This window comes from Malus domestica, chromosome 14 (assembly GCF_042453785.1).
Source record: "Malus domestica chromosome 14, GDT2T_hap1".
Taxonomy (NCBI): Eukaryota; Viridiplantae; Streptophyta; class Magnoliopsida; order Rosales; family Rosaceae; genus Malus; species Malus domestica.
The window spans coordinates 11,375,970-11,520,148 of record NC_091674.1 but is presented as its reverse complement, the minus strand read 5'-3'; the positions used below and the strand labels follow the sequence as shown (position 1 = coordinate 11,520,148).

At 37.8% G+C, this 144,179-nt stretch overlaps 2 protein-coding genes, 2 long non-coding RNA genes and 1 pseudogene across 4 annotated transcripts; all 5 read left to right on the top strand.

Annotated features, from left to right (window-relative positions):
- The first annotated feature begins 14,516 nt into the window (after positions 1-14,516).
- Positions 14,517-15,409, top strand: LOC139191157 (uncharacterized mitochondrial protein AtMg00810-like). The gene is made up of 3 exons (XM_070811719.1): positions 14,517-14,673; positions 14,833-15,063; positions 15,153-15,409. The coding sequence occupies exons 1-3, from the start codon at positions 14,517-14,519 to the stop codon at positions 15,407-15,409; spliced, it is 645 nt and encodes a 214-aa protein (XP_070667820.1).
- Positions 15,410-18,541: 3,132 nt separating this feature from the next.
- Positions 18,542-21,321, top strand: LOC103454707 (F-box protein At2g26850-like). Its single transcript, XM_008394303.4, has 5 exons — positions 18,542-19,350; positions 19,532-19,611; positions 19,719-19,891; positions 19,984-20,058; positions 20,918-21,321. The coding sequence occupies exons 1-5, from the start codon at positions 18,667-18,669 to the stop codon at positions 21,103-21,105; spliced, it is 1,200 nt and encodes a 399-aa protein (XP_008392525.3). The 5' UTR covers positions 18,542-18,666; the 3' UTR covers positions 21,106-21,321.
- A 75,329-nt stretch (positions 21,322-96,650) lies between these two features.
- Positions 96,651-99,907, top strand: LOC103410666 (uncharacterized; annotated as a pseudogene).
- Positions 99,908-101,904: 1,997 nt separating this feature from the next.
- LOC139191085 (uncharacterized) lies at positions 101,905-110,762 on the top strand. The gene is made up of 5 exons (XR_011575222.1): positions 101,905-102,685; positions 103,384-103,442; positions 104,334-109,377; positions 109,501-109,559; positions 110,461-110,762. It is a non-coding gene; the product is annotated as an uncharacterized lncRNA (long non-coding RNA).
- Positions 110,763-132,017: 21,255 nt separating this feature from the next.
- On the top strand, positions 132,018-134,581 carry LOC139191077 (uncharacterized). The gene is made up of 2 exons (XR_011575213.1): positions 132,018-132,064; positions 134,166-134,581. It is a non-coding gene; the product is annotated as an uncharacterized lncRNA (long non-coding RNA).
- Positions 134,582-144,179: the final 9,598 nt, after the last annotated feature.

The following is a 144,179-nucleotide window of genomic DNA, read 5'->3' as shown; positions in this document are numbered from 1 at the left end:
GTCCTCGCTGATTTTGTGCATCAACAAAGGTCGTTTAATCAATCTATTGTATCAAATACATAGACGGTAAGTAATGCCTTTACCAATACCGTTCATTTATTTTTAAATAGTTTGATGACTAAATGACCTTAGTTTTAATTGATTTTTTGTAGAGGCGATGTTTATAGGGTGATTTATAATATGAACGGTTCTGATTATAAATATAAAGTTTTATAAATTTACAACGAACAATTTTGAGAAATTTTGAGCAGGAGTTCCTACTCATCTTTGAGTAGCCAAGTACTGTTCTTATTATGATACTTGTATAGTTGTACGACATTCTTCTTTCTCTCTTCCAACTTAGAAGAGAAGAAATTTGGATCATATTTGGATCCTCGCTTCCCATCCGTTTATTGTACATCATGTAGCCACAAATCATTTTGAATTTTTTATTTAAAAATAAATACAAACAGTCCCTAACGATTTATGATAATAAATTTATGATGAACAGATAGAATGTAAAGATCTATAGGATCCTCACAAAGACAATTCCAAAAGTTTTCGAAATATCATTTAAAAATCACGAAAGTATCACTTCGCTCCCTACTTTTGCAACTGTTTGTATGATTCATACATGAACTGCTAACTCTTCACTAAAATTGCCAAAACACACCTTCGGAGTCAAACTTCTTCCTCATTTGGCGCTCTGCACCACACGTAGCCCACGTAGAAACAAGCCATTGGCTAACCCCATAACAAATGGGGCAACTCTACCTTCCTCCAACTTAGTTCCCGCTCCCTCAGGAACATGTGTCAAAACCACAACAATGACCTTAAGAGTATCACATCAACTAAAAGAAGGTCGTTCGCTTCTCCATGTAATTGTTATTTATTAATCTGAAAAATATCACGTGTCACCTTTAAATAGTCTTGGGTAACTTAATCATTGGAGGTTCTTCAGCAGTTTGAAAATTATTCTTTTCTTTCTTCTGCGAAGTTGAGTTGTTTAGTTGCTGTTTGTTTGTTTATGTGTTTTTTTTTTTTTTTTTTTGTGTGAGTGTATACTTGAAACATTGAGGACAATGTTTGATTTAAGTATGAGGGGGGTAAACAAGTGTTTTTATTGCAAATTCGTGGGGCTTTATCACCTAGGACTACTAGAGTTGTTTCTCATTGTTTTTAAGTGTTTTTAGAGTATTTCGGAGTGTTTTATTGTGTCTTTGATAGAAAATACGAAAATTTGAAAAAAAAACTAGAAAATGTTTTGAAAAACCCAAAAAGAGTTGTTTTAAAGTTGTTTTTTTTTTTGTGTTTGTGTCTTAGGATACCTTCCAACACAATGATGATGATTTGTTTTTTGAATTTTCGTATTTCCTTTTAAAGCCACATAAAGACACATCAAAACATACTAAAAACACTCAAAAACAATGAAAAACAACCTTTGAAATGTTAGGTGGTAAAATCCTACGAATTTGCAATAAAAACACTTGTTTACCCGGCGGAGTCTTATCTGGGATAGGCAACGATTATGAAGGGTGGGTAACCGTGGTTATTTATCCGTAACCGTTTATATTCATATCCGTATAACCGTTTACTCATTGAGTAATTGCATAAATGGTTATACCCATAACCATTTATAAACAGTTATCCATACTCATAATTATGTACCCATTTACCCATTTAACCATAACCATTTACCCGTTTACCCGCTTTTGAACCCGTATATCTTTTTTTTTTCACCCATCTACATGTTTTTCTTACGACTTGAAAATTACAAAATTAAAATTTGTCATAATTTTTGTTTTTTGACAATTAAATACCGTTATAGGTACATTTTAACATGCATTTCCTTATTTTAATTATTTAAGTCTTCATACAATTCCAATAAATTGAAATAATAGTTTATAAACGATATTTTTCTGCTACACCCAAGCAAGTCTTTAATTATAATTCATATGATTACAAAGTAAAGCTTCTAAAAACAAAAAGTAGTCATTATTTTGAATACTAGATGATTCAAAGCTCCAAAATATTCCGAAACTAAACACTTTCGAACACATTCAATGACAAAATATCATTGACTTATTATAACGGCGGGTAATACTCGTATAACCGTATAACCGTATAACCTATCAGTAAATGTTTTGATGTATTAAAAGCCATATAAAAAAAATCACGGACTGAATTAAAAGCCCAACTAACAGTAAATGTTTTTTTTCCAAATTTACCCCTGATAGAACCTAACCAAGCCCGTTCACTGTCTTTGCCTTTTTCTGTGGCATATGGGGCTTTTGATGTTGCCTCATATTCCACACCCACAACTGTTAGTTACTTTTTTTTTAATTATTTTATTTTTGTTGTTTTGTGTATGTGTGTGTGTCTGTGTGTTCAAAGTCCCTGAGTAATTGTAGGTTCTGTCAGGGGTAAATTTGGAAAAAAAATATTTACGCTATCAAGTCCTTTTTTTTTTTTTATAATTTTGAACACTTGTGATAATTTTTTTTAATTTTTACATATACTAAATTAAATGGGTAAATGGATACCCGTATAACTGCGGGTAATACCCATAACTGATGAATACCCATTATAACAACGGATAATACCCATAACCGTCCATTTAAATTTCACGGATAAACGGTTATACCCATAACCATTTATTCGTCTAATCGGTTACCCATAACCATAATCATGAACTTTAAATGAGCGGGTAACCGTGGTTACCCAAACCCATAAGTGTTTTGCCCATCCCTAGTCTTATCTGTCGAAGCACTGTTACTAAACGACTGTAGCACCCTTGCTAAGGTCCAGTTCCCTATTTAGATCTTTTTTTTTTTTTGGAATCAACATAGCTAAATTCATTATCCCCCCTTGGATTTTTATTTTGTGTGTCACATTACCCAAGTCTATCAACTTCGCATGTCACACCCCGATCTTGATATACTTCCAGGATCAGCACGTAAAGTTAGAAAGTATATGTTCAATTATCATACCTCACTTATGGGACATAACCAAAAGCAACCCAACGATTCAATAGCATAGTAACTTTTTCTTTTATTTAATGGTTGCATCTAAATCTTAAGTTAAACTGCCTACATACCTTAGACGGGATCAAGCCATTCGTAGTTCATCCCTTGTTAAACTCCGATATTTCTTATGGTACTTTCTAGCATAAAACATAGAGTTTCAGAATCAATCAATGGAACTTGACGAGTATGATTCACTAGATATCAAACTACCTAACGCAACCATTCAAGAACCAGGGTTGTCATTTCATCTTTCACACATATCACACTGTTTTCCAACAAAAATTCCACAATCACAACAAATAATCGATTTATAAAATCAGAGATGCACAATATTAACATTGAACTAAGTTAATCAACCATTAAAATCAAACATCACTTCAAGTTTAATAAGGCCAACCTCCATAAGGTTTGCCGTATTTCTAGACTTGAAATCCAAATATCCAACATTGTAACCCTAAATTACAACCACAAGCGTAAACTTGAGCAATTTCTATGCACAAGAATCTAAGGTTCTAGACCAGCTTAACGGAACCAAAACGAAATGGGATTTTGCACCAACTCAACGGAATCCCGATGGAGGAAGGTTTTAGACTAACTTAATAGAACCGGAAAGGAAGTGAGATACTGGACCAACTCAACGAAATCCATGAATACAATGTTTTAGACCAACTCAACAGAATCCAGTTAAAGATAAGGTTTCAGACTACTCAACGAAATCCAACGAAGATAAGGTTCCAGACCACTCAATGGAACTATCCCTAGAATGTTTATGGTCCCTCAATGCAAATTAACCAAGCAAAACCATAAGCATACAAAGTAACCAAGTAGGCAATGACCTTTACAAAGGATTAACTAAGTAGATTAAACTTTAGAATGCGGATGGTCCTCTATTGTGGATTACAAACAAGACCATATGCATGCATCTAATAGTGTGGTCCCTCAATGCAGATTAACTATACAGGACCACCTACATAGTAATGTAACCAAGTCGGTAATGATCTCCCAATGCTGATTAACCATGTAGAGTCACCCCTAAAATGCGTATAGGCTCCTAATGCGGATTAACCAAGCAGAACCATATGCATCCATATAATAAAATGGTCCCCCAATACGGATGAACCAAGCAGGACCATCCCTGTACCACACTGTTACACGGTGCAACCTCATCATCACACATCATACATCTTGCATCAATTCAACATGAATCACAATTGTAAGCACACACAATGATTCCACATGACCAACAAATATCTAATTGCATAGACGTACAAGTTCTATGAAAATAATTTTAATTGCCGGCTTATCACTTCATACTAGTAGTTGCACATTATCATTATTGTCATTAAGAAGCTCAATAAACACGTAAATCTTGGTAAGATGAAATTTGCATGAAAACAGACATACATATCCCCGTGATGGTTCATTGACCTAGATAGCCCACTAGACTCCATCGGCTCTCTAGCAATGCTACTTTCAGTACTTAAGAATAATTTAGGACATGTTGACCAAAAGTCAACACTCGGTTAACATGGTCAATGGTAAATCAAAAACCTTGCTTGATCCAATCCGGAAGAACTGCATATCAGATTTTTGATTCGTAAATTTCTAAAGTCCCATATTAATCCCACTATAACATACTAAAATTTCATGACAATCCAACAGTCAGATCTTCACCTATCACGAATGTCAAGTGTCGACTATTTACGAAACTAGGCTTAAACGACTGAATCACATCAAACGGACATCGTTGATGAAATCAGGGCATCAAACTTAGTCTCGGGACACAAAGTCAAGTTTTGACTGCGCATCATTGCCACGTACCGCCGCATGCGACAATGGACCGATTTGCACTTACCGGAATTTTCCCAATTCCAAAATGCACTCAAAATTCACCACGTAGTTGGGAACAAGGCGAGTAAACTTTTTACTTAATTTGAAGATTGGTTATGGCCAAAAGATAACAAAATTCTTCGAAAAAGCCTCGGGTGGCCGGAGTTATCTTGCCGCTGCTGTGTTGCTGCAACAGCACTAACGCCTAAACTAAGGTTATGGTTTTGTTCATGAGACCAAGAACTGTCAAATGATGGTGGTGGTGGATGAAATCCCTAATGGGAATGGTGAGAACTCTAGTCACCTAAGTTTGGGATTTTTAGGTCGGCGATTCACATACGACTATTGATCAGGGTGAACCTTGGGTGACATTTGATTTGGAGGTCAAGGGGAGTCGAACTCAAGTGGTATCGTTAACTGCAACAGTTGAAAAATGCTGGAAAGGCGTTATAAAACTTTCACTGCCCGTCGAGCCAAATTCACAGGGAACGAGCTACCTGGTTTAGCCATCTAATTCTATTTTCCAAGAAGGGAAAGCTGGGTCCAACTTTCTGAGGCCCTTTATATATAGAGGTGCAATTGACATTTTTGTCCTACCTTTGCTTGTTAATTTCTCCCTCAATATAACTTTGATTCGCAAACTGTTTTTGCCTATACGTTTGTGGGATCGAGCTCTATCCGAAAATAATATAAGTGACCCCGCGAAGTCTATTCATATTCAATGGCTAACCATGAAAAATCAAATTTTAACCAACTAACCGAAAGTAAAAAAAAAATAACAAATAATACATCATGATAATAATTTCTCAAAAAAAAAAAAAGGAAAAGGAAATATTAAATAGTGAAATCTGGGAAAAAGACACAATTGAAAGCCAGGAAGGAAGTGATTCAGTTGTAAAAATATGGGGAAAGTGAAGTGATACAGAAAGCTGATACCTAATATGATTGAAATATCTTATTCAAATCAATTTGCAATGACCAGAGAGCTCTAAATTTTTTTAAGTTAGGCCATCTCCAACCGAAGGCTGGCCAGATGGCTCGTTTTAATCATCTGGCCCTCCAAGAAATTAATATTTTAATGAACAGTGCATGACCATATTTCTTACCATCTCCAACCGGGGCTAAAAGGCCATAGGGCTTGTTTTAGCTCTGTCACAAAAAACCATCTCCAACCGAGGGTTAAAGGGTCATAGGGCTAAAAATAATTTATTATTTAAAAATTACAACTTAAATTCAAATCTTTGGACCAAAACAAGCATGGAGTGGGTGTTTAAGTTTTATGTTGTTAGATGTTTTTAAAAATGTTGTTTAAGTTTCATGTTGTTAAATGTTTCATTTTTATGTTGTTTAATGTTATTTAATGTTTTAATATTGTTTAATGTTGTTTCATGTTACTTAATGTTATGTAATTTTCAATGGTTTCCGGAATGGCCGGAAAATAGCTTGAAAGGTGACTGGTCAGCAGGAAAACTGGAATGCTGTAAAACTCGGCGGAAACTAGGTAAACTTTAAACGTTCATAACTTACCCTACTTGACGAGATGAAGAGAATGGTACCTTTGTCGAATGCTAACTTACCGTGGTTTGGTCTAACAAAGTGGCTAGTCATTTTCGAGTTAGCCACTTTCGAGCAGTTTTCCAGCCAAACCACGACAAGTTAGCAGTCAAGAAAGATACCATTCTCTTCGTCTCGTCGAGAACTATGATTTTCATTTTTGAACGGTAAGTTATGAACGTTTAAAGTTTACCTAGTTTCCGACAAGTTTTCCAGTTTTCCCGCGGACCAATCACCTTTCAGGCTATTTTCTGGCCATCTCCGAAAACCATTGGGCTTCTAAATAGGTATAATCTTATATACACTTTCATATCTTCATTTTGATATATTATGCGTCGAATTTGGTTAAGAAACGATTGAGTCACAAAGCTTTGAAAATTACCCAAAGAGTTTTTAACAGAAGGACCAAAATCATGGATGGTGAGTAATCTCAAGGACCATTTCTATTGATTTTAGTTGGAGCATTTGTTTAGCACACTCATAAACTGTTAAAAGTTTCAAATAGACGGTTTCATTACAAATCGCATCGACACAGTCCCTTCATAACCATATTACCATTAATAGGTGTCATTTTATGCAAAAGTCTTCGATGAAATTAAAAAGTAAAATCATTTGATATCAATTGTGATTTATTTTATGAAATAATCGATGTGAGATTTTTTTTGCTTTATCCAGTAGAAACGTCCCACCAAATACAATCAGCTTTGCTAAAAAAGGACTAAAACATCAAGTTTGCTTTGCGGCAAATAAAGTGCATTAGCGAGATATGACCGCAGACTACGCACAAACATGATTCATACATTAGGGTTCAATATTTTTTTTTTTTGGAGAACGGCATATAACATAAATTGGGCAAAGATGCCAAAGTATTACAGAAGGCCTATCCTGAGGCAAGCAATCAACACAAACTACTGGGAAAGAGTAGTGTAAGAAGGTACAGGGAATCACGACGCCGCATCTAATGCTAAAAGTGTCCCTTCTCACACTACCTACTCATATAGGGGGGACAGGGAAGGCCGTCATTACACAAAACATGTACCACGGAAGATGCGGTCTAACGACCCAAATTACATCACATACTTCCCTACAACACTGCAACGCCAAAAGGTCCACAGCCGAGTTGGCCAATCTTGGAACCCCAGACCAGCGGCAATTTTGAAAAGACCTCCCTATCCTGTAGCAATTCACAAGAATGGGAAAAGCTTCCCAACTACCCAACTTTGCCCTATCCCGAAGGTAAGAGATGGATTCGGAGGAGTCAAATTATACTCAGATAAATAAACATTGTTATAAATCTATTTTAATTACATGATATTGAAAATATGTTTGGACTTTACGTTATTTTTTTGGTTAATAAAAAGGACTTAAGATTAGGTTTGGTGTGATAGCGAGCTTGTGATTAGCACCATTAGGATTCTATTGTACATGCTTTTGGTTCAACCATTTACTCTTCATTTTTACTAATACTAGTATATGTCCACACACAAAATGTGGGTAAAACTTTTTTATTTTTATTTTTAAAATTGAAAGAGACAGGAAGAGAGTGAGAGAGGTTTATTTTATATTTTATATTTACTTATTTTATTTTATTTTTTAAATTAGAGATGTTAAAGTCACCTGTATGTGAGGTTTAAACCAAAAACATCAAGATTTTGTTTTGTGAAATTATGTTACTACCCTTAATTGTTTTTTTGTTGTTGTGATAGAAGACTGAATAGTCCTTTCACTCTCTTTTGGTTGACAAAGAGGGTTATGTTAATATGTAGTTTAGATGAATAGGAAGCGAGAATTCAATTTAACTTTGGAAAAAATGAGTTGCAGTTGGTTTTTTAGCGTAATCGTTACAGCTTAATGTGAAATTATTAATGTATTCAATTATATTAGTTGTGGTGGCTAACCCCTGCCACAATTAAACCTTACGAGTTTAAAAAATAAGAAAGAACACCTAGACCGTCTTGGTCACAACTCTCACTTAGAAAATAGATAACTTTCATTCTGCATTCTATTTTTTCATTAAATTTTAGGAGATTTGTTGGATACTTAGATGAATATTTATTATATGCTTGTTGCCCGTGTTTTCAATATGTTCTATGACAACCCTACTTGGATATCCAAAGTGAACACCTGAATCGAAGTGTGTTGGTTGAGGTGACAATGCCATAATGTGAAGTGATTGTAAAAAGTATGAGAATGAGTTGAAGTAAAAGTATGAAGTAAATAAAAGAGAGTAGAGTGCGCACGGAACAGAGTGATAAACCATTAAATAAATGTTTCTTTCAATGCCCATTTGCACGGATCTTTTGGTTTGGGACACCTATTCAATTAGATTCTACCTTAGTACAGGGAGGTGATTTCTCTTCAAATGTTGGGAATGGCTCATAAACCATTATACGAAAGGAGAAGATCTGGAGAGCTATCTGAAATGGGTGGTATTCGGTTTGTGGAGAATTTGGAAGTCTCGGAATTGCTTAGTATTTGAAAGGAAAAATGTGGGGCCAATGGAGTCATGCTACTGAAGAAACAATGTGTAAGTTTGAGGAATTGAAACGAGGGTACCATGTGTAAATGGGGTGCAGCGGCAGGAGATTGCCCAGGTTAGTAATCCTCTTCATAAATGTTGGTGGAGCTTAGTTCAAGGCCGGTCGTGGTGGATATGGATGGGTGGCACGAGATTATGTGAGTATCTTTAAGGGGGTAGGCGGTGGTGGAGACCTGTGATATGAATCTAATTTAATGGCGGAGGCGGAGGCGGAGGCGGAGGCGGAGGCGGAGGCGGAAGCGATACAAGCAGCAGTTTTGGCTTGTATTGGTAAGGGCTTTGAGGTGGTTCAAATAGAGTCGGACTCCAAATGTCTAGTGGAAATGATTTAAGGAAAAACTCAACTTGATGTTGTGATGGAAGGCATCCTCTTTGATGTTCAATGTTTGAAACAATAATTGAAGTCAGTAGAATTTATTCTCGCTCCTCATGTTTGCAACAAGGCAATGCATCTAGTGGCTTCGTTTGTTCCGCGGGAAGGGGCCTTTCATAATTGGGATGATCTTGAGTCAGAATGGTTGTTTAATATTTTGGCTTCAAATGTAAAAATTTCCATTCGACTATAATAAAATTCTTTGTTTTGGAAAAATAAAACCATTAAATAAATGTAAGTAATGGACACCAGCGATGCCAAACTGACATCAGAGCATCTAAATATCTAAAATGGAAGTGAACTAATGTAATACATCCAAAAATGTTAGTTACAAGATTACTAAGGGAAGTCCCTACACTGATGAGGGAGGATTATGCCATCACGCCTCTCTCTACATCACAAACTTCAAACCTTACTAAATCGAAGAGAGGTACGAAATAGAGGGAACAAGTGAGCAAAAATATATAAAGGGAAGAAGTTAGAAAAAATATATATTTAATAAAACCTCTGCTTTTTGTAGTCTTAGGGTTGGTTTGGTATTGCTGTGCTTTGAAAAAAAGTTGTTGTGAGAATAAGCGGCTGTGCTGTGAGAATAAGTGGCTGTGAAATAAATCAGTAGAGTGTTTGATAAACTTTTTTGTAAAAGTACTTTTGGAAAAAAAAGCAGTCTGATAGTGGGTCTTTTCATTAAAAGAGCACTGTAGCTCCGTGTGCTTTGAAAAAAAACCATTTTTCCAAAGCTGCAAATAGCAGCTTTAGCTTTTTCCTTTGATTTCAGCTTATTCTCACAGCAGCTTCCAAAATAAGCCATTTTTTTTCAGTTTACCAAACACCTAAAACCCTCACAGCTTTTTTTCATAGGTGATTTTTTTTTAAACACCTCACTCCCAAACTACCCCTTAATCCCTTGCTGTAAAAACGCATTATAATATTCGAAATCATACTACATCGTAAGTATGAAAAACAAACAATAGAGAAAAAACATTAAATCCAAGAAGACATAGAAAATCAAATAATTTCTTAATAAAAAATCATTCTGAAAATCCCACAGGTAGAAGTTACATTCCTAAAGTATCTTATCGCAAAACCGTAACAATAATAAAATAATACCACGACATTAGTGAAAAGTTAGAAATCGAGAGGGAGGGGACGATAGGAATAAATCACCAATCATCAAATAAATCACCAATCGTAATAATAATCATATATACCTGCTTAGGCTAGGCGATATGCCATCATCGCAATTAATTTCTAAGTGTTTGAAAATAAAAAAATGGCGTCTAAACTTGCATAGGTGGGTCCTCGCTTAGGTTGTATTTTTCACTTAGATAGAAAATATATAACTTTCATTATGCATTTATTTTTTTCAAAAAAATTGTAATAGATTTGTTAAATACTTGGATGAACACTCATTATATGCTTATTTTCCATGTTTTCAATATGTTCTAATACTTTATAATCTATATATTATTCTATTTTGTAATTTTGTATCTCAATACAATAATGTATTTTTAAGTATAAGTAGATAATTATTTATATGTTATATAACAAATTTGATTAAAATTAAAAAAACAGCCTAGGCCGGCCCTGCCACTTGACTAGCCCCTAGCGCTTTTTAAAACCTTGGATGTTAAGCTCATACTTGCCGCTTGGCTAGCGCCTAGCGAATATTAACAACATATCTTTCACACCATTTATGAAGATTTTTATTTTAGGACTCTATTGAAACCGGTTTGTATGGATGGGTTGTATATATGAGTTGTCATCCTCACTATAGCTTGTCATTCACTAGTCACTTTCCATAACTTGTCATTCACCTTACATCAACCTTTCTCCATAGCTTGTCATTCACCAATCACTTTCCATAGCTTGTCATTCACCTTACATCAACCTTTCTTAGTTGCTTGTAAAAACTTCTTTACTTGTAATTTGATTTTTGCTTTTCCACTTGTTAGGGCAGATTTTAGGGATTGTGTTTGTGTAGTTAAGCTACAATCTATTGTAGCTTTCTTTTGGCTCTCTATAAGAGTTGCCTTCACTCTTTTGTAATCTTCATAATGAAATATACAACAAATATTGAAACCAAAAATCAACATGGTATCAGAGCAGGAACCATAAGGTCCTGACTCTGTTCATTTTTTTTTACTTCTTCATTTGCTCATCATCGATAGAGATGGTAGAAGAAAATGTGTCTAGTGTCGACAGAGCCTCATCCTCCTCCCCAAACTTAACCCAAGGTGTTGAGAACAATCCAAATCAACGACTCTATTCGGTGCTACTGAACGAGTTTCACTACCTTCCTTGGTCAAGAGCTGTGTCACTTGCTCTAGGAGGAAGATCGAAGCTAGGGTTTATCAATGGAAGCTCTGAGCCCCCAGAATCCACTTCACCAACTTACAATGCATGGCATGCTACTGATCAACTGGTCATGTCCTAGTTACTTAACTCCATGGAGCCAAAACTGTATGAGTTTTTCAGCTACTCAGAATCTTCCCTTCTCCTATGAGAGTCTGTCAAAGACATGTATGGCAGCTAAAACAACTCAGTTCGCATCTTTCAACTGAAGAAGAGTGTGGCTAGTTTAAAGCAAGGTGATCACTCCTTTATTCAACACCTAGGAATTATGAAATCCATGTGGAATGAACTCGATATGTATCGTCCACACAGGACTGATTTCGCTGTGCTATTGAAGAGGGCTGATGAAGACAGGGTGTTTCAACTCTTAGCAAGCTTGGGAGCGGAGTATGAAGACCTGCGTAGTCACTTGTTAATGACTCAAGAGCTGCCCTCTTTTACCAGTGTGTGTCATACAGTCCAGAGAGAGGAAACTCGACGAAGAGTGATGAACGTTGAGCCCAAATCCAACTCTGAAGCTAGGGTTTTCACGACAAATCACAAAGCAATTGGTGATAGGGTGCTTGGCAAGAAAGCAGACTGGAAATGTTCTTATTGCAACATGAAGGGACATTTGAGAGAAAAATGTTGGATTCTTCATCCGGAGTTAAAGCCTAAGTTTAATAGGGAAGGCAGGATGATCAAAGATGGGAAGGGTGGAGTCATTCCAAAAGCATTTCATTCAGCTTGTTCCTCAACTGATGGGATGGCCAATTTCTCAACAAATCATGTGTCCTTGGTCAACGAGTTTGCTATTTTTCTTTAAAAGAAGGAAGGAAGCACTGGACCTGATGAAATGACACCTGAAAACCCTACTGCAATGCTAAGGAAATTTGCTGGATTCTTGGCTAACTCGGAGAACACATCGAAAGGCAATATTCCAGGTATTATCAGTGTCATTTCCACTGCTCTTAATGCAAATGTTACACATGATTTTTTGGATTATTGACTCTGGTGCCATTGATCATATAACTATTAAATCCTCTAGTCTCCACGATTTTCAAAGAACTATTGATCCAATTCATGTATCTGTTGCAAATAGGAAAGGGGAACCTATTCTAAGGAAAGGATAGAATAGATTGCTAAGTGAGCATACTGATTCTACTGCTCTCTATGTACCTTCTTTTCCTTTTCAGCTCTTTTCAATAGGAAAAATCACAAAAACCTTAGACTATCTTGCCATATTTCCCCTCACAATGTTGTGTTTCAGGACCGTGTTACTCAAAGAAGATTGGTGAAGGGTTCTTCTTGAATAGACTCTACTATCTCTCAAAGGAGTCTAATTTTGTCAAAAAGCTCAGTGTCAACTTAAGTCAAGTTCAGGAACACCAACTGTGGCATCAACGCCTTGTCCATCCCCTAGAACATGTGATGACCAAGTTGTTTCCATTTTTTTTGTAAAAACACACTGGAGTGTGAAACTTGTTAAATGTCAAAAGCCACTAGACTTCCTTTTGTTTCCTCTAATTCTAGAACTAGTAAACTTTTTGAGCTTGTTCACTCTGATATTTGGGGTCCTTCTCGTGTAGAATCCTTTGATGGGTATAGATATTATGTTACATTTATTGATAACTATTCTAAAGTAACCTGGTTGTATCTTTTAAAACTTAAAAGTGATTTGTTTGATGCTCTTAAGGACTTTCACAACCTAATCACCAATCAATTTTCATCTAAGTTATATATTTTAAGATCAGATAATGGTACCGAGTACACTTCCAATAACATGAGTAATTACTTGAGCAATCATGGCATTTTGCATCAAACTAGCTGTGTTGGTACACCACAATAAAATGGTGTGGCAGAGAGAAAGAATCGAGACTTATTGGAGAAGACTCGATCACTTATGATCAAAATGAATGTTCCTAAGAAATTTTGGTCTTAAGCCCTACTCACTGCCACGTACATCATTAATAGTCTGCCAACTCGGGTGTTGAATACTAAATATCCTTTTGAAGTCATGAAGGGTAGACTTATAAACTTGTCTCACCTCATGACCTTTGGTTGTACTTGTTATGTGTACATTCAAGCTCTCCATCATGACAAACTCAACCCTCAAGCTGCCAAATGTGTGTTTATGGGATACGCTAGTTCTCAAAAGGGTTACAAAGTGTACAACCCTAACACGGGGAAGCTGGCAGTCTCTAGAGATGTGCGATTTGATGAATATTCACCTTATTTCCACAAAGGGTTGGAGACTAATGCTAATATGGAAGATCTTATGGACCTATTTCCACTACCTATTCCAGCAGAAATTCATGAAGTCACTCATGCTCATATCAACACTGATAATTCTTAACTTACTGAGAGTGTAATTGATGTAGTGCCAAGCTCCTCTAGACCATCAGAAGCTCAACCAAATCAGCAAGCTATAAGTGAACTAAGAAGAAATCCTACACGAGATAGACATCCACCAGTGAGGTTATGAGAGTATGTTACTTACACTGCAAGGCATCCTATCTCTGCAGCCATTTCTTATCACAGATTCTCATATTCTCATACTTCTTTCCTTAACAAAGTATCCCACACTTTCGAACCAAGGAATTTTCATAAAGCCACATGCATGCCTGAGTGGCAAGATGTTATGACTAAAGAGCTTTAAGCTCTGAATGACAACCAGACATAGAGTGTGGTGGATCTTCCAAATGGCAAGAGGGTCGTGGGAAGTAAGTGGATATATAAGACCAAATTCAAATCCAATCGAAGCATTGAAAGACACAAAGCATGGTTAGTAGCTTAAGGCTTTACTCAAACCTATGGCATTGACTATAAGGAGACCTTTGCTCATGTTGCCAAAATAAACACAGTGAGGGTATTGTTGTCTATGGCAGTCAATAATGCATGGGCCTTATTCCAAATAGATGTGAAGAATGCATTTCTTCATGGGGATCTTGAAGAAGAAGTGTACATGAAGTTGCCTCCTGGTCATCCAAGAGAAAATGAACCCAACAAGGTCTGCAGACTTCACAAAGCCATATATGGTCTCAAACAATCCCCTCGAGCTTGCTATTCGAAGCTTAGTTCAGTCCTTGAAGCTGCATGATTCAAAAGGAGTCGTGCTGACTCTTCTTTATTTGTTCGAAGTAGTATTGCTGGCAAATTGGTTGTGCTTATATATGTTGACGACCTAATTATTACAGGTGACAATATAAGTGAAATTAAGACGCTTAAGCAGTCACTTCACAAAAAATTTGCCATTAAAGACTTGGGGCCCTTGAAATACTTTCTTGGAATTGAGGTGGCTACCTCTTCAAAAGAATTGTTCTTGAATCAAAGAAAGTATGTTCTCAATCTTCTAGATGAAGCTAACATGATGGAATGTAAACTAGCTCTGACACCCCTGGCTAGCAAACTTCAGTGGCATGAAAAAGGTGAACCTCTCTTGGACCCTAGTGTTTATCAGCGAATGGTTGGGAAACTTATTTATCTCACCATTACTAGCATGATATCTCATATTTAGTTAGCCTAGCCAATCAGTTCATGCACTCTCCTACTCTAGTTCACTGGGAAATCGTCAAGAGAATACTTCGATATCTCAAGGGCTCAGTAGGAAGGGGGATAATTATGAAGAACAATGGATCAAATCACATCTTGGCCTACACAGATGCTGACTGGGCTGGAAATGCCCTTGATCGAAAATCCACAACAGGTTTTTGCACATTTGTTGGAGGGAACCTTGTCACTTGGAAGAGCAAGAAACAAACTGTTATTGCTTGATCTAGTGCCGAAGCTGAGTATAGGGCTATGGCAGTAACAACCTGTGAACTCATATGGTTGAAAAGTCTTCTTTCCGAGCTCGGATTCACAAGCATGGCACCTATGTCCCTGTATTATGATAACCAAGCTGCCATGCACATTGCCTCCAATCCAGTATTCCATGAAAGGACCAAACATATTGAAGTTGACTGCCATTATATTCGTGCTCAAGTAAAATCCAAGGTGATAGACACCATGTTCACACACAGCCATGATCAACTTGCTGATTTATTCACAAAAGCACTAGACTCTACTCAGTTTCAGCGTTTGTTGTGCAAGCTTGGATCAATCAATCCCCTTGATCCAGCTTGAGGGGGTGTATTGGAACCGGTTTGTATAGATGAGTTGTATGTATGAGTTGTCATCCTCACTATAACTTGTCATTCACCAATCACTTTCCATAGCTTGTCATTCACCTTACATCAACCTTTCTTAGTTGCTTGTAAAAGCTTCTTTACTTGTAATTTGGTTTTTGCTTTTCCACTTGTTAGGGCAGATTTTAGGGATTGTGTTTGTATAGTTATCCTACAATCTATTGTAGCTTTCTTTTGGCTCTCTATAAGAGTTTCCTTCACTCTCTTGTAATCTTCATAATGAAATATACAACAAATATTGAAACCAAAACTCAACAGACTTGTTTGGATGTGCTTTTAAAATGACTAAAAGCGCTTTTAGAGAAAATGATTTTTGGTTCCAAAAGCACTTAAAGTGTTTTCTGCAAGAAGAATCAGTTATGTGATTCTTCTAGGAAGCACTTTAAGTACTTTTCCAGAATTTACTTGCATTTTTACTAAGGATTGGTTCTAAAAACATTTTCACCAAAAGCGCTTTCAGTCATTTTAAAAGCACTTCCAAACAAATACTTATTTTTTTTAACAAAATATATTATCTACACTAAAAAGGGGAGGAGGGGGTTGAGCTTAGCCTCACAATAAACTAGCAATAATATGATTCAAATTCGCCTTTGACTAGAATTGAATCTAATATCTCTCACTTACAAATGAAGAGAAATATCAGACCTTTTATGAAAACTTAAAAACAAATATTTCCGTAGAAGTTAAAATATAGACGTATCAACGGATATTTCCTTTGCATACAAATCAGTGGTCAAACAGTAATATGTAGAACATCTAATTGATATGAGATTTCTCCCCCTTATATAAAAAAACACTTCGTGCTAGCATGGAGCTGAGTTTTGGGGTCAGCTTTTGCTTTATTAAAAAGTTTTGAATTGTTAAACTGTTTGGTAAAAGACATGGCTCCTGCTTATTTGAAAGATTACAGTGTGACAAAGTTAATTTTTGATAGACGTAACGTCTAGATACAATTGCAAATAAAATAATAGAATAATCCTTCTAAGTAGTGGACAAAATAGGAAGCAAATTGGCATAAAAATGACCGTTTAAAGCGAATAAGTCAAAAGGGACTTGTACCTTAGAAAACGTATGACGTTAGGAATTTGAGCATAAATGATGTATCTTAAGTTACCTAGTAAACATCATAGGGTATCAATATTGTCTTTATCAATACATACAAAATAAATGGAGAAAAAGAGGGGGAAGTGTAGTTGTATCTATAATAGGATCTTGTTTGGATTCTCTTTTTGAGGATTGTAGGGATCTGTTCATCAGTTTTTCTGTGCTCATAAATCATTTTTAATTTTTTATTTAAAATTGACCATAAATAGTACTTAACAAAATCTGACTTCACGATATACTATGAATAGCCAAAATGAATTAATTCTTAGAATTTTCACAAAGATAATCCGGAAAAAAATCCTCTTCCATTGTAGTCATGGCATGAATATAAGGAAAGGAGAGAGGAGAGAGGAGAGAGAGAAGAGAGAGATATATTGGAAGCATCAGAGCCAACAAGAAGGACAAGGCATAGCTGATAATCCCATGCATTTATATCTATATGGTGAATTATATATTCACAAATAAGAATTTAACAAAGTCATAAAACGTCACGTCCCCTTTCTTTATTTTGGGGGAAGAGGGAGGATTTCGGCAAAATTTATGCTGCGTGCATGGTTATTGTGGTCCGGAGGTGTTGGAGTTGGGCGGGAGTTAGGCAGATGATCTGGTGGTGTTGGGGATCGGGAGCTTCATATTGTTTTGTCTTGTGACATTCACTTTGACACCCACCAAAAAGTGCCACCAAATTGCTTTCAAGTTTTAACCCCAATGCTAAATTTCGAAAACTAATAATATTACAAGCGATATTTTAAACTAATCTACATTAAAGAATGAGTAAATATTTGAGCCCAATAACTTAAAAAAAAAAGTCCGAATTAACCATCAAGACAATATACCATTTGGTCGAAAAGTAGTTAATTTGGACATTTTTCTAAGACTTAATAGTCCTTTTATTCCTAATTTTTTTTATACATATAACTTCTATCACTCGAGGGAGGTTCGTACAATGCTTGAGTAAGATTTATTTACTTCTTGAAGGGATTTCAAGTGATTTATGCATACCCTTTTTTTTGTCTGCCCTTACTTATTTGTGGCTTTTAGATAGAATAAATAAATGAGAATTTAAAGAGAGAAGCAAACAGAGATGTACAAAAGAAAATAAGAGTGTGGAACGATCGCATGTTGATGAATAATCAAATCTTTTGGTACAAACTTTGATATGTCTCTTGTTTATTAGTTGCCAGTTTGAAGGGTAAGCTTGGTGTTAATTCACCTAATTCGTATCTAGTTGTACCTACACCTACCATTATCATTGTTAGGCTTTGTGTTAATTCACCTAATTTCAAAGATTATGACCTCTCTCTCTCTCTCTCTCTCTCTCTCTATAACATGTTATTGTTAACACTGAGAAATTTGCATATGGGATTTTCTGAAGATTGAAGAGCTGGTCCTTGATCGATCTATCTACTTCCGTGGACTCTTTGCAACCTCATGTTTTTTACACAAGATTTTATAATATTGACACATTAATTGACGTTAAAATGTGAGGTGACATAGAGTCAATGAAGAGTACCATTTTGAGAGTCTACTTAGCATTTCTCCTACTACATTCTCAATATTTAAACTGCCATTGGTTCATCTTTCTTTGTCAAATAAAATGAAAAACAAAGTAAATTAATAGCTTTCATTTTCCCCCTCTCTCCTCTCATCTCATACATTATATATTTGCATTCACTCAAGGCTTGCCAAACTCCAATCAATCACTTAAAAATTTGAAGTTTCACTCGCTCACTCCATCCAATGCTTTACCTCCTTATTTCTTTTGTCTCTTTCATCCTCCTTTCCAAGTCCTTCACTCACCACAAACCAATGTTACAGACATGGGAGAATAACCTCAGATTAATCTCACTCAAGTTTTGGAGTGGATCTTCAAGTTTTCTCCAGAAAAACTGGATTTCACTCCAACCCATCACCTCCAAATTAAAAAAGATGGTGACTTCTGGTTCAAATGTGGAGGGGCAGAGAGAGGAGAGAGAAACTAGTCTCTCTCTCCTGGATTTGCCCGACTTGGCCTTGGGCTGCATTCTTGAGAAGCTTCCCCCATCTGGGTTGTTCTCCATGGCAGCAGTTTGTTCTTCTCTATGGGAGAGCTGCAAAAGTGATCACTTGTGGGACAACCATATGAAGCACAAATGGGGTACACTTATTGGGCCTGCTGCTTACAGACAATGGCAACTGCATGTGGCCTCAAGAAATAGAACCAGACATTACTGTCTTAAGACCAGGAAAAAAGGTTTAATGGAGTCCCTTGCGGCTATCATTTTGCCTTCCACATGGACTACTCTGCCACAATCAGTAACTTGTGTGTGTAATTGTAAAGTGAAGGGTAGTAGTCATAGTTTACCCGTCCATTCGATCATGTCTCTGTATCTCTCTCTTGAAAGTGGCAAGTTCTGGTTCCCGGCTCAGGTCTACAACCGCGAGGTATTGCCGCAAATATTATCAGTAGTATATCTCTGCTAATTTATAGTCTGTACAATTTTTTTGTTTGTTTGTTGTTTTCTTGCTTGACAATTCAATGAACACCTTATATATATATATATATACATATATATATATATATGTGTGTGTGTGTGTGTGTGTGTGTGTGTCTCTTTTACTGCAGCATGGTAATCTAGGGTTTCTGCTGTCTTGTTATGATGCACAACTGCGCTATGATTCGCGGACAAACACATTTCAAGCAAGGTAGAGTAGCAGTCTGCTTTATATGCGCGTATTCATATATAAAGTTCGATTCTGGAAAGGCTTATTTCTGAACGGTCCTCTCTTGAATTCAAAAATGTACATTGCAGGTATTCACCTTATGGGCGGAGGGTAGTAGAGGAAAATATACCATGGGATAGACTAAGAGCGGCTCCAGTTGATACTCCTCCTTACAAACTTCATGTTTCTGATTGTTTACATGACTTAAAACCCGGTGATCATATTGAGATCCAGTGGAGAAGAAACAATGAATTTCCTTATGGTGTGTTTGTAAATCCCACCTTCAAATGTCTCTATATTTTCCATTACTTTTGGAAGGAATTTGGCAATAATTTGGATTCTTATGTATTTTAGGTTGGTGGTATGGTGTCATTGGTCACTTAGAGTTGTGCAATGGGAATGTGAATCACTGCCGTTGTCACTACAATGGTGAGAACAACATTTCAGTTTCTGCAATTCCGCTTTCTTCGTTTTTTTCATTACTGGGAGATACATACTTCTTTCTCGCTTTTTTGTTTTTTTTTTTTTTTTTCTGTTACAAAAGACAGACTTCCTTCCTATGTCAGTCGATAAATATCATGCATGAGATGCCGTACTTGTTGAGAATGAATGTCATATTGATGACAGAAGGGACCTTGCATGTGTAAGAGGTTGGTCTACTCACCATATTGCCAATTGGTTTTATGGTGGAACCTCAACTTTCTCCGGTACTAAAGTCTTCATATAGAAATCTATGGAGTATAGGATATCTCTTCCCCTGAATAGTTGGACATTCAAGCAGTTTCAGCATGGGAATCCATGTCCTGCATTAATTTAGACAGCGGAAAACTCTAAACCTAGACATAAAGATAACTTGACGCTGAAACACCCTTCTGTGTTTCTTACGTTTGAGGAATGTGTCCCTGCTACGGTTGTTTGTCATGACCAAATCTGATGTCTTATCTATGTTTTGGTGTCGAATATGTTTTATTTCCATCCTCAACATAATTGTTTGTTCTTAGCAAATAGCGGTCCCTTGCATTTTGATCATTGTTTTATAAACGAAAGAAGTGACGCTTGACTAAAAATGAAAAGGAAAACCTACGTGCTAGTCTTGCTGAATTCATTTTTCACATATGTAAACCATCTGTTTCACGCATTCTTTTGTTTCTTCTAATCACTTGTGACCCTTAGGCTATCCGAAGGAAGCGGAGTTTGCATAGTATTTTTTTTCCGGGGCTAGGATTCTACTTCTATTTTACCACTACTGTATATAAGTATCTGACAAACAAGTACTCTCTAATTACAGATATAGTAGTTCTGGAGTTCCGTCAGCACACTCCTGGATCCCGGTGGAGACAAATGATGATAAACAGGAAGGACAATCGAGAAGAAGGCAATGAAGCAGACGGCTTCTATGGAGGAGTACGAAAGCTTTACAACGACGAGGAAATTGCAAGGTGGAAGCGTTTATGGCCGAGCCAAGTTCTGGAATAAACCTTCTACCATTACTCCTAACCACTCTGTAAATAAATAAGCTCCCTTTCCCCCTCTCTTTTTGCTGTTGAGATGTGAATAAAGATCAAAATAATACTCCACGTGTTCTCAAGTAGAAACCTCAACAGAAGTATGTAACTGTTGAGAGCTTATCCCACATTAGAAAAAGGGAAGCCGTGCGTAATAGTTTAAAATATCTCGAGCCTCTCCGCCCAATTTTCGGTCCCAGTTTTGAGTTAGATGCTATAATTCTTATCATTACTGACAGTCACATGCACATTAGGCAACTTTCTACTGTAAATGTTACTAGTTTTTCGGTTGCTTGTGTTTTACATTTAAAGTAGAAATTTGTCTAATACGATCTAGGATTATCCGCTGTATTCTCAAAGCACAAGGTCATGTTTATTCTATTGATGGTGAGAGGACATGACATGGGGCAAGTTTGAAACAAGAATAAATTCTAAATGGCCGGGATCAAGCGACCTATAATTTGGACAAAGATGGTTCAAGCTTTCTCTATGAACTTTAAATTCAAATATCCAATCTAGAGAAATCAAGGTTTGTGGTCCACAAATGATGAAACATCCTGATCCGGAATGTTCACCTGGACTCCGAATTGAGCCGACACCAGAAAGGTGATAAAGCCATAAAGTATAATGATGCAAAAATATGAATGAATTTAAGCCTAAAAGTGGCTAAATGCAAGAGTGCATGTGAGCTGGGTTGAACCGATTTCACACGTGATGTCAGAGCATAAGTAAAGTACAATAAAATTAGAATAAGAATTATACTATCGAAAGTAATCTCCTCTATCAACTGTTGCCAGAAATCCTCATCAACACGAGCATCGCTGTTAATCCTTGGAGGGGCGAAAAACAAGGGTGAGTGGTCCTGAAAATAAAGTGTTGTAAAAACCTTTTCAAAAACGTATAACCCCTTGCTATAAAATAAGTATGGTTTCCAAATATATAACATACTATGTATAGTATGAAAATACTTACCGTAAATAGTAATATCTCAAGAATGCAATAATTCACCATATCTCGCATATAAAACATATAATATCTAGTGGTCACAATATCTCACATAACGAACATATAATATTAGGTCCTTATCGACATATGCTAACACATGAGCTCATGCAAAGATATTCTGACATGAATAGGATTGGGTGTAATAATGAATTACGCTCTATTATTACAATCATGTGAAGACTGGCGCTATGCGCGTCACATATGAGTCCTAATTGCCTATAGCAATTTAGGACATGACTGGCACCTACAATGGATCCAAAGTGAATGTATCGGTGCGATGTGAACATGCACATGAAGATTGGCCTTGGCCCAGGCGAGTACTAATACCAGTGTAGCATGCACGATGAGCAATAACATAAGTATGATCATGCCATGATAATTCGATAATTCTAGTCAATATAATACTATTCGCTGCCGTAATATAATCAAGGCATCCCAAAATAATACACATACTTGTGCATCCCTTAGAATTTATGAAAATTTTATAATTCTCATTATTACGACATTTCTTATAAACATTAATTTAATTTGGCATCACGTAGAAAATTTATTATTAAATATATATATATATATATATATAGGGAAACTAAATAAATATATAATATTTAAAAGTAAAGACCCACTCACAGTGCGTTGTAGATTCATAGCTGTACGAACTAAGAATGACGGAGTCTCCAATAATAACTGCACCTAATCATAATATAGGGACTCATTAATAAAAACTCAATTAAAACATTTCAATTTGGAAAAACAAAGCTCGGAAATGGAATCAGCGCGTCGAAATACCCTATGAGGGATCTCGGGAGAATTTCATAAAAAAAAAAAAGTCAACGCTGATCAACCAACGGTCAACAATTAACAAAATATTCCTTAGAATATTCCTGCCAAATTCCTAATTGGGTCCTGGTTGGTCGGTTTGGATCCAATTCGGATCCGAATTTGCATTGGGTCAGATCCAGGTTTGGATCCGGTTTTGGGTTATCGAGTCGGGTCAACCCGGTTTGGATTGGAGTGGCCGGATCGAAGAAGAAGAAGGCTGGAATCACAGAGGCTTCGTTCAGCCTCAATAGTCAACCAAAATCAACGGTCTCAGTGGCGGATCCAAGATTTCAAGATCAAGGGGTCCCAACATAAAAGCTCAAAAAAAAATATATTAGACTAATTTGGTTCCATATCACTATTTTCTATTGAATTTCATATCACTATTTTCTATTGAATTTAGCTCATTCAATAAATCAAGATTAATCCCAAAGGCAATAAAACCAACCAATTCTCCTTAGCAACATAACACAATTAGTGACTCTACAAAGATAAAATTTGTTAATGTAACATATATCTTATTAATTGGGGGTTGGGACCTATATGAATTTGGAAGAAATAAAATTAGGCAGCTAAAGGCGGTGGAATGGCAAATGGTGGTGGGGAATAAGGTAACTTGGGTTTAAAGTTGGAAGGTTGCGATGATTAGGGCTGAGGGTTCTTAAATATAATTTAGGGATATTGGAAAAGACCGGGGTTCTTGGGCTCTGTAGAAAAAAACATAGATATTTTAATTTTTAAATTTTTTTATAATGACCTGGCTAAAAAACGTTAAACAAAACTTAAAAACCTCTTCTTCTTCTTTGTTATAAGCATTGCTACCTGCACATCCATGGAGGCAACAATCCTTTCCACTGCACTTGACCAAATTGTTGGAGGGTCCCGAAGGTCGATCACAAGTATTTCTTGGGGCTTCCGAAGGGTCCCGAGACCCCCAGGTCTCTATATGGATCCGCCAATGAGGTCTACTAGTCAAAATTAAACTAGAAGAATAAGGAACGAGGTCATACCAAAATCACATCAAAATGAGGCCGAATGGCGGCTTTAAAATGGTCTGAAAGCATGTCGGTTCCTCGCTAGAAAATGGTGGATCTCCAAACCTTCGAATTTGCACCCAATGTTGCCAAAACGCGTATACAAGGTCATAAACATTTCTTGAACAAAAGGAAGCGATTATGCACACCCCTGCAACATACCTTGGCCGGAAACTTGAGAACTAGTTGAGAAAGAAGGCACCAGCAGTGACGTTCTTGTTTTGTTTCTTCATAGTGCGCACATATCGTGGGAAGAGAGATAACAGATGAAGGAGAGAGAGACATGGCGGTGCGGTGTCCTGAGAACTCGCAGGAATGGCAATGGTGATGATGGACCAGTGTTGCTTCATTTTCTGTGCAGTGAGCATAAAGCTAAGAGAGAAAGCGAGATGAAGGCTCGGCTGGGTTTACAAAGAAGAGATATATAGTGAATGGAATAAGAGAGATTAAGAGAGAGAGGAGAGTGTTCAAGAAAATAGGGAAAAAGTGAGGGAGACACGGAGGTGAGTGAGTAGAAATTTTTAGTTGTGACGGGAACACAAGTGGTACACCACGTGTTTTAATAGGAGTGGTGGGAAATTTTATTTTTTTAAGTTACTAATTTTTTAACACACATATCCCACTATTTGCATAGTAACACATGGTGTACCACTCCGTATACCTGTCACATTGAAAAATCTCTCGTGAGGGAGAAGAGTGGGGCATAGGCCCCACTGACTCAAAAAACAAAACCACATAAAGACCAAAAATATCTCCCGCGCAACGTGAAATTACCAAATTGCCCTCAATGTTCCATGCTTCATAAAATCTTCTTTATAACTTTGAATTCGATTCTACTTGCACCCACGCGTTCGTATCATTGAGTACAACGGTCTGTAGCCCGCAATACTGACAACTCATTGTTGTCCCGATAAACAAGCAATAAATTTCGGAGGGTGCAAAATTAACATTTTGCCCCTCATTGAGAAATGTGCATAAATCGTCCGATTTACGCCTCGTTTGTGCTCATGTGTTCATAAGGACACGTATGACCTAGAAATATATGCAAGGTGATAAAAGTGATAAGGACTTAAACGTCCACAATTTAGTTCGTCAAGGGTATTTTCATAATTTTCTAAGATTAGAGAATAAAATAATATTAAATTCGGGACAGGATATCACAAATGAAGAGTGGTATGGTGGTCAAGAAAAAAAAAACTCACATGTGAAAATGAAAGGATTGGAGAAGATCAACGTGTGGGAAAAAAAGAAAGTAATTGATGTTCAATCCGAGGAAATCAAGGTCCATGTCCACCAAAGAAAAGGTCCACGAACTTTTGAGAGAATTTCAAAAAAGATCATCACATCAAGAAATTTCAATGGGCAAGAATTAAAGTCAATCAACCCCAAAAGGATCCTTTTGGGGCTGAGTTTTCCATGATATGTATTTGTAATACCCTTTTATCAATGAAATATCGTACTCTTCAAAAAAAAAAATTAAATAAACTTAATACACTTTATTGTTCTTATTATCCTTTATTATTGTTTCAAATATGTCATAATTTAATGCTATTTCGATTCAATATATTTTCGAGTTAATTTACTTTTAATTGTTAGTTACTTTATGTAATTTAGATTCTTGTCTTTAGTTTTGTTGTTTCTTTAGTTTCATTGTTTCTTTAGTTCATTGAATTCACGTTCATTGTATCCATAAAATTCGAAAATTAAAAAAAAATACAATTGAAATCTAACTATCCTTTATCCTAAGGAAGTGAGAGGACCTAGAAGAAGAAAATGTTTCTTGCATGGTCGGTCTATCTTTTGATGAATCAACGTCGACTATGGCCCCCAACCTTCCAAATTAACAATGCCAAATTGGTAGCAGACGAATATCCTGTAGTTTAAATTCAATATATGCTTGACTAACTAGTAATCATCACCAATTAACTAAGATCATATTTGTTAGTTTACCAAATGTAGGAATAAACAATTATGCCTGGTTTACTAATGTAGTCCTAGTTAACTAAGGTTCAGTTCAATGCACATTTAAACTCTAATAAACTTAGTTGAAAAAACATATCTATTTGCAAGTTAAAGGATACATGTAGCATGTACATAAAAGTGAGATATGTGACAAGTAATAAATGACTTTCATCAAGAGAAGTTTTTGGCTGGAAAAACCCACCTCTAGATTAAAAAACCCAGACTCTCCATTGAGTCCAATTCAATAATGCAAATAAGATTAAGTTTCACTCAAAATTCAATTCCTAGATCTAATCTACAGAACAGCTTTACCTTTATGCAACTTTACTTTGCATGGGATAAGAATCCATTCGGTCTTCATAAAGTGGCAGCTCCTCATGAACTTTTCAACTTGTGGCACCAAAAACAAACATAACCAATGCAAATGATATGATGATGATGGTTATGTGAAATATGGATTCAATGACTAGTAAGTTTCTTTAGTCAAATTAATAGTTGAAAGAAGAAACCAATGTGAATAAAAAAAACTGTGTTTTAAATGAAGATTTGAAACTTAATACTAGACTATAAAAATAATGCAAACCTACTTCTTAATGATTGGGATGATTGGGTGTTTAATGCATGAAGAATGTTTAACAGCTAGGGTTTCATAAATGAAGAAGATGCAAGCTTAAATCTTTGAAAATACACTCTTTCTAAAATAAATTCTGAACCCTTAGGAAACAAATGAAACCCCAACCCTAAGTTATCCCAAAGGTAACCTGTTTTCATTCAGCCAATAAAGACAAGGGACACCTGTCGGTAAGGAAAAAGATCTAGGCAGACCAATAGCTAAAAACTAACTACCAGCAAGAAGGTGTCAGTCAGCCCATGTGGGTTGTCTTAATTTGTATGCCCAGCTTGCATAAAGTTAGCATGTGACGAGACAACTAAACTAGTCAGAATACAACAAGAATTAGACATGGAATGCACATGCATGAACCAGCCTCTGAAGAGACGAGCCATTGCCTTGAACGCATAATAACACTAGTTCTAGCCCACAAATAGAGTAAAGCCTAAAACTAAATTGAGCATGCGTGGTACTATTACAAAATTGATAAGGATAGTCAAACATTAAAGTCTAGACTTCACACATGGTTACTCAAGTTGGCCAAGGTGTCTTTTTTCTCAAGTAAAAAATGAGTTAATTGATAGGAGCATATTTATGCGACTTAGTTAGCTTGTTTTCTTGGATTTTCATAGTTAGTTTGTGTTTATTATAGTGATTTAAGCTATTTTCGTTTGTTTGTAGGTCTAATTGGCAAAGTTGGCAAGAAAGTGCATTTTGAAGCATTTTAGAGCAATTATGGACTAGAATGGATTGCATGCATGTGGAGCACAAGGAATTGACGTTTTTGAAGATCAAGTGAAGCTAGGAACGTGCTAAAGAGATGGAGAAATCAATTAAAGACTTGGAAGATGAATAATCAGCTGCAAGGGCATCTAAAACCCTTCTAGAAGGCCTATATCTTCCTTTAAACACATGCTGCACCCACCTTTCTAGAAGCCCTAGAAAGGTGGCGCCCCAAACCCTTCTAGAAGTCCCAATTTCTACCACAAAACATGTTCTTTCTAGAAGCCTAAAAAAGTGGCACCTATTCTCTTTCTAGAAGCCAAAAAATCTGCCACAAACCTAGTTCTTTTCCACCTTGGATTGGGCCAAGCCTTTTTCTACAAAACCCTAGCCTTTTTCCATAAGGATTTATGAAAACCCTAGCCTATAAATACAAGTTTTTCAGCCAAAATTCGTTACACACTCCTCTACCATTCAGAAACACCTCTCAGCCGCAACAATTCACCATTCTACATCATTATCCACCCCCATACATCCTTGTCGCAGCCCCATTCAACCAAAAACATATTCCTGATCCCAAAACTCATCTCATACACTTCATCCACCTTTGTGCCACAGCAAGAAGAAAGAAGGAAGGCCTTTTGGATGTTCGAGCTTGATTGTTAGAGCATTCTAGGTGTAATTCATTCTATGTTTACAATGTTTAATTTCTTTTTCTTTCGTTTTGCTGTGAACATGAGTGGCTAAACCCCTATTTAGCTAGGGGGAAATTCGAAGCCATGAACATCCTTGATATATGAATTGATTTCTTTCAATTGTGATTTGATAAGTTGTGAATGCAATTCAATTAACTGTTTTCTTCAAAACTGATTCTTGTATGTTGATTAGGGATGCATACTTAGTTTTCATGCATGAATTTGATGCTAAAATATAAATGAGTTTCACCTAATCGTTACAAATTTATATTCATGAGTAGTAAAGGTTCCTAGTCACAATCGCGTTAATTGAATTCTTGGCAAACGTATCATGCATTCATAGTTACGAATGTCTTGTCAACACTTATGATTTTCATAGAACGTAAAGATCTTTGATTGTATCTCTATTATGCATTCATATAGGGGACTTTTGGAGAATGATTTGGGTTGTCGCATGCATTCATCCAATTCAATGAGTGAAGGAAAATGTGAGGGTTAATTAGTGCATCGCGATTAATCTGGGGTGTTGAGCTTCATAATTTATTGAAAAGCAATTGGAAATCAATTCATGTACAAGAGTGTCATGTGTAAAGAATGGACCTCTAGCTAATCCATCAACTATCTTATTTCCCAAATTCATTTACAATCTGTTCTAAGTCTTTAGTTATTTGTTTTTACTTTAAATTCGTCAAAACCAAATCCCCCTTTACTTTGTTGAGTCATATTAGTTAGAAATTGTTTTCGTTTGTGTTTTTAAGTGTTTTGAGTCAAAGTAAAACCAATTTTCGTCCAAATTTACTCCTAGTGTCTAGTTTGAGTCTAATTAGCTTGTTTTGTGCTGTTTGAGTCATTTGAGTTGTTTTAGTGTATTAGAGTCTAGTTAAGTGTTTTCAAGCCTAGTTTTGTGTTTTAAAGTTAGTTTAGCATAGATTAGGAATCCCTCATAATCCCCGGTCCAGAACGATCCCTACTTATACATATACTACATTTGTCGAAAGAGGGTTTTAATTTGTGTGTTAAGTTAATTTTCACATCACTAAGAAAATAAAAAATAAAGAAAATAAAATGGGGGTTTCCTCTTATAAAAACAATTCATAGTTATTTACAAAGTTAAAGTAATAAATAAATTAAAACTTCTAGCCTCACACCTAATTTGATCTCATTCCACCTACCCTCTTGGTGGTCTCGTTCGTAAGCCTGCATAAACAATAAGGATGTGAGCTTAAACAACTCAATAGAGGCATAGCCTTCCAACAAAAAATTGACAATACTAAATTGTGTCATGACATCGTACAATCAGGTATCAAATCACTACCCGATAAGATAACGTTGTGTATAAAAATGGTCTCAATGACAGGTTCTTAGGCTTGTATCCGATTTCCGTTGCGCTCGTCCTTGGGTATTTTTCCCCTAATTTGATACCTAAATATATTTTTAATGCATTTAAGAAAAAGCATCTGTTTAGTCCCATTTTTCCAAGAATTGTGTCATTTTTCAAGGGAAAGTATCATAATAGATTGATAGTATTATTTGTCATGCAATATATGTATGTTTAGGGTATTCCACATAGATGAAAATAGGAGTGTCATTGGCATCATGATGATCAGTTGGACGCCTGCCTTAGAAAAATCCAAATCGCTCCAATGATGATTAACACGACAAGCAGTAGAGGGAACGCTGGAGGATGCTTCGGACTCTTCAATAGTGATTCGAAGAAGATGATGGAAACCACCATAAAAAACAACAAAACAATCCCAGTTCCTTGATCTATCTTCTTCATACGTGAAAAGAGTCTCAAACTACCAATATATTAGATTACTCATAAAATAGTGTCTACACATGTTTGACACCTTATAAGAAGATAGATCAAGGAAGTGGGACTATTTGGTTGTTTTTTGAGGTGGTTGCCCTCATTTTCTTCGCACCACTATTGAAGGGTCCAGTGCATCCTTCGGCGCTCCCTCTATTGCTTGCCGTCCTAATCGTCGTAGACTCGTAGGAGCAATTTGAATTTTTCTGAACCAGGCATCCAAGGGATCAAGATGATGCCAATAACTGTCTTATGTTATTCTACTTTTACTACCCTAAGTAGCATTCTAAGTAGCAATCAAAATCTACTCTTAAGAGATGCTACTCTTCCCACAACAATTCACACGTAGACAAATATTAGTAAATAATAATTTAATAGAAATAACTATATATAATAAAATAATAGAATAAATAAAAATACAATGAAAACACTCATCTTTTAGGGCGAACAAGTAGGCCTTCATAGATGTTTTAGTAGAAACAAGATTTTTGTTCTGGATGTGTGATCACTGTCCATAAAAATAAATTTCCCTTCTCAAAGACAGTGTTTCGGTGTGACTCTTGTAAATATACACTCACAATACTTAGGCTACGTGAACAACTCGATTCTTTCCTTTGATATAGAGAAAAGAACAAATAAAACTTGAACAATGTTTGGAGACTATGTGAAACTCATCATGGGAGAGGAGGATATTGAGATATTTATGTAGGAGATAAATAGCTCATATTGAAGTTATGAATTTAGACGTTGGAATATTTTCAGACCAAATAACGTTATAATTTAATAATAATAACTTATTGAAGGCACAATGGGTATAACGTTTGAAATTGAAGAAACTAAAAACAATTTAGATTCTTGACATGGCAGCCACGGGCCCACCTCGTTTCCTTTATTGATTGACACATGGAATGACATTCAAATTAAAAAAAATAAAAATAACAACTAAAATAATGAAAAGGTGGGCCCAGATCCTCCGCTCCCTTCCCTCGTGCTTGCCTAGAACCTCCTCATAAGTGCCTTCCCTGCCACCCTTTCCAATGATCCCCAACGTCAAAAGACCTCGGCCTCACCACCATTTGAGTCTCCAACAATTATTCCAATATTACATATCCAATTTGACCTATGGATGAATACACAAGCATACATTTCATGCATGTTTGAGTAATAGCAATGAGATTCCCCAATATCATGCTAAGAATAGCTAGGATTTCCAGAAGAAGACGTCATTTGTTTGAAGAGAAATAAAAAGGAATACCAAAAATTTGAGTAACAGAAAGAAAAGCAACAACTAGAGTGGAAGAGTCAAAGTCGAAAAGACGATTCTTCACTTCTTTCTCTCATTCAACACCGTGCATGAGACTTTCATCTCGCACAGCCCCTAAGTGATAAAAGAAAGAATATGAGATTAAACACCCACCTTCTCCCTCTCCCTTCAGTCAGTAGAAAATTAGCACAAGTTTCTTTTAGTTAGTAGAAAATTAGCAACAAGATTAAACATTCGACCAAAAGTCAAACTGAAAAATTACTACCTTAGTGATCCACTGAAATCAATATAACTAAGTAATGAGAACCAAAATTCAAGAATAAATCAACAAACTGGACCAATTGCGACCCCGACCCGAGAGATAGTAGCTGGACCAACAACCCCATGGTAGGATTTTGGAGCCAAAAATAATTCAAAAAATCATAGAGACGACAGGTGGACTTTTTTCCAAATAAGACAAGAATACCTTCATTAAATGGGCAATGCCACAGTCCAACATCCCTGGAGGCTAGATTAGCTGACTACAATATCATCAAGCTCCTTTGACCATTACAAGGAAAAAGTCAAATGCATTAAATATAGGAGTAGTTGATCTTATTTTTAATATCTCCTAATTGAAGATCAACTCAAACAAGTAAGGAACCATGATTATATTCAATCAATGATACTTCCAAGATAATATCAAGATATTATTTAATATTTAATATCTTTGAGATTATTGTTTTCTCATCCATCCTACATATGAATTATCTTGGCCGATCGGATGCCGCCACATATCAGGCAAAACCCTACACATGTGGCATATACTCTAACTCTATAAATACCCTATCTCCACCAATGTTTGGTAAGCTTTTACTATACACCTAAGCTCTAAACCCTCTCTTTTTCAGAGAAATGACTTAGGTATCAGAGGTCCATTGACCAATCACACACCTTGTGGGCTCGAGAGGCTTTTAACTTGGTCAAAGGTGCTTATTTGTTTTGTAGGTACAATTTTGTCAAGATTGAAAACGATGAAAATATACTACCACAAATTAATACTTTCATCGAGAGCTCCATTTAATATATCGAAAAAGGCTGTCACATATTTGTCTTGTGCTTAGTGGAGTTCAAATCTTTTGCACTCATAAGGATTACGGCCCCTTTGTGGCTTTTCTAATTTCTTAACCGTGTCATCACTAATTAACCCTCAGATTTTCCTTAAGTCATTGAATTGGATGGGATACGCATCATCAACCCAAATCATTCTTCAATAGTCCCCTACATGCACATCATAATAGAGATAAAATCAAAGATCATTAAGTTCTATGAAAATCATAAGCATTGACAAAGCATTCGTAACTATGACATCATGATACTCATGCTAGGAATTTAACTTACCGCGATTGTGACTAGCGACCTTCACTACTTGTGAATATAAGTTTGTAACGATTATGTGAAACTCCCTTGTATTCTAGCATCAGATTCAAGCATGCAAACTAAGTAGGCCTCCTTAATCAACATACAAGAATAAGTTTTGAATAAAACAGTTCAGCAAATTGCATTCACATTTTATGAAATCACAACTGGAATTAATCAATTCATAATGCAAATATGTTCATGGTTTCGAAATTCCCCTCTAACTAAGAAAAACTTAGTTACACATGTTCACAGCAATTGAAAAGCAAACTGAAATAAACATTGAAACTAAAACGAGGGAAGAAAGAACTCTTAGACTCCAATGGTTGCAAGTGGCTTGCGCACAAGGTCCTTGCTCCAATGGAAGCCACGGCAAGCTTCTCTTCTTCTCCCAAGGGTTGCAACGAAGGATGTAGAATGGTGTGAATTGTGGCTGAATGTGTTTAGAATTAATTGGGGGGTGGTGGACAAATTTGGCTGAAAATACATACACACACACACACACACACACACACATATATATATATATATATATATATATATATATAGGCATGGCACAAACCCTAGGGTAATCAGTTTAGGTTTAGAACTTAGCAGAAATCAAGGATTAGGGCCTAAAAGTGTGGCACAAAGGTTTAAATCCACCAGGAAAAAGGTTTGGCCCAATTAATTTCTGAAAAGGATTTGCATAACCCAAATCCACAAGGAACAAGGCTAACAAAATCAGAATCTAAGGGGAATTGGGTGAGGAAAGGCATGGCAAGAATTGAAGGGAAAGGAGAGGAGTGCAAGGCAAAAGCCTTCTAGAAGGGAATAGGCACCACTTTTGTAGGGTTTCTAGAAACAATGTGTTTTGTAGCAGAATTTAAGACTTCTAGAAAGGAATGCTTCTAGAAATAGATATTTAGGTCCCCTTGTAGCTAGATTTAAGGTATGATGAGATTAGGATAGGATAAGATAAGATAAGGTTAGTTTGGATAAGATAAGGTTGGATAAGGTTTTGGATAATGTTCCTTCTTTTGAGCTGATTCCTTATCTTCTTTGTCTTGAATTTAATTTCTTCATCTCTTTATCAGATTCCTAGCATTTTGAGCTTCAAAAACGTCCATCCAAAGTGCTCCCCACGTATGCTATCCATTTGGTGCCCAAAAGTGCTCTAAAATGCTTCAAAATGCACTTTCATGCCAACTTTGCCAATTAGACATACAAACACACGAAAATAGCTTAAAACACTATAATAATTAAGAACTAACAACATAAATGCAAGAAAACAAGCTAACTAAGTCGCATAAATATGCTTCTATCAGAACCTCGGAAACTCTAGAACCAGGGAGCTTCGATGAAGTGCAATGTTTATCCGTCATGATGGCGGAGGTTTCGTCGAGTTTTAGAGTCCTAGGAAGTCCTAAAACTTCTTCACAAAGCTTAGAGAGGAATTTTGGAAGGTTTTGGACATCGGAACACTCGAGTTCGTCGTGTTGCAAGGGTACCCGAACTATCGAGATTTTTCCAGCGAGATTCCATTGGTTTTAGGTCCAAAAAGTTGTAATGATGTGTTCTTCTCATCCTAAGCTTCATTTTGGTACAAATTTTATGAATTTTGGTTGAGAAAGGGATGAGTTATTAAAGTTGGAAGTTTTCCAGAATCTGGCGATAGTAGCGGTGGCCGGCGCTGGACTCCGACGAGCCAAGGAAGAAGGAGAAGAATATTCCGTCAATTTTGACGGAATATGATGACGGTGTCAGGTAAAAATAACGGTATATTCTAATATTTAACGAAATATTCCCTAACGCCATTAGGGAATCTGTCAGTGTGCCAGCCTGCGCGTGGGCGATGCGTGTGGCCGTGCCTTGGTCGGCGTGTGAGGGCGTGTGGGACATCGGAAATTTTTTCTAAAAATATGGGAATGTTCGTGGGGTTGAGTAAGTCATGATGGTATATTCAAATACCCCAATTGAGCAACGTATGAGAAGTTATTACCTAGTTTTGGTTATGTGCTTAAAATAATGTTTAAATAGTTGTTTTGCATATAGGTGAGACATATCCAGAGGAAGAGCTCAGTCAAACGAGACTTGGGGGGCTACGACCCTTCCACATATCAGTGAGTGGGCTTTTGGTTTTCAGTATATATATATATACACACACACTTGGTATTTTTCCCAGAAAACTTAATTAAATGGTTTTATATTTTGAAATGCCATGTCAAAGGCTCTCTATGTTTGATTATGCATTAGTATGGTTATATATATTGTTGCTTGAAGCTACGGATGCTTAGGTAAGCTCCAGGTGAGTATATTAATGGCAGTGATGGTACTGAGTATAATTGTGTAAAGATGTATTTAGAGCTTATTATCCTGCACCCCGTTGTTAGTGTTCTGCCTAAGGTTAGGGCCTAGCCTTCACGTGATTGTTCACCTCCCACACCACAAGCTCACCTTGGATCCAAGGCAAGTGCCAGCCTGTCGTACAGACCACATTAGGTGGTTCTGACTCGTAGGTGACTTGCGATACTTCGCATAGCCTTTATGTGATCGTAGCACTTGAGCGTATTTATTTGCACCCAGCCTGTCGTATAGACCACATTAGGTGGTTCTGACTCGTGAGCAGGATTTGATTGATGAGCTATGGCCTCAACCGTACAGGTCACATTAGGTGACTCCGGCTGGCATACTATTTCATATTGGTTTATTCTACCTGGCTTACTTATTTTTTACTAAAATTTGACATGGTATATTTGTGTAATTGTTATTTCGAATATGGTTTTGAGATATAGACATGCCTGCTATTTTCTGGGAATTATACAGTTTTTACGGCGAGGGGTTATTATTTTTTATAATGAACAGTTTTGAAAAAGCTTTGTTTTTGCCCACTCACACTTTCTGTTTTGCGCCCCTCCAGGTTCTAGTTAAGAGTGCTTGTTGGTGGCTCACGAGGAATCGTCGGCAGTTCTGACATATTATCACTATTGTAGGACTACCTTTGGTATTGTATAATTAGTATTTGTCCCGCTAGACTACACTTAGGCTACTTATGCTCTGATTATGTAATTACACCCAAAGACCATGCTTGCACTTATATTTCTTTAGTGTAAATTAGTTAACTTGGTTTTTAATTACTCACATTTTTATATCCTTATCACTTCCGCACTACGCACATGGTTGCGTCACTCTCTCGTGACGGCCAGCACGCCTCGATTTAGGTCGGGGCATGTCACTTAATCAAACTCATCGAATCCTGTTGCAAAAACAATCTTAATTGCAGAAAGAGTACACTGCAATTACCTCATAGCCACACCCAGAAATCACCACCTGCAAAAGAAACCCAAGTAAGAATTAAAACCCAATAATCAAAGTGAACCTAAGACACATTGTTTATACAAAATTAGTTCTAACCTTAACCCCAAATTTGTTGAATCGATAATTAACCTCAGAATCAGATGCTTGAATCAAAATGAAGCATGAATTTCCTCGTGTTATTCGGTATTTCCCACTAGAATCCAATCTATGACATATTTGTCACTCTGATATACAAAGTCAAGGACCTAGTGGATACTGGATATGATGTACTCGTCACTCTGATGTACAATTGAGTCAAGTTTAAATAATTATATTGCTAATATTAGATCCTTCCTCGTGCATTTTTCACGTTCAAGCATAATTTTAATTTGAGCTAGGTATAAATTACCCTACTCCTTCGTAGAGGATTTTGTTGAGATTATATCAATTCATCCTTTAGTTGGAGGATTCAAAACTATAAAATCACCACCATCGGTAAAAAAGAGCTTCTTTTATTGTACGAGAGCATCTTAGTATTTTAGCTAGAATGAATGTGGAATAAAGATTGTGTAATGGTAGAGTTTGATGTGATGAGAGGGTTTGATTATTAAGTGGGTTTATTGATAAATTTTAATTTTATTGTTAGTTTTATCCTGTACTTGATGGTAATTATGCAATAGGGTAAAAAAGATAATTCACATTTAAAGTCTAAGTTGGGTGTAGAGAGAGGTGAAGGAAATTTTGTGAAAAATATGTTCATTTGAGCAACATCTATGGCATGCAATTAACAATTAAAGGCGGAATCATGCTTGTATGCACTCAAAAACAAAACATTACCCATGAAATTCAAAGCCTAGTAGAAGGGTGAACCAAGACTCAACTCAAAACAAAGTGAGTTGAGAAACTTTATACCTTTGTTGATTCCTCTTTGCATAAGAAAAGGCTAATCACCCAAGGAGAGGGCCTTCATTCCTTGCTTCTTAGCTTCATGGATTTCTTGGATGAGGATAGCTGAAAGGATTCTCCAAGTTCCCAAAGTTGAAAACCTCTAAGTCTCCACACCAAGGTAGGACTTGAAGAAGAGATGAGTGACCTAGAGGAAGTAAGATTGCTAGCTAAAATCCTCTAGAGTGGCCGGCCTTTTAGAGAGAAAAGGGAGCTTGTGTTTTCATCTTTTCTCCAAAAGAAACCCTAATTATGAAATGGCTATAAAGTTGCCTTTATACCACCTCACAATGGAGTGGCAAACTTGCAATTAAGCCAAGTTCATTACCCCTCTCTATAAGGCCGGTTTTCCCAAGCCTTTGGGTTGTTTTGGGCTTCTTGAATTTTGTTTGTTAAGTTGTCATACAACTTAAGCTAATGACGATTCGAAGCCCAATTTGGGCTTTAAGGCCCAAAACTAACTCAAGGTTTAAAACGAACTTATTCGTTTGATTAATTAACATATTAATTAATTCTTGCCATAAACAATTAAACCATTTAATTGTCCTTACTCATCTCCGTCAAATCCTTCAAGCATTATCTTACACTGTGTGCGATCCATTAGGTTCCTTTTAGCGAGGCAGTGGGCGATTGGAACTCTTTCAAATCGATTGTGAATTGAAACTTACTTTCAATTCTCCCTTTAGTGATTATACACATTTAGGGCTTCCATAAACCATGAGTGACACCTAGCAGTATGTCATGGTTACCCAAGCTAATCAGAAGAGGTGGAGAACCTATTCAGTTTAGGATTACAATGCAATACAGTCTTTCTCTAATACAATACTCTTGACCACATTGTTTGGTTTGATAGTTTATTCATGTCTACTATCCAATGTGATTCATTTACTTATATGATTACCTTGAATGTGATTTGGAACGACTTCCTAAATCTCATTCATACTCTGGCCAAAGATTCTTAATCATATCATAGAGTATTCTCCCTCAAACAGTTTGAAGGTTAGAGATCCCTTGTTGCACATTCACTTGCCTCCATGGCTAAGTGGCTTAACCCCAACTATGCCGTGGACACCCTCTGACGGAGTGACTTTAACATAGTCAAAGATTGAGGACCTAACCACAAGACAATTATGATGCCTCAGGTCAAAGGACTACTTTGCATTATCCCAACCTTGAGTTCTCATATGACATGAGTATGAGAACTCCTTGTTGATCATGTTCGGTGAACTCATTCTCTATTGAGCACCTACGTACTTGTCTTGGTGTCAGTCACACCAATAACTCGAGACCAGTCACTCTCCCTAAGAGAAGACATAGCACGTACTGATCTTAACGGAGTGTCAATGCCCAATTGGCAATCCTATGATCAGGAAAGTTTAGGATATGTATACGAAAGAGAATGGTCTCATGAATCTAACTTCTTTAGATCGCATTCTCCCAATTACATATTCCTTGGACTTATCGTTTAAGCGTATAACATTTATATGAGACGGCTTCAAACAATAATCTTTGCCCTTTAAATTAAACTATATTTGTTTAACATGTGAAATGTCCGTGAAGTATCATCATATGAATGGTTTTAGGGCACATTTCCAACAATCTCCCACTTGCACTAGAGCCAATCAGCTTGGTCATCAATGATGATACCTCTTCTGTAGTCATTTCAAAAATGGCTAAGTAGTAGGCCTAGACAATGGATATCTATATGTTATCCATAGAAGCAACCTTGAGAATAACAACGTCACCATTATACATGATTCTTAATCATGTGGTTTAGTCTCTCATTTGATTTCGGATCTTGATGAGACCTTGATTCCTTGGCTTGAGCTATTGCCCCATTAGTGTCATAGTGTCAGTACACTGGAGACACTTTCTGGTTGGAACCGAATAGAGAGTTCATAAATGAACTTTCTCATCCAAACAACATTGTTGTAAGCTTCTATATGGCAATATATTTTGCATTCACAATAGAACACACTAAAGTCATTACTTTTAATGTTTCCATCCAAATATCTCTTTAGTCATAATAAAAAGATATCTGATTATCTTTTCATTCATAATGAAGAAACATCCAATGATGGATTAGATTCATAATCTAATACATTTACGCTTCCATTACGTTACTCTAATTCTTCCTCATTCTTTGAGGAATATATCCTTTAGTATTTCTTAAATACTTAAGGACTCACTTGACAGTTGCCATGGTTCTGATTCTGGGCTTGCACTGATATCGTCTTGTACCGTTCTAGGTACAACTCATATCAATGTTTTTCATACAATATGAAATACATAAATCACCTTTCTGCGTATGCATAAAGGATTCTATTTATGTATTATGTTTCTTTAGGAGTCAAAAGGGTACGTTCCCTTTGAGAAGAGCAACTTCCTAGTCTCACTAGAGTTGTCATTCTGATTGAAGTTTATCATCATATGAGAAACTTCCTAGCATCTTTTGTCTATCATTAGGGCTTGATATAATCCAATTATATCCTGAAATCTATCATTATAGATTTTCATCCCATGTTTATAGACTATGTCTCCCATATACATTCTATCGTTATAGAATGTTCAAAGTCATAACTTTAACGAAGAAGTATTCTTTTCATTTCCAAAATTAATATATCATATATGTGTATATATATATATATATATATATATATATATATATATATATTCAAATTTAGGAACATGATTAACTCCCACTAATCTTTTGTAAACCTAGTAAACAAAAGATTCATTTACATCTTTATGAGAAATCAAACGATTTGATCTTTCTCTCATAAGACGCTTATAGCTCCCACTAGCTTGCTAAGATTCATGATGGATGGATCTCTACAACTTACATGTCTTGTGATTCATAGTTTCAGACATATATTATCAAGACTATCTTAATAATGGTTTTGGAAACTCATATTATGTCCAAACATTGAATCACCATTTAGTTGTAACAAGAAATCTTTGAATTAATTGAAACCAAGAATATGTCAAAGATGGTTTCTTCCAAGTCAACCATTCTCTTTGATTGTAGTCACCTTAAGCTACCAATTAGCTATTGAAAGTTTCACTATTTCGGGTCAAATGATACTTTACCATTTCCTTGAGTATATGTCGTATGTACACTCAATGTAGTCATAAGGATTTTCATTCTTATTTCTTTCGAATTAAGAGGTGTAACTCTATGACATAGTCATAAAGTTCAAACCATTCAACTGAGATGGTTTATAAATCCTTCTCGACCACCTTAGAGCTTGTGGTGTAGGAACTAGGTTGTTATATTTGTTGATTATCTTGTCTCTCAAAGAACCTATTCTTTGAGTTCTATCTCTCGCTCACTTGCGCTTAGGCAAATCATATTGTAGGATTACAATGAACTACCCAACAAAACAACATTTGTTAGTTGGTTTATAGAAGTGATATCCAAAGGTTAATTTAAGGATATCCACAAGATAATTCTCAAACAAATATTGCTTATTAGCACACAACCCCAAATCTTAACACGATTAAGACTTATCTTTCTTTCCAACTACATTCTATGGAGTCATGAAAATTTTGGAAGATCTTCTAATTGACAATCATATTGTCTTAGAAGTATATATCCTATATATGGGTAATTGATAACATCCAACAAACTAAATCTTATTCAAGTTCGTTCTTCTCCTAATGAGAAATCCATTATCTTATGATGCTTCTTTCCTTGATATCTTTCAAGGAAACTGTTCTAAAGTGTTACATTTCCTTGGATCAAATCTAAGGAGGTAAATACTTTAGACGTCTTACTCATCAACTTACATTCTTGAATTCTTTGAAACCTTTTGCAAAGTATTCGGACTTGTGTTTATTCAAAATAAACGATGGTCTAACCGAGAGCGATCTTCGGTGAATGTCATACAACATGAGTAGTATTATGTTGTGGACAAGTGCCACTAACATCTAAGTGAATTAACCTCAACAACTTTGTGATTCTTTCTTCCTTTCCAAAAGAATAAAGATTCAAACATTTTGCCTCTATACAATTTTAATAAGAAGGCATTGGATCCGGATCTAACAATCCAAAGCATCCATCTATGACCAACTCATAATTTATGTTTTAGAGGTATCACAACTCAGTTGGGATTAGTCACTACCTTGCAACCTTTTGGGTTTTAAGCATCGTTATATTCTAAACAATTAACACTACCATATCATCTCTAATATAGAGATAATAAATTAGATTACAATAATATAATCATTCATTAATAAAGAACAATGTTTTGTCAAACAAAACATTCATCCATTTCTCATACAGAATTAAGTTCCTTTATTCAAATTGGAATGTAAAGACAATCTTTGTTTTTCCATTTTCTTTGGTAGTTCATATGAGGAAGTAAGTACTACATGCTTTCGCAGAGATCTACATTTGATTCACGTTCCGAATGTGAAGTACTTTCTCTTCTCTCATTATTCTTCTACTTCTTATTAGCCACACTTTTACAACGATTGTAAAACATAGTTACTAATACGGAATCAAGCATTCAAGTAGAAGAACCAACTGTTTTGAACTATTCAAGAACAATTTACAACACCTTCGAAAGGTGTGTTCTTGACACTTGCAAATACCCCTTCCAATGTCCATCCTTTCATAAAGAAAGTTTGTTCCCTTGGAGTTATTTCGCCTTCTTCATTTGACTTCTCCTTTAACTACTATAGTCATGGTCCCTAAACTCCCACTATCTCTCTTAAAACTCATTTCAATTGTGTTATACACATCAAACAATTTGGAGAGCGTGTGGTTATTGTTCACTATATAGTTTACAATAAACTTAGTGAACCATTTGTATAGGGACACAAAAATGAAGTCCTTGCCTAGTTTCCGTCTCGTGAAATGGTTTAACACTTCAACACTCAATGATTTAAAATCATCATAAGTCCATGTTGATGGACTATTTTTGTCAAACAACCATTATGTTCTAAACATAATTACAAACTTTAAAGAGTTGTTCAAGGCAACTCTCATTTCTTCATACAACAATTTGTAAGTGAAGAATCATGGCACATAAAGTGTCCATGCCCTTGTGCTTACTTCTCAAGTTCTTTGTTCATTTAACAAAGAAACAAGCACTAGTGTTTGCATTAACTAAGAGTTGTTCAAAGCGACTCTTATTTCTTCATACAACGATTTGTAAGTGAAGAACTATGACACTAAAAGTGTCCTTGTCTTTATGCTAATCTTCATAAGTTCCTTTGTTCATATAACGAAGGAATAAGCATTGGTTGTTTGTGGTGTCCTCTTTATGATAGACTTATCTAACATGTTCTTTCAATGATACATTATCAATAGGAAGATTGTGAGGATGAGACTACTTAGGTACATATACAATCCATTTAAGACAATCTATGGGATTGTGGTACTAAGTCCGGAAACTAAAGCATTAGACATGATCAAAGGTCAAGGACCTAACCATTAGACATCTATGATGCCTCAGGTCAAATGACTACTTTGCATATTGCAACTATCGAGTTCTTACATGACATGTATGAAGGATTTATTTTGAAAAACATGTTCATTTGAGCAACATCATATAGCATGCAATTAACAATTAAAGGCGGAATCATGCTTGCATGCACTCAAAAACAAAACATTACCATGAAATTCAAAGCCTAGTAGATTGGTGAACCATTAATCAACTCAAAACAAAGTGAGTTGAAATTATTACCTTTGTAGATTCCTCTTTGCATAAGCAAAGGCTAATCACCCAAAGAGATAGGGCCTTCATTCCTTGCTTCTTAGATCCATGGATTTGGATGGGAAAATAGGTTTCTCCAAGTTCCCAAAATAGGGAACCTCTAAGTCTCTTCACCAAGGTTTGATTGTAGAAGAAATGAGTGACCTTGGAGTAGTAGGATTGCTAGATGTACCCTCCAAGGTGTTGGCCTCTTTAGAGAGAAAATGGAGAGACAATTCTCACCAATTTTCCCCCAAAATAAACCCTTTTAATCCTTAATGAATATTTGGCTATAAAGTCATTTATATAGTCACTTCTTTAAGTGACCTAAATAACCAAAACCCTAATTCATCACAATATGGCCGGCCATTTAGGGAGTTTTGGGCTTTTGGGCTTTAATGAATCTTTATTCATTAAATTGTCATACAACTTAAGTTAATGGGCTTGACGTTCGAAGCCCATTGGGCCTTAAGGTCCAAAACTATTCCGAAGTCATTTAACGAACTTATTCGTTTGATTAATTAACATATTAATTAATCCTTGCCATAAATAAATGATTAAACCATTTAATCATTCTTACTCATTTCCGTTTAATCTTCAATCTCTACCTTTTATGGTGTGCGATCCATTAGGTTCCTTTTAGCGAGGTAGTGGGCGATTAAAACCATTTTACATCGATTGTGAATTGAAACTATTTTCAATTCTCCCTTTAGTGATTACACACGTTTAGGGCTTCCACAAACCATGAGTGACACCTAGCAGCATATCATGGTTACCCAAGCTAATCAGAAGAGGATAGAGAACCTATTCAGTTCGGGATTACAAATGCAATACGGTCTTTCTCTAATCTAATACTCTTGACCACATTGTTTGGTATGATAGTTTATTTACTCATGTCTACTATCCAATGTAAATCGTTTGCTTATATGATTTCCTTGAATGTGATTTGGAACACATTCCCTAATCTCATTCATACTCTGGCCAGAGATTCCAAATCATATCATAGAGTATTCTCCCTCAACTGTTTGAAGGTTAGAGATCCCTTGTTGCGCATTCACTTGTCTCCATAGCTAAGTGGCTTAACCCCAACGATGCCGTGGACACCCCGAGGGGGTGACTTTGACATAATCAAAGATCAAGGACTTAACCACAAGACAACTGTGATGCCTCAGGTCAAAGGACTACTTTGCATTATCCCAACCATGAGTTCTTATGTGACATGGAATATGAGAACTCTTCGTTGATCACGTTCAGTGTACTCATTCTCTATTGAGCACCTACGTACTTGTCTTGATGTCACACACACCAATGACTCGAGACTAATCACTCTCCCTGAGAGAAGACATAGTACGTACCGATCTTTACGGACTGTCAATGCCCAATTGACAATCCTATGATCAGGAACATTTAGGATGTGTCTACGAAAGAATGGTCTCATGAATCTAACTTCATTAGATTACATTCTCCCAATCACATATTCCTTGGACTTTATCGTTTAAGCATATAACATTTATATGAGACGACTCAAACAATAATGTATGCCCTTTATATGTAAAACTAGATTAGTTTAACATGTGAAATGTCCGTAAAGTATCATCACATGATTGGCTTTAGGGCACATTTCCAACAATCTCCCACTTGCACTAGAGCCAATCAGCTTGATCATCAGTGATGATACCTCTTCTGTAGTCATTTCATAAATGGCTGAGTAGTAGGCCTAGACAATGGATATCTATATGTTATCCATAGAAGCAACCTTGAGAATAACGACGTCATCATTATACATGATTCTCAATCATGTGGTTCAGTCTCTCATTTGTGTTTGGACCTTGATGAGACCTTGATTCCCAGGCTTGAGCTATCGCCCCATTAGTGTCATACACTTTCTGGTTGGAACCGAATAGAGAGTTCATAAATGAACTTTCCCATCCAAACAACATTGTTGTAAACTTCTATATGGCAATATATCTTGCATTCATAATGGAACACACTAAAGTCATTACTTTAATGTTTCCATCCAAATATCTCTTTAGTCACAATAAAGAGATATCTGTTTATCTCTTCATTCATAATGAAGAAACATTCAATGATGGATTAGATTCATAATCTAATACATTTACGCTTCCATTTCGTTACTTTGATTCTTCCTCGATCTTTGAGGAATTTATCCTTTAGTATTTCTTAAATACTTAAGGACTCACTTGACAGTTGCCATGGTTCTGATCCTGGGCTTGCACTGATATCATCTTGTACCGTTCTAGGTACAACTCATATCAATGTTTTTCATACAATATGAAATACATAAATCACCTTTCTGCGTATGCATAAAGGATTCAATTTACGCATTATTTCTTTGGGAGTCAAAGGGTACACTCCCTTTGAGAAGGGCAACTTGCTAGTCTCACTAGAATCGTCCTTCTTATTGAAGTTTATCATTATATGAGAAACTTCCTAGCATCCATTGTCTATTATTAGGGATTGATATAATCCAATTATATCATGAAATATATCATTATAGATTTCCATCCCATGTATATAGACTATATCTCCCATATACATTCTATCTTCATATAATGTATTAAAGTCATAACTTTAACGAAGAAGCATTCTTTTCATTTCCAAAATTAATATATCATATATATTTAAATTTTTAGGAACATGATTAACTCCCACTAATCTTTTGTAAAACTAGTAAACAAAAGATTCATTTACATCTTTATGAGAAATCAAACGATTTGATCCTTTTTCCTCATAAAATGCAAATAGCTCCCACTAACTTGCTAAGATCCATGATGGATGGATCTCTACAACTTACATGTCTTGTGATTTATAGTTTTAGACATATATTATCAAGACTATCTTAATAATGGTTTCGGAAACCCATATTATGTCAAAACATTGAATTAATTGAAACCAAGACTATCTCAAAGATGGTTTCTTCAAAGTCAACCATTCTATTTGATTGTAGTCACCTTAAGCTACCAATTAGCTATGAAGGTTTCATTATTTCGAGTCAAATGGTACTTTACCATTTCCTTGAGTATATATCGTATATGCACTCAATGTAGTCATAAGGATTTTCATTCTTATTGACTACCTTGGAGCTTGTGGTTTAGGAACTAGGTTGTTATATTTGTTGATTACTTTCTTGTCTCTCAAAGAACCCATTCTTCGAGTTCTATCTCTCGTTCATTTGCTTTTAGGCAAATCACATTGTAGTATTACAATGAACTACCCAACAAAACAACATTTGTTAGTTGGTTTATAGAAGCGATATCCAAAAGTTATTTTAAGGATATCCTACAAGATTGTTATCAAACAAATATTGCTTGTTAGCACACAACCCCAAATCTTTAACATGCTTAAGATTTGTCTTTCTTTTCCAACTACATCTTATGGTGTCATGAAAATATTGGAAGATCTTCTCATTGACAATCATATTGTTTTAGAAGTATATATCCTATATATATGGGTAATAGATAACAAACTAAATCTTATTCGAGTTCGTTCTTCTCCTAATGGAGAAATACATTATCTTATGATGCTATTTCCTTGATATCTTTCAAGGAAACTTATCTAAAGTGTTACCTTTCCTTGGATCAAATCTAAGGAGGTAAATACTTTAGATGTCTTACTCATCAACTTACATTACTTGAATTCTTTGAAACATTTTGCAAAGTATTCTGACTTGTGTTTATTCAAAATAAACTATAGTCCAACCGAGAGTGATCTTCGGTGAATGTTATCCATCATGAGTAGTATTATGTTTGTGGACAAGTGCCACTAACATCTAAGTGAATTGACCTCAACAACTTTGTGATTCTTTCTTCTTTCCAAAAGAATAAAGATTCGAACATTTCGCCTCTATACAATTTTAACAAGAAGGTATTGGATCCGGATCTAACAATCCAAAGCATCCATTTATTACCAACTCGTAATTTATGTTTGAGAGGTATCACAACTTTTGTTGGGATTAGTCACTTCCTTGCAACCTTTTGGGTTTTAAGCATCATTATTTTCTAAACAGTTAACACTACCATATTATCTCTACTATAGAGACAATCAATTAGATTACTATAATCCAATTTCTTTGGTAGTTCATATGAGGAAGTAAGTACCATCTGCTTTCGCAGAGATCTATATTTGATTCACGTTTCCGAATGTGAAGAACCTTTTCTTCACTCATATATCTTCTACTTCTTATTAGTCACTCTTTTACAACGATTGTAAAACATAGTTACTAATACAGAATCAAGCATTCAAGTAGAAGAACCAACTGTTTGGAACTTTTCAAGAACATTTTTCAACACCTTCGAAATGTGTGTTCTTGACACTTGCAAGACATTTCTTGCAAATACCCCTTCCAATGTCCATCCTTTCATAAAGAAAGTTTGTTCCCTTGGAGTTATTTATCTTCTTTATTTGACTTTCACCTTTGACTACATTAGTCATGGTCCCTAAACTCCCACTATCTCTCTTGAAACCTTTTTCAATTGTGTTATACACATCAAACAATTTGGAGAGTATGTGGTTATTGTTCACTACATAGTTTACCATAAACTTAGTGAACCATTAGGATAGGGAAACAAAGGTGAAGTCCTTGCCTAGTTTCCATCTCGTTAATTGGTTTAACACTTCAACACTCAATGATTCAAAATCATCATAAGTCCATGTTAATGGACTATTTTTGTCAACCAACCATTATGTTCTAAACATAATTACAAACTTTAAAGAGTTGTACAAGGCAACTCTCAATTTCTTCATACAACAATTTGTAAGTGAAGAATCATGTCACATAAAGTGTCCATGCCTTTGTGCTTTCTTCTCAAGTTCTTTGTTCATTTAACAAAGAAACAAGCACTAAGTGTTTGCATTGACTAAGGGTTGTTCAAAGCAACTCCTATTTCTTCATACAACAATTTGTAATTGAAGAATTATGACATTAAAAGTGTTGTCCTTTTTATGATAGACCTTTTCTAACATATTCTTCTAATGATACATTATCAATAGGAAGATTGTGAGGATGAGACTACTTTGGTACATTTACAAGCCATTAAAGACAATCTATGGTTTTGTAGTACCAAGTCCGTAAACTAAACGTTCGGCTTTTATTTGTCAAGTGTTGGATAGCGTTTGCAAATATATTGGTAAACAAATACATAACGAATATAAATTGATTGATTTTAAGCCATTTGATTCGGGTCTTTAAATCAAATAGCATCACCCACTATTTTTGGCAAATTCCATATCCCTCATTGGAATTCGAGAGTTTTGGATGAAACTCTTAGTAGGTTATGGGAGGCTCACTATTACCAAGCCCACCTCAGAAGAACTCCATATTGGCTAGCAACAATAATAATGAGAGAGTACGCTTACTCATTTGCAACTAATGCAAGTACCCATCTCGTTTGGCCTCTAGAGAATGATGCCTCAGAAGAACTCCATATTGGCACCATTGCACTTAGTTAAGTCATTCCCACCATGCTAGTTCAAGTAGGGGTTCAAGAATGGCCTCAGAAGAACTCCATATTGGCCACACTTGTTGCCTACCTGTCACTTCATCATATGTTTATAGGCTTCTCCTGAATGTAAGCACATACTTTGCAACCCCAGAACTGGACGAATACATTGTACGAGTCACAAACTATTGAAGCCCACCACGGTGGAAGGCCACGAAAGAGTGTTCTAAGCACTCTCACGCTTATCAACTTAATAATGGTTTGGTTGAGGGTTTTAGGTCTCATCACATATAAACATACATTTTAATCTCTATTAAAACAATTTTGGTCCTATTACAACTATTGGTCCATATGATTGTTTTAGTTGTACATAATACTCCCACTATGCTTTTAAAACGGTTTTTAAAGCAAGAGTATATGTTACTACTAACATAAGGTTTGCATTCATTTGATGGACTATATAGTTGCCTTAGGGCCTTAGGATGACTATGAACCTTTGTTTAGATTCAACACGAGCCTTGTGTTGAATCTCGGTCTAGGGATGGAGATTGATTTTAGTTACACGTTTAATCACATTAAGGCGTGTTGTCTTAGGGGCGTTGGACCCAATTACTTCATTTTCATGCATATCATATAAAGCAAGAAAGAAATACTTCAAAGTAAAGGATGAGCTTATGCTCATTACAACATTTGCATAAAACAAATTACCTTAAAGTAAAGAAGGACTTATGCCCTTTTACAACATTTGATCAAATCAAATTACAACCAAAATCTAATCTACACATTCCCATGGTTCAAACAAATTTGAAACGCCTTTCACATAGCTCAATTATATTAGGCTTAGGTTCATAATCATCCTTTAATTAATTAACGCTTTAACTAATTAATTGAATGCAACATTTTCATTTGGTTTTTGTATCCATAAAATTGATTTAAGTGGAGCTAAACAAAATGAAAATCCAATTCTCATTTAAAGAGACAAAACAATTTTGTTCTCATCCTATTTGGGCCATCATGCAATAACCACAACTTTTTGGGCCATATTGCGAAAACATAAACTTTTGGGGTCACTTTGTAAAAACACAAAAGTCACTACTTCATGTAAATACAACTAGAACCCAAAATTTAAATAAATTCAAAAACTTCATTAAAGGAGCAAAACAATTTGTCCTTTAGCGTTTTTAGGCCTTAACGTCAAAACGTAAACTTTCGGGTCAAAGTACAAATACACAAAAGTATCAAAACTTTATGTAATTGCATAAAAGCCCCAAAAATACCCTATTTTATTAGGGTGGCCGGTTTTTAGGGATAAAAATGAGTGGTGGGTGTTTTGATTTATTAGTTTTGTCAAAAACAATCAAGTAGTGCTTTCACCTTTCATAAAATTAATATATGTTTTGATGATTGATGTTTCCATCATCATTTATACAAATATTTAACACTTTAAATACTTTCATAAAATTAATATATGTTTTGATGATTGATGTTTCCATCATCATTTATTCAAATATTTAACACTTTAAATACTTTCATAAAATTAATATATGTTTTGATGATTGATGTTTCCATCATCATTTATTCAAATATTTAACACTTTAAATACATGATAAATCATTTGAAAAACATATAACATAAACTTTATGAAATATTCAAAACTTTGAATCAAAACACAAAACCTTTTTGTTCATGGCAAGAACATCAAGAACAATGAAGAACATCCATGAAAACCCATAAGAGCTCCATGAATGTTTTCAAGCCATAAAACTCAAATTTTCATCATTCAAAATGAGGCTAACATCCTAGGGTACTTAGGGGTTCCAAAAGTCACCTTAAAACCATTTTAACAAGACAAACATGAACCCAAAAAATCACCCTTTGGATTTGGCCGAAAATTCCCAAAATTATGGCACCAAATTTTAGCTCCAATATTCATCCTCATATGAACTACATCTACAACATTTGAGATGGCAAATTTTCAAACAAAATTTACATTCAAAGAAGCAAGAATAAAGCTTGTAACAATTACAACTTTTAAATCATAAACTTATGAACTACAAAACCCAAAAGGATTCACCAACTACTAGACCTAGGCTCTGATACCACTTGAAGGATTTATTTTGAAAAACATGTTCATTTGAGCAACATCATATAGCATGCAATTAACAATTAAAGGCGGAATCATGCTTGCATGCACTCAAAAACAAAACATTACCATGAAATTCAAAGCCTAGTAGATTGGTGAACCATTAATCAACTCAAAACAAAGTGAGTTGAAATTATTACCTTTGTAGATTCCTCTTTGCATAAGCAAAGGCTAATCACCCAAAGAGATAGGGCCTTCATTCCTTGCTTCTTAGATCCATGGATTTGGATGGGAAAATAGGTTTCTCCAAGTTCCCAAAATAGGGAACCTCTAAGTCTCTTCACCAAGGTTTGATTGTAGAAGAAATGAGTGACCTTGGAGTAGTAGGATTGCTAGATGTACCCTCCAAGGTGTTGGCCTCTTTAGAGAGAAAATGGAGAGACAATTCTCACCAATTTTCCCCCAAAATAAACCCTTTTAATCCTTAATGAATATTTGGCTATAAAGTCATTTATATAGTCACTTCTTTAAGTGACCTAAATAACCAAAACCCTAATTCATCACAATATGGCCGGCCATTTAGGGAGTTTTGGGCTTTTGGGCTTTAATGAATCTTTATTCATTAAATTGTCATACAACTTAAGTTAATGGGCTTGACGTTCGAAGCCCATTGGGCCTTAAGGTCCAAAACTATTCCGAAGTCATTTAACGAACTTATTCGTTTGATTAATTAACATATTAATTAATCCTTGCCATAAATAAATGATTAAACCATTTAATCATTCTTACTCATTTCCGTTTAATCTTCAATCTCTACCTTTTATGGTGTGCGATCCATTAGGTTCCTTTTAGCGAGGTAGTGGGCGATTAAAACCATTTTACATCGATTGTGAATTGAAACTATTTTCAATTCTCCCTTTAGTGATTACACACGTTTAGGGCTTCCACAAACCATGAGTGACACCTAGCAGCATATCATGGTTACCCAAGCTAATCAGAAGAGGATAGAGAACCTATTCAGTTCGGGATTACAAATGCAATACGGTCTTTCTCTAATCTAATACTCTTGACCACATTGTTTGGTATGATAGTTTATTTACTCATGTCTACTATCCAATGTAAATCGTTTGCTTATATGATTTCCTTGAATGTGATTTGGAACACATTCCCTAATCTCATTCATACTCTGGCCAGAGATTCCAAATCATATCATAGAGTATTCTCCCTCAACTGTTTGAAGGTTAGAGATCCCTTGTTGCGCATTCACTTGTCTCCATAGCTAAGTGGCTTAACCCCAACGATGCCGTGGACACCCCGAGGGGGTGACTTTGACATAATCAAAGATCAAGGACTTAACCACAAGACAACTGTGATGCCTCAGGTCAAAGGACTACTTTGCATTATCCCAACCATGAGTTCTTATGTGACATGGAATATGAGAACTCTTCGTTGATCACGTTCAGTGTACTCATTCTCTATTGAGCACCTACGTACTTGTCTTGATGTCACACACACCAATGACTCGAGACTAATCACTCTCCCTGAGAGAAGACATAGTACGTACCGATCTTTACGGACTGTCAATGCCCAATTGACAATCCTATGATCAGGAACATTTAGGATGTGTCTACGAAAGAATGGTCTCATGAATCTAACTTCATTAGATTACATTCTCCCAATCACATATTCCTTGGACTTTATCGTTTAAGCATATAACATTTATATGAGACGACTCAAACAATAATGTATGCCCTTTATATGTAAAACTAGATTAGTTTAACATGTGAAATGTCCGTAAAGTATCATCACATGATTGGCTTTAGGGCACATTTCCAACAATGTATGTTCAAACTCTCTTCTGATCATAGTTCAATGTACTCGATTACTCTTTCGAGCACCTATGTGTTTGTCTTAGTGTCCAACACCAAATGACTTGAGACTAGTCATACTCACGCTTGAGTCAACATAACACATACTAACCTTAGCGGATTGTCAATGCCCAATTGGCAATCCTATGGCTAGGAACGTTTTAGGAATGAACATAAGAGAAAGGTCTCGTTAATCTAACTTGCTTAAATCACTTGTCTCTTAGATCAAATACATTCCTTGGATTCCCTTATTGCTTAAACACATGATACAATAAATAGTGATTAACAATAAGCTTTGCCCTTCATTAAACATATAAAAGTTTAATACAATAAGTATTCTAAAAGCTATTACATCAAATGATTGGCTTTGTGGGCATACTTCCAACAATCTCCCACTTGCACTCAAAGCCAGCCTCCCATGTATCTAATACCTATCCTTTCCATATGGCGGTCAAGTTGGATTTGAGACATTGGCTTCGTTAGTGGATCTGCTACGTTATCGGCTGAGGCAACTTTGAGGATGTTGACTTTCCCCTCGGCAGCATATCTTCTAATGATATTAAAGCGCCTGTCAAAATGCTTGTTCTTTTGATGTGCCCTGGGTTCCTTGGCTTGAGCTATCGCCCCACTATTATCACAGTACAAAGTTACTGGTGATGTAATGGTTGGAACCACTCCAAGTTCAGTAATGAACTTCTTCATCCAGAACGCTTCTTTGCCGGCTTCAGCTGCAGCGACATATTCAACCTCTGTCGTAGAATCAGCAATTACACTTTGTTTCTTGCTTTTCCAACTGACAGCCCCACCATTTAGAGTGAATACATATCCGGAGTTGGAACTTCTATCATCGACGTCAGATTGGAAATCTACGTCTGTATAGGCTTCCACTCGCAACTCTGTCGCTCCTCCATAAATAAGGAACATGTCCTTAGTTCTTCTCAAATACTTAAGGACCGTTTTGACAGCTGTCCAGTGTTCTGATCCTGGGTTAGATTGATATCGACTAGTAATGCTCACAGCATATGCGATATCAGGCCTTGTGCATATCATAGCATACATGAGACTTCCTATAGCGGAAGCATAAGGAATAGCTCTCATTTGCCGTATCTCTTCAGGAGTCTTAGGTTCCATGGACTTAGAAAGGTGAATTCCATGTCTCACAGGAAGAAAACCTTTCTTAGATTGTTCTATCTAGAACCTACTTAGCACCTTATCAATGTATATAGATTGGGATAATCCAATTAATTTTCTGGATCTATCACGATAGAGCTTTATCCCAAGTACATAAGATGCATCTCCTAAATCTTTCATATGGAAGGTTTTGGACAACCACACTTTTACAGAAGAAAGTACTGCAGTGTCATTCCCGAATAGTAATATGTCATCTACATATAACACTAGGAATACAACTGCATCCCTAACGACCTTTTGATAAACACAATTGTCGTCTTCGTTTTGAGTAAAATCAAACGATTTGATTTCAGTATCAAAACGAATGTTCCAGCTCCTGGAGGCTTGCTTAAGTTCATAAATGGACCTCTGAAGCTTGCATACCTTAGTCTTTTCAGACTTGGACACGAAACCTTCGGGTTGAGTCATATAAAGCTCTTTCTCTAGGTAGCCATTCAGAAAGGCCATCTTCACGTCCATTTGCCAGATCTCATAATCATGGTACGCAGCTATTGCAAGCAAAATCCGAATGGACTTAATCATGGCTACAGGAGAAAAGGTTTCTTCATAGTCAATCCCTTCTATTTGCCTGTAACCCTTGGCTACTAGTCTAGCCTTATAAGTATCCACGTTCCCATCAACGCCTATCTTCCTCTTGAAGACCCATTTGTTTCCAACTGGTACTATACCTTCTGGAGGGTCTACAAGAGTCCAGACCTGATTTTGATACATGGAATCCATCTCGGATTTCATGGCCTCTTGCCATCTCTTCGAATCAATGTCGGACATTGCTTCAGTGTAGTCCCTAGGGTCCTCCTTTGTGTCATTGCCACCTAGAAGGTGTAATTCCGCAAAGTCATTATTTAAGCCATACCTCTTAGATGGCTTGCTAACCCGTTCAGATCTACGTGGAGCTAGGGGTTCAGGAACAGGGTTGTCAACTTGTCGAGTGCTTGTTTGTGGTTCATCATTAATCTCATTAATTTCCATCTCTTTGCGTATAGTTCCTTTGAGAACAAATTCGTCCTCTAGAAACTTAGCAGTTCTGGCGACAAAGACTTTCTGGTCGTCTGGATGGTAGAACTCATATCCCATAGTTTCTCTAGGATATCCCACAAAATAGCATCTTACTGATCTCGCTTCAAGCTTAGTAGCTTCAAGCTTCTTGACATATGCTTCACAACCCCAAATCTTAATGTGATTAAGACTTGGCTTTCTTCCATGCCATATCTCATAGGGCGTTTGTGAAACTGACTTGGAAGGTACTCTATTAAGCAAGTAAGCTGCTGTATATAGAGCGTATCCCCAGAATGTTACTGGTAGATTGGCAGAACTCATGATAGAACGAACCATGTTCATCAAGGTTCGATTTCTCCTTTCAAAAACTCCATTAAGTTGTGGAGTTCCCGATGGAGTCCACTGTGATACTATTCCACACTCTTTGAGATAATCTAGGAACTCATTACTCAGATATTCACCCCCTCGATCCGATCTTAGGGTCTTTATGAAGGAAGATTTTGTGAAAACATGTTCATTTAAGCAACATCTATAGCATGCTATTAACAATTAAAAGGTAGAATCATGCTTGCATGTACTTAAAAACAAAACATTAACCATGAAATTCAAAGCCTAGTAGATTGGTGAACCAATACTCAACTCAAAAACAAAGTGAGTTGAAATTTATACCTTTGTAGATTCCTCTTTGCATAAGCAAAGGCTAATCACCCAAGGAGAGGGCCTTCATTCCTTGCTTCTTAAATCTATGGATTTGGATGGAAGAATAGGATTCTCCAAGTTCCCAAAATAGAGAACCTCTAAGTTTCTACACCAAGGTTAGATTGGAGAAGAAAATGAGTGACCTTGGAGGAGTTGGATTGCTAGCTAATCCCTCCAAGGGGGCCGGCCTCTTTAGAGAGAAAGGGAGAGACATGTTCTCTCCAATTTTCTCCAAAAAATAAACCCTTTATGAATTTAGGCTATAAAGTCCTTTATATAGTCCCTTCAACTAAGTGACCTAAAGAACCAAAAAGCCATTCTCTCTAACATGGCCGGCCCTAAGGGTTTTATTGGGCTTTTGGGCCTTTGTGAATTAAGTTGTCATACAACTTAAGTCAATGGGCTTGACGTTCGAAGTCCATTGGGCCTTGAGGCCCAAAACTAACCCTTGGTCTTTTAACGAACTTTATTCGTTTGATTAATTAACATATTAATTAATCCTTGCCATAAATTATTAAATAATTAAACCATTTAATTATTCTTACTCATCTCCGTTGTTTCTTCAATCTTTACCTTACACGGTGTACGATCCATTAGGTTCCTTTTAGCGAGGCAGTGGGCGATTAAAACCATTTCAAATCGATTGTGAATTGAAACTTACTTTCAATTCTCCCTTTAGTGATTATACACGTTTAGAGCTTCCACAAACCATGAGTGACACCTAGCAGCATATCATGGTTACCCAAGCTAATCAGAAGAGGTAGAGAACCTATTCAGTTTAGGATTACAAATGCAATACGGTCTTTCTCTAATACAATACTCTTGACCACATTGTTTGGTTTGATAGTTTATTCATGTCTACTATCCAATGTGATTCGTGTGCTTATATGATTACCTTGAATGTGATTTGGAACGTCTTCCTAAATCTCATTCATACTCTGATCAGAGATTTTCAATCATATCATAGAGTATTCTCCCTCAAACGATTTGAAGGTTAGAGATCCCTTGTTGCGCATTCACTTGCCTCCATAGCTAAGTGGCTTAACCCCAACGATGCCGTGGACACCCGCGGATGGGGTGACTTTGACATAATCAAAGATCAAGAACTTAACCACAAGACAACTGTGATGCCTCAGGTCAAATGACTACTTTGCATTATCCCAACCATGAGTTCTTAAGTGACATGAATATGAGAACTCTTCGTTGATCGTGTTCAGTGAACTCATTCTCTATTGAGCACCTACGTACTTGTCTTGATGTCACACACACCAATGACTCGAGACTAGTCACTCTCCCTGAGAGAAGACACAGCACGTACTGATCTTAACGGACTGTCAATGCCCAATTGGCAATCCTATGATCAGGAACGTTTAGGATGTGTCTACGAAAGAATGGTCTCATGAATCTAACTTCTTTAGATTGCATTCTCCCAATCACATATTCCTTGGACTTATCGTTTAAGCATATAACATTTATATGAGACGGCTCAAACAATAATCTTTGCCCTTTATATTTAAACTACGTTAGTTTAACTTGTGAAATGTCCGTAAAGTATCATCATATGATTGGTTTTAAGGCACATTTCCAACACTTTATCTGTTTCCCAGTTTGCTTCTCAACTTCATTCTTGAATTCTTTGAACCTTTCAAAGGATTCTGACTTGTACTTCATAAGATACACATAGCCAAACCGAGAGTGATCGTCGGTGAATGTGATATAGTAGGAAAAGCCTCATCTCGACGTAGTAGACATAGGTCCACATACGTCAGTGTGGATTAACCCTAGAATTTCAGTGGCACGCTCTCCTTTTCCAGTAAATAGAGATTTAGTCATCTTCCCTTTCAAGCAACATTCACAAGTACCCATCTGGTCATTACCTAATGGGCGGAAATATCCATCTTTCGACATCCTACGAATCTTATCAAGGTTCAGATGTCCAAGTTTAAGATGCCACATCCTTCTTGGTTAACTTCTTCTCTAGCCCTTTTGGGTTTTGAGGTATTCCCGCTTTCAATACAGTGCATCCCACTATTCGTCTCTAGGTGAAAAAATCCCTCTATCATATTACCATGAGAGATAATACGACCGTTCAAGTATAAAGTGCAACTCATTTTGTCAAACAATACTGAGTGCCCATCTCGTAAAAGCTTAGAGATAGAAATCAAATTCTTTATACATGAAGGAAAATATAAACAATTTTTAAGTTCCAGGACTTCCCCAGATGGTAGTTTAAGCATGTAGGTGCCTATTGCTTTTGCAGAGATTTTAGTGCCGTTCCCAACTCGCACAACCATCTCCCCATTGCGCAGTGACCTACTCCCTGCTAGTCCTTGCATCGTATTACATATATGTTGACTAGCGCCTGAATCAAATATCCAGGAATTGGAGCTCACTGTAAAAGCACTCTCTATGACGGAAATAGTCTCTTCAAAATTTCGTGTCATAAGGCTCGCAATGCGCACCCTGTATTTCTTCTTCCAACGTTTATCCTTTCCACAATGAAAGCATGTTCCTTTGGATTTCTTTGCCTTCTTCTTATGCAACCTTTTCCTTGTGATTGCATTCTCACTCCCACTGTCCTTTTTAAAACCTTGTTCAAACTTACAGCACATGTCAATCATCTCGGTAAAAGTATGATCGAATCTATTCACCTTATAGTTTACAATAAACTTAGTGAAATTATCCGAGAGAGATGCAAGGAAAAAATCTTGGGCCATTTTCCCATCGATGGAAGTTCCTAAACTCGCAAGATCTTTAAAGATCCTTTCCATCTTTTGTCCATGTTTATGGACCGATGTCCCCTTTGCCATTTTGGCATTCAATAGACTACAAACATTTGAGAATTGTACATTACTAGTCTCAATGTCATGCATCTTATGCAAACTTTCAACCATGGCACAAGAAGTGTCCATGTGCTTATGTAGCTTCATAAGCTCCTCACTAAGTGAAGTGAGGATTAAGCATTTGGCTTGTAAGTCATCCTCATAGTGTCTAACATAATTTTGACACTCCTCCTTTGAAGCTAGTTTCGTAGGAGGTACATGAGGAGGGGATTGCTTAAGCACATACAATATGTCTTTCACCTTTGAGACATTCTCAATGTGGCGATACCAAGCAAGGAAACGTTGGCCCCTAAGGCACCTTTTGTCAAGTATAATGGTGGGTATTATTTTAGGCATGTCGTTAACTACATAACATAACAGAAATCGTATTAGATTGTTTGTTTTAAAACTACTTGATTGGGTCTTAAATCAAATAGTACCACCCACTATTTTTGGCAAATTCCACATCCCTCAATGGAATTCGAGAGTTGTTTTGAACTCTAAGCGGGGTATGGGAGACCCACCATTACCAAGCCCACCTCCCGATGATACGATGTTGGTTAGCAAAAATAATGATGAGAAAATAACGCTTTATTCATTTACAACTTTTGTAATTACCCATCTAGTTTGGCCTCTAGAGAATGTTGCCTCACGATGATACGATGTCGGCACCATTGCACTTAGTTAAGTTATTCCCACCATGCTTAGTTCGTGTAGGGGTTCATGAATAGCCTCACGATGATACGATGTCGGCCATCCTCGTTGCCTACACTCACTTCATCATATGTTTATGGACTCCTCCTAGATGTAAGCACATACTTTGAACTTCCCCATGATAGGGTGAAGCCGGTGTAGGATTCACAAACGATTGGAGCCCACCACGGTGGAAGGCCTACGAAGAGATGTTCAAAACATCTCTCGCTTATCAACTTAATATTCGTTTTGTTGAGGGAGTAGTGTTGGGCTACATCAAATTTATTTTAATCTCATTAAAAGAACTTGGGCCTATCACAACCATTGGTCCAAGTTATTATGAATTAGTAGTTTATAATACTCCCACTATTTCGATGAAATAAGCGAGACTATATGGAACTACTAACGAATGCTTTGCATCCTCATATGGACTATATAGTCATATTAGGTTTTAGGATGATTATGAACCGTTTCATTTGATCCAACACGAGCCTTGTGTTGAACCTTGGGTTGAAGGTAGATAGTTGTTGATTTATTTATGCGTTTAATCTAATTAAACCGGTATTTCCTATTGGGCGTTGGACCCAACTATTCCAATTTGCATACATTTAAACAAAAAAGAATACAAGAAATAAAAAGAAGGGCTTATGCCCTTTTACAACACATTTGATGGACTTATGACCATTTACAACAAATTAGAACTAATCAAATTACATTCAAATCTAATCTACTTAACCCAAACATTCATAATGTAAAGCGGCCAATTACATAGCTCAATTATCGAGGCCTTTGGTTCATAATCACCCTTTTCTTAATCAATCACATTAACTAAGAAAGCAACTTAAACAATTGGTTTTCGGATTCATAGAATTGATTTAAATGGAACTAAACAAAATGAAAATCCAATTCTCATTTAAAGAGACAAAACCATTTTGTTCTCATTTTATTTGGGCCAAAAACAATGACCACAACTTTTGGGCCATTTCGCAAAAACAAAAAAAAAACTTTTGGGGTCACTTTGTAAAAACACAAAAGTCCACAATTTCATGTAATTACAACTAGAACCCAAAAATTTCAACAATTGCTAAAACTTCATTAAAGGAACAAAACAATTTGTCCTTTAGTGATTTTGGATCTTTACGTAAAAATACGTAAACTTTTGGGCCAAAATACAAATACACAAAAGTATCAAAACTTTATGTAATTGCACAAAATGCCCAAAAATACCCTATTCTATAGGGTGGCCGGCTTTTAGTGAAGAAGTGAAAAATTTTCTAAAAAGTTTTTGCAAGTTGATTTGTTAGGTGAGATAAAGGTGATTTGGATGGGTTGTAAGATAAAGTTTTGTCAAACATTGAAAAAATTTTGTCTAACATTAAAGGCATTAAACATCCTTCACCTATAACCATCACCCATAAAAAATAAACCAAAACTTTATGAAAAACATTAAACTTTTGAATCTAAAAATCAAAACTTTTTGTTCTTGGCAAGAACTTCAAGAACATTGAAGAACACTCATGAAAACTCATAATAGCTCCATGAATGTTTTTCACTCAATAAAACTCAAATTTTCACTACTCAAAAGAGGGCTAACATCCTAGGGTACTTAGGGGTTCCAAAAGTCACTTTAAAACCTTTTTAACAAGACAAACATGAACCCAAAAAACCACCCTTTGGATTTGGCCGAATTTCCCCACTTACATGGCACCAAATTTTAGTTCCAATATTCATGCTTCAATGAACTACATCTACAACATTTGAGATGCAAAATTTTCAAGCAAAATTTATTCAAAAGCAAGAACAAAGCTTGTAACATTTACAACACTTAAATCATAAACCATGAAAAATCACAAAACCCAAAAGGATTCACCATAAACTAGGCCTAGGCTCTGATACCACTTGAAGGAAAAATTTTGTCCTAGCTAAGAACATGTGAGAATATTTGAATACATATGCAAACTATTAACACATTAAAGTAGGCATGCATTCAAAAACGATTCATAAAACCCATGACTTTCAAAGCCTAGTGAATGGTGAACCAATAAACTCTATAACAACATTAAAGAGAATAAAGGATTTAGAGATTCTTTACCCTTGAAGCTCACCCTTGATTACACAAGGGATTCACCCAAGTGGAGGGCCTTCAAGCCACCTCCTTGCTCCTTGGATCTTCCTTGTGATTTTCTTCCTTTTAGTGCTCCTTTGCTTCTTTGAGGATTTGAGGATATGTTCTCCAAAACACCAAAAGCTTGATGTCTTTAAGTCTCTTCACCAAGGATATATTGTGAAGAAGAAATGGATGACGTAGAGAAGAATAGATTGCTAGCTAAAACTTCTCTAAGTGGCCGGCCTCTATAGAGAAAAAGAGAGAAAATGTTTCACCTCTTTTCATCAAGAAAACCCTAAATGAAAATAAAGCTATAAAGTTGAATTTATACTTCATCACATGTGAGTGGCAAACTTGTAATTAATCCAAGTTTGCATCCACTCACCTTATGGCCGGCCATGTTGATGTTATTGGGCTAATTGCCCATTTTGTTTTAGTTGTCATACAACTTAAACATAATGGGCCTTGTGGACCAAAACGCTTTTGGGCCCCGAAGCCCAAAACCAACTTAAAAGCCCAATACGAACATTTCGTATAATTAATTAACTAATTAATTAACTTTGATCATTCTTCAATTAAACCATTTATTGCATATCCATTTCATTTAATTTCTTCACTTTCATCCTTACTCGGTGTACGATCCATTAGGTTCCATTTAGCGAGGTAGTGGGCGATTGTTACTCTTAACGATCGATTGTGAATTGAAACCACATTTCAATTCTCCTTTAAAATTAGTTTTTGCTAATCATTAGGGCTTCCACAAACCATGAGTGACACCTAGCAGCATGTCATGGTTACCCAAGCTAAGTAGAATTGGTTGGATAACCTATCCAGTTACAACTACAATGCAATACGGTCCTTCTCTAATACAATACTCTTAATCACATTGTTTAAGTGATAGTTTGTTTCATGTCTACTATCCAATGTGATACTTCTCCATATGATTCTATTGAATAAGATTTGGAACAAACTTCCTAAGTCATATTCATATGCTTTGGCCAAAGACTCTCAAATCATATCTTAGAGTATTCTCCTTCCACCATGGAAGGTTAGAGATCCCTTGTTGTGCATTCATATGCCTACATGACTAGATAGCTTGACCCCAACAATGCCGTGGACACTCCAATGGAATGCCTTTGACATGATCAAAGGTCAAGGACCTAACCATTAGACATCTATGATGCCTCAGGTCAAATGACTACTTTGCATATTGCAACTATCGAGTTCTTACATGACATGTATGTTCAAACTCTCTTTTGATCGTAGTTCAGTGTACTCGATTACTCTTTCGAGCACCTATGTGTTTGTCTTAGTGTCCAACACCAAATGACTTGAGACTAGTCATACTCACGCTTGAGTCGACATAACACATACTAACCTTAGCGGATTGTCAATGCCCAATTGACAATCCTATGGCTAGGAACGTTTTAGGAATGAACATAAGAGAAAGGTCTCGTTAATCTACCTTACTTAAATCACTTGTCTCTTAGATCAAATACATTCCTTGGATTCCCTTATTGCTTAAACACATGATACAATAAATAGTGATTAACAATAAGCTTTGCCCTTCATTAAACATATAAAAGTTTAATACAATAAGTATTCCAAAAGCTATTACATCAAATGATTGGCTTTGTGGGCATACTTCCAACAGAGACAGCCGCTGATTGACTTCTTGGAGCATGGAAAGCTTCCAGATAATCGTAGACACTGCTCTGAAATACATCGACGAGCACCTCACTTTCTCTGCTACAAAGGAACACTCTACCGATGCTCTTTTAAATGGGTACCTTTAAGATGCCTAGGTGAGGAAGAAGCCAATCAAGCCATTGAAAAAGCACACTCAAGCGTATGTAGGTCGCATCAGTCTGGACCAAAGCTAAACTTCCAGCTCAAAAGAATGGGTTACTACTGGCCAAACATGGTGAATGACTGCCTAGAATACTCCAAAAAGTGCCAAGCTTGCCAATTCCACGCCAACTTCATACATCAACCGCCTGAGCTATTACACCCTATGGTTGCTTCATGGTCGTTTGATGTTGTTGGAAGTATGCCCACAAAGCCACTCATTTGATGTAATAGCTTTTGGAATTCTTATTGTGCTAAACTATTATATGTCTAATGAAAGGAAAAGCTTATTGTTAATAACTATTTATTGTATTATGTGTTTAAGCAATAAGGGAATCCAAGGAATGTATTTAATCTAATAGAGAAGTGATCTAAGTAAGTTAGATTAACGAGACTTTTCTCTTATGTTCATTCCTAAAACGTTCCTAGCTATAAGATTACCAATTGGGCATTGACAATCCGCTAAGGTTAGTATGTGTTATGTTAACTCAAGCGTGAGGATGACTAGTCTCAAGTCATTTAGTGTTGGACACTAGGACAAACACATAGGTGCTCAAAAGGTAATTTAGTACACTAAACTATGATCAAAAGAGAGTTTAAACATACATGTCATGTAAGAACTCAAAAGTTGCAATATGCAAAGTAGTCATTTGACCTAAGGCATCATAGATGTCTAATGGTTAAGTTCTTGATCTTTGATCATGTCAAAGGCATTCCATCGAGAGTGTCCACGACATTGTTGGGGTCAAAATATCTAGTCATGTAGGCATATGAATGCATAACAAGGGATCTCTAACCTTCCATGGTAGAGGGAGAATACTCTGAGATATGATTCAGGAGTCTTTGGCCAAAGCATACGAATATGGCTTAGGAAGTTTGTTCCAAATCATATTCAATTGAATCATATATAGAAGTATCACATTGGATGGTAGACATGAAAAAAACTATCACTCAAACAATGTGATTAAGAGTATTGTATTAGAGAAAGACCGTATTGCATTATAATTGTAACTGGATAGGTTCTTCAACCACTTCTACTTAGCCATGACATACTGCTAGGAGCAACTCATGGTTTGTGGAAGCCCTGAAGATTAGCAAACACTAATTTTCACCATAAGGAGTATTGAAATGTAGTTTCAATTCACAATCGATGGTTAAGAGTAACAATCGCCTACTGCCTCGCTAATTGGAACCTAATGGATTGTACACCAAGTAAGGATGAAAGTGAAGAAATATAAATGAGATGGATAAGCAATTAAATGGTTTAATTGGGAATGGTCAACATTAATTAATTAGTTAATTAATATACGAAAGGTTCGTATTGGACTTTCAAGTTAGTTTCGAGTCTCGGGGCCCAAAAGGGTTTTGGTCCACAAGGCCCAATATGTTTAAGTTGTATGACAACTAAAACAAAATGAGCAATTAGCCCAATAACTATAGGATGGCCGGCTATAGGGTAAGTGGTAATGGGCTTGGCTTAATTGCAAGTTTACCACTCACATGTGAGGTGGTATAAAGGCAACTTTATAGACATTCTCTCACAAGGGTTTTCTTGAGGCAAAGAAGAGAAAACTTTTCTCCCTTTTTCTCAAAAGAGGCCAGCCACTTAGGGAAAAAAATAGCTAGCAATATTTTCTTCCTCTAAGTCATCCATTTCATCTTTACACCTCATCCTCGGTGTGGAGACTTAGAGACACTAAACCTTTGGTGTTCTTAGAGATCCTTTCCTCACATCCTCAAGGAGAAAAGGAGTATCAAAAGGAAGAAAATCACAAGGAAGATCTAAGGAGCTAGGAGGTGAATTGAAGGCCCTCCACTTGGGTGAATCCTTTGTGGAAACAAGGATGAGCTTCAAGGGTAATGAATCTCAAAATCCTTTTTTCTCTTTAATGTTGTTAAAGAGTCTTGTGGTTCACCATTCACTAGGCTTTGAAATTCATGGGTTTTAGAATTATTTTTTAATGCATGCCTACTTTAAAGTGTTATTAGTTTACTTATGTGTTCAAATGTTCTCACATGTTCTTAGCGAGGACAAAAATTTTCCTTCAGATGCATAGGGATTCGACATTGAAGCACCAATCATGCCAAAATCATCTGCAGGAGAAGCCTACATCCTAGCTACAACTGACTACTTCTCCGAGTGGTCTGAAGTCGTACCCGTAAGGGAAGTCAAGAAGGAAGTTGTCGTCGTTTCATTAAAGAGCATATGATTCATCGATACGGTGTGCCTCATTACATCATCACCGATAACTAAAAATAGTTCTCCAACAGACTCATGGACGAGCTCTACGAGAAATACAAGTTCAAGCAGCACAAGTTTTGCATGTATCATGCTCCGGCCAACAGGTTTGCGGAAGCATTCAATAAAACACTGTGCAACCTCCTGAAGAAAGTAATCAGTCGAACAAAGAGAGATTGGCACGAAAGAATAAGTGAAGCACTTTGGGCATTTAGGACAACACATAGGACTCTTACCCAAGCTACGCATTATTCTCTCGTATATGGCATGGAAGTTATTCTACCGCTCGAAAGTCAAATCCCCTTACCAAGGATGGCTATACAAGAAGGCATGATTGAAGAGGAAAATGCAAAGCTACAACTTCAAGAGTTGGAAGCACTCGATGAAATGAGGATCAAAGCACTCAATGGAATGCTACCAAGCACGGCTATCCAAGGCATTCAACAAAAAGGTCTACCCAAGGTCTTTCCAAACTGGAGATCTTGTCTTGGCATTACAAAGGCCTATTATCACAACTCAGAAGATGAAAAACAAGTTCACATTATAGTAGGACGAACCCTACATAATACAAGAGGTCTACACCAACTGCACCTACTTAATTATGGCGGAAGACAGTTTGAAGATCCGCCCCATCAACGGCAGAGTTTTGAAGCGTTACTGCCCCTAAACCAAATAAATAAAGCTCTTCGCCTACATGAGCCTAAACTGCACATGGCATAATGCTCCTTACCTGCATGCGCCTAAACTGCACAAGGCACAATGCTCCTTGCTTGCATAAACCTAAACTGCACATGGCACAATGCTCATCGCCTGCAAGATCCTAAATTGCACGCCGTACAAGGCTCATAACCTACATGAGCCTAAACTACACATGGCACAATACTCCTCGCCTACATAAGCCTAAACCGCACATGGCACAAAGCTCCTCACTTGCACGAGCCTAAATTACACACTGCAACAATGTTCCTTATTCGCACGAGCTTAAAAGGTGACACATAATGCTCCTGGCCCGCAAAAGCATGAGTTGTGTACAGTAAAACAAAATCAAAATCATCATCAAAATCACCACCAAAACCACCAATACCATAAAAAAACAATTCAACACCCCTTTGAACTACATCAAGACTTGATCCCTCCTCAACTAAGGGTACGTAGGCAGCTTAAAACTTCAAAACTTCAAGTACAGTCACATGGCCAACAAAAACACAAACACTTTGAAGAATAAAGAGTAAATTCAAGAATGTGAATACTTTATTTCTTTAAAGGAAGATTTCAGCTGTAAAGCCATATTACAAAATGAGCAAAAACAAAGAAGGCTTAAAGTACAAAGAACGGAAGACACTACTTGAAAGCTATGTCCCTAAAACTACGATGACAGTCTTCAAACAAGCTTTCCAAAGTCTTCAAACTCTCCACATCGGTGGGAGACAAAGTGGGCACCTCCATGGCCACACCTTTCTCTTGCTCTAGGCGTGAAATCTCATCTTGATGCTGAGAGAAAGTGTAGCTTCCTGCTCCAAGAGAACACCTAGAAGTTGTGATGCTTCGATATCCAACTGCTTCTAGACACGCCAACGCTTTTAGACGCACTTGGACAGAAGCTAAAGAAGTCTCTGTGATTTGATAACCTTCCAAAATAGCTTGCTGAGAAGACCTAACTTGGGCAATTAATAATTCTATTGCCGCAAGTTGCTGAGCTCTAACCTCTGGATTCAACTTCTTTAAAGAAACAACATGCAAAGAAGAATATTCAGTTGAGGTAGCCATAAGTTCGGCAATCTTGACTCTCAAGAGTGAGGAATCAACGTTAAGGTTATCGATCGCAGAAACAAGCTTTGATAAGTCTTCCTTGAACAACGCAAAGTCTTCCAATGTGCACTCCACAATCCTCTTCTCAATATGGATCGTGATATCTACAGTCGCGCGAAGGTTAATACGATGAATGAGCTGTTCCGTGCCACTAAGGTTCGGCCTTCTAAGAGAGATCTTAAAGCTAGCTGGCAAAGGTGTTGGATGTATGATGGGCTCTTGCATACCTTCACCTACACATGGTAAACTTGGGCAACTTGGTAGATTTGTAACAAGCTATGCACCAGACGGATCCCCAATCTCCTAATCTGTAGGTCAATTGCCTCCAAATAACATCTCCATAAAGGAATGAACCCCTATATTCGCCAAATCAAAGGAACAAGAGGGCCCAGCCTAAAGAAGACAAAGAAAGATGTTAGAAACAAAAACTAAGCCAATAAAAGAAGAAATCATAAGAAAAAAAGAAATACATACATCTTTCTCAAGTGACACACACCTTCAAATTGAGGAAGCCTAAACACTTTCTTCTTCTCATGACGAAAATTGATGTCGCTATCATCTAGAGCACCTTCAAGAGGTCGCTTGTTTAAAACTTATTGACACTGCCGTAAAACAAGTTCATCTTCTTGCAAGTCAACTTCGTCACTCACCTTTTCAGAAGCATCTGAATGTTGCAAAGACAAGCATGAATGTTGAGGAGCTAGTGTCGCAGGTCCATCTTACAAAGAAGCTGCACTCGCACAATCAAAATGTGCCAATTGTGTTGGAAGTTTCTCGAATGATAAACTTCAAATGAAAGGACAATTCCAGTCAGACTGGGAGTTGCTCTTCTAAAAGGGAATGTACCCTTTTGACTCCCAAAGAAGCATAAAGCATAAATAAAATCCTTTATGCATAAGCAGAAAGGTGATTCACGTATTTCATATTGTATGAAAAAACAATTATATGAGTTGTGCTAAGATCAGTATAAGACGATATCAATGCAAGCCCAAGATCAAAACCATGGCAACTATCAAGTGAGTCCTTAAGTATTTAAAAAATACTAAATGATAGTTTCCTCAAGAATGAGGAAGAATTAAAGTAACGCAATGGAAGCGTAAAAGTATTAGATTATGAATCTAATATCGTATCCATCATTGGATGTCTCTTCATTTTGAATGAAGAGATAAATGGATATCTCTTTATTATGACTAAACAGATATTTGGGTGGAAACATTAAAAGTAATGACTTTAGTTTGTTCCATCATGCAAAATATATCGCCATATAGAAACTTACAATAATGTTGTTTGGATGGGAAAGTTCATTTATGAACTCTCCATTTGATTCCAACTAGAAAGTGTCTCTAGTGTACCCATACTACGACACTAATGGGGCGATAGCTCAAGCCAGGCAATCAAGGTCTTATAAAGATTCGAACTCAAATGAGAGACTAAACCGTATGATTGAGAATCATGTATAATGGTGACGTCATTATTCTCAAGGTTGCTTCTATGGATAACATATAGATATCCATTGTCTAGGCCTACTACTCAGCCATTTTTTAAATGACTACAGAAGAGGTATTGTCACTGATAACCAAGCTGATTAGCTCTAGTGCAAGTGGGAAATTGTTGGAAATGTGCCTTAAAACCAATCATATGATGATACTTTATAGACATTTAACATGTTAAACTAATTTAGTTTAATATAAAGGGGAAAGATTATTGTTTAAAGTCGTCTCATATAAATGTTATATGCATAAACGATAAGTTCAAGGAATATGTAATTGGGAGAATGTGATCTAAAGAAGTTAGATTCACGAGAACATTCTTTTCGTATACATATCCTTAACGTTCCTGATCATAGGATTGCCAATTAGGCATTGACAGTCCATTAAGATCAGTATGTGTTATGTCTTCTCTTAAATAGAGTGACTGGTCTCAAAGTCATTGGTGTGACCAACACCAAGACAAGCATGTATGTGCTCAATAAAGAATGAGTCCACTGAACACGATCAACGAGGAGTTCTCATACTCATGTCACATGAGAACTCAAAGTTGGGATAATGCAAAGTAGTCATTTAACCTATGGCATCATAGTTGTCTTGTGGTTAGGTCATTGATCTTTGACTATGTCAAAGTCACTCTGTCAAAGGGTGTCCACGGCATAGTTGGGGTTAAGCAACTTAGCCATAAAGGCAAGTGAATGCACAATAAGGGATCTCTAACCTTCAAACCGTTTGAGGGATAATACTTTATGATATGATTAAGAATCTCTGGCCAAAGTATGAATGACATTTAGGAAGTCATTCCAAATCACATTCAAGGTAATCATATAAGTAAAAGAATCACATTAGATAGTAGACATGAATAAACTATCAAACCAAACAATGTGGTCAAGAGTATTCTATTAGAGAAAGATCGTATTGCATTGTAATCCTAAACTGAATAAGTTATCATCTTCTTCTGATTAGCTTGGGTAGCCATGACATACTACTAGGTGTCACTCATAGTTTGTGGAAGCCCTAAAGGTGTATAATAACTAAAGGGGAATTGAAAATATGTTTCAATTCACAATCGATTTGAAGGGTTCTAATCACCCACTGCCTCGCTAAAAGGAACCTAATGGATCATACACCGTGTAAGGTAGAGATTGAAGAAACAACGGAGATGGGTAAGGATAATTAAACGGTTTAATTATTTATGGCTAGGATTAATTAATATGGTAATTAATCTAACAAATAAGTTCGTTATAGACCTCGGGTTGGTTTTGGGCCACAAGGCCCAATGGGATTTGAATGTCAAGCCCATTAACTCAAGTTGTATGACAACTTGAAAACACAAAGGGTTTCAAAGCCCAAATAACCTACAATGGCCGGCCATATAAGGATGGGTAGTGAACTTGCCTTGATTGCAAGTTTGCCACTCCATTGTGAGGTGGTATAAAGGCAACTTTATAGCCATTTCATTCTTAGGGTTTTTCTTTGGAGAAAAGATGAGAACGAAAGCTCTCAACTCTCTAAGAGGCCGGCCACCCTAGAGGAACATATCTAGCAATCTTCCTTCCTCTAGGTTACTCATCTCTTCATTAATGCTCTCCTTGGTGTGGAGACTTAAAGGTTCTCTATTTTGGGAAGTTGGAGAATATATTCATACATCCTCCTCCAAGAAATCCATGGAGCTAAGAAGTAAGGAATGCAGGCCTTCTCTCTTGGGTGATTAGCCTTTGCTTATGCAAAGAGGAATCAACAAAGGTATAAGATTTCTCAACTCACTTTGTTTTTTAGTTGAGTCTTGGTTCACCCCAACTACTAGGCCTTGAATTTCATGGGTTATGTTTTGTTTTTGAGTGCTTACAAGCATGATTCCGCCTTTTAATTGTTAATTGCATGCATAGGTGTTACTCAAATGAACTTGTTTTCACAAATATTTACTTCACTAAAATCCTGGAAGGGCGAAAAACAAGGGCAAGTAAGCCTGAAAATAAAGTTTTGTAAAACCTTTTCAAAAATTGTAACCCCTCGTTGTAAAACAAGTATATTGTTTCCCAAAAATAGTATAATATTAGTATGTAATACGATACCCTGCAGCAAAAGTGAGTGAAAAGATGTAGGGTACACCAACAAGATATCACAACATTAAATTTCAAATCGATATCACAAGAAAACAATGCTCATTAATTTATGTGGGCACAGAAGTCCACTGCAGAGATATTCAAACAGTGGAACAGGTTGGGTGTAGGTTTTACATTCTAGTACTACATCATGTGAGATACACTAGTCGCATCACATACGAGTCCAACACATCATACAAAAGGACAAGCTAGCACCTAACTCTGGATCCAAAGTGAATGTAAATGGTGCATGTGAACTACACGTAAAGCTAGTCCTTAGCCTAAAACAATACAAATAACTAAGAGACAACATGCAAACATATAATAATGAGCAGGTAAAACGCAAGGATGTCATGCCACAAGTTTATGCTCACAAATAATATTAAAAACATAAATTTTACGGAAAGTCTATTTGTAAAGCTAAACATGGCATGTCACATCATAATATATAAAAACAGCTGTTAGGAAAATCACATATTGATAACTCATATATTTCATACATTTATACCATCCATTCCTAGTCTCTTTGTGATATTTTTGAGTTAAACTGGTTGCGTTTTACTCCCTTTTGTGTTAATGTGCACTTAATTGTATTTTAGAGCCATTTGAGGGAAAATAAAGCAAAATGGTGTTGAAAGTGAAGAATTGAATAAGGATTCTGATGTAGAGAGAGATTCATAGTGTACAGTTGAATATTGAGATGAATATGGCCCTTTAAGAGACCAATAATAGCAAAAAATGTCTGAAATAAATGCTCCAATGTCTTGGCATTCTATAACAACCTCTTTAACCTTATAAAACTGGGAGTTTCAGCCACTTTTACAAAAGCTTCCCCTTGGGGGTCGCCTAGAGCTCTCTCTTCTCTTTCTTTAGCCTTTCTTCCATAAAACAAAACCCTGTTTCCCTTCACCATCCACTGCCACCTAAGAAACCACGCAGCCGCGCTGTTCTTAGAGAAGTTCAACATCAGAATTGCTTCAAGGGGGTTTTTTCTATGAACTTTAATTTCACTCATGTTGTTCTTGATATTTATATATTATGTAATCATGTTGTGTAATTAAGTTCATAGCTGAGGATTTCGATGTAGCCTTGCAAAACTACTCTGTGTTATTAAGTTAAAGTATTCAAACTACCAATTTGTTTGTTAATCTTACTGTTTGATCACCATTAGGGTTGCTTATGAATTATTTGATCAAGGTTATAGTACACATCAAGTTTAATCTTGGTGGACATGTGAATGAATGAAGAAACTGCTATGCATACATCCTGCCATGTGATTTCTTTGGTTCTTTGAAGTTTTCTTATTCTTAATGGATTCTTACTTGCTAATCTAAGTTGAACATCACAACTAGGTTGCAGATTAGGAGTACTTGATCACATCCACACATCAAATGGATGATCATAAATAAGTAAAATGAACCCTAGTTGCAGATTGGAGAGTTGAATGCGTTTTGACTTAATTTTCATGGAATTGACTTGTAATGGTGAAATCGGTATCCCTAGTTCCATTCACATCATTTCTTAATCAACCTATCATTTATCTTTATCTTTCTTGCATTTATAAGTTATTTTAGTTTTCAATTGAAAAATCTAAATTCAGTTTGCATTTGCATTATGTAGTTAGAGTTCTCATAGAGCTAGTAATTTGTAGAGTTCTAATCAGCCCCTGTGGTTCGACACTCTTACTTGTGCCGTTATACTATCCTTATATTTGTACTTAAAAGGAACACAACACATATAAATATACATATATACATAAAAACAAAAAGACCCACTCACATAACCAAAGCGTACTCGCCCTCGGTAATCCTTGTCGTTTGTCGATCCAAATAGGCTTGTTCCTATACCAAGTCATGTTGACTTTAGAAAAGTATTTAAACATAAATCATACCCAAAATGGAAAAATTAACTATAATATGTCCAAATTTCACATTTTACATAATTGACCCTAAAATTAGAGGTAATTTTACCCCCCAACTTCCTAGAATTACCAAACAGCCCTAAAGCTTCAACAACTTTTGCTGTTTGGTCCTTGTTGTAAAAATAGTATAACAACATCATTCTTTTTTAAAATTTCCCACCAAACAAGCACACTCTAACATTGTACAATTTCTAACACCTAACGTGATTAATGAAATATACCATTGAGGTTCTCGAGTTTGATTTCGATGCATTTACAAGTGAAAAACACAGATTCAAGTCTTAAAAGAAGGTTTAGATTCATACCCAAACAACATTTCATAGGGGAAGAGGTTGAATCCACCTCAAATTCGCCGAATTTTCTTTGAATGTGCTCACCAAATTCTGGAAAATAGAAATGAGATGCATGCACAAGTTAGAGTCTGCCATGTGGGTCAAGAACCACTCATAATTCTTGCCCAATACATACTAATTAAGATCAGAGAAAAAGACTTCCAATTGGCCTCCAACTCAATGGCTCTTGCCGGAGTTCATCGCCAGGACTGGACATGCATGCACAAAGGACGGCGGGGGCTAAAAACCCATAAATTAAAGCTCAACTCTAACAGAAACCTCAATTCCAACACAGATAGGTACCCAAAACTCAAATAAAATGAAAGAATTTCACTTGGGATTGAATATTAGAGCTCAAAGCTCTTGAGTTTCATGGCAACTCATTGCCCAGTTCTCTAGTAGCACATGCAAAGGCATTGTTGGGTTATTCTCATCCCATAGATTAAGGTTTCATGGTTTTAGGGTTTGATTTGTTTGTGTGTCAGAGAGAGAGAGAGAGATAGCTATGATATAAGATAAGAGAGTTTAAGAGGTGAGGGAGATGAGTGAAATGTTGGAGAAAGAAAGGGAAGGAGCCGGCTAAAAACAAAAGAGAAAGTCAGTGATGTGTGATAGATTGAAAAGAGTGAGTTTTTGAAAAACCGAAAACAATATTTTGATAGTCCACTTGCACACTCTAAAGATTAAATAATATGTACAGTCTACACAAAGCCTACTTAAGGCTTATTTCAGCTTTCCCACACTAGACCAAGGAAGTGGTGCACATTGCACGAGGTTGATTTTTAAAGTTTGAACCTATCTCAGGTGAATTTGTACTCTTTTGAACATAGCTTGTTCGTTATAACTCCAAATTGAGTTCCATTTAAGGCCACGTGTTTGTAAAAATGAGTATTATTCGAAAATAGTAAAATAAAATTGGAAAGGTGAAAGGGAAGTCGAGGTCCACGTGGAAGGCCTATGTGGCATCTTTGAGGTATTTTGATAATTTCACTACTACTAAGAATAAAACACAATAAATCTCAGGATGGGATGTCACACAAAACAAATAGCGGCAACTCATAGGCAATCCTTGGCTATTGCGATGAGAAAATTCCTCCACGCTAGAAACAACCTCGTCGTAAAAATTACCCTGGATCGGCAAGTTCCTATCTTATGGAGATCCTAAAGTGAAATCGACATCTCCTCTTGAGCCGTGTGAAGTGTGTTGGTCGCTGAACACCAACGCTCAAAGAACGCATGAAGGATGGAAGGATGTCGATCATAACTAAACAAAGATGCGTACACAGTGTTATAAAGGTCCATGTTGGTAAGCACATCCTTGAATCGGCTCAAAACATCTTTAAGCCACTCCCAATAAAACTCACAAAAACGGCCTCTCCAGTAGTAGACAATATGTCATTCCAAGTTATAGCTCCGCTACAAATGCGATCACCAAAAAGCTCAATTGAAGCCAGTGAACTGTCATGAACATGGTGCGAAGGATTCAAGATAAGAATCTTTGATGTACACGCCTTCTTCTTTGTATTTGGTTGACCAAAATTTGTCACCTCCCAAGATACTTCAAAAGACCACGACTTGATATGCATCAAGTTGTCTTTTGCAGGAAGAATAAGCACATTAGGGTTAGTCAATAGCGCACAAAGTTTCAACATCATTCCCCTATCTTGCGAGTCACCTTCCTTCACAAGGATAATGATGGTATTGCTCTTAAAGCACTTGAAAAATACCATGGCTACAATGAAAAAAAGAAAAAAAAAAGACAACATAAGCATAAGGCGGGACGGCAAGAGAGAAAAAAATTGCTTAGCTAAAGCAAAAGACGTGCAAAACAACCTCGTGAGTGTTGAAGAATGACAATGATAAAGTCACAACAACGAGAAGAAACTAGCCACAATAGCTTGAGCAGCACGGCAAAGAGGGCAGCTACAGAACGGTCCTTTAAAGCATGCTACAGTAGCAAAGAAAACCAAAATGCTACGCAATCACACTACGCAACCCCGCAACGATTACGCAAGCAATTTCTTGCGCTACATAGCAACGTCACCACTAAAGGAAAACTGTGACCAAAAGGCACTACACAGCGAAACCCCACTACAGTCTTTTGTACAATACCACACGGTAAAAGGTGACGCACTGCAACAAGCACCAAGTAGCAATTCACAAGGCAGTAGCAGTAAAAAGGCCAAGATAGGAAGCAGAGTTAATGTGCACAGCAAGGATTGTGTCACAAAAAACACACACCCAATTGTCCTATAAATAAGGGTCAATTGCTTCCTAATGCTATAAGGAGAATACATGCCAAATAGCAAAAGGAAAATCAAAATAAGGAAGCACATTCCAGCTGCAAGAAGGAAGTAATTCCAAACAAAAAAAGGGCAAGGTGGTTTCAGCCACAAGAAAAAAAGCATGCTGTTTTTGCAACAAAAAAATCAGCAAAGAAAAGAAAAGGAAACAAAGAAATAAGGAAAGGGCTTCAAAATTTCCAAAACATCAAAGGAAAGTACCTTTCCTTGCCAAAATACAAAAGAAAATCCCTTCAAAGCAAGGACAAGTTGATGAGTCAATTTCTTATTATATATTTTACCTCATTCTTAGTATATTTTGGTAATTATTTTGGTAGAATTTTGATACTTTGTTTTATATTTTCAATATAAGACATACAACTTCCTCTAGAGCAAAACATGATCAAATGGATGACTTTTAGAGTAATTCAAATTGGAGGACGTTTTTGTATCGCTTGGCGTGCTCGTATCAAAATTTCAGAAATTTCTACCAAGTGGTTATTTTCTGGCGATTAAATAAAGGAGCAGTACGCGTTGCTGAAAAGTGACGTTTTTAGGCTTAAATGCAGTTTTTGGAGCCCAAGATAATCTCATATGGGTTCGTGGCCTTTTGGAGAAGTGTTCAAAATAGTCCAAGTTTCAAATCCAGCTATTTTGGGCCAGTTTTGGAGTCTATATGGGTCCAAAATGTGGCTCTGAAGGATTTTGGGCGAATTTACCAAGTTAATTTAGGATTATGTTTCCTATTTTATTTCAATTTATTTGGTTTCCTAGTCTTATTCTAAGACCTTTTACTAGGATGATTTAATTGGAGTAGTATAAATAAGCCTTTATTGAGAATTAGAGTAACTAATTCACCAAGTTAATTTAGGATTATGTTTCCTATTTTGTTCCAATTCCTTTGTGATTTCTATTATGAATATCTAGTCTTCATTTAATTGCTTATGATATTATGCATGTATGCTTTGAATTATTAATCACCGTTTTTAAATTATCTTTGTGTCTTAATGATTCGCAACTATTAGGATGTTTAGACAAGTAATCGGATGCAATTCAGTTGAAATGCCACCGGGGGATTGAGTATTGCTTCCTGTGATTGATAGTTGTAATTTCACCTAGGGCGAATGCCACGTCTTAAGGGTTGCATGGTTTTTCAAAGGGTTTTCACAGAGCGTAATGAGTCATGCATGTTTATATTTGATCTGAATGCCACAGACGGATTGCATATTTGATATACATTCTAGCTTGAATGCCACAAGTAGGATATATATTAGGAAAACCTAACCTTCAAAGTTGCATGTGTAATTCATAAGTAATTGGTAAAACTACATAGGATTGTTAAGGTGACGGCGGAACCCTAGTACTTTCTCACTTTGAATTATAAAATTTGTTTCCTTTTTCCTTCTTTAAAATTGCAGATTTTAGTTAACCTTTTTACTTAAATTTGTTTTGCTTAATTTAGGTCATTAAATTACCTTTTTCCAAAACTTTGTTCTAATTAATTAGTTGAGAATTGATTTTAGGTGTTTTAACCATTTTTGCTCATGTGGTAAAAATTCTATCACGAGTCTTCAAGTTTCCCAAACTAAAGGGGAAAAAACATTCTTTGCTGTGGAAAATGAAAGGGGAAAGGAAAAAAAAATACAAATCCTAATTACCAAAGGATAAGCATTATATCTTTCTAATATCTTGAAGGAAATCACCAAAACTTTCCAAAACCTTGAAGGAATCACCAAAGCTTTCAACACTTTGAAATCACCCTCATTGCCAAAATTGAAGGAGGTTCCTACTTAAGGAAGGAAAAAATATTGTTTTTCCACATCCACAAGGAAAAAAAAATCAAGCCTCAAAATACACCAAATGTATTTTGCTAAAAATTATGGAAAATCAATATGCACAATAAATATGTGCCAATTTATCCATTTTCAAAATTGTCATTCAAGATCAAGCATTTACGTCCCTTGAAGAAATTTTCATTTCATTAGCAAGCCTCTACAGCCCTTGAAAAAAAAAATTCATTTCATTCAAGATCAAATCTCGACGACCCTTGAGTTAGAACATTCACATTGCAGGACTTCAAAACACGTTTCCTACATGTGACAAGCACATGACTACAACATGCCTTGAAGTGGGGGCATTTGTAGACATGTAAATTTTATTGCATACAAATTATGCATCACAAAGCTCCATGTGGCATATGACTCATCACAAATAGACAAGTCATCAATGACATGTGGCACAAATCAAGCAAAGGAAGTACAAAACATTCCCAAAATTCGGCAAAAGGGAGAAAATCTCTCTTAAAATCGGCAAAGGGCCTAAATTACTCCCAAAACCGGAAAGAAAGCTAAAGCATATTCATAAAACAAGCAAGAATTGAAGATTGCTCACAAAATGGGTAACAAAGCCCTATAATTCGGCCAAAGGGAAAGTGGCGAAACAAGACACAAAACATGCCTAGATTCTCTCATGGACGAATCAAGACACAAATCAAGGTCAAATCCATCCAAAGGTATGGCTTTGGAAGTCTATAAATACAAGGTCCCCAGACAAGCATAAAGGCCGAAAATTCTTACATCCAAAAGAACCTTTGCACAAATCTTTGAAGACTAATATGCTGTCAAAGCTCTCTTCGAAGAACGTGCAACCAAAGCTGAAGCTTTCTTTCGACCAAAGCCGAAGCATTCTCTTGAAGAATCAACAAGCACTTGTGCCAATTTCTTCAAAACTTATAACAACGTTCAATTCAAGATCAAGTCGTCAAGACCCTTGAATCAATGAAATCCTACATCACCAATACCTTTGTCGCAGCCTAAAACCTAGGGTGAAGACTACCAATGCCTCATTCGTCCAAGCTCAAGTTATCACGATCCTTGGATCAACAACCTACGCATCTACATCAAATTCATTAATACAAATTTACTTTGTACACGTGTTCTCGTTTCATTCGCTGCAGAATTTCCGTGTTTGCAATGGGTTCATGCCATTTGCCTTAGAATGATGGTCACCGCCATGAGTTTGATTCGGCTTGTGAAGCTTATGACCTGGTGGATACCCATGGAGTTGCCAACAAGTATCCTTAACATGACCAAGTTGATCACAGTAACAGCAATGTGGATGATTACGAGAGGAACCTGTTTGTCTATCTTTTTTGTTGGAAAAATCTTGTCGATCTCCCTTAGAGCAACTGTAATCAGGACGGCCAAATCGAGCAGCCATGGCAACAGCTTCTATCGTGGCCTTGGTCGCACCAATATTGCGTTGTTTCTCCTCCTGAGAAACTGATACATATGCTTGATGAACTGATGGGAGTGGATTCATTAGAAGAATTTGTCCTCGGATTGTACTGTAAGACTCATTAAGACCCGTCAAACATTGCATAAGTTTGTTTCAATCATTGTGTGCAGCACATGTAGATGACTCGGTATAGGAGGCCAATTCATCCAATAAGGCTTTCAACTTCGTATAATAAGCAGCCGTAGACAACTGCTCTTGAGTCAAATAAGTAATCTCCCGTTGAAGTTGAAAGATACGGGGAGCATTGCTTTGAGAGAATCATTCTCGGAGATCTTCCCATATCACACAAGCCATCTAGTAAAGAACACTGTCTCCAATCTCGCCTTCAAGTTCAAGAGTGTTGACGATCCAGGCGACAACCATGTCATTACAACGCTACCAAGTCGGGTATTCACCAGAATTCGGTGAAGGAGCTTTGAGAGTTCCATCAACGAAACCCAATTTATTTTTGGCATTCAAAGAAAATGTCATGGCGTTGCGCCATGCATGTCGCATAATTATCCCCATTCAGAGGCTTTGGAACGAGCATCAACCCCGGATGATCGGAGTGATGAGGAAAATAAGGGTTTGAAACTTCTTGGTCACCTATGGAAGATGGCAGGCTGTTTTTCGAAGTTTCCAGCACGAGAAAAATTAGGGTGCAGCAAAAAGAGATTGCAGCGGAGAAGAAAAAAAAAGTTAGGGTTTTAAACCTGCTCTGTATACCATGTGAAGAAAGAATATTACAATAAAGAATTGTCTCGAATGAATTATTTCATTGATCTAAATAATACAATAGATACAGGAGCATTCTCCTAATAAATATCTAATCTAATAAGACTCACAATAAAAAATGAATTACAAATTAAATACAAATCTTTTCCCATACAATCTCAGAGAATCCTAGATTTGGTGAATATCTTTTCCATTAGTTTCAAAGCTTTCAATTGAACTTCTATCGAAGAGATGTAACCCTGTTCCTCGTCTCTCTCCCCTCATGCCCTACAACGAAACAAAATCATTTTTATGAAAACTTATTTGTTTTCTAAAAAACATTTTCTAACTACACTGGAGCCTAATAATGTTCTAATTACGTGTTTTACGTGACTATGAACATCACTTAAGTTGCAGTAAGTTAGAATCAGTCACTAATAATTTCATAAAAGCTCCCAACAAGTTACCGCCCCCCCCCCCCCCCAAAACACCACACACACACAGAGATACAACTTCTGATTTTACTTGGGAGTAGTAACAACTGGTCTAAAACAAGATGTTTCGATTATGAGTGAAGTATTGACACTACTGATGTTATGTAGATCATACAGTCGATCCATAACAGTACGTTTTCACAACAACAACAACAACAACAACAAAGCCTTTTCCCACTAAGTGGGGTCGGCTATATGAATCCTAGAACGCCATTGTGCTCGGTTTTGTGTCATGTCCTCCGTTAGATCCAAGTACTCTAAGTCTTTTCTTAGGGTCTCTTCCAAAGTTTTCCTAGGTCTTCCTCTACCCTTTCGGCCCTGAACTTCTACCCCGTAGTCACATCTTCGAACCGGAGCGTCAATAGGCCTTCTTTGCACATGTCCAAACCCCTTTTGTGTACATGTTGGTGCTTCACCGCCCAACATTCTGTGCCATACAGCATCACCGGCCTTATTGCCGTCCTATAAAATTTTCCCTTGAGCTTTAGTGGCCTACGACGGTCACACAACACGGCGGATGCACTCTTCCACTTCATCCATCCAGCTTGTATTCTATGGTTGAGATCTCCATCTAATTCTCCGTTCTTTTACAAGATATAGATCCTAGGTAGCGAAAACGGTCGCTCTTTGGTATTTCCTGATCTCCGATCCTCACCCCTAACTCATTTTGGCCTCCATTTGCACTGAACTTGCACTCCATATATTCTGTCTTTGATCGGCTTAGGCGAAGACCTTTAGATTCCAACACTTCTCTCCAAAGGTTAAGCTTCGCATTTACCCCTCCTGAGTTTCATCTATCAACACTATATCGTTTACGAAAAGCATACACCAAGGAATATCATCTTGAATATGTCCTGTTAACTCATCCATTACCAACGCAAAAAGGTAATGACTTAAGGATTGTTGATGCACAAAATCAGTGAGGACTTTGGTACAACAGAAAGTATTAAGTTTATGATCTTCGCTAGATTGATCTGGTCATTAGTGTGGATAAGTATGTAATTGGATAGAGATAGGAAAGCAAACACAAGATGTACGTGGTTCACCCAGATTGGCTACGTCCACGGAGTAGAGGAGTTCTCATAATTGTGAAGGGTTTACACAAATACATAGGTTCAAGCTCTCCTTTAGTGAGTACAAGTGAATGATTTAGTACAAATGACATATGTTCAAGCTCTCGTCTTCACTTGCCTTATCTGTCTCATAGGTAGATGTGGCATCTTCTCTGGAAGTACATTTCCTCCATCCAGGGGTGGTATTTTTAACTGGTGGAGATGCACAAGGTAATGTATCAATTTCACTTGAAGCTTACTTATAGTTTTAGGCTTGGTCAAACGCGATACAAACCATGTAGTGGGAGTCCCCCAAGTCGCCGAGTTAGGGGATCTGCTGAAAGAGGTGACAGACAAGGTAAGCAATCAGAGCTCCAAGCAATTAGTCCCAGATTAGAAGTTTGATTTCGAGTTCCGGCTGATTGTTCTCATTCTCCCTATCTTGCAGGCAGCATGAAGGATAAAGAGAAGAAAAGGAGAATAGATGATATGAGATACTGTTGCTTTTGAAGAAGTAACTTTCCACAGGCTTATTCTTGAACTGGGCTGGAGGATTGTCTGGTTTCCTCCAGAGTATAAGGCTAACTGAAGAATTTGAGGGTTAAAACAAGTCCATCAAATCTAGAGTACGTTCGACCCTGCTGATATGGGATACTTTTGCTGTTGACAAAGTAGTGGATGTATCGGCACGTGTTCTGTTACGCTTGTCTCCACATGCTTCCTTGTATCCTTCTCACTTTCCCTATCTGTTCCTCAGGCAGATGTGGTATCTTCCCTGGAAGCATAAGATGTTGAAGATGAGTACTCGAGAGCAATGCCAGGTAAGTAATCAGGTGAGGGGTTCCAGGCAGTCAGTTCCTGACTAGAAGCTTGATTCCAAGTGTTGACTGATTGCTCTATTTCTCCTTGTCTTGCAGGTAGGAACAAGGCCAAAGGAAAAGACAGGGAAAAAGCATGATATGAGATACTCTTGCTTTTAACCCTGATGATATGAGATATTCTTGCTCTGGTGTAGCTTGTTTGCAAAGGTATTATCATGGGGAAAGAAAGCTGAGTATTTCGAGAGGCTTCGTTAGGAGTGCCCTCTCAGATATGAGGAAGGGTTGAGCATTTTTGCAGGTCTACCTGTCCGTTGAGGATGGACGTCGACATATATAGAAGTTTCCCTAACAACAAGTAGTAATGTTATTCCTTTACCCTACTTGGTCATAGCACGGTAGTGGGAGCTGCCAGCTTCACGTGTGTCAGAGCACTTTGAAAAAGTGGTCTGTGGTAACGGGAAAGCTGATGTTGCGTGTGAAGAATACAGACAAGCTTTATCCAAAGAGATCTGGCTCTCGAAGTTTAGAAAGTGGTGCCTCTTCGATTTTCGTACAAGCAATCCTATCAGGGATCTGCCTCTCGAGATTCGGAAGACAGTGCTTCTTCGATTTTTAAGAGAGCAATCCTGCTGGGAGTCTGGCTCTCGAGATTCGGAGAGTGGTGTCTTTTCGATTTTTGAGAAAGTAATCATGTTGGGAGTTTGGTTCTCGAGATTCGGATGACGGTGCCTCTTCGATTTTGGAGCAAGCAATCTTGGTGGGAGTGTTTTCTCGAATGTAAGTAAAGGTTGGGCATGTTTGCTAGTCTACCTTGCCACAGAGCACAGAGGTTGACACACAGGGAATTTCCAATTATCCAGCAATGGTGTTGTTCCTTTACCCTTGTGGGTAATAATATGGTAGCTAGACCTTCAAAAGTTATGTGTCTAAACTTTGTTAGTGCTGTTTTTTTGTTATTCTTTTACCCTTCTTGGTCATAGCGATGTAGTGGGAGCTGCAAGTTTCACGTGTCTAAACTTTGTCAGAGATCTTTAACAAAGTTATATGTGGTACCCATGAGCTGATGGTGCGTGTGGAAAGTGGATGATTGAACAGTAAGATTCACGTGCTTTCTACTTCACCAGAAATCTTTAACAGAATGCCCGTAATTTCAGCAAAGCTGAGTGTGCATGTGACAGGTGCTGACAAGGCTGAAAAAAGCAGGTGCCTCTTCGATTTCTGAGATCGGCTCTCATGGTCTCTAAGCAGCCCAGCTTTTGAGAAAACAAGCGCCTCTTCAATTTCTGAGATCGGCCTTCGTGGTCTTTGAGCAGCCCAGCTTTTGAGAAAGCAAACGCCTCTTTGATTTCTGAGATCGGCCCTCGTGGTCTCTGAGCAGCCCAGCTTTTGAGAAAGTAAACGCCTCTTCGATTTCTGGGCAGGCGCCTCTTCGATTTCTGAAGCTCCGTCGAGTGCAGATTTTTATAGAGGCTGGCATTAAGTTCCAAAGCACACTTGAATCCTCACCAGTAGAAGCTCCCTTCTTGCACTTCTAAGATCTTGATTTGTCTGACCTCTTCTCTCTTCAACACCTTTGAAAATGTCTAGCCCATCCGACCGTCGTTTTGACTTGAACCTTGTTGAAGAGGCAACCACGCCTTCTCCAGACAACATATGGCGCCCATCCTTCTTATCCCCTACTGGTCCTCTTACCGTTGGGGATTCTGTGATGAAGAATGATATGACTGCTGCGGTGGTGGCCAGGAACCTTCTCACTCCCAAAGATCACAGACTACGTTCCAAACGGTCTGATGAGTTGGCTGTTAAGGATTCTCTGGCTCTAAGTGTTCAGTATGCAGGTTCAGTGTCTAATATGGCCCAGCGCCTATTTGCTCGAACCCGCCAAGTTGAATCATTGGCGGCTGAAGTGATGAGTCTCAAACAGGAGATTAGAGGGCTCAAGCATGAGAATAAACAGTTGCACCGGCTCGCACATGACTATGCTACAAACATGAAGACGAAGCTTGACCAGATGAAGGAATCTGATGGTCAGGTTTTACTTGATCATCAGCGGTTTGTGGGTTTGTTCCAAAGGCATTTATTGCCTTCGTCTTCTGGGGCTGTACCGCGTAATAAAGCTCCAAATGATCAACCTTCGATGCCTCTTCCTTCTAGGGTTCTGTCTAGCATTGAGGCTCCGAATGATCCCCTTCTGGTGCCTTCTCTTTCTGGGGCTCTATGGACTGCTGAGACTTCTTCTAAGCAACCTTTGTGAAGGCTCCCTCTTGTTTGTTTATTTTGACTCATGTATATGTACATATTTGTAACTTATCGGAGATATCAATAAATAAGTTTTGCTTCATTTCAATGTATTGTGTTAAATACACCAAAGTCTTCTTCACTGAGTGGGGTCGGCTATATGAATCTTAGAACGCCATTGTGCTCGGTCCTGTGTCATGTCCTCCGTTAGATCCAAATACTCTAAGTCTTTTCTTAGAGTCTCTTCCAAAGTTTTCCTAGGTTTTCCTCTACCCCTTTGGCCCTGAACCTCTGTCCCGTAGTCGCATATTCTAACCGGAGTGTCAGTAGGCCTTCTTTGCACATGTCCAAACCACCGTAACCGATTTTCTCTCAATTTTCCTACAATTTCGGCTACTCCTACTTTACCTCGGATATCCTCATTCCTAATCTTATCTTTTCTCGTGTACCCACACATCCAACGAAGCATCCTCATCTCCGCTACACCCATTTTGTGTACGTATTGATGCTTCACCGCCCAACATTCTGTGCCATACAGCATCGCCGACCTTATTGTCGTCCTATAAAATTTTCCCTTGAGCTTTAGTGGCATACGGCGGTCACACAACACGCCGGATGCACTCTTCCACTTCATCCATCCAGCTTGTATTCTATGGTTGAGATCTCCATCTAATTCTCCGTTCTTTTGCAAGATAGATCCTAAGTACCGAAAACGATCGCTCTTTGGTATTTCCTGATCTCCGATCCTCACCCCTAACTCATTTTGGCCTCTATTTGCACTAAAATTACACTCCATATATTCTTTCTTTAATCTGCTTAGGCGAAGACCTTTAGATTCCAACACTTCTCTCCAAAGGTTAAGCTTCGCATTTACCCCTTCCTGAGTTTCATCTATCAACACTATATCGTCTGCAAAAAGCATACACCAAGGAATACCATCTTGAATATGTCCTGTTAACTCATCCATTGCCAACGCAAAAAGGTAAGGACTTAAGGATGAGCCTTGATGTAATCCTACAGTTATGGGGAAGCTTTCGGTTTGTCCTTCATGAGTTCTTACGGCAGTCTTTGCTCCTTCATACATATCCTTTATAGCTTGGATATATGCTACTCGTACTCCTTTCTTCTCTAAAATCCTCCAAAGAATGTCTCTTGGGACCCTATCATACGCTTTTTCCAAATCTATAAAGACCATATGTAAATCCTTTTTCCCATCTCTATATCTTTCCATCAATCTTCGTAAGAGATAAATTGCCTCCATGGTTGAGCACCCTGGCATGAACCCGAATTGGTTGTCCGAAACCCGTGTCTCTTGCCTCAATCTATGCTCAATGACTCTCTCCCAGAGCTTCATTGTATGACTCATTAGCTTAATACCCCTATAGTTTATGCAATTTTGTACATCGCCCTTATTCTTGTAGATAGGCACCAAAATGCTCTTTCGCCACTCAGTTGGCATCTTCTTCGTTTTCAAAATCCTATTGAAAAGGTCAATGAGCCATGCTATACCTGTCTCTCCCAAGACTTTCCACACTTCGATCGGTATATCGTCTGGGCCCACTGCTTTTCTGTGCTTCATCTTCTTCAAAGCTACAACCACTTCTTCCTTCCTGATTCGACGATAAAATGAGTAGTTTCTACACTCTTCTGAGTTACTCAACTCCCCTAAAGAAGTACTCATTTCATGTCCTTCATTGAAAAGATTATGAAAATAACCTCTCCATCTGTCTTTAACCGCATTTTCTGTAGCAAGAACCTTTCCATCCTCATCCTTGATGCACCTCACTTGGTTTAGGTCCATTGTCTTCTTTTCCCTTGCTCTAGCTAGTTTATAGATATCCAACTCTCCTTCTTTGGTATCTAGTCGCTTATACATGTCGTTATAAGCTGCTAATTTAGCTTCTCTCACAGCTTTCTTCGCATCTTGCTTCGCTCTTCTATACCTTTCACCATTTTCATCGATCCTGTCCTTTGTATAAGGCTTTACAACATTCCTTCTTAGCCTTCACCTTTGTTTGTACCTCCTCATTCCACCACCAAGATTCCTTTTGGTGTGGGGTAAAGCCCTTGGACTTTCCTAATACCTCTTTTGCTACTTTTCGGATACAACTAGCCATGGAATCCCACATTTGGCTAGCTTCCCCCTCTCTATCCCACCCACACTGGGTGATTACTTTCTCTTTGAAAATGGCTTGTTTTTCTCCTTTTAGATTCCACCATCTAGTCCTTGGGCACTTCCAAGTCTTGTTCTTTTTTCTCTCTTTTGATATGTACATCCATCACCAACAAGCGATGTTGATTAGCCAAGCTCTCTCCCGGTATAACTTTGCAATCCTTACAAGTTATACGATCCTCTTTCCTCATTAGAAGGAAATCTATTTGTGTTTTTGACGACCCACTCTTGTAGGTGATCACATGTTCTTCTCTCTTCTTAAAGAAGGTGTTGGCTAAGAAGAGATCATATGCCATTGCAAAATCCAAGATAGCTTCCCCATCCTCGTTTCTCTCCCCAAAACCATGGCCACCATGAAAACCTCCATAGTTGCCTGTCTCCCTGCCCACGTGTCCATTTAAATCTCCTCCTATAAATAACTTCTCCGTTTGGGCAATTCCTTGCACCAAGTCTCCAAGGTCTTCCCAAAATTTCTCCTTCGAACTCATATCCAACCTTACTTGAGGTGCGTACGCACTAATGACATTGATGAGTTCTTGTCCTATTACAATCTTGATTGCCATAATTCTATCTCCTACCCTCTTGACATCTACAACATCTTGTGTCAAGGTCTTGTCCACGATGATGCCAACACCGTTTCTCGTTCTATTTGTGCCCGAATACCTGTTGGAAGTATGCCCACAAAGCCACTCATTTGATGTAATAGCTTTTTGGAATACTTAATGTATTAAACTTTTATATGTTTAATGGAGGGCAAAGCTTATTGTTAATCACTATTTATTGTATCATGTGTTTAAGCAATAAGGGAATCCAAGGGATGTATTTGTTCTAAGAGACAAGTGATCTAAGTGAGTTAGATTATCGAGACCATTCTCTTATGTTCATTCCTAAAACGTTCCTAGCCATAGGATTGCCAATTGGGCATTGACAATCTGCTAAGGTTAGTATGTGTTATGTTGACTCAAGCGTGAGTATGACTAGTCTCAAGTCATTTGGTGTTGGACACTAAGACAAACACATAGGTGCTCGAAAGAGTAATCGAGTACACTGAACTACGATCAAAAGAGAGTTCGAACATACATGTCATGTATGAACTCTAAAGTTGCAATATGCAAAGTAGTCCTTTGACCTGAGGCATCATAGATGTCTAATGGTTAGGTCCTTGATCTTTGATCATGTCAAACGGCATTCCATCGGAGTGTCCACGACATTGTTGGGGTCAAGCTATCTAGTCATGTAGACATATGAATGCACAACAAGGGATCTCTAACCTTCCATGGTGGAAGGAGAATACTCTAAGATATGATTCTAAAGTCTTTGGCCAAAGCAAATGAATATGACTTAGGAAGTTTGTTCCAAATCATATTCAAGGGAATCATATAGGAAAGTATCACATTGGATAGTAGACATGAAACAAACTATCACTTAAACAATGTGATTAAGAGTATTGTAATAGAGAAGGACGATATTGCATTGTAGTTGTAACTGGATAGGTTCTCCAACCAATTCTACTTAGCTTGGGTAACCATGATATTCTGCTAGGCGTCACTCATGGTTTGTGGAAGCCCTAATGGTTAGCAAATACTAATCAATAAAGGGAGAATTGAAATGTGGTTTCAATTCACAATCGATCGTTAAGAGTAACAATCGCTCACTGCCTCATTAATTGGAACCTAATGGATCGTACACCGAGTAAGGATGTATGTGAAGAAATCAAATGAAATGGATAAGCAATTAAATGGTTTAATTGAAGAATGGTCAAGATTAATTAATTAGTTAATTAATTTTACGAAAGGTTCGTGTTGGGCTTATATGTTGGTTTTGGGTTTCGGGGCCCAAAAGCGTTTTGGTCCAAAAGGCCCATTATGTTTAAGTTGTATGACAACTAAAACAAAATGGGCAAATAGCCCAATAACATCAAAGAGGCCGGCCATTAGGGTGGTTGGGCAAACTTGGATTAATTACAAGTTTGCCACTCACTTGTAATGAAGTATAAATTCAACTTTATAGCTTTATTTTCAAAAAGGGTTTTCTAGTTGAAATTGGGTGAAACATTTTCTCTCCATTTTTCTTCCAAGAGGCCGGCCACTAAGGGAAGGGACATCTGGCAATCTCTTCTTCCCTAAGTCATCCATATCATCTTCACAAGATACATCCTTGGTGAAAAGACTTAGAGACATCAAACTTTTGGTGTTTTGGAGAACATATCCTCATTTCCTCAAATCTTCAAAGGAGCACTAAAGGGAGGAAAACACAAGGAGGATTCAAGGAGCTTGGAGGTGACTTGAAGGCCCTCCACTTGGGTGAATCCCTTGTGTAAACAAGGATGAGCTTCAAGGGTAAAGAAACTCTAAATCTTTACTTCTCTTTAATGTTGTTAAAGAGTTTATTGGTTCACCATATACTAGGCTTTGAAAGTCATGGGTTTTATGAATTGTTTTTGAATGCATGTCTACTTTAAAGTGTTAATAGCTTGCCTTTGTATTCAAATGTTCATACTTGTTCTTGGCTAGGACAAAATTTTTCCTTCAAGTGGTATCAGAGCCTAGGCCTAGTTTATGGTGAATCCTTTTGGGTTTTGTGACTTTCATATTTTGTGATTTAAATGTTGTAAATGTTACAAGCTTTGTTCTTGCTTTTGAATATATAAATTTTGCTAGAAAATTTAGCATCTCAAATGTTGTAGATGTATTTCATTTAAGCATGAATATTGGAACTAAAATTTGGTGCCATGTATTTTGGGAAATTCGGCCAAATCTTTAGGGTGATTTTTTGGGTTCATGTTTGTCTTGTTAAAATGGTTTTAAGGTGACTTTTGGAACCCCTAAGTACCCTAGGATATTAGCCCTCTTTTGAGAGGTGAAAATTTGAGTTTTGGTGATTGAAAACATTCATGGAGCTATTATGAGTTTTCATGGTGTTCTTCAATGTTCTTGAAGTTCTTACCAAGAACAAAAGGGTTTGAAGTTTTGATTTTAAAGTTTTATGTTTTTCATAAAGTTTTGGTTTATTAATTGATGGTTGATGGTTATTGGTGAGATGTGATGAAATGGTTTTAATGATTTGTCATAGATCTTTTATTTTTCTTACAAACCATCAATTTCACCAATAACTCACCCACCAAAATCCACTTGCATTTTGCACATGCATGCTCAACTTGCATAAAACCCTTTCACACTACTTTACCTCTCTAAAAACCGGCCACCCCCTAGTGGGGGTACTTTTGGGGTCTTTTATGCAATTAATAAAGTTTTGATACTTTTGTGTATTTGCACTTTGGCCCAAAAGTTTACCTTTTTACGTTAAGGCCCTAAAATGCTAAAGGACGAATTGTTTTGATCCTTTAATGATGTTTTTACATTAATAAAATTTTGGGATCTAGTTGTAATTACATGAAGTTGTGGACTATTGTGTTTTTACAAAGTGACCCCAAAAGTTTTTGTATTTGCATTATGGCCCAATTGTTGTGGTCATAGTTTCCTTTTGGCCCAAATAAAATGAGAACAAAATTGTTTTGTCTCTTTAATGAGAATTGGACTTTCATTTCATTTAGTTCCATTTAAATCAATTCTATGGATCCAAAAACCAATTGTTTAAGTTGCTTTCTTAGTTAATGTGATTAATTGAGAAAAGGGTGATTATGAACCAAAGGCCTCGATAATTGAGCTATGTGATTGGCCGCTTTACATTATGAATGTTTGGGTTTTAGTAGTATAGATTTGAATGTAATTTGATTAATTCAATTTGTTGTAAATGGACATAAGTCCATCATTTGATTTGTGTTGTAAAAGGGCATAAGCCCTTCTTATTATTTCATGTATTCCTTTTGTTTATATGTATGCAAAATGGAATAGTTGGGTCCAACGCCCAATAGGAAATAACGGTTTAATTGGATTAAATGCGTAACTAAAATCAACAACTATCTACCTTAAACCCAAGGTCCAACACAAGGCTCGTGTTGGATCAAATTAATCAGTTCATAATCATCCTAAGACCTAATATGACTATATAGTCCATATGAGGATGCAATGCATTCGTTAGTAGTTCCATATAGTCTCACTTATTTTTTCGAAATAGTGGGAGTATTATAAACTACTAATTCATATTAAACTCGGACCAATGGTTGTGATAGGCCCAAGTTCTTTTAATGTGATTAAAATGTTTTGATGTAGCCCAAAACTACTCCCTCGACAAACGAATATTAAGTTGATAAGCGAGAGATGTTTTGAACATCTCTTCATAGGCCTTCCACCGTGGTGGGCTCCAATCGTTTGTGACTCATGCACCGGCTTCACCCTATCATGGGGGAGTTCAAAGTATGTGCTTACATCCAGGAGGAGTTCATAAACATATGATGAGGTGAGTGTAGGCAACGAGGATAGCCGACATCATATCATCGTGAGGCTATTCTTGAACCCCTTCACAAACTAAGCATGGTGGGAATAACTTAATCTAAGTGCAATGGAGCCGACATCGTATCATCGTGAGGCAACATTCTCTAGAGGCCAAACGGATGGGTAATTACAAAAGGTTGTAAATGAATAATGCGTTATTCTCTCATCATTATTTTTGCTAACCAACATCGTATCATCTTGAGGTGGGCTTGGTAATGGTGAGTCTCCCATACCCCGCTAAGAGTTCAATATAACTCTCGAATTCTATCGAGGGATGTGGAATTTGCCAAAAATAGTGGGTGGTACTATTTGATTCAAAGACCCAATCAAATAGTTTTAAACAAACAATCTAATACGATTTCTGTTATGTTATGTAGTTAACGACATGCCTAAAATTATACCCACCATTATACTTGACAAAAGGGGCCTTAAGGGCCAACGTTTCCTTGCTTGGTATCGCCACATTGAGAATGTCTCAAAGGTGAAAGACATATTGTATGTGCTTAAGCAATCCCCTCCTCATGTACCTCCTACGAAACTAGCTTCAAAGGAGGAGTGTCAAAATTATGTTAGACACTATGAGGATGACTTACAAGCCAAATGCTTAATCCTCACTTCACTTAGTGAGGAACTTACGAAGCTATATAAGCACATGGACACTTCTTGTGCCATGGTTGAAAGTTTGCATAAGATGCATGACATTGAGACTAGTAATGTACGATTCTCAAATATTTGTAGTCTAATGAATGCCAAAATGGCAAAGGGGACATCGGTCCATGAACATGGACAAAAGATGGAAAAGATATTTAAAGATCTTAAAAGTTTGGGAACTTCCATCGATGGGAAAATGGCCCAAGACTTTTTCCTTGCATCTCTCTCGGATGATTTCACTAAGTTTATTGTAAACTATAAAGTGAATAGATTCGATCATACTTTAAACGAGATGATTGACATGTGCTGTAAATTTGAAAAAGGTTTCACAATGGACAGTGGGAGTGAGAATGCAAACACAAGGAAAAGGTTGCATAAGAAGAAGGCAAAGAAATCCAAAGGAACATGCTTTCATTGTGGAAAGGATGAACGTTGGAAGAAGAAATACAGGGTGCGCATTGCGAGCCTTATGACACGAACTTTTGAAGAGACTATTTCTGTCATAGAGAGTGCTTTTACAGTGAGCTCTAATTCCTGGATATTTGATTCAGGCACTAGTCAACATATCTGTAATATGATGCAGAGACTAGCAGGGAGCAGGTCACTGCGCAATGGGGAGATGGTTGTGCGAGTTGGTAACGGCATTAAAATCTCTGCAAAAGCAATAGGCACCTACATGCTTAACCTACCCTCTGGGGAAGTCCTAGAACTTAAAAATTGTTTATATTTTCCTTCATGTATAAAGAATTTGATTTCCATCTCTAAGCTTTTACGAGATGGGCACTCAGTATTGTTTGACAAAATGAGTTGCACTTTATACTTGAATGGTCATATTATCTATCATGGTAATATGATAGAGGGACTTTTTCACCTAGAGACGAATAGTGGGATGCACTGTATTGCAAGCGGGAATACCTCAAAACCCAAAAGGGCTAGAGAAGAAGTTAACCAAGAAAAGATGTAGCATCTTAAACTTGGACATGTGAACCTTGATAAGATTCACAAGATGTCGAAAGACGGATATATCCGCCCATTAGGTAATGACCAGATGGGTACTTGTGAATGTTGCTTGAAAGGGAAGATGATCAAATCTCCATTTACTGGAAAAGGAGAGCGTGCCACTGAAATTCTAGGGTTAATCCACACTGACGTATGTGGACCTATGTCTACTACGTCGAGAGGAGGCTTCTCCTACTATATCACATTCACCGACGATCACTCTCGGTTTGGCTATGTGTATCTTATGAAGTACAAGTCATAATCCTTTGAAAGGTTCAAGGAATTCAAGAATGAAGTTGAGAAGCAAACTGGGAAACAGATAAAGATCCTAAGATCGGATCAAGGGGGTGAATATCTGAGTAATGAGTTCCTAGATTATCTCAAAGAGTGTGGAATAATATCACAGTGGACTCCACCGGGAACTCCACAACTTAATGGAGTTTCTGAAATGAGAAATCGAACCTTGATGAACATGGTTCGTTCTATGATGAGTTCCGCTGATCTACCAGTAACATTCTAGGGATACGCTCTATATACAGCAGCTTACTTGCTTAATAGAGTACCTTCCAAATCAGTTTCACAAACGCCCTATGAGATATGGCATGGAAGAAAGCCAAGTCTTAATCATGTTAAGATTTGGGGTTGTGAAGCATATGTCAAGAAGCTTGAAGCTACTAAGCTTGAAGCGAGATCAGTAAGATGCTATTTTGTGGGATATCCTAGAGAAACTATGGGATATGAGTTCTACCATCCTGACGACCAGAAAGTCTTTGTCGCCAGAACTGTTAAGTTTCTAGAGGACGAATTCGTTCTCAAAAGAACTATAAGCAAAGAGATGGAAATTAATGAGATTAATAATGAACCACAAACAAGCACTCGACATATTGACAACCCTGTTCCTGAACCCCTAGCTCCACGTAGATCTGAACGGGTTAGTAAGCCACCTAAGAGGTATGGCTTAGACAATGACTTTGCGGAATTGCACCTTCTAGGTGACAATGACACAAAGGAGGACCCTAGGGACTACACTGAAGCAATGTCCGACATTGATTCAAAGAGATGGCAAGAGGCCATGAAATCCGAGATGGATTCCATGTATCAAAATCAGGTCTGGACTCTTGTAGACCCTCCAGAAGGTATTGTACCTGTTGGAAACAAATGGGTCTTCAAGAGGAAGATAGGCGTTGATGGGAACGTGGAGACTTATAAGGCTAGACTAGTAGCCAAAGGTTACAGGCAAAGAGAAGGGATTGACTATGAAGAAACTTTCTCTCCTAAAGCCATGATTAAGTCCATTCGGATTTTGCTTGCTATAGCTGCATACCATGATTATGAGATATGGCAAATGGACGTGAAGACGGCCTTTCTGAACGGCTACCTAGAGGAAGAGCTCTATATGACTCAACCCGAAGGTTTCGTGTCCAAGTCTGAAAAGACTAAGGTATGCAAGCTTCAAAGGTCCATTTATGGACTTAAGCAAGCTTCCAGGAGCTGGAACATTCGTTTCGACACTGAAATCAAAACGTTTGGTTTTACTCAAAACGAAGACGACAATTGTGTTTATCAAAAGGTCGTTGGGGAAGCAGTAGTATTCCTAGTGTTATATGTAGATGGCATATTACTATTCGGGAATGACACTGCAATACTTTCTTCTGTAAAAGTGTGGTTGTCCAAAACCTTCCACATGAAAGATTTAGGAGATGCATCTTATGTACTTGGGATAAAGCTCTATCGTGATAGATCCAGAAGATTAATTGGATTATCCCAATCTATGTACATTGATAAGGTGCTAAGTAGGTTCGAAATAGAACAATCTAAGAAAGGTTTTCTTCCTGTGAGACATGGAATTCACCTTTCTAAGGCCATGGAACCTAAGACTCCTGAAGAGATACGGCAAATGAGTTATATTCCTTATGCTTCCGCCATAGGAAGTCTCATGTATGTCATGATATGAACAAGGCCTGATATCGCATATGTTGTGAGCATTACTAGTCGATATCAATCTAACCCAGGATCAGAACACTGGGCAGCTGTCAAGACGGTCCTTAAGTACTTAAGAAGAACTAAGGACATGTTCCTCGTATATGGAGGAGCGACAGAGTTGCGAGTGGAAGGCTATACAGACGCAGATTTCCAATCTGACGTCAATGATAGAAGTTCCAACTCCGGATATGTATTCACTCTGAATGGTGGGGCTGTCAGTTGGAAGAGCAAGAAACAAAGTGTAATTGCTGATTCCACAACAGAGGATGAATATGTCGCTGCAGCTGAAGCCGGCAAAGAAGCGTTCTGGATGAAGAAGTTCATCACTGAACTTGGGGTGGTTCCAACCATTACATCACCAGTAACTTTGTACTGTGATAATAGTGGGGCGATAGCTCAAGCCAAGGAACCCAGGGCACATCAAAAGAACAAGCATTTTGACAGACGCTTTAATATCATTAGAAGATATGCTGCCGAAGGGAAAGTCAACATTCTCAAAGTTGTTTCAGCCGATAACGTAGCAGATCCACTGACAAAGCCAATGTCTCAAATCCAGCTTAACCGTCATATGGATAAGATGGGTATTAGATACATGGGAGGATGGCTTTGAGTGCAAGTGGGAGATTGTTGGAAGTATGCCCACAAAGCCACTCATTTGATGTAATAGCTTTTTGGAATACTTAATGTATTAAACTTTTATATGTTTAATGGAGGGCAAAGCTTATTGTTAATCACTATTTATTGTATCATGTGTTTAAGCAATAAGGGAATCCAAGGGATGTATTTGTTCTAAGAGACAAGTGATCTAAGTGAGTTAGATTATCGAGACCATTCTCTTATGTTCATTCCTAAAACGTTCCTAGCCATAGGATTGCCAATTGGGCATTGACAATCCGCTAAGGTTAGTATGTGTTATGTTGACTCAAGCGTGAGTATGACTAGTCTCAAGTCATTTGGTGTTGGACACTAAGACAAACACATAGGTGCTCGAAAGAGTAATCGAGTACACTGAACTACGATCAAAAGAGAGTTCGAACATACATGTCATGTATGAACTCTAAAGTTGCAATATGCAAAGTAGTCCTTTGACCTGAGGCATCATAGATGTCTAATGGTTAGGTCCTTGATCTTTGATCATGTCAAACGGCATTCCATCGGAGTGTCCACGACATTGTTGGGGTCAAGCTATCTAGTCATGTAGACATATGAATGCACAACAAGGGATCTCTAACCTTCCATGGTGGAAGGAGAATACTCTAAGATATGATTCTAAAGTCTTTGGCCAAAGCAAATGAATATGACTTAGGAAGTTTGTTCCAAATCATATTCAAGGGAATCATATAGGAAAGTATCACATTGGATAGTAGACATGAAACAAACTATCACTTAAACAATGTGATTAAGAGTATTGTATTAGAGAATGACCGTATTGCATTGTAGTTGTAACTGGATAGGTTATCCAACCAATTCTACTTAGCTTGGGTAACCATGATATTCTGCTAGGCGTCACTCATGGTTTGTGGAAGCCCTAATGGTTAGCAAACACTATTCAATAAAGGGAGAATTGAAATGTGGTTTCAATTCACAATCGATCGTTAAGAGTAACAATCGCCCACTGCCTCGTTAATTGGAACCTAATGGATCGTACACTGAGTAAGGATGTATGTGAAGAAATCAAATGAAATGGATAAGCAATTAAATGGTTTAATTGAAGAATGGTCAAGATTAATTAATTAGTTAATTAATTTTACGAAAGGTTCGTGTTGGGCTTATATGTTGGTTTTGGGTTTCGGGGCCCAAAAGCGTTTTGGTCCAAAAGGCCCATTATGTTTAAGTTGTATGACAACTAAAACAAAATGGGCAAATAGCCCAATAACATCAAAGAGGCCGGCCATTAGGGTGGATGGGCAAACTTGGATTAATTACAAGTTTGCCACTCACTTGTAATGAAGTATAAATTCAACTTTATAGCTTTATTTTCAAAAAGGGTTTTCTAGTTGAAATTGGGTGAAACATTTTCTCTCCATTTTTCTTCCAAGAGGCCGGCCACTAAGGGAAGGGACATCTGGCAATCTCTACTTCCCTAAGTCATCCATATCATCTTCACAAGATACATCCTTGGTGAAGAGACTTAAAGACATCAAACTTTTGGTGTTTTGGAGAACATATCCTCATTTCCTCAAATCTTCAAATGAGCACTAAAGGGAGGAAAACACAAGGAGGATTCAAGGAGCTTGGAGGTGACTTGAAGGCCTTCCACTTGGGTGAATCCCTTGTGTAAACAAGGATGAGCTTCAAGAGTAAAGAAACTCTAAATCTTTACTTATCTTTAATGTTGTTAAAGAGTTTATTGGTTCACCATATACTAGGCTTTGAAAGTCATGGGTTTTATGAATTGTTTTTGAATGCATGTCTACTTTAAAGTGTTAATAGTTTGCCTTTGTATTCAAATGTTCATACTTGTTCTTGGCTAGGACAAAATTTTTCCTTCAATACCAAAGTTTAAACCCTGAATTTTTTAGATCCTTTGCCTTAAGACCAACCCACTTAGTTTCTTGTAGGCACATAATATTTATCCTTCTCCTCACCATAACTTCCACTACTTCCATAGATTTTCCCGTTAAGGTTCCTATATTCCACGTTCCTAAATGCATTCTACTCTCTTGAACTCTACCCTTTTGTCCTAGCTTCGTCACCCTCCCCCGTCCAATAGGATCAAAGTACTTCTTTTGTATGTCCTGGGTAAAGTTGATAGGAGCATATGCTCCCAAACAACTTTGAGTGGAGTCGTTCGAAAAGAAGTTTCTATGGCCCCTTTGCTCATTTAACACTGCATCCGAGTGCCGATGGAGATACAGCGACCCTTGCTCACTTATCACTGTGATCGGGCCACACAGCGCGCCACTTACGGGTGACGCCCTAGCTTTAGCGCGATTTCGTTCTGGATTCATTTTCATAAGGATTCGACGTAACTGTGGAGTGCCGGCTGTCGATTACCTGACGCCCTCCCCCTCCTCCTTTACCCAGGCTTGGGACCAGCAATGTAAGATAAACTTACACATGCGGAGTTAACAGTACGTTTTCACAGTTGAATAAATTTAAAACTTAGTATTAAACATAATTAGTGAGTGCACAATAACAAGCACTTGTACGATTTTTTTCTTTCCTTCAAATACTCATGTTTTTTATGTACTCATTAATAATACAAGCAGAAGCAGCATAGAAATGCAACATATTTAGACGTAACTCAAACTATGGTATGTTTTGCCTAGTTCCTCCTTCGAAAGCAAGCACGGGCAGATACGCCTATGCAGGTCCTTTAATGTCCACAGAAAATTCTATAACCAAATTCATAAGCAAGAGACCAACACCGGAGATAAATAACTTGGTTTTCCAGGGGATCTCCCGTGGGGTTTCCATAGCTGCTGGTACCGGGAAAGCTTTCTTGAGGGCCAATGTGAAGGGGGTCAAGTTGGGTACCGATCCTCATGTTCGAACCATCAAGTGGCTTCCCCCCGCAGGGAAAGACATGGTCAAATGAACTTTGATAGTTCGGTGTCTAAGGATCGGGCCGCAACGGCTTTTGCTATCAGAAATTATGATGGCCAAGTTGTGGATGCGGGTGCCTTCAATCTTGATGGAATCACTATTTTGTTTGCTGAAAGAATGGGCTTAAAAGGACTCAAGTTTGCTCGGTCCAAGGGCTTCCAAAAGGTGATGATAAGAGGAAGACTCCAAGCTTGTTATTGAGGCGGTTCAAGGAAATTGGGAGGTTCCTTGGAAGATTAGAACTATCATTGAGGATGCACGTTGTATCGCTTGCTCCTTTAGTCAAGTGGTGTGGAACCATATCTGCCAGGGAGGCAAATTTGTCGCGGATGCCTTAGATCATCTAGGTCCTTCGGTTGAGACTCCTCACATTTGGATCATTGCTTACCCTCTATTGCTCTTAATACTTTTAATTTTGATAGTATGGGAAACCAGTGTTCTCGTGGCTTTTCACTTTGATGATTTTTTTTTTTTTTTTTTTGATAAAATAAAAAATTTTAAAAATAAATCAAACTTCGGCCCTTTAATTTTGGGCCTCCCCAGCCCGGCCTGCCCCAACTCAAGTCGTCCTCCCGAAATCAAAGAGGGCGCGCAGAGAAACCGAACGTTCGAAATCCGAATTAACTCGCCGAAGCAGCATAAGCTGGGAGAAGAAAACGTGGGTATTCAAATTGGGGGGCAAATAGAGAAGGTGAGCGGGAAAAAACTGGGGTACAACGAGTTCGTGGGGAGGTACTTGGAGAAAAACCAGCCTGTGGTGCTTACAGGTCTCATGGACGATTGGAGAGTGCAGATTGGGTCACCGACAACGGCCAGCCAAATCTTCAATTTTTCGCTACCCATTTAGGAAAATCCAAAGTTCAGGTACTAATTTCTTGCAGAAATCTGATTTAGTGAAATTAAATATGAATTACGAAGTGTGTTTAGAAGGAATTAATCATAATTAAGAAGATTGATTATGTGGTAATTAGATATTAGCTAATCTATCAGCCCTGTTTTGTTTTCTGCAGTTAAAGATTCAAGCCTTGTATTTTTGGTGTAATATTTCAGTGCTAAGTAGTTTTTAGGTGATGTGTGATTGTCATGATTAAGATGTTAGAGGAATTAATCCTAAATTAATCCTAATTAATCCCACCACCCCCTTTATTTTGTTTTGTTTTTTCAGTAGTTTTGTAGTAGAATTAATGCTTTAAAGGTTCAGGCTATGTATGTTTGATCTTTTGAAGGTGTGGTGATATTTTGTCACTTATAGGTTGCAGATTGTGGTACTAGAGAATTCACACATCAGAAGAGAATGGAAATGACCGTTGCAGACTTTGTTGAGCAGTGGCTCGGGGACCCCATTCAGGAGCATAGTTATGCTTCAAGTCATGAAGCTACGAGCAAGGAGTTGCTGTATTTCAAGGGCTGGCATTTTGTTAAGGTGCTAGTTAGAAACTTTGAATTCACCCTTTATTTGCGGGGAATTATGGGGCAGTTGAGGAGTTAGTTTCCTGGTGATTTTATGCTTTGACATCCTTGTTACTGTCTGCCTCGGTTGTATGTGGACTTTGCACATGTACTTGGGACATTCAGCTCTGAGAGTCTATCACTTTGCCCGTATCAGTCTATCAGTGTGTCTAGTATAAGGTAACATCTCAGATTTTCTAGCTTAGTCCCCTGACTTGTTCTATCATCCTTTGGTATTCTGATCTCCAGGAGTACCCAGAATACAAAGCATACAAACTCTGGTGCTCTTTTGTGATGATTGGCTCAACATGTATCTTGACAATTATCACATGCATAACGATCCCAACATTTACTCAGAAAATAACGAAATAAGTTGCTCGGATTATCATTTTGTTTAGATGGGAGCAGAAGGTTTGGGAATATTTGTGATACATTCATTCGGTCTCTCTCACTTTCTAGTCATAGGTATGATCTAAGTCAAAATTTTCAAGGAGATTTAGCTCCCTTTCTGTGGTTTATGCAGGCACTTGGACTCCTCTTCATGCTGATGTTCCAGGTCATATAGCTGGTCAGCGAATGTGAAGCAAAAAACGGTGGCTTTTCGTCTCTCCTTCTCAAAGTCATCTTGTGTTTGGCAGGTAAGTTTACAATTTCCTGCACTAATAGGAATCAGAGACGTCTGTATTGGGAGTCTGGGACACTGGATTGTGTATTGCTTTGATAAATGAAGCATATTATAGAACTCTCTCTCTTTCCCTCGCTTGAACTTCAGGAATATGAAAAGCTGTGTATATAATATCTTTGATGATGTTGTTGAAACAAATGTTCCCGGCTTTGCAGCTTTTTTTTTTTTTGTGTTGAGACCATATGTTCATCTATTGAGCAGGCTGTCTGGTTGGAGTGCATTCAAGAACCAAATGAGATTATCTTTTTGCCTAGTGGATGGTATCATCAAGTCCATAATTTGGTATTTCTTCTATTTCTTCAAGTTTGTTTCGCCCCTATCATAAAGTAGAAGTATGAAAGCATGCAATGATTATAAGAGGTTTTCCAAGTAAATCACTCTCCATTTGCAGTGTGACCTTTATTGCCAGTATAACAGAAAACTTATAGCAGTATGTGCCTTCTGTTTAGCATTTTACATTTGCCTTTGGCTGATTGAAACGGACTTGGCCCTGCTTGTTTCTTGATCTCAATATCCAGGATCTTGTTTTATCTCAAAACTTCATGTAGTGTAAATCAAGTTGTCGTTTCAGCCTCTTGCAACCCCTTCTTTTCAATCAAAATAACAACTATCTTCATGCTTGATGAACGGATTTTTTTTCATCTTATTTGTGTTCATAATACTTTCAGGAAGATGCAATTTCCATAAACCACAACTGGTTCAATGCTTATAATATTCGTTGGGTGGTAAGTGGAACACTACTGCCAGAGTATCTCGTGTGTTAAATTTTAACCGTTCCATGTAAAACTAATGATGCTAGTGTTCTAGTGGCACTAATTTATATCTATTTAGTTATAGTGGGATTTTCTTTAGGGGGGACTACTACTACAAGGCTATGGAGTACATAGAAGACATCAAGGATATATGTGATGATTTTGAAGGTCTCTGCCAACAGAACCTTGCCGCTAATACAGGTAAAGTGCAAACTTTTGAAGAAAGCTTAAACTCAGTAGATGACAGTGTACTGTATCCTAATATTCTAGTAGATGAACCTGCAATAACCTAAAGCTTTGTTTAAATGAGGGTGGAAAAAGGAAAAATCCCAATCTGCTGGCTAATTTTTTCTTTTTAATGCAAACTTCAGTGCAAAGAAGGCCTACTGACGCTCCAGTTCGAAGATGTGACTACGGAACAGAGGTTCGGGGCCGAAGGGATAGATGAAGACCTAGGAAAACTTTGGAAGAGACCCTAAAAAAAGACTTAGAGTACTTGGATCTAACGGAGGACATGACACAAAACCGAGCGCAATGGTGTTCTAGGATTCATATAGCCGACCCCACTTAGTGGGAAAAGGCTTTGTTGTTGTTGTTGTTGTTGTAATGCAAACTTCAGTGATTTCTTAATCTTCCTAGCACGGTTCTCTTTGGCCAACTTGATCCAACTTTGTTATCATGCTAGAAAGAATGGAAATCACAATCCGAATTCATCTGCATCCATGGATTTGCATGACTCTAGGCGTAACGGCTAAAGGAAGAACAGGCTCGCAGAACAGCCAATATTATGGCAGAATCCACAAAAGCCAATTCTAATACATAGTCGTTGAACAGATTCAATGAGTCATGAGGACAACTAGTTTGAGCAAAATTTGAGATGATAGCTCCCCACATGACAATACGTGCTCATTTGCAAATTCTCTTTTCCTAATCAAGATGTCAAATTAAATAATTTTTTGGTTTATTTATAAAGTTGAGTGGGTTAGAATGGGATGCGTCTATATGTTGATTGTTACAAAGGGATGGGCACAATAACCACGAATATGGGTAACTGCAGTTACCCGTCCATTTAAAACTCACGGTTACAATTATGGGTAACCGTTTTAAAAAATAACGGTTATTTACCCGTGAAATTTAAATGGATGGTTAGGTGTATTACCTGTGGTTATAAACAGGTACCCATTTAATCATTTATTTTAATATATTTGCTGACAAATCTTTGAACCCATCCGATGTTATACGAATCACCTTGTCTAAGTCCTCTTGACGCTCCGAACTTACCCCTTGATTGGCCATTTATTATGATGGAAAAGTTGGTGGATTTCCAGCAGCCCAATATCCATTTTCTCCACCTATCACCAAACCCTTTTCTAGCCAACTCATTAACTAAGAGATCCCTTTCGAGCCCATTCACTTATAACCTATTTGCTCCAAGATTACATAAATGGTAGATAAACATAATGGTAAGCAGAGAATTATAAATCAGATACAATATTATTCATGAACTGGAACCAAATTAGAAGTTAAGACTCCATTCATTTGAACTAAGTTGTTTTAACATAGCAAAGAAGCAACTATATATAATCAACCTAAAACAAAAACAAAAACAATATATAATCGAATACACCCCATTAACGAAATCAACCTAAAACAAACCCCATTAACTAAATCAACCTAAAACAGAAAACCAATACAAATTGACAGAGACAGAGAAACACACATTCACCCACACATACATAATCGAATACACACATGTACAATACATAATATTTTCATGAACCAGGCATCCAAATGATCAAGATGATGCCAATGACTGTCTTATGTTATTCTATTTTGACCACCCTAAACATTCATTTAGTGGATGACAAATAATAATATCAATCTATTATGATTGTTTTTCCTTTAAAATGACAAAATACTTGGAAACATGGATTACCAAATTTTTTTTTTTTTTTTTTGAAGCATTAAAAACATATTCAGTCATTAAATCAGGAAAAATGACCAAAAACGTGCAAAACTGAATTGTTGGATACCAACCTTAAGAATAAATCTTAACAGACCATTCTTATGGGCAACCAAATATAAGCTCTATGCCCCCAAAGAGATTACTCCGAATGCGCTTCCACCTTTTAGAACTGGATTCACATTATACAGAAGGATGAAATTTGAGGCCACCTTTAAAACCTGCAAATTGTTGAAAGTGAAGTTATGTAATATTAGCAAAATGATACATACGTTTGCTCCAAGTTTTTAATACTTGGAGTAGTAATTGTGACAGCCCGTCCCGAAAAATTATGATTTTTATAATTTTATTACGTGGAATTTCAAAAAGGCCCTTTGAGGCATATGTCTCGATTTGTATTAATCGCTTGTCATGACACGTAAGACTTGATTTCTTGGCATATTCTTGTAGTACTCGTCGCTACGGACGCGTGTGCGCAAGCGGTTCGTGATTTGGAGTTATATCAAAGAAGATATTAACGTTTAAAGTTTGGGACATTTTGGTAATTTGAATAATTGTGGTAGAATTTCAGTTTTGGAGAGGGAAATTAAAGGTTTGGGCGCTGCCCAGTTAGAGAAAGAGAGATGGACTGCCCAATCAGAAACAAAAGAAAGAAGAAGGGGGATTGGCTGCCCAACCAAGGAGGGAGGAGATGGACCAATCAGAACAGTGAGAGAAGGGAAGGACCAATCAGAATTCTGAGAAATGAGGGAAAGGAGGTGCGGGGGATCCCTGACCCGTGGGTGTGCGACCCGACCCGGTCGGGATCTCTTGCTATTTCCGGTAGGTTTCCACCCATTTTTCCGACGAATTGAACCGCCTAACCACTTGGGAAGCACTCTAGGACCTATCCTCTATCCTTCCCACCCCAAATTTGGTGATAATTGACCTCCAAATTAGCAAAATCGCACCGGTGGGTGCGATGAACCCTAGCCTTCGATTCTCTCAATTCTGAAATGATTTCTTTCAATTTCCACCACTCATGGCATCCTCTTGAGGCCTATAACAAAGCCCAAGCAATGGTTGGGACGGCGGAGTTGATTTGAGGACGGATTGAGCACACCCAAAACCTAGGGTTTCCGACGGGTTTTGTTGAAATTGGAGGCCTTGCCGACCGAATTGGCCTTGGCCACAGGTATGAAAGTTGCTCTACTCATTAAGATCTTCATTTCTGTAAATTTTGGTAATTTTTGGAAATAGTTGGATTTTCCGGTAAGCCGGGGCGGCCGACCGCCACCCACGGCGGCGCGTGCGGCGGCACGTGGCCAGTGGGCCGCCAATGTTATTTTTAAGTTATACTTGATGTCTTGAGTTCAGTTATGATAGTGGTTTAACGTTAGTTGATCATTTGGACTTACTTTCGATACGATTCATGGTTAGGCCAAAAGGTGAAATAACGATCCAACCGTCGGATCGTCACCAAACTTTGATACATAGTAGTATGTAATATTTGAAGAATGGAGGAACTTACGGATTGGAAATCCTACGTATGGATCTTCCCGAATTGGATTTGTAAGTTCGTAAAAATAAAAGGTTAACCGCCACTCGGTTTTGGAAATTGGCGAAGATCCGACCGTCGGATCGTAACGAAATTTTAGTATGTTGTTCTAGAAGCTTAATGTGTATCTTGGGAAGTGACGGATCGGAAATCTGAGTTGTGGATCTTTCAGATTGAGTTATGTGGGGTTATGACCTTACCGTCGAACTTTGTCGATGGTTGACCTTTGATCAACGAGTCTCGCATTATTCTTGAATGCCCTTGTGGATGTGTGTTATGTGAATTTCATATTCTATGGATAAGAGTTCTGATGTGTGGTTTGATAACTGTTTTAGGAGCTGAGCGTTCGGGACGCCTTGGTTCTAATGTTAGGGAGTCGTAGCGCGGACCCCAGGTGAGTGAGCATTTGTTTTCTATATATACCTATATACTATTGATATTTTTCCCAAAAATCAAATTTAAATGAAATGCGTCATGAAATGAGTTTTGAAATGCCATGCATAGAAATTATATAAATTATATGATTTGGTATATGATGTATATATGTGAAATGGTGTTGTGGATGCACAGGTGAGTATCAGGTGAGGTTTGTGTTGTTCATGTGATTTATTGATGATGTGAATTGTGTTGAGAGCTCATAACCTGCACCCCCGGTGTTAGTGTTTATATTATTCACCCTGCATCACACGCTCACCATGGATCCAAGTAGATGCTAGTCGTACAGACCACTAGAGGTGGTTCCGACATGCCAGTCGTACAGACCATTAGAGGGGTTCGGACTGGTAGGTGACCTTAGATTATGTGCACAGATGATTGATGAGAGAAGCATTAGAGCGTATTATTTCACCATCTTAGTCGTACAGACTACTATAGGTAGTTCCGACTTATGTTCAGTGTAGTGTCGTACAGGTCACAGTCGGTGACTCCGGCAGGGCCGTACAGGTCACAGTTGGTGACTCCGGCTGGATAGGATATTGAGCTATAGAATCAGCCGTACAGGATCACTGTAGGGTCTCCGGTTGATTTATTATTTCCCTGATTTATATTGATGCATTCATATTATATTTTGGCATATGGCATGGCATGGCATATTCTTTCTGAAAAGCGTTGAAGGATTGTGATTTGAGCTTTTGATGATATATATATATATATATATGTTTATATACTATTTTTTCTGGGAAAGTATACAGGTTTTTCAGAGAGGGGTTATAAATGTTGAATAAATGTGATGTTTTGAAAAGCTTTATATTCGCCCACTCACGTTTTCTGTTTTGCGCCCCTCCAGGTTCTAGTAGCAAAGTTCCTTATCGACGAGGATTCATGGCATGTTCCTATTAAGGTGGCTACTTTTGTGGGTACGGTTTCTGCCTATATTGCTGTACTTGACTATGCTCTGACATCACGTGTGATTTGGGTTCATACCCACGCACAGTGCACTTTGTTATTAGGCACCTTTAGGTTTAAAATTATTCGCATTTTTCCTTATCATCACTTTATGGCTTCGTCACCTTCCAGGTGACGGCCAGCACAGCTCGATTCGCAGTCCTAGTGGACATTCCGGATCGGGGTGTGTCAGTTTGGTATCAGAGCATAAGTTTGGCAGAATTGCGTTCATCACATGCGTGATGTGAGCATTCTTGGTTTTCGTGTCTACTATTTGGATTTTGCCACCTCGTCGATTACGAGAAAATGTAGTAGCTTCTCTAAGTTTTTGTAGTCGGGTCGATCTCTTGATGTTTTAGAAGAGCACTCCAGTGAATGTTCTCATAATTGAAGTGAAGAAGTTCTCTATCAAGGAGCGAATCAGAGGAAAGAGGATGACCTAATTATGGTTAGCGCAGCATTAGGTGTTATCAGATGCTTTGCCAATTAATTCGATACTTATCCTCTAGCCATCGGCATTAAACTGTCGAGATTGGAACTCCGAAATAGTTTGATTCCTTGACAGTACCTATTGGAATTCTTGTGAAGTCTACCTTGTTAAGACTCAAAGATAGTCTTGTGTGACGATGGTGCTAAAGTTAGCATTTAATGGAGAAGCACTTTGGAAATATCACTTTGGGTGTATGATTGGACTTGGAAAGTGATATTGTACACTCTTAGTACGAAGTATCTTGTATGTGTAAAGGATGTGAGAATCAATAGTCATAGTGTTGGACCTATGCTATGCTTATGTGGTGTTTTAGTGGATGGTAGCTTTACTTAAGTGGGAAGCTGTATTCTTCCAGCCTTAAAGCTTAAACTATTGGTGATATTTTCTTTCCGTTAAAAGGGCACTAGAATTTCGACGACTAGCATCGGTGGATCAACTGAGATAGAAAGGTGGGTTTTTATTGATTTTCTCTCACCTTGTGATATAAATGTCTGTGTTCACGATCCAATCAGGTGTGGAAAAAAAAAAAAGTCGAGGCTCCACCTGATGTGAATGAAGGAAATTCTCAGTTTAGGCGAGCCTGCCTATGGTTAGAGCAGAAGAGTGTTTGAGGATATACAGTTCAACTTCCTGGGCAACCACAGTTTCTTATTGGTTGTTTCCAAAGGATGATGGCATTATGAGAGAGCTACTTTGGACTCTTATATTAGTTCGGACAATTAGAAAATGAACTAGATTATTATTTGGATATAATTGTAATTAGCTGTATTGCATGTTTTACTTCAAGAATTGAAAAGTCTTTCCTAAGGTTATGAATGCTGGATAGTACGTGAATTGCGGAGGAGCATCGTAATCAGGTATTTGGAGGATCAAGATTGTGTCATAGAAATTTTATGATTTTGACACGATGTTTGAAAAGGTAGTACGTGAACACAAGCAAGGCTTTGTTCAGATGTTGCGTTCTAAAGTTTATCGACTAAGGAATTTATTCAACCAAATCTTCTAATTAGGGAACTTCGAACTTTGGGATTTTACTTAGATTTAGTCACTTTCTTAAGTGACGGTTGGAGTTATTTTCCTCAGACACCAGTTTTATTCAGACTAGTACTTATATCGGAAAGTGTGATCTTCACAAATAGTCTTCTTTCATCATTTCAAAAAGAGTTATAGGGATGAAGGTCGAAATCCTCATAAAGTGTCGGGAGATTTAGGATATTCTTGGTCTCATTGAGGTTATCGACTATTGATGGGCGAACTTACGGCTATAGTGTTCTGCATCACTTTTGATCGAAGAAGTTGGTTTAGTGTGTGATGTGAGTTGTGAATAAAGATCTCAGACGGTTTAAGTGTTGCCTTTTTCTTCATATGACTTTTACATCCTTTGGTAACAGTGAGAAATTTTGGAAATTAGGGTGACGTTTTTTCTCGGATGTTGGTTAAGTAAATGCATCGAGATGGGGTAACACTTACGCTTCCTAGCAGTGGAACCAATAAAGATGAATCATCTTATATGTGTTTGGAGGTAACAATGGTCATTTTTCATTTGAATATGGTTTGGTACTTATTTGTGGAGAAGTGTGTCCAAAATCTTCATTAACTTTGGAGCTTTTTAATTACACTTACTTTTGGACAGGGTAAGTTGCTGGCAGCAGCATTGGAGGGATTAAATCAACACCTATGATTGCACTATCGTGTATTATCCCGGTTGTGCAAACGTAATTACTGAGCATCGTAGCACAGATGGTTTTTATCCTAAGTATTTTAGTCTCCCTCATTTAATTATAGATGACCTCTTAAGTATCGTTGCAACGTTATTTGGATTCTTCAAGAAATTGTCTAAATGGGTACATCACTTACCACATCCAGATGCAAACGGGATAATTACTATAAGCTTTTGGTAAGAAGTATTTTGGTACATGTGGAGTGATAGTGATGCCTTGATGTTTAGAGATGGACTTGGCAATCAATCCATTTTTCCATTAATTTTAAGGGAGCTACAGTTGGATCACTTGTTAAAATTACCTATTGTTGAATTTATTGGTTAGTTGGCATTTTGGTCAACATCATTTCTGGTCATGAGTTCATATTCATTCCTTGTGCTAAGGGTGTATTTGGTCAACTTTGGTACATGCCTACCCTATTGTAGTTCACACTATTTTCAAGGACAGATAGTCTTTCGGGAAGAATTGCTTGGATATTGAAATCTAGTTGGAATCGTTAATTCCTCAATCATCTGTCGATTACTCTGTAGATTAGATCATTACCGTTGGTGATTGAGTCTTCTGGAAGTTGTTTTTGGTTGGGTAATGACAACCAATCAGTTGGATATCTTGAACTTTGAAGTTGATGACCTTGTTTTGGTTCTCGGATTCTCAAGTGTGCTTTAGTGTCTTTGACATAGGTTCTCGCCAATCGATGAGTAATTCGATACATTGTCTCGGCGAAGGCGTGCGCCAGTTTTATATCGATGCTTACAAGAAACATTGGAGTACAATCTCCTCGTGAGTTTATTCGACTTACCCAAAAAGGAAATTCATGTGGTATTGAGAATCAAATGGATTTCAGCTGAGTATTGGTGAAGGTATGAAGCCTAGTGATATGGATGACACTCTCCATGTAAGATTGAGATTACAATTGTCGCTTGAATGTCATCGATAAAGATTTGGATTCTCAAATTTTGGATTTCAGAGGTTATATTCTTGATTTCATGAGCGATGCTAGTGAATAATCGCGAAGGAAATATTTGAGGATATATGTTCTTCTATACGCATCTTTTCAGGACATCATTCCAGGACTTGATAATTTGGGGAGTACATGGATATCAAAGCACTCCTAACAATTAGATTGATGCACTTGAAGATTTTATGACGTTGCTATCGAGTCACGAATCAGATGATCTGGACATAATTGCATTCGAGGAGCAAGATGATTCTTACTAACTTATTGAGACGACGATGAACTATCGACATTACAGGCTACAAACAGTAATATCGTTGGCTTATTTATTGGGCACTCTAAGCTAGTAGGCAAGACGGCTCATCTTTAATAGTAGTTACTCATTAAAATATAATTCAGACTTATTCTCGGAGTTCGTGTCACGACAAATGTTTGGCAAGGACCATTTTCATTTTGAATCTTGATTTTTGTGTGCAAGCATCTTCTTTGAGACCATTTTAATTATTTTTTAATATTTCTGATTTTGCAAAGGTTGAGTGAGTTATTTCTACTCTTGGTTTTAAGTTTGGCGCAAGTATTTGAACTGAAGGTTTCTATATTGATAGTTGTTTTTTATTTTCATAAACTTTTCTTAAGCCATTATGTGGTAAGTGGCATTCTTACCTTACGGATTTTGCGGATGCTATATTATTATACTGACGAGGAAGGAAAAATGTATGAGTTTGGAGGCATGACAAAGGAATAATTGCAATCCGATCGCGACGGAATGGCACTTTCTTTTATGCAACCGCTCTAGCTTAATTTCTTCCTTGTGTAAGTATTTTTATAGAGGTACTCTTCTTACTTTCGAGCATTTTACCTTTACCAAATTATTTTAAATTTCGGGGACGAAATTTTTTTAAGGGGGGAAGATTGTGACAGCCCGTCCCGAAAAATTATGATTTTTATAATTTTATTACGTGGAATTTCGAAAAGGCCCTTTGAGGCATATGTCTCGATTTGTATTAATCGCTTGTCATGACACGTAAGACTTGATTTCTTGGCATATTCTTGTAGTACTCGTCGCTACGGACGCGTGTGCGCAAGCGGTTCGTGATTTGGAGTTATATCGAAGAAGATATTAACGTTTAAAGTTTGGGACATTTTGGTAATTTAATTAATTGTGGTAGAATTTCAGTTTTGGAGAGGGAAATTAAAGGTTTGGGCGCTGCCCAGTTAGAGAAAGAGAGATGGACTGCCCAATCAGAAACAAAAGAAAGAAGAAGGGGGATTGGCTGCCCAACCAAGGAGGGAGGAGATGGACCAATCAGAACAGTGAGAGAAGGGAATGACCAATCAAAATTCTAAGAAAGGAGGGAAAAGAGGTGCGGGGGATCCCTGACCCGTGGGTGTGCGACCCGACCCGGTCAGGATCTCTTGCTGTTTCCGGTGGGTTTCCACCCATTTTTCCGACGAATTGAACCACCTAACCACTTGGGAAACACTCTAGGACCTATCCTCTATCCTTCCCACCCCAAATTTGGTGATAATTGGCCTCCAAATTAGCAAAATCGCACCGGTGGGTGCGATGAACCCTAGCCTTCGATTCTCTTAATTCTGAAATGATTTCTTTCAATTTCCACCACTCATGGCATCCTCTTGAGGCTTAGAACAAAACCCAAGCAATGGTTGGGACGGCGGAGTTGATTTGAGGACGGATTGAGCACACCCAAAACCTAGGGTTTTCGACGGGTTTTGTTGAAATTGGAGGCCTTGCCGATCGAATTGGCCTTGGCCACAGGTATAAAAGTTGCTCTACTCATTAAGATCTTCATTTCTGTAAATTTTGGTAATTTTTTGAAATAGTTGGATCTTCATATTCTATGGATAAGAGTTCTGAGATGTGGTTTGATAACTGTTTTAGGAGCTGAGCGTTCGGGACGCCTTGGTTCTAATGTTAGGGAGTCATAGCGCGGACCCCAGGTGAGTGGGCATTTGTTTTCTATATATACCTATATACTATTGATATTTTTCCCAGAAATCAAATTTAAATAAAATGCGTTATGAAATGAGTTTTGAAATGTCATGCATAGAAATTATATAAATTATATGATTTGGTATATGATGTATATATGTGAAATGGTGTTATGGACGCACAGGTGAGTATCAGGTGAGGTTTATGTTGTTCATGTGATTTATTGATGATGTAAATTGTGTTGAGAGTTCATAACCTGCACCCCCGGTGTTAGTGCTTATATTATTCACCCTGTATCACACGCTCACCTTGGATCCAAGTAGATGCTAGTCGTACAGACCACTAGAGGTGGTTCCGACATGCCAGTCGTACAGACCATTCGAGGGGTTCCGACTGGTAGGTGACCTTAGATTATATGCACAGATGATTGATGAGAGAAGCACTAGAGCGTATTATTTCACCATCTTAGTCGTACAGACTACTATAGGTAGTTCCGACTTATGTGCAGTGTAGTGCCGTACAGGTCATAGTCGGTGACTCCGGCACGGCCGTACAGGTCATAGTTGGTGACTCCGGCTGGATGGGATATTAAGCTATAGAATCAGCCGTACATGACCACTGTAGGGTCTCCGGTTGATTTATTATTTCCCTGATTTATATTGATGCATTCATATTATATTTTGGCATATGGCATGGCATGGCATATTCTTTCTAAAAAGCGTTGAAGGATTGTTATTTGAGCTTTTGATGATATATATATATATATATATATATATATGTTTATATACTATTTTTTTTCTGGGAAAGTATACAGGTTTTTCAGAGAGGGGTTATAAATGTTGAATAAATGTGATGTTTTGAAAAGCTTTATTTTCGCCCACTCACGTTTTCTGTTTTGCGCCCCTCCAGGTTCTAGTAGCAAAGTTCCTTATGGACGAGGATTCGTGGCATGTCCCTGTTAAGGTGGCTACTTTTGTGGGTACGGTTTCTGCCTATATTGCTGTACTTGACTATGCTCTGACATCACGTGTGATTTGGGTTCATACCCACACACAGTGCACTCTGTTATTAGGCACCCTTAGGTTTAAAATTATTCGCATTTTTCCTTATCATCACTTTATGGTTTCGTCACCTTCCAGGTGACGCCCAGCACAGCTCGATTCGGGATCCTAGTGGACATTCCGGATCGGGGTGTGTCAGTAATAGTATTCTAAGTAGCAATCAAAATCTACAAATATTAGTAAATAATAATTTAATAGAAATAACTATAAAATAAAATAAATAAATAAAAATACAATGAAATACTCATCTTTTAGGGCAAACAAGTAGGCCTTCATGGATGTTTTAGTAGAAACAAGATTTTTGTTTTGGAGGTGTAATCACTATGTATTATATTCTTAAAAATAAATTTCGCTTTTCGAAGACAATGTTTCGGTGTGACTCTTGTAAATACTTAGGTCGGGTGAACAACTCAATCATTTCCTTTGATATAGAGAAAAGAACAAATAAAACTCGAACAATGTTTGGAGACTATGTGAAACTCATCATGGCAGAGGATATTGAAATATTTATATAGGAGATAAACGGGCATAACGTTTGAAATTGAAGAGACCTAAAACAATTTAGATTCTTGTCTTTAATTATTTTGTTGTTTCTTTAAGTTCATTGCATTTACGTTTCATTGCATTTGAAAAACCCATAAAAACACAATTCAAATTTAACCACCATTGTTCTCAAGGGAACGAAAAGCCTACACAAAGAAGAGGTTTATGGCTTGGTTGGTCATTTCTGTTGACTGTTGACATAGTAGCCGCGGGTCCACTTCGGCTCCTCTATTGGTTGACACATGGGCTGGGATTCAAATTTTAAAAAATAAAAAATAAAAACTAAAATAATGAAAAGGTAGGCCCATATAGTCCGCTTCCTTTCCTTGTGCTTGCCTAGAACCTCCTTACAAGCGGACTAGGATTCTCTTCCCTCTTCTTTCTATCATCTTCCATCCCCTCCTCTCACACTCTCTATTTTGTCTTTCTCTTTCTATAAAAAATTAATATAAGATGTTGACGTGACTTAATCTTGACCGTTCAAATAGAAAGGAGGGAAGAGGAGGAAAAAAAAAGAGGGGAGAGAATCCTTCTCTCTCACAAGCACCCTCCCTGCCACCCTCCTCGATGATCCTCAACCTCAAAAGACCTCGGCCTCACCGGAGATTAAACACCCATCTTCATTTCATCTTCTCCCTTTAGTCAGTAGAAAATTAGCATAAGTTCCTTTAAGTCAGTAGAAAATTAGCAGCAAGATTAAAGATTCGACCAAAAGTCAAGCTGAAAAATCACTACCTTACTTAGTGATCCACTACAACCAAAATTCAAGAACAAATCAACAAACTGAACCAATCACGACCCCGACCCGAGAGAAAGTAGCTAAACGAGCAACCCCATGGCAAGACTGTGGAGCCAAAAATAATTCGAAAACTCATAAAGACCACACATGGACTTTTTCAGAATAAGACAAGAATACCTTCATTAAATGGGTGGGGTCCACAAAGACTCACATGCACAGTCTAACATCTGTGGAGCCTGGAGCATCAAACTACAACATCATCAAGCTCTCATGACCATGACAAGGAGAAAAGTCAAAGACATTAAAGATACGAGTAATTGATCCTACCTTTAATATCTCCTAATTGAAGATCAACTCAAGCAAATGAGGAATCCAAGTATATCAAATCAATGATACTTCCAAGATAATCTCAAGATATCATTTAATAATGAATATCTTTGGAATTATTTTTTTCTCATCCATCCTACGGATGAATTATCTTGGCCAATCGAATGCTACCACATATCAGGCAATTTCCTACACATGTGGCAGACCCTAGCTCTATAAATGCCCCATCTCTACCAATTAAGCTCTTACTACACACTTAAGCCCTAAACTCTTTTTTAGAGAAATTAACTTAGGTATCGGAGGTTGATTGGCCAACACCCCACCTCATGGTGCGCGAGGCTTTTGCCTTGGTCAAAGGTGTTTATTTGTTTTGTAGGTACAATTTTGTTAAGATTGAAGACGAGAGAATTTGATACCAAAAATTGGTACTTTCATCGAGAGCTCCATTTAATATCTCGAAAAAGACTCGCATTCACTTTTTAGGATTTTCCATTCAGTAAATTTTCTTACACATTCCTATATATATATATATATATATATATATATATATATATATATATATATATATATTTTAAGTTCTTTAAATAGCCTTGAAGAGAAGTAACTTACGATGGTGAGAAATTCTAAAACCACGACGAATGGAACACCCTATGTTCAAGGATGGAAATCATAGGATGGAGACCGTGACATGACCCTATGTTGCCGCTCAACGTGGCTTAACACGGCTGCCATAGCAACCTTGCCACCGCCGAGCACCACCATGTCCATGACAACAGCGACATCAGCCATTGCAGTTGGCCCTGTAGCATCCCCAACCCACACGCAAGGGGCACAAAAACTAGTCCAGCAAGACCAGAGCCCGGTCCAGGAATTTGCAAATGCAGCTGACGCCAGGGCAGACCCACCCACGCTAAACAGAGCAACAGTAAGCCCAGGCCCACGTAGCAGAGCAGTAGCAAGCCTAGGCTCGCGTCGTAGAGGAGCAGCGAGCCCATGCGATATATTTTTGTTTTATTTTGTGTAATTTGAATAAGGGGTTGTTGGAGTTTGACTTGGATATAAATGTAGAATTAATACGTATTTATATGGGCATGCAACAAATGTAACATGTTTTATTGATCTAAACTTAATTAATATAACTATTTCATTAATTAAGTCCAAAATAAAATTAATCCATTGATATATAGCTAATAGTAAAGTTTTTATTAATTTATAGCTGCAAAACCTTTTTTAATAGGTAATAAAGTTTTGCCCGCGCGTTGCTGCGAGATTAGAAATTGTGTGAAAAATTGTGTTTCAAATGTATATACACCTCAACTTATATCACATTTAATTAAATTACCGCAAAAACATATTGACATACTTAATATGAAAATTAAAACTATTTCAAAATATGAAATCAAGCAATCTCAGAAGATGAGAATGGACCAAGTATCAGTGAATGATCACAAAAAAAGAATAAAAAAGTAATTCAATTCCTTAACTTCAAAAAGGGGAAAGATAAAGAAAAAAAAGGTTCCAAGTTATGAGTTCTTACCATAACGAAAATTATGATATCGTTTTAACATGAACTCAGGTTGATTTCCATCACCCGAAAATTCCAAAAACATATAAATAGAAAAGTGAGAAGTAGCACATACCAGTTATTTACATTACATTTCGTTACACATTCATGCGAAGGACTTAGAACTGAAGAAAGACGCATGAAACCAAAATAAACACCGGTAGTCCTAATGGAACTGGAACATGAGGATAACCTACACCTGAGAACTGAACTGAGAAGCTGAATTATGCTGCAAAAAATGAAATTAGAGGATCTTGCATTTGGAATTCATCTGATTGAGTACTAAGCTCCAACAATTGGCTCTCAGTAAGTGAAAGGATGATAAATTAACATACAATATAGAGGTCAAGTGCAGAATTACCATGATATCAGTTGAATCTAAGAAGAAACATAGAAACATGAGTTCCATCCAATTTGCACAAACACTAATAAACAACAATTGACTTTGAATACAGTGAAGGGATAATAAGAACTAAACAAAACCATTAGAGAAATAAGATAGAATTGACATGACATCAGTTTGGTAAAGAACTCGAACCTCTCTGCAGAAGCCAACAGAGGTATTTGAGCAATACACAATAAGTGAACAGGATTTTAACGATATAAGACCCATAAAGACAGAAACACAAACACCAAAATTGCACAAAAATTAATCTACATAGGTATTGGAGCGAAAGCATAACACAAATTGCAGAAATATTACTAAGCACATATATTGGAGCAAATCTGAAATCAAACACAAATGAAAGCAGTGGGTGTGTTTCTGTCTCTCTCCCATCCTTCTCAAATCAATCTCTCAAACATCGATAGCTACCCATTAATTTAGGCTTCTAGTGGCAATTTCAACCCATCCCTCAATCCCGACACCAACCCTTGATTTGAGGAGAAAAAATCAACCCTGACCTCCTTTTATGGCAACCTCACTCCTCCCTCTCCCTTCGCCTCCCTGCCATCCCCCGCCTATCTCCCTCTCTTTGTCTCTGCAGCCCATGCTTTTTGGCAATGGCAAGAATGTAAATAATACAAAATCAAAACTTGTTTGCAAATAGATGAGAAAATTTTATACCTGAAACAGATGGGAAATTTATTAGGAAAGATAGATTAGCCCACATGTGTGTAATCTATATAAAAAAAACCCACCATCTTCATTAGCCAAATCGTTTCACAAATCCAAAAACACAGAATTATATCTTGAACAATGCCAATTTATGATTTCCCATTTACTTAGGCCCAACATCAAAGCCAATGAACTGATGAAAGAGCTAAAAAGAGAACAACAACAACACAACAACAACAAAACCTTTTCCCACTAAGTGGGGTCGGCTATATGAATCTTAGAACGCCATTGCGCTCGGTTTTGTGTCATGTTCTCCGTTAGATCCAAGTACTCTAAGTCTTTTCTTAGGGTCTCTTCCAAAGTTTTCCTAGGTCTTCCTTTACCCCTTCGGCCCTAAACCTCTGTCCCGTAGTCACATCTTCAAACCGGAGCGTCAGTAGGCCTTCTTTGCACATGTCCAAACAACCGTAACCGATTTTCTTTCATCTTTCCTTCAATTTCGGCTACTCCTACTTTACCTCGGATATCCTCATTCCTAATCTTATCCTTTCTTGTGTGCCCACACATCCAACGAAGCATCCTCATCTCCGCTACACCCATTTTGTGTACGTGTTGATGCTTCACCGCCCAACATTCTGTGCCATACAGCATCGCCGGCCTTATTGCCGTCCTATAAAATTTTCCCTTGAGCTTCAGTGGCCTACGACGGTCACATAACACGCTGGATGCACTCTTCCACTTCATCCATCCAGCTTGTATTCTATGGTTGAGATCTCTATCTAATTCTCTGTTCTTTTGCAAGATAGATCCTAGGTAGCGAAAACGGTCGCTCTTTGGTATTTCAGATCCTAGGTAGCGAAAACGGTCGCTCTTTGGTATTTCCTGATCTCCGATCCTCACCCCTAACTCATTTTGGCCTCCATTTGCACTAAACTTGCACTCCATATGTTCTGTCTTTGATCGGCTTAGGCGAAGACCTTTAGATTCCAACACTTCTCTCCAAAGGTTAAGCTTCGCATTTACCCCTTCCTGAGTTTCATCTATCAACACTATATCGTTTGCGAAAAGCATACACCAAGGAATATCATCTTGAATATGTCCTGTTAACTCATCCATTACCAACGCAAAAAGGTAAGGACTTTAGGATTGTTGATGCACAAAATCAGTGAGGACTTTGGTACAACAGAAAGTATTAAGTTTGTGATCTTCGCTAGATTGCTCCGGTCATTAGTGTGGATAAGTATGTAAATGGATAGAGACAGGAAAGCAAACACAAGATGTACGTGGTTCACCCAGATTGGCTACGTCCGCGGAATAGATGAGTTCTTATTAATTGTGAAGGGTTTACACAAGTACATAGGTTCAAGCTCTCCTTTAGTGAGTACAAGTGAATGATTTAGTACAAATGACATTAGGAAATATTGTGGGAGAATGATCTCGTAATCACGAAACTTCTAAGTACCGAAGTGTGGTATCGTCTTCACTTGCCTCATCTGTCTCATAGGTAGATGTGACATCTTCTCTGGAAGTACTCTTCCTCCATCCAGGGGTGGTATCTTTAACTGGTGGAGATGCACAAGGTAATGTATCAATTTCACTTGAAGCTTACTTGTAGTTTCAGGCTTGGTCAAGCATGATACAAACCATGTAGTAGGAGTCCCCCAAGTCGCCGAACTAGGGGATCTGCTGAAAGAGGTGACAGACAAGGTAAGCAATCAGAGCTCCAAGTAATCAGTCCCAGATCAGAAGTTTGATTTCGAGTTCCGGCTGATTGTTCTCATTCTCCCTATCTTGCAGACAGCATGAAGGATAAAGAGAAGAAAAAAGAGAAGAGATGATATGAAATACTTTTTCTTTTGAAGAAGTAACTTTCCACATGCTTATTCTTGAACTGGGCTGGAGGGTTTTCTGGTTTCCTCCAGAGCATAAGGCCGACTGAAGAATTTGAAGGTCAAAACAAGTCCATCAAATCTAGAGTACGTTCGACCCTGCTGATATGAGATACTTTTGCTGTTGACAAAGTAGTGGATGTATCGACAAGTGTTCTGTTGCGCTTGTCTCCACATGCTTCCTTGTATCCTTTTCACTTACCCTATCTGTTCCTCAGGTAGATGTGGTATCTTATCTGGAAGCATAAGATGTTGAAGATGAGTGTTCGAGAGCAATGCCAGGTAAGTAATCAGGTAAGGGGTTCCAGGCAGTCAATTCCTGACTGGAAGCTTGATTCCAAGTGCTGATTAATTGCTCTCTTTCTCCTTGTCTTGCAGGTAAGAACAAGGCCAAAGGAAAAGACAGGGAAAAAGCATGATATGGGATACTCTTGCTTTTAACCCTGATGATATGAGATATTCTTGCTCTGGTGTAGCTTGTTTGCAGAGGTATTATCGGGGGGAAAAGAAAGCTGAGTATTTCGAGAGGCTTCGTTGGGAGTGCCCTCTCAGATATGAGGAAGGGTTGAGCATTTTTGCAGGTCTTCCTGTCCGTTGAGGATAGAGGTCGACATAAATAGGAGTCTCCCTCACAACAAGTAGTAATACTATTTCTTTACCCTGCTTGGTCATAACACGGTAGTGAGAGCTGCCCGCTTCACGTGTTTTAACTCTGTCAGAGCACTTTGAAAAAGTGGTCTGTGGTATCTGGAAAGCTGATGTTGCGTGTGAAGATTACAAACAAGCTTTATCCAAGGAGATATGGCTCTCGAAGTTGAGAAAACGGTGCCTCTTCGATTTTCGAACAAGCCATCCTGTCGGGGATCTGGCTCTCGAGATTCAGAGAACGATGCCTCTTCGATTTTTGAGAAAGTAATCCTGCTGGGAGTCTGGCTCTCGAGATTCGAAGAGCAGTGTCTCTTTGATTTTTGAGAAAGTAATCATGTTGGGAGTCTGACCCTCGAGATTCGGAGGGCGATGCTTATTCGATTTTGGAGCAAGCAATCTTGTTGGGAGTGTTTTCTCGAATGTGAGTAAAGGTTGGGCATGTTTGCTAGTCTACCTTGCCACGGAGCACATAGGTTGACACACAGGGACTTTCCAATTATCCAGCAGTGGTGCTGTTCCTTTACCCTTGTGGGTAATAATATGGTAGCTAAACCTTCAAAATTTATGTGTCTAAACTTTGTTAGTGCTGTTTCTTTGCTATTATTTTACCCTTCTTGGTCATAGCGATGTAGTGGGAGCTGCAAGCTTCACGTGTCTAGACTTTGTCAGAGATCTTTGGCAAAGTTATTTGTGGTACCCATGAGCTGATGTTGTGTGTGGAAAGTAGATGATTAAACAGTAAGATTCACGTGTTTTCTACTTCACCAGAAATCTTCGACAGAATGCCCGTAATTTCCGCAAAGCTGAGTGTGCATGTGACAAGTGCTGACAAGGCTGAAAAAGCAGGTGCCTATTCGATTTCTGAGATCGACCCTCCTGGTCTCTGAGTAGCCCAGCTTTTGAAAAAGCAAGCGCCTCTTCGATTTCTGAGATCGGCCTTCGTGGTCTTTGAGCAGCCCAGCTTTTGAAAAAGCAAACGCCTCTTCGATTTCTGAGATCGGCCCTCGTGGTCTCTGAGCAGCCCAGCTTTTGATAAAGCAAATGCCTCTTCGATTTTTGAAGCTCCGTCGAGTGCAGATTTTTATAGAGGCTGGCATTAAGTTCCAAAGCACACTTGAATCTCCACCAGTAGAAGCTCCCTTCTTACACTTCTAAGATCTTGATTTGTCCGACCTCTTCTCTCTTCAACACTTTTGAAAATGTCTGGCCCCTCCGACCGTCGTTTTGACTTGAACCTTGTTGAAGAGGCAACCACACCTTCTCCAGACAACATATGGCGCCCATCCTTCTTATCCTCTACTGGTCATTTTACCGTTGGGGATTCCGTGATGAAGAATGATATGATCGCTGCGGTGGTGGCCAGGAACCTTCTCACTCCCAAAGATAACAGACTACTTTCCAAATGGTCTGATGAGTTGGCTGTTAAGGATTCTCTGGCTCTCAGTGTTCAGTGTGCAGGTTCTGTGTCTAATATGGTCCAACGCCTATTTGCTCGAACCCGTCAAGTTGAATCATTGGCGGCTGAAGTGATGAGTCTCAAATAGGAGATTAGAGGGCTCAAGCATGAGAATAAACAGTTACACCGGTTCTCACATGACTATGCTACAAACATGAAGAGGAAGCTTGACCAGATGAAGGAATCTGATGGTCAGATTTTACTTGATCATCAGAGGTTGGTGGGTTTGTTCCAAAGGCATTTATTGCCTTCGTCTTCTGGGGCTGTACCGCGTAATGAAGCTCCAAATGATCAACCTCCGATGCCTCCTCATTCTAGAGTTCTGTCCAGTATTGAGGCTCCAAATGATCCCCTCCGGTGCCTTCTCTTTCTGGGGCTCTACCGACTGCTAAGACTTCTCCTAAGCAACCTTTGTTAAGGCTTCCTCTTGTTTGTTTATTTTGACTCATGTATATATACATATTTGTAACTTATCAGAGATATCAATAAATAAGATTTGATTCATTTCAACGTATTGTGTTAAATACACCAAAGTCTTCTTCACTAAGTTCTTTGAATTTTTCTTTTGTTGAAGCTTGTATGTTGAAGCTTTGTGAGTGGAACATGTAGGTTGAGGTAGTGTTCCCTTAATTTCCCGAGTGAGGAAAACTTCTCGGTTAGAGACTTGAAAAATCCAAGTCACTGAGTGGGATCGGCTATATGAATCTCAGAACGCCATTGTGCTCGGTTCTGTGTCATATCCTCTGTTAGATCCAAGTACTCTAAGTCTTTTCTTAGAGTCTCTTCCAAAGTTTTCTTAGGTCTTCCTCTACCCCTTCGGCCCTGAACCTCTGTCCCGTAGTCGCATCTTCTAACCGGAACGTCAGTAGGCCTTCTTTGCACATGTCCAAACCACCATAACCGATTTTCTCTCAGCTTTTCTACAATTTTGGCTACTCCTACTTTACCTCAGATATCTTCATTCCTAATCTTATCCTTTCTCGTGTGCCCACACATCTAACGAAGCATCCTCATCTCCGCTATACCCATTTTGTGTACGTGTTGATGCTTCACTGCCCAACATTCTGTGCCATACAGCATCGCCGGCCTTATTGTCGTCCTATAAAATTTTCCCTTGAGCTTCAGTGGCATACGGCGGTCACACAACATGCCGGATGCACTCTTCCACTTCATCCATCCAGCTTGTATTCTATGGTTGAGATCTCCATCTAATTCTCCGTTCTTTTGCAAGATAGATCCTAGGTAGCGAAAACGATCGCTCTTTGGTATTTCCTGATCTCCGATCCTCACCCCTAACTCATTTTGGCCTCCATTTGCACTGAACTTGCACTCCATATATTCTATCTTTGATCGGCTTAGGCGAAGACCTTTAGATTCCAACACTTCTCTCCAAAGGTTAAGATTCGCATTTACCCTTTCTTGAGTTTCATCTATCAACCCTATATTGTCTGCGAAAAGCATACACCAAGGAATATCATCTTGAATATGTCCTATTAACTCATCCATTACCAACACAAAAAGGTAAGGACTTAAGGATGAGCCTTGATGTAATCCTACAGTTATGGGGAAGCTTTCGGTTTGTCCTTCATGAGTTCTTACGGCAGTCTTTGCTCCTTCATACATATCCTTTATAGCTTGGATATATGCTACTCGTACTCCTTTCTTCTCTAAAATCCTCTAAAGAATGTCTCTTGGGACCCTATCATACGTTTTTTCCAAATCTATAAAGACCATGTGTAAATACTTTTTTCCATCTCTATATCTTTCCATCAATCTTCGTAAGAGATAGATTGCCTCCATGGTTGAACGCCCTGGCATGAACCTGAATTGGTTGTCCGAAACTCGTGTCTCTTGCCTCAATCTATGCTCAATGACTCTCTCCCATAGCTTCATTGTATGACTCATTAGCTTAATACCCTTGTAGTTCATGCAATTTTGTACGTCGCCCTTATTCTTGTACATAGGCACCAAAGTGCTCTTTCGCCACTCATTTGGCATCTTCTTCGTTTTCAAAATCCTATTGAAAAGGTCAGTGAGCCATGCTATACCTGTCTCTCCCAAGACTTTCCACACTTCGATCGGTATATCGTCTGGGCCCACTGCTTTTCTATGCTTCATCTTCTTCAAAGCTACAACCACTTCTTCCTTCCTGATTCGACGATAAAATGAGTAGTTTCTACACTCTTCTGAGTTACTCAACTCCCCTAAAGAAGTACTCATTTCATGTCCTTCATTGAAAAGATTATGAAACTAACCTCTCCATCTGTCTTTGACCGCGTTCTCTGTAGCAAGAACCTTTCCATCCTCATCCTTGATGCACCTCACTTGGTTTAGGTCCCTTGTCTTCTTTTCCCTTGCTCTAGCTAGTTTATAGATATCCAACTCTCCTTCTTTGGTATCTAGTCGCTTATACATATCGTCATAAGCCGCTAACTTAGCTTCTCTCACAGCTTTCTTCGCCTCTTGTTTCGCTCTTCTATACCTTTCACCATTTTCATCGGTCCTATCCTTGTATAAGGCTTTACAACATTCCTTCTTAGCCTTTACCTTTGTTTGTACCTCCTCATTTCACCACCAAGATTCCTTTTGGTGTGGAGCAAAGCCCTTGGACTTTCCTAATACCTCTTTTGCTACTTTTCGGATACAACTAGCCATGGAATCCCACCTTTGGCTAGCTTCCCCCTCTCTATCCCACACACACTGGGTGATTACTTTCTCTTTGAAAATGGCTTGTTTTTCTCCTTTTAGATTCCACCATCTAGTCCTTGGGCACTTCCAAGTCTTGTTCTTTTTTCTCACTCTTTTGATATGTACATCCATCACCAACAAGCGATGTTGATTAGCCAAGCTCTCTCCCGGTATAACTTTGCAATCCTTACAAGTTATACGATCCCATTTCCTCATTAGAAGAAAATCTATTTGTGTTTTTGACGACCCACTCTTGTAGGTGATTACATGTTCTTCTCTCTTCTTAAAGAAGGTGTTGGCTAAGAAGAGATCATATGCCATTGCAAAATCCAAGATAGCTTCCCCATCCTCGTTTCTCTCCCCAAAACCATGGCCACCATGAAAACCTCCATAGTTGCATGTCTCCCTGCCCACGTGTCTATTTAAATCTCCTTCTATAAATAACTTCTCCGTCTGAGAAATTCCTTGCACCAAGTCTCCAAGGTCTTCCCAAAATTTCTCCTTTGAACTCGTATCCAACCCTACTTGAGGTGCGTACGCACTAATCACATTGATAAGTTCTTGTCCTATTACAATCTTGATTGCCATGATTCTATCTCCTACCCTCTTGACATCTACAACATCTTGTGTCAAGGTCTTGTACACGATGATGCCAACACCGTTTCTCGTTCTATTTGTGCCCGAATACCAAAGTTTAAACCCTGAGTTTTCTAGATCCTTTGCCTTAAGACCAACCCACTTAGTTTTTTGTAGGCACATAATATTTATCCTTCTCCTCACCATAACTTCCACTACTTCCATAGATTTTCCCGTTAAGGTTCCTATATTCCACGTTCCTAAACGCATTCTACTCTCTTGAACTCTACCCTTCTGTCCTAGCTTCTTCACCCTCCCCCATCTAATAGATCAAAGTACTTCTTTTGTGTGTCCTGTGTAAAGTTGATAGGAGCATATGCTCCCAAACAATTTTGAGTGGAGTCGTTCGAAAATAAGTTTCTATGGCCCCCTTGCTCATTTAACACTGCATCCTAGTGCCGATGGAAATACAGTGACCCTTGCTCACTTATCACTGTGCTCGGGCCACACAGCGCGCCACTTACGAGTGACGCCCGAGCTTTAGCGCGATTTGATTCTGGATTCATTTTCATAAGGATTTGACGTAACCGATGAGTGCCGGTTGTCGACTACCTGATGCCCTCCCCCTCCTCCTTTATCCGGGCTTAGGACCGGCAATGTAAGATAAACTTACACAGGCGGAGTTCAACAGCTAAAAAGAGAAACAAAAAAAAATTAATTAAGCAATTAAATGGAGTATTACTTGATAGAGCTGGACAATTACCCAGTTCCCAAAGAGAGGATCAAAAGTGACTGATGAGAGTGCAGAGAAACAAATGATTGAAAAATTCAAGCTCTAAGCTCAAAGTTGGGGCTTCCACTTTCCAACTGGGGAAGAAATAACAGAGAAAACACTGAGAGCCAATCCACCAAAAATATTAATCAAATGGGTTTCTTCTAATTTAAAATTTGGACCACCCAAATTCTGATGAAGCAATAACCATTCAAAATTTCAACATATTGAAGCCCTCACATACTACAAATGATCAATACCCAGCAATAAAAATTTTGAAAACAGTAATAATGAAGGAAAAAGAAATTAATGCTGCGAGCCATTCTCTGAATCTCAGGCACCAATCCAAATCACCAGTAATTTGCACATAATGATAAGAATCTAGCAGTATTTTCATTGTTTAAAACCCAAATTCAAGAAATAATGAAAAATGGAAACTTTATATGGAAATTGAAGCAACAAACTTAGAATCGAAAATTAGACAGTTGTTTTAAACATACCCAAGCTTAGTATAATTTGTTTGCCAATAATCTGAAAAGGCAGTATACCATTAGCCACCAATTTCACAAAAAACTTGTCAAAACCTGCAGATCCGCAGCAAAAAGAAAAATAAAGACCTGAAATTTGTTAGCCCATACATCGTAAAATGAGGATAAATCATTAAAAACAAACTTACCTTAAAGCTGTTGCCCCGACGATCGCAAGATGAAAACAAAACGCCTAACAATAAAGGATTCGATACTGCTAAAGACTCGAAACTAAATCCCAAACAAAATTAAACCCAGGATCTACTGAGTAACACTCAAACATCAATACTTTAAGAAGAAAAAAAACATAAGAGGTTCCATTTATTTCCCAAATAAAATCAATAGTTTACATAGAAATTAGAAAAACTGACCAGTGAGCGAAGAATTCGACTACGGCAAAGGAGGCAGGGGTGTCTCCAAGGACTGCATCGAAGCTGGTGGCGTTCAAATCAACGGCCAAGTTGCGAACATCAGCGTTTGGGAGTGAAAGAAATCCAGGATTCAGAATGACATAAGCTGAGAATTGTGAGAGAGACAGAAGTGAAATGGAAAGGAAGAATCTAGAAGAGCAACTCCATCGTTGGAGCCCTCCACGTAATCCACTATTCAATCCACTTGTGAACACAGTAACTGCCGTAATAAACAGTAACTGAATTTTACATCCTCATCGTTGCACTTGAATAGCCCTGGCAATAGGTAATAAAATATTATTAATTTTTTTTTACAAAATAATACTAAATAAATTTATTTATAATTTCAGATAATTAATCTCTGCCGTTAGATTTTAAAAAAAAAATTCCAACACTTCAGATTATGCCACGTGTCACAACGATAACTTTTCTTAATTTTAAAACTATTTTTTCTTTTTTTAAAATCATGAAAATGGTCTAGCAAACATAACAGGGAGATCTCCATAATTTAACATCATGAAAAACCCAGAACATCTATTTCCCATTTCTCTATTTTGAACCACTACAAAACCAGACAAAAATGGAGATGTGGGATATCAAATCACTCCCAGAAAATAGAGATGGACACTCCAAAGGACACAGCAGAGACAACCCATCTCTCTTCCACCCTTCTTGACCATTTACAGTTCCATTGACAAACCCACCGTCGAGAACTTTGTATTCGACGATATTCCATGCCAGGTTTCGAGATGAAAAATTCGAGATGCAGTCATCAGAAAGAGTTCCTGATGCATTCTAGTTCCAGTTCTTCGGAATCGAGTGGTGGGTTTCTTCTTCCAAGTCGGACAGTACGTACGGATTAAAATCGAGGTCATCATTGTCATGCTACAGCCTGTACAGGCTACATAGTCCACCACCGACGCCAGGCATGACGTCAGCCTGGTGTCACACCCCTCGGGCTAAAGGGCTGTCAATCCCTCACGGGCCTGACCCTCGGACTCCCACCCTCACTCGGGCTGCCCAACGCTAGAGCCGAACCCACTGGCCCTTGTGCCATTTCCTCTCGCCTATCCCCCGAGCAATGTCCAACGGTGGACTTGCTCGAAGTCGAGGATAATCTACGCGTGGGCGGCCTGGACAACAAAGAAGAAGCTTGAACAATCCAAACAGTCAAAGCCAAAGCACCGAGTGATGAAAGACATATAGAACCAAAAGGGCAAAACGGTCATATTAGGGTAGAAATGCATAATTAAAACGAAGAGGACGAAAATTTAGAGGTGCAGTTTCGCCATTTTACTATTAATGAACACTAACCGACAGTTTTATATATAAATATGCACATATATGATAATATGATATAAATAACTTTTACATGTAAACTTATACTAGGACCTTCTTTTTGGTGTTGCCTCGAGCCTTTAAAAGCTCAGGCCTGACTCTTGGATAATTGTTGTTGCATTCCCTACAAGAATGACTGACTATTATTATTATTTTTAGAAAAAAAAAAATCAATTGGTGGTTTCGTAGTGACAGTGCATTTTTTTAGGGTAGAAGAGACTCACACAAGTATTTTAGTCTCGCTCTAGTCACTATCGTGTAATTTACCAGCGCAAGAAATCGAACCCAAAACGTGTCGAATACGAACTTAAAATTCATTTCTAACCACTGAACCATCCCGTGATGATTAAATATAACGGACTATTCACAATTATATTTGCAATCACACCCAATATTATTTTCGTACGGACTACCGAAATTGTTGTTGCATTGACTAACATTGACATTATCCGTTTTTGCACTTGTACAAACCAGCGGCAATTTTTGGTGCACCACCAATACTGCCAACCAAATTGATTGTCAACAATATAGTTTTTGCGCATTCTACGACTAATGTAGAAGTTTGAGGTTCTGGGCAACGGAGAAAAGTTTTATTGATGTGTGTAAACGCAAAAGAGTTGTTGAGCGTAATGAATGAGAAATTATAATTAGAAATAAAAATACATTTGTGATAAGTGTAGAATGAAATTTTTAGAGTGCTAATAACAATTCTTTTTGTTTAAATCTAATTACACTTTTTTTTAGAAAGTAACACGACTTAAATTGCAAAATAAAAAATGTGCAAAAACAGTTTAGATCAAATTGAATTTCATTAGATTCTGAGGATTGATAATGGTTTTAGGGTAAATTACATTTTACCCCCTCAAGCAAGGGATCAATTGCAACCTCATACATCTTTAAAGCATTTCAATTTCATACATTTAGTTATATTTCTTTTCAATTTCATATATACATCCGTTAAAAAATATGTTAAATTAACCGTTAAGTGATGATGTGGCAAATGTAGGGTCCATATTTGTGCTGACATGGCCAGTCAACTTTGCATCATGTGAATAAAAAAAAATTAAAAAAAAATTAAAAAAAAATTATTTAATAAAATTAAATTAAAATTTTAAAAATTAAAAAGAGGATTTAGGCAACTTGGTGAAGGATTTTTTTTTTTTGGTAGTTGTCCCCAATAACCCATCCTCTACATCAGTTCACACTCCTATACATTTCCAATCACCACCAGTAGAACCCACGATCTCATAACTTGCTCGTAGCTCGATTTGTTCTGTCACTTCTGAGTTCAATCTCAATATGACTCAGTAGGGCGAGAAGCAGATTTGGTGGCAGGGCTCCACCCGGTTCAGCCCCAACACCTCGATTCCATCTAATGAGGTGGATGTGAAAAACCCCCCACACCTTAATGTTCTCATGTTGAAGCTTCGTGTGGTTCGTGGCTGATAAGGTCGCGAAAGACTCGCCAAGAAGGTGATTGACGACGACGCCGAATGAGGAAAGATCGTTGTTAAGCTGGAAGCTATAGCAATGCAAGAGGCTACCACGACGACATCGTCTGCGACGAAAAAAGTCGACGAGGAAGGAGAAGAAACATGAAATAAAGCGTTGTCGGGAGAGACGAGTGCGGCCAAGCCGGTGAGAATGTCGTTGATGAACTCGAATCGAGGAAGAGGCAGCGGTGGAAAAAGCTTCCTAAACCCAAATGGGATTATTGGGCCAAGCACAAATGGAGCGATTGGAGGTGGAAGAAGCTTCCCAAACCCCGATGGGATTATTGGCTGCAAACAAGCACAGAGGAGATGGGATGGAGTTGATGAAGAGATAGGGTTATTGGGCTAAGCTTTGCCCATATCCCCTTTTCAATTTTTTTTAGCTTTTTAATTATAATATAATTTTTTTATTATTAAATAATCTTGTTTTTATTATTTTTTATTCACATGGTGCAAAAGTTGATAGTCATGGCAGAACAAATATGGACCCTACATTTGCCACGTCATTACTTAATAAATTTTTAACGGATGTATGAAATCGAAAAGAAATATAACTAAATGTATGAAATTGAAATGTTTTAAAGATGTTGTATGAGGTTATAATTGACCCCATATTTGAAGGGGTAAAATGTAATTTACCCATGGTTTTATGTCTATGCACTTTGATTTGGGTTCAAGTCTGCTGATTCTTCTCCCCTAACAACTAAATATTTAACTTACTAATGATGTCACTTGTGGATTAGGATCATCTCCGGAGCAATTGCATCTGGATCCTCGGGATCAACGAATTCTAACTGTCCGTAATAGATCGTGCGGTTAAAAATAAACTTTCCCTTTCCCCTCTCCTCTGCAATCACCAACCTCCTTCTTCAAGCCGTATCGAAGTCGAACTTCGGTGATTCCAGACAATTATAGCCGCTCCTGATCTGGCGTCTACTCTTGGAGGGTGCGAGAGAAGCAGAGCTATAGGAGGACGGGAGGAAAGATAAGCTTAAGAGGTCGACTGACACGATTGTTAACGTGTTACCATTGTCGGACGGGAATTAAGTCTATCGTCGGATGGGAATCAGGTCGTCGTAGGTTCAATTTAGGTGGTGATGGAGGAAAACTCTGTTGAAATATTCAACAGTCTAGCTGTTATGGTTTCCTTTATTCTAGAGTTTATCCCTTTGTTCTAGGGTTGATCCTGGACGTGCAAATAACCCTCCTTGACTTGAGGGACAAGTTCTTTTTTTTTCTGTTTTCAATCTAGTCACTCACCACAATTTTAGGTCCTGAATAGTTGTGGGTTGTTATTTGTTTTCCCATTCGATGTAAGGCTATTTAATAGCGAAAGATGTTTGCTTCAGTTTAATAAGATTTTCTCCCAAGCATATCTGTATTTTTCATACTGTGTATTCTCAAAGCTCTAGTAACCTAGTTCAGTTTCAACATCTGGTATCAGAGCCCCATCACGGGGCCTGACCAAACCGGTTGTTAGCATGAGCAAAACACAACTATGACGTCTGAGAACAGCTTTGTACAACCGGCTATCCCAAGATTTGATGGGCACTATGATCATTGGAGTATGCTTATGGAGAACTTTCTGCGTTCCAAAGAATATTGGAACCTGGTGGAGACAGGAATCACTGCAGCAGCAGGAGGAGCTGAATCTAGTGACCTGCAGAAGAATGCGCTGGAGGAGCCGAAACTGAAATACTTGAAGGCCAAGAACTACCTGTTCCAGGCCATTGATCGTTCAATCTTAGAGACGATCTTGAAAAAGGACACAGCTAAGGATATATGGGACTCCTTGAAGCAGAAGTATCAGGGAACAACACGTGTGAAAATTGCTCAACTGCAGGCCCTTCGAAAGGATTTTGAACTACTGCATATGAAGGCTGGGGAAACTGTCAATGACTACTTTGGAAAGACGCTCGCTATAGCTAATAAGATGAGACTTCACGAAGAACGAATGGAGGATGTGGTGATTATTGAAAAAATCTTGAGGTCCATGACTTCAAAATACGACTATGTTGTTTGCTCGATTGAAGAGTCGAATGACTTGGATGCATTATCCATTGATGAACTCCAGAGTAGCCTTTTTGTGCATGAACAAAGAGTCAGTCGACAAGTTGTGGATGAACAAACCCTCCAAGTCACCTCAGAAGGTCAGCAAGGAGGAAGAGGTGGCGGTCGTGACCCCTATCGAGGAAGAGGTAGATCTGGGTTCGACAAATCTATCATCGAATGCTACAATTGTCATGGCCTAGGGCACTTCCAGTGGGAATGTCCAAAGAAAGCTGGGGATTCACAAGCGAATTTTGCAGAAATCAAGGAAGAAATGTTGCTAATGGTGCACGTGGAGGTTAAGGAAGCTGAGAAGGAGTACATTTGGTTTCTTGACTCAGGATGCAGTAACCATATGTGTGGCAGAAGGGAAGTTTTTATTGAGATGGATGATAGCTTTCGAAAGTTAGTGAAGCTGGGGAATGATTCCAGTCTTAGTGTGAAGGGCAAAGGCAAGGTACGACTAGAAGTGCATGGGATCATGCATGTCATCACAGGAGTTTTCTTTGTACCTGAGTTGAAGAAAAATCTGCTGAGTATTGGTCAACTGTAAGAGAGATGACTCACAGTGCTCATGCAACACGGAAAGTGTAAGATCTTTCATCCCGAGAAAGGTCTAATTCTTGAGACTGAGATGACGTGCAATAGGATGTCCACTGAAGGAACAAAAATGTCTCACCATGACAACCACAGATCAAGCAACTCTCTGGCACTGTAGGTACGGTCACCTGAGCTAGAATGGATTGAAGGTACTACAACAAAAGAATATGGTTGAAGGGTTGCCAAAGCTCAAAGTTTCTCAGAAAATATGTGAAGACTGTCTTGTGGGAAAGCAGCATCGTGACTCATTTCCACGTGAAAGTATGTGGAGAGCCTCCAAGATACTACAGTTAATACATGCTGACATATGTGGCCCGATAAGTCCCATTTCAAATAGTAAGAAGAGGTATCCCATCACCTTTATCGATGATTTCAGTAGAAGAACGTGGGTTTATTTTCTGGTTGAAAAATCAGAAGCCTTTGCCATGTTTAAAATTTATAAAGCTAGAGTGGAGAAAGAGACAAGAGCATTCATAAGAGGCTTAAGGACACATTGAGGAGGTGAATTCACGTCACATGAATTCACGAATTTCTGCAATGAGAATGGCATTCACAGACAGTTGACTGCTGCCTACACACCTCAACAGAACGGCGTAGCAGAAAGGAAGAATAGAACTATCATGAATATGGTACGTTGCATGCTGTTAGAGAAGCAAATTCCAAACACATTCTGGCCTGAAGCTATGAGCTGGGCAATGCATGTATTAAATAGAAGTCCAACTCTTGCCGTAAAAAGGCAAGACACCTGAAGAAGCTTGGAGTGGGCGCAAACCATCGGTGGATCACTTTAGAGTCTTTGGATGCATTTCTCACGTGCACATTCCTGACAACATGAGGGTGAAACTGAATGATAAAAGCCTCAAATTCATACTAATGGGGGTAAGTGAAGAATCCAAAGCTTATAGACTGTTTGATCCTATTTCACAGAAAATTATTATTAGTCGAGATGTGGTTTTTTAGGAAGATGAACAGTGGAATTGGGATGAGGTTTATGAGCAGGCTATCTTAACCGACCTTGAGTGGGAAACTGATTAAGAAACAACCATAGAAAATGAAGAGGGATCTGGAGATATTGAAGACATTGAAGATGATGAGTCTCATGAAGTAGAAGGAGCCATGACTGAAGGCAGTGCATCTCAAGAGAGACGAACTCGAAGACCACCAATATGGATGAGAGATTATGAAACCTAGACCTGGCAGTTTTTGACATGACACGAAAACGACACGAAAATAACTAGTTTCGGGTCAACACGATAACTTATCGGGTCACTATCGGGTGACTCGTTAAGAACCCGTTAATAACGGGTTCTTAACAGGTATACACGCGGGTAACACGTTGATAGGATTAAAAGCACACCACAAAGTAGAACACAAATGTCCTATTGATTTTCCTTATTAACACTAAGATTTGTCAATTGTAGCATATGAAAATAAGGGTCTTTCCCGCAGAAGAATGTTTTATCTAACTACCTAAAATGTCACAAAAACTGGGTTGATGTCCCTACTGACCAGCCACCGAAAAATAATTATTAGACCGACTTATACTTATCTAAAGTCTACAAAATTTTATATGCAGATACTAGACACACAAAGCTACACTTACACAAATTTTTGGGATTTTTGGAGTTGATTTTCTATTTAAATTAAATCGAACAAAAACAGGATTGAAACAAATTTTAAGTAGTTCACAAATTAAGAAAAACGAGTTAGGGGTATTGCTATCCACCACCAAATAATCATGCAAACATGTTATGTTTCATTCAAATTTCTTTTATTTCCCACATTAATTTCAAACCGCGTCCTAGGGGAAAAAAAAGACTGATGATGCGCATACGTGTCATGCATCAGGAAGGGGAGCTCCATAGGATTCCAAATTAAGGGTTAAGATCAATCCATTGGCCCATCTCTCTCTCTAAAATAGCTAAAAAGGCTTTTAATCCTTCTCAGTTCAGCTTCCCTCTTCCTACAAACCTTCCATTTTATTTTTCAGCCCTCTCTCTCACTAAAATCAGAAATGGCTCTCCCGTTCTCACATTTTAGAACCTAGCTACGCCCCATTCACCATTTCGACTTCAATAGTTTACCCTTCTCTTGCACCTCGACACAAACCCTTAGCCTTAGCCATGCAACCACACACCCTTTTCTGCAACAACCCAAATCAAATGCTGCCATGGAAATGTAGACACATTTAAGCTCCAATCGTTCCACAGAGGTAAACATCACCCCTGGCCTTGTGTAATCCATCTGATGATGTTTTATACAGAAAAGAACCAAACTAACAGAGGCTTGGCTGATTTGTGTAGGAGGTGTTGGATCCGCAGAAGTCATAATGGGCAAAAGGAAAAACAACAGTCGATTAGCTCAGATCCGAAACACAAAAAGGTAAACTCACAACCCTCCATAACTGATATCTTACTGCATGTCTCATATAAACTTCACCAGCATGTGTAAAATCGGTACATCTCGTTAGGGTGCAAAGGTTCTCGAGCTGGAGCTGAACAATAGCAAGGACAAAACAAACATTTCAAACATCGCGAACCCGAGTCATGTAGAGGTAAAAATTTTATTCGCCACCAGTGATGACCCCAAATGCTGCTTCAGTACCCCCTGTATGTGTCATAACTCATAAAGATGTGTTTTTTTTTTTTTTTTTTTTTTGTTCAGGGCACTCGGATTCCTGACATATCCGAGGAAAATGACATGTTGACGGTGCAGATCACTGGACAAAAAAAAAAAAACCACACCTCGCAAAGGTCTTGATCTGTCGATATGGAAGGTATACACTCATCCCTGCTCTTGTTTGAATGTCAGTAGTAACTTCATAAAAAATTGTTCCAAAAATGTTAGCAAAAACCCTATCATGTATATTCTTGTCTTACCATGGATTAGACTAACAACATACGGACAAAAATTAATATGACGAAGATGGACTTAAAGGAATGAGAAATAAAAACACTTCATATGACCAAGAAAAAGGGAAAACATAAAACGTGGAGGAGGACTCTAGATTTGAGGAACAACTAAACAAAAAGGATAATACTTGCAGACCTAGAATGATTTTCACAATGTTGTGTGTTTTAAGTGATATAGAACCTGGATCATGAAAATCAAAGTGTCATTAGTCTTTCTGTTGTGAACTGTGCAGGACGACAATCTGATCCCAGAACAAAGGAAGAAAACAGGACAGCTCGGACATCATAGATCCGCCTCCCAGACGCAGGTAAAACTAGTCCGGGGTTGGGATGTGTCTTGATATGTAAACACGATATTTATGTCCCAGCATGGTTTCATTGTGTTGCTCCATGCTGCAGGGAATGCGGATTCATGATAGAGCCCTATGGGAAGGAAAGTGGATGGACAAACATCAGCTTCAATAGACAAAACGGCACAAGCTCCAAGAGCCCAGATCGGTGCATCTGGGAGGTAAAATTTCATATCCTTGCAAGTTGAATTGTTGTAGATCTGGTAATAATAGTTGTACTCAGTTCTGTGGTGTATGGATTTATGATTTAACGGTGCTTCTCCTCCATGCATCGCAAAACTGAGCTGCAGAAAATTAACTTTCAAATTATGTCTCTGTGCTGGATCTGCAACAATCTCCCCCAAACTTGCATCTGTGAATGACTTTTTATGTTAACTGCTTTAAATTTCCAGCATAGTGTAGATGTGGTTGATGTGAACGTTAGACTTGCTGCTGGGTGCAGGATTCCAGCATAGGACGTGCTTTATTTTCCACGTTCGCAACCTGCTCTAGTCTGACACTCACAGGTAGTTTTTATCTCCATCTCCCTTCGATTTTTGTCTCAAGAGCTTAGATTAGGGAAAAATGAATGAAAATTGCCCAATGCATGTGTGTTTCCATGGAAAAATCGAGACTCACAGATCCTCATTGAAAAGGTATGCTTCTATATCCTTGCAACTATGTTTGATAAGAATCTGTGAATAAAAATTTGTATATGGTCTCAGTGCCTCAGTACGTTGAATTGGCTTGTTCGTCATGCATGAAGAGATCTATAAATTCATCATGTCTTATTCTCTGTGCCACTTAGATCCCTCAACTTTGTTTCTGCACTCCGCACTGCCTAATCTCATGAATGTAGAGGAATTTATGATGAATTGATGATGAATGTGCTGGGGGAATAAATGTTGATTGCACCCCCTTAGTTGGGATTAGGCCGAATCAGTTCTGAATGCAACCTGCAATAAAAAACCTAATTAGATAAGTAAAGAAAAATAACAAGAATTAAAAACTGCAATTTTTTTTTTCAATTTTCTGATTTTTTTTATTTTTGTGATTTTTGTAATTAGGAATAAAAACAGGAAAATAAAATAAACGAAATAAAAAAAAAAGTTAGAAAAATTGGGTTGCCTCCCAATTAGCGCTTTAGTTAACGTCTATAGCTAGACGTAGAGGGAAGAATTGAAGATCACGTCACTTGTTCCCTTCGAGTTAACCACTTCTTGATAGCATCATACGGCAACAGTAGGTATGGAATGAGTTGTTGTTTATCAGTTGTTGAATTCTTCATAAGTGCACTTCTATGTGAATGAATCTGTGCGATCAAATAAGGTTGTTTCCAGTGAGGTTTATGTTTTCGTCGAGCTGCCTTGAACCTTGTATTTAACACCCACAACCTCTGCACTGGCAGAATTTCTCTATGAGGAATTTGGCTGTCACAGAATTGATCCTGATTTTCTTTAAATTTGATGAATTGCGACGTTTGCGTGTCCAATTCAGCAACCAAAATTTTCTGATCAGTAGCCTGTTGCTCCGAATCCAAAATGGTTAGAGCAGTCAAAAGCTAATCATGTGATGTCTGATGTACTGATTTTGAATGAACAGCTTCTAACATATCAATTCTTGTGCATTCTTGGAGCCCTGCTGGGAAGGGTTCTGGTGGCACATAAACTTGGGGAGGAAAAGATTGTGGGGAAATTGTTTCACGATCAGCAGGTGGTGTTTCCTCCCTTGGGCATGACTGGGTGGCAGATTGCTCTTCAATTCCTGCACCAATCTCCTCTTGATCATTAAAGCTCTTCCCATAATTTAATGCTTGAATCAGAAATCCGTCATTGGTTATTTCAATGTATAAGTCAGTTAATTCCAACAATTTAGAGAGCTTGTCCTCCACTGAAAGCTCTTGTGGCACATCAAGCTGCTCAAAATACCGCCCAAGATGCTCTTTCAAACTTTGAGTGTAGAACTCTGAATGGGGATTGTTCCAGTTCCATTTTGAATCGTTTCTCATATTTATATACTTCTGGACATAATCTGGAAAATATTCTCTCTCAAGACATTGCAAAATATCATGAGTATTTGAATTACAAAGAGCACAAACTGTAGGCTTAAATCCATAATAACCCTTTTCTGCTAATGACACCCAAAGAGGTGGTCCACCGGGTGTTAGATTGAATTCAGGGGGAACTGCAAATTCCATTGATGCACTGCTAAAAAAGAAACAAATTGTAACCTACCAAACAAAATCAGCAATTAAATAAAAAGATATATACAAAAATAATTAACTAAGAGTTGTTGTAATCTGAGAAAAATAAAACAAAAACGAAAATTAATTTTTTTTTTTTTTTGTTCTTATATGTATAAACAGCAATAACTAATTGAAATTCTGATTAGTAGGAATTATTTTAAATAATCCCCGGCAACGGCGCCATTTTCTTTATAGGATTTTTACTACTCATGTGAACGGGCTTAAATCTCCTATTTTACTTGCAAGAATCACAAGGTTATTGTAGTATAAACTGATCTTGCAAGGTCGTTCTCCACATGGATTATTAAATAATTTGAAACTAATCAGATTCCATTTAATTATTGTAAAATAGAAATTTAGGTGATTGATTTTATAACCTAACTAAAATAAAACGAAATTAATGAATTAAAATAAACAATCTGCAATATTGAAAACTAGAAGGAAAAGAAAACAGTTTTGAGAGAATAAAATTAAGAAAACACTAGGGTTCCACCATCACCTAGCAATCCTATGAATTTTTACCAATTACTTATAATCTACACATGCCACTTTGAAGGTTAAATTTTCCTAATTCATATTCTACTTGGAACCTCCAACATAGAACATATATCTAACATGCAACCTGTCCGGACGTTCGGATCAAATCTAAACATGAAAGACTCATTATGTTTTATGAAAATCCTTTGAAAAACCATGCAATCCTTAAGACGTGATATTCATCCTAAGAAAAATTACAATTATTAATCACAAGAAGCCAGCGTCAATTTCAGGGAACCTTCTAACCAAAATTGCATCAAATTACTTTTCTAAATATCCTAATGGTGATCAGGCATTACGACAATTAGATAGTTTTTATCCTGGTGATTAACAATTCAAAGTACGCATGCAATCGATCATAAGCAATTAAATAAAAATCATATATTCATGCTAAGGCTCAAGGCTTCGCCCTAGCAAAAGAAATTAGTTCCGCATATTCATAATTGAAATCATAGAAAATATATTCAAGAAAAGGATTGAAAGCACCTTCAAGTAAAAAGTCTTCAAAACCCTAACAATTCTCTGTCTCCAAAATTGCATAAAAGAAAACGTCCCGAAATATGATAGACGGCCAAGCCATATATCTGCCAAGCCTCCCAGAAAAACCCTAGGAAACTAAAATTAATTTAAATCCCCACAAAAACTTAGGAAACATAACCCTAAATTAAATGATAAAATTCGTCTAAAATCTGAACAGCCACGTTTTGACCCATAAGCTGCTCCAAAACTGGCCCAATATAGCTGTATTTAATGTTTGGAATATTCTGAACACTTTTCCAGAAGGCCACGAACCCATCCGAGGTCATCTTGTGCTCCAAAAACGCAATTTAAGCCCAAAAACGTCATTTTCCAGCACTGCGCACTGCTTCTTTATTTCATCGTCAGAAAATAACCTATTGGTGGAAAAATCCCAATTTTTGATACGATCAAGCTAAGTGACTCACGAACGTCTTCCAACTGGAATTACTCCAAAAATCGTCCATTTGATCCTGTTTTTCTCCAGAGGAAGTCGAAAGTCCTATATTGAAAATACAATTCAAAGTATCAAAATTCTTCCAATATATTAACCAAAATATACTAAGACTAGGGTAAAATATATAATATAAAATCTACTCATCAAAGTACTTTCTTGGCATAGAAGTAGTACAGAAAGCAGATGGAATATTCATTAGTCAACGAAAGTACGCACAGGAGGTGTTGGAAAGACTTAATATGGAGCAGTGCAACTCAGTGCACAACCCTATTGTTCCTGGTTTCAGACTGACTCATGATGAAGAGGGAGTAAAGGTTGATAGCACGTTCTATAAGCAAATGGTTGGAAGTCTCATGTACCTAACAGCTACACGTCCAAATATCATGTTCACTGTAAGTTTGATCAGTAGGCATATGGAGCATCCTACTGAATCTCATCTGATGGCAGCAAAAAGGATTTTAAGGTACATAAAAGGCACTGCTGGGTTTGGGATGTTCTACAAGAAGGGAGGAGATGAAGAGCTCATTGGGTACATGATGTGAAAAATAAGTTAACACACAAATTAAACCCTCTTTTTGACAATTGTAGTATAGATGTAAGTAGGGTATCGTTCTAGGACGGGGATTAGGAGGGCTTGCTAATAACCTCTCACTTGACTCAAAAATATAAGAAGAAACTTAAAAACACAAAAGTAGGCTTTAAAACACTAAACTAGACTCAAAGAGTTCAAAACAAACTTAAGCACACTTTGATACAAGAAAATAAATGGGGGGTATTGGTTTTGGTTGTGATTGAGATAAAAAGTAAAACTAAATATATGGTTGATGGATTAGCTAGAGATCCATTCTTCACACATGACACACTTGAACATGAATTGATTTTCAGTTGCTTTTCGATAAGCTATTAATACTCAATGCCCCAAATTAACCGTGAATTGCACTAATTAACCCTCAGTTTTTCCACAAGTTATTGGGTTGGATGATTACATACGACAACCCAAAACATTCCCTACAAGTTCCCTACATGAGTTGCATAATAGAGATACAAGCAAGAATCATTAAGTTCTATGAAAAACATAAGCATTGACGAGACACTCGTTACTATGATTTGCATGAAACTTATGCCAAGAATTTACTTAACGTGATTGTGACTAGCAACCTTCACTACTTGTGAATATAAGTTCATAACGATTAGGTGAAACTCCCTTATATTCTAGCGTCAAATTCATGCATGAAAATTAAGCGTGCACTCTCAACCAACATACACAAATCAGTTTTTATACGAACGGATAAGTAAATTGAATTCACAACTTATAAATCACAACTGAAGGTAATCAATTCATATTACAAATATATTCATGGTTTCGAATTAACCTCTAGCCAAAATAAGTTTATTTACACATTATTAAAACAGAAATAAAATAGAAGTTTGGAAAGATTAAACCGAAAGAGGATCTGCTGCGTTCGTGCCCACGCTGCCAAGGGTAGCTTTCTGTGCCGTTAGTTTCTCGTTCCTGCGCCTGCAGTTCTCTCCCCTCGCGCTGATTTCTTCTCTGACCTCACCTCATGCTCAAGCTGCCAAATGGCAGCTTTCTTTCTTAACCTCTCTCTTCAGTCACGCTGCCAAGGCAGCGTCTCTTCTCCCGCGCCAATCACTCTCCTGCCAGGCGCTGCCTTATCGCCTTATCCCCTAGTCCTCTTCTCGCTGACCCCGTGCTGCCCAAGGCAGCCTCCTTATTTCTCTCGCTCCCCCTCTTCCTCTCGCCTCACGCTGCCAAAGCAGCCTCTCTTCCCGCGCCTTCTCTCTTTCCGCTTCTGTCTCTCTAACCTCGCTGCCAAAGGGCAGCCTTATTCCCTCCAGCTCCAAGACAGCCTTCTCTTTCCGTGTACCCCCTCCCCCTGCTCTGCCTTGCTTCTCCTTTTATTCCATGCGCACTGTCATTCTTTTATTTTTCGTTTTCTTCACTGCCTCAATGCTCTCTCCACTCTGTTTTCTTTATTTCTCCTCTATTAATTTTTTATTCCTTCTTTCTGGCAGCCTTGCTGCCTTTCCACTTCTCCCCGTCAGTCCTCTGAGCTCTCCCTTATCTCCCCATTATTTTCTGCCTTTCTCACCTACTCTCCCTCTTCTTTTCCCTGCCTCTGACCCGCCTGCACCTCCTCTTATTTTATTTCTTTTTGTTTCTTTTCTTTACTCACCAACTGCAAAACACTTCAATTTTAGATATATCATATAATTTCTAATGCCATATAATTTCTAATGCATACCTAATAAATTTAGCCTAACTTCCATGACCTATAATCCGTGACATAATTCTACCAATAACCCATGACAGAATGAGAACGACTAAAGCAATTTTCGACGAATTTATTATTTAAAACTCATTTGTGCCATTTTTATTTTCTTTGCATAAACAAATCCTATAAACACAAAAATAACGTAAATAGCTCAAAAATATAAGGAACTAACTAAGAAAAGACGAGTGAATTTGAAGTAAAAATATATATAAATATGATCCGATCAGTACACGGACAGTGACTATACCGGTGATCAAGATGATAGAAAGAGTACTTTGGGTTATGTCTTTATGGTGAATTCAGGTGTAGTATCATGGTCTTTGAAGAAACAACCAGTGGTCACTCTTTCTACTACTGAGGCGGAGTTTATAGCTGCAGCTTTTAATGCATGTCAGGTGGTGTGGATAAGAAGAATTATGGGAAGTTTAAGTGTAAAGCAAGATGGTCCAACAACAGTTTATTGTGATAATGTGTCAACCATTAAACTTTCAAAGAATCCGGTGCTTCACGGTCGCAGTAAGCACATAAATGTTCGGTTTCATTTTCTTCAAGACCTTGTCAAAGATGGAGTTATGGAACTGCACCAGTGTTTTACACAAGAACAGATTGTAGACATTATGACAAAGCCGGTGAAGCTCAAAGCATTTCTAAAGTTGCGTGGATTAATGGGTGTTCTGAATATCCTGGTATAAACTGAATATCAATGGTATTCAATTTAAGGGAGGATGTTGAAATATTCAACAGTCTAGCTGTTATGGTTTCCTTTATTCAAGGGTTTATCCCTTTGTTCTAGGGTTGATCCTGGACATGCAAATAACCCTCCTTAACTTGAGGGACAAGTTGTTTTTTTTTTTTCTGTTTTCAATCTAGTCACTCACCACAATTTTAGGTCCTGAATAGTTGTGGGTTGTTATTTGTTTTCCCGTTTGATGTAAGGCTATTTAATAGCCGAAGATGTTTGCTTCAGTTTAATAAGATTTTCTCCCAAGCATATCTGTATTTTTCATATTGTGTATTCTCAAAGCTCTAGTAACCTAGTTCAGTTTCAACAAACTCTTCTTTTCTGATTTCAATATATAATGTGTTGTCTCTATCCCTCAGGATTAGGATCAAATTAAAGCACAAATGAGGAGGTTGGGGATCGCATGGTAGTGAGGAATGGGAAGGAGCAGACGGTTGAAGAGAGATTCGTTTCTGGCCATACAATCTATTACCAACGGTCAAGATTCGTTTATCCAGAGGATCCGGATGTAATTGCTCCGAAGATGATTTTGATCCGTCACTTGTCAAAAGAAAAATAATAATAAAAAGTAAATCCGTCGTTCGCTCAAATCATGTTGAATTGCAATTCAATGCTCCAATCCAATTGGTAAAATATCAAAACCGATCAAATTTGAATCGAATTAAATGATTGAATATGTCGATTTGGAAAATTGAATCGGATCTTTAACACTTCTAATTCCTACATGCCTCCTATTTAAGAATTTATTCAATATTTCTTATACCTAGCATTCGTGCCGTGTTTCTCGTGTTCTTGTTGTTTTCGTGACATACCCAATATCTTAGTGAGTCATGTCGTGTCGTGTAACACCCGTTAAAATAAACAGGTAATATGACCAAATCCGAAATTGACTTTTTAATATTAACGGGTAATATGACCCGACCCATTACCCGTTACAGAAAATATATTTTAAATCAATAAATAATCAAATGAAAAACATAATACTAAATTAATATATACAAACCACATTGTCACATAAATATTACTTTAAAACATAAAAATATTTTTATCTTTCAAGTATTACATACCTTAAATAAGAGCCTAATGAAAAAAAATATTAGTACATTACTACAAAATATCAAATATTCAAAATGAAAGGAGCTATGTTTCAAGGTTGAGGAACTTTGCACCTTTTTTTTTTTTACAATAAGACCCCTAAATTGTCATCAATCACCAAGGAAAGAGGTATTGGACCTAACAGTAACGATTTAATCTCACTTATGTAAGTGAGATTAAATCTACGGCTATTATTTAAGTAAGGTTATTTTAATAGTTTTTTAATTAATAGAAGTGTGATATATATATATATAAACGCTCGTACTGACAAACTTTACAACTTTCGTGAATGGATCAACTTTGAAATTTGCCACTCTAATAAAAAAAATTATAAATCTAAATTTAACTGTTGATTGTCGTTTACATTTACGCTCCATTCTTCTCACCAAATTTTATTTTTTGAAAACATGATCTTTTAGAGGAAGTAGGAAGATGAACAATTTGAATAGTTGATATTACGTTCAACGTTTTACCGTTAGTGAAAATATTGGTTGGAGTTTATAAAGTCTCTGGAAACTATTTAATATCGACTCATATTTCAATTAACCGTAAACATCGGAACGTGATATCAACAATCCAAACCATTAATTTTTCTACATCCGCTAAAAGATCATATTTTCTGTCACATCCCGGCCCGGGGCGAATCACTTCCCGGGCTCATTCCACCACCGTAGCACAATATTGTCCGTTTTGGGCTTACCATTCCCTCACGGTTTTGTTTTTGGGAACTCACGAGCAACTTCCCAGTGGGTCATCCATCCTGGGAGTGCTTTGGCCTCCTTCTCGCTTAACTTCGGAGTTCCTATGGAACCCGAAGCTAGTGAGCTCCCAAAAGGCCTCGTGCTAGGCAGGGATGTGAATATATATTTAAGGATCACTCCCCTGGGAGATGTGGGATGTTACAATCCACCCCCTTAGGGGCCCGACGTCCTCGTCGGCACACTTCCGGCTAGGGATTGGCTCTGATACCATTTGTCACATCCCGGCCCGGGGTGGATCACTTCCCGGGCTCGTTCCACCACTGTAGCACAATATTGTCCGCTTTTGGCTTACCATTCCTTCACGGTTTTGTTTTTGGGAACTCACGAGCAACTTCCCAGTGGGTCACCCATCCTGGGAGTGCCCTGGCTTCCTTCTCGCTTAACTTCGGAGTTCCTAAGAAACCCGAAGCCAATGAGCTCCTAAAAGGCCTCGTGATAGGTAAGGATTTGAATATATATTTAAGGATCACTCCCTTGGGCGATGTGGGATGTTACAATAGAATTTGGTATGCTTCGCTTCAATTCTCTAAGATACGTTAATAGGGCATTATATGAATCGACGATCCAACCGTCCGATCGTCACCAAACTTTGATACGTAGTAGTACGTAATATTTGAAGAATGCAGGAACTTATGGATCTTCCCGAATTGGATTTGTAAGTTCATAAAATAAAATGTTAACCACCACTTAGTTTTGGAAATTGGTGGAGATCCAACCGTCGGATCGTAACGAAATTTTAGTATGTTGTTCTAGAAGCTTAATGTATATCTTAGGAAGTGACGGATCAGAAATCTGAGTTGTGGATCTTCCAGATTGAGTTATTTTGGGTTATGACCCTACCGTCGAACTTAGTCAATGGTTGACCTTTGATTAACGGGTCTCGCATTATTCTTGAATGCCCTTGAAGATATGTGTTATGTGAATTACATATTCTATGGATAAGAGTTTTGAGATGTGGTTTGATAACTGTTTTAGGCACCAAGTGTTCGGGACGCCTTGGTTCTGATGTTAGGGAGTCGTAGCGCGGACCCCAGGTGAGTGGGCAGTTATTTTCTGTATATACCTATATACTACTGATTTTTCCCAGAAATTGAATTTAAATGAAAGTATGTTTTAAAATGTCATGCATACATATTATATGAAATATATGAACTAGTATTTGATGCATATATGTGAAATGGTGTTGTGGACGCACATGTGAGTATCAGGTGAGTTTTATGTTGTTCATGTGATTTATTGATGATGGGAATTGTGTTGAAAGCTCATAACCTGCACCCCTGGTGTTAGTGCTTATATTATTCACCCCGCACCACACGTTCACCTTGGATCCAAGTAGGTGCATGTCGAACAGACCATTAGAGGTGGTTCCGACATGTTATATAGACCATTAGAGGTGGTTCCGACTTGTAGGTGACTTTAGATTATTATACAGCTGTTGATGAGAGAAGCACTAGAGCGTATTCTTACACCATTCTTGTCATACAAACTACTTCAGGTAGTTCCGATTTATGTGCAGAGTAGTGCCGTACAGGTCACAGTGGTGACTCCGGTTGGGATGGATATTGAGCTATAGAATTAACCGTACATGACAGTTGCAAGGTCTCCGGTTGATTCATTATTTCACATGTTATATTGATGCATCCTTATCATGTTTGAAGCATAGCATGGCATATTTCTTGAAAAGTGTTAAAGACTTGTGATTTGAGTTTTGCTGTTATATATGGTTATATATATACTATTTTTCTGGGAAAGTATACAGGTTTTACAGTGAGGGGTTAGAAGTGTTGTTAAATGAAAAAATTTCGAAAAGCTTTGTTTTACTGATCCACTCAATCTTGTTTTGCGCCCCTCCAGGTTCTAGTTAGCAGTGTTGGTGGCCCACGAGGATTCTCATGGCGTACTGACAGACTACTTAAATGTAGGACTCACCTTCGGGTGTTGTAATTTAGTAATGGTACTACTTGACTGTACTTAGTACTTATGCTCTGAATATGTGTGTTTCACACTTAAACTCACCCTAGCATGTTAGTTGGATATTCTTGCTAGTAGTTGGTTTTTATTCCTTCGTATTTCTTTTATCTTTTGCTTCCACATCGCACTTTTGGTTACGTCACGCCCACGTGACGGCCATCACACCTTGATTCTAAGATCGGGGTGTGTCAGTTTGGTATCAGAGCTAGGTTGGGATGTGAATATACATTTAAGGATCACTCCCCTAGGTGATGTGGGATGTTACAATGATACCATTTGTCACATCCCGGCCTGGGGCGGATCACTTCCCGAGCTCGTTCCACCACCGTAGCACAATATTGTTCGCTTTAGACTTACCATTCCCTCACGGTTTTGTTTTTGGGAACTCACGAGCAACTTCCTAGTGGGTCACCCATCCTGGGAGTGCTCTGGCCTCCTTCTCGCTTAACTTCGGAGTTCCTACGGAACCCGAAGCCAGTGAGCTCCTAAAAGGCCTCGTGCTAGGTAGGGATGTGAATATACATTTAAGGATCACTCCCCTGGGCGATGTGAGATGTTACATTTTCAAAAAAGAAAATCTAAAAAATGAAATTCGATGAGAAGAATAAAGTGTAAACGACAATGAACGATTAAGTTAAATCTAAGGTTTATGGATTATAAGGCCGGATTTCGGAGTTGACCCCTTCATAAAAGTTGTAAAACTTATCATTGATTACATTTTTTTTAACATTTTTCACAACTTCTACAATAATTATTATGAATTTTATTAATTTTGCACTCAAATAAAAAACATTATCCATGAGGTTTGGAGGGTTTTAAAAATATAAACGACGATGTAACCATCGTCTAAGCATGATGCAAGCACCAACGTTTATATATTATGTTGATGCACAAAATCGGGTTGATCTTGGACCAACGTAAATTTGACCGTAAATCACACATACGCACAAGAACACAATGATATATGTGATTTACCCCAATTTGGGGTTAAGTCCACACTGGTGTCGATATAGTTTCACTATATAAAAT

Excerpts from the sequence above, each read along its gene's own strand:
- LOC139191157 (XM_070811719.1), top strand. The coding sequence starts at position 14,517 with ATGGCAGTCAATAATGCATGGGCCTTATTCCAAATAGATGTGAAGAAT. Across the intron at positions 14,674-14,832 it reads ACTTCACAAAGCCATATATG|GTGACAATATAAGTGAAATT; the intron begins GTCTCAAACAAT and ends TAATTATTACAG. Across the intron at positions 15,064-15,152 it reads ACTTCAGTGGCATGAAAAAG|TTAGCCTAGCCAATCAGTTC; the intron begins GTGAACCTCTCT and ends TCTCATATTTAG.
- LOC103454707 (XM_008394303.4), top strand. The coding sequence starts at position 18,667 with ATGCTTTACCTCCTTATTTCTTTTGTCTCTTTCATCCTCCTTTCCAAG. Across the intron at positions 19,612-19,718 it reads ACAAACACATTTCAAGCAAG|GTATTCACCTTATGGGCGGA; the intron begins GTAGAGTAGCAG and ends TGTACATTGCAG. Across the intron at positions 19,892-19,983 it reads AAACAATGAATTTCCTTATG|GTTGGTGGTATGGTGTCATT; the intron begins GTGTGTTTGTAA and ends TATGTATTTTAG.